Raw genomic sequence first — 144,179 nt, 5'->3', positions numbered from 1 at the left:
CTAATGTACAAAGTTTTCTATTGTTTTCTATTAAGTTTCTTGGCAAGTTTGGATTGAACATATGGCCATCAAGATTATAAATGATTTTATCTAGACATGCAATACCAACTAACTTCACTTGAATGCAGAATAGTAGATGTATTTATTGTGGAGGAAAAATGGCACATCTTTGAGGATTTTCAGCGGCTTCTGCAGTTGTTTTAATTCAGAGGATCTTTACCAGTTGGCATGGGAACACCACCACCATAGGCAATGCTTATAGTGATTAAAACAGCGAGAGGATCATCATCAGTGTGCTTTTGTGCTTTTTTTTAGCCTGCAGTTCATTACACCTATATTTATATAATACCATTTAATTAAAAGTAAGTGGTCCGGCAGAGGGACCTTTTAATAGGAAGAAACCTTCATCAGAACCAGACAGTTGTGGGGTAAGCTGATCTCATTTCAGCTAATAGGTTTGGCTCTGCCTTTTCATCTGCTCCAAACAGAGCTGCTTAGCCATTGCTGACGCATGTGTGCCAAGTGTCAATTGAACACACTTAGAGGAATCTATAGAGGAATGCAATAGTATAGATTAGAAAAATACTTTATTCATCAAAGTGGGTCATCTTTGTTTTTTTTTTTTAAAACGTATCCCTCACCTCAGAGTCAAAAACACTAAAATAAAGAGAGGAAAGAAACAAGACAAACAAAATAAAAAGACAAACAAAGAAAGAACAAGTAAACAAACAGACAAATAAATAAGTAAATTAACAAAAAAATAACAAATTAAATTTTTACCTGAATCAGAAAATTCATTGTAAATATAACAATACAGTAATTATTAGGCAATGTATCTCATTAAATGAACAAAGACAGCTGGCTCTGTGTTGGGGACTGCTCTGAAGCCCCAGAAGCTGATTAAATTAAATTCTGTTTCATTTATATAGCACCAAATCACATCAAATGTCATCTCAAGGCACTTCGAGTGTGGTCAGCTCGATGAGGAAAGCGCAATACAAGTACAGTCCATCGACTGTTCCATTTACCATTTACTTCAAATGTACAGTCCAATTCAAGGCAATTACAATGTAATTCGTTGTAATACAACCATAATTGAATCAAATGCATTAAATTCCAAATTAGTCCAATTAAACAAAAGTTGCCTGGGTAAGGAAACCAACATTCTTCATTCTCTTTTGATAATGCAAAAGAGAATGCTGCAAGTTAATGAACATAATGAAAAAAACTGCCCATCCACTACATAATATATAGTGTTGAAATAATGGAGGGTGTTCAGCTCAGAGGCTTCTTTAGCTCAGAAGATACAGGAGGTCTTTTCTTCCTGTGGCAAACAAATATACACAATGACAACTAATAATAATTCATGAAAAAAGAAAAATAATACAGCAACATTATAATTTGCATTTGATATATATGTAATTTTGTTTAATAGAATAGAATAGAAAAGAATAGAAATAAAATTCATAATTATTTACAATGTCAATTCATTTTTTATTATATTATTGAAAATTCAGATCTCTTAATACAAGCACAACTGAAAACTAATAAAGAGAATAACTAATTATTTTTGAAGCAGTGTTAGTAGATTTATAATCACATTAAAGTTGTGTTTTATGTCCATCAAACACTTTTTGTGTCATCTGGAAAAATAACATTACTAATCAAAAACGGTTCTGCTTTTCTATTTTAGTAGCCATGTGTTTGAAAATCTTTTTAGTACAGCAACATGTGCATCCAGCATCGATTGAATGGTTAAACATTTTAGATTGAAATTCAAACAGGAAATGCTGTGTATCACTGTCGTTTACTTGATTCAAATTTGTGTCGTTATGATAGTCGTCCCAACAAGCGCCTCGAGAAACACAAACATAGACGGGATTAGCAGCAGTTGAAGCTGCCGTGGTACCGAACGATTTTTCTGGTTTCAGTTCGCCTCTGACTCTCGGACCACGGACATTTCCTATCCAGACTGACGCGGAGAGACAGGTGAGCCGTCTACCGTGCCTCTGCAGCCCCCTTATTATTGACTTCTCCCCCTCTTATTAACAGAAGCTACGATTGTTATAAAGATTTAATTTACGATATACACATTTAGAATGCTACATGTTCCTGATCATTAAGCCATGTGTTATTTACCCCTCGAATCAGTGAAAAATAATAACAATGAATTGACCTGTAATTATTATTAAGCCTAGCAGTACGATTAATTCGTGCAGGTCGATGTCATCCAGAGGAGGTTATAGTTTATCGCCCTGTGAGGTGATTCCCTGTAGCTGCAAGCCATGGCACATGAAACAGATGGGGACTGACTGGGCCCCTAGTCAACGAAATCAAAGCTTAGGCTCTATGTCCTGTTTGAACAAAATGGTGATATTTGCCTTGTGACTGTATCATTGTGCTGTTTCTGTGCTCCATCTTAAGCTGCAGAAAACCCGCTGGTGCTGCGGCTGTATTTTGTTACAGAAATATCCCCGTGACTCTTCCACAGGACCTGTGTATGACCTTCTCCCGGTACTGTGCAGCAGCAGGATCAATCACTACATCCCTCAAAGTAAGGGATGGTCCGTGGGAGCCGAGCCATCGTACTTACTGACACCGTGAGGAGGCGTTCAAGGGCTGCGGGAATATCTAAAACCCTGGTAGCGACAGCTTGGAGAATTTGAGGGTTCCTGTTTATTGGACCTTGTTGAGGGTCACTTTGGCAGTATGGATTACAAACAATCATAAACCCAAGAAGAATAGTGGACTATTCACATAAAAATTATATTAATCTCTGAATGGTGAACAAAAAGAGAGATAGATTACACTTTTTTTCTTACACTTTGTAGTATACTGGAGTCTTTTGCTCAAATTCATCAGGGTGGAACTGGAAAAGAAGGATACCCTCCCAGTGTGTGTTGGACAAACTTATGACCGGGTCATCAGGTAATTAATTTACCTCAGGGGATCATTTCTGATCATTCTGTTACCATGATGGTGGAAAGCACCATCACCACGTGCCTCAGGACTACTGTGGTTTAACAGACATTTTGGTTCCCCTTCGGGAACAGCAGCGCATCTGGAGTGTGGTGGTCCACCCGTATCATGGACTACCACACTGAGTGCTGCTTCTGCGATCCAGAGGAGGGTCACGCAAGTCTAGATGAGCTGCCTCTTCACAGTATACATGCACCCAACCGGATCCGACCATCTTCATACCGAGCCCTGAGGAGTGCAGTGTCCAGTCTGGCTCGCATTGATGACTTCTTCTGTGAGAAGATTGGCTCAGGTTTCTTTTCTGAGGTCTTTAAGGTATGTGACCTTGTCTCCTGAGAAACTTCTATGGGTTAGGTTACACTTGCACCATCAAGCAGAAACACATAATCTAGTTGTAAATAGTCTTTACATAATTTATTAAAAATCATGGCATGTTCATTTTTAACTTGAACTTGGCATGATTAAAGTCCAAAGGTCAGCCCGAGGCCATAACAAATTCTGAGACATTGAGAAACCATCTAATACTGTAGAGTTACAAATATTAGTTTATTGGTAGAAACTGAACTGGCAAAAGTATTTAAACTTTTGATTAAAATATTTTTTTTAATTTACTGCTCTCAACCTTTGTAAAAGGTGACTGTTTTTTACTCTTATTAGTTTTATATTGAGATAAACTCAGAACATCTGGGTTTTAGCATTTTATTCAGTACAAACTTTTCTATTGCGTCCGATGTATTAATATCATTTTGATAGTGCAAAACCATAATTGTTGACTGAAGAGTCAAATTACTTCTGTGATGCAATGAATTAACCTTGGTCAGGGACTCCTTAATCCGAATTTCCAAGGTTTGTGTTGAACATAAATAATACAGTGTGCATTACCAGTTTCTGCAGGACTTTACCATGAACCTTTCCTATGCTATGTTGGTCTTTGTTGGTCTGTAGAGGCTAGCCACCCCTGCCTTCCAATATTGTATTTGTTCAAAAATAGATTTTCCCACTCTTTTTAACTGCCTTGGTTTGTAGTGAGTCTAGCTTCAAAGACTGAAGGAACATAAAAAAAAAGGCTGCCCAAACCATCTTTTCCTGAACTTGGCAAGAATTTTATTTGCCAAAACGTAACCAAATATTTTTTTCCTTGCCAATACAGTTACTGAAAAGTTGCAGTGCAAAGCCCTTTTTACAAAAACCTGCTACAACCTGCTAAGATCTGGCTCTTGAGTGCATTCAGTCGTGGGTCAAATGACTCTGCGGTAGACATGAGTTCAATCTGCTCTGGATCAGCTGGACCAAGACACTCAGATGTAAATGCTAATTGTTAGTTGAGAACGCTGTGGTCTGGCACACAAAAATAGGCACAACTCACATTTTCTTTGTATAAGCACAAGTTTACCAGCCGGAACATCTCAGTTGGAGGCCACAAGACAAATTCAATTCAATTCAATTCAATTTTATTTATATAGCGCCAGATTACAACAATTGTCATCTCAAGGCACTTAAGTAATATAGTCCAATTCAAGCCAATTGGAATTCAATTAATTGTAATCATAATCCAATTAATTCATATAGAGCCAATTCAAAAAAATTATATCCTAGCTAAGGAAACCAACAGATTGCACCGAAACTTGTCTTCAGTCCAATCTCCCATCCTGAGCGTGCCTGTGGCGACTGTGGAAAGGAACGACTCCCTTTTAACAGGAAGAAACCTCTGGCAGAACCAGACTCAGGAAGGGTGGCCATCCGCCTCGACCAGCTGGGGTTTGAGAAGACAGAAAAGAGGGAAAAGAGGGGGGAAAAACACCATAACGCCATTCAAAGGATATCTGTTGGAACAGGGAAACATACGTTAATAACCACAATAATGTCACATGTACATAAAATCAATTGTGAAATTAAACAGGGGGAAAAAGAGAGCAAAGTGAGGAAAGGTGTGACAGATGAGGTCCCCCAGCAGTCTAAGCCTATAGCAGCTTAACTACGGGATGTTTCAGGATTACCTGAGCCATCCCTAACTATAAGCTTTATCGAAAAGGAAAGTTTTAAGCCTAATCTTAAAAGTGGAAAGGGTGTCTGCTTCCCGGACATTTACTGGCAGCTTATTCCACAAGAGAGGGGCCTGATAACTGAAGGCTCTACCTCCCATTCTACTTTTAGAAACTCTGGGAACAACAAGTAAACCTGCAGTTTGGGAGCAAAGTGCTCTGTTAGGAAAATACCTTACAATTAAATCTTTAAGATATGATGGAGCTCGGTCATTAAGAACTTTATATGTGAGAAGAAGAATCTTAAATTCTATTCTGAATTTAACAGGGAGCCAAAGAAGAGAAGCTAAAACTGGAGAAACATGATCTCTCCTGTTAGTTCTCATCAGAACTCTGGCTGCAGCATTTTGGATCAGCTGGAGGCTTTTCAGAGAATATGTGGGACAGCCCAATAATAAGGAATTACAGTGGTCCAATCTTGAAGTAACAAATGCATGAACTAGTTTCTCTGCATCACCCTGAGACAGGATGTTCCTGATTTTAGCAATATTACGAAGGTGAAAGAAGGCAGTCCTAGAAACCAGTTTTATATGTGCGTCAAATGATAAATTCTGATCAAAAATAACTCCAAGGTTCCTCACTGTAGAACTAGAAGCCAAGGAAATACCATCTAGAGTAACTATATAACTAGACAATTTCTCCCTGAAGCGCTCAGGTCCAAAGAGAACTTCAGTTTTGTCTGAATTTAAAAGCAGACAGTTCTGAGTCATCCAGGTTTTTATGTCTTTAAGACAGGCTTGTAGTCTGACCAACCTGTTGGTTTCATCTGGTTTCATAGATAAGTACAGCTGAGTATCATCAGCATAACAATGGAAATTTATGCCATGCTGTCTGATAATGTTACCTAATGGAAGCATGTATAAAGTAAAAAGAATCGGTCCAAGTACAGAACCCTGAGGAACTCCATGACTTACTCCAACGTGTGAGGAAGATTCTTCATTTACAAGAACAAACTGGAATCTATCAGATAAATATGACTTAAACCAGCCTAATGCAGTTCCTTTAATCCCAATAACATGTTCAAGTCTCTGTAACAGAATGGTGTGATCGATCGTATCAAATGCAGCACTGAGATCCAACAGGACAAGCACAGAAACAAGTCCGCTATCAGAAGCTAACAGGAGATCATTGGTAACTTTCACCAGTGCTGTTTCTGTGCTATGATGCACTCTGAATCCTGACTGAAACTCTTCAAACAGATTATTTCTATGTAAATGATCACAAAGTTGAACTGCAACTATTTTTTCAAGAACTTTAGACAAAAAAGGGAGATTGGATATAGGTCGATAATTAGCCAACACTTCTGAATCAAGAGTAGGTTTTTTAAGTAAAGGTTTAATTACAGCAACCTTAAAAGTCTGAGATACATATCCTATCAACAAAGACCGATTGATCAAATCCAATATGGAAGTGTCAATTAAGGGGAAAACCTCCTTGAACAGTCTGGTTGGGATTGGGTCTAACATACAAGTTGATGGTTTAGAAGAGACTATTGCTGTTGTTAGCTCAGAAAGATCAACTGGACAGAAGCTGTCTAAATACAATTCAGGTTCGAAAGATACTTCTAAAGCTACTCTACTTGATGATACATCAGTGATAATAATCCATTAATCTTCTCTCTGATAGAAACAATTTTATTGATGAAGAATCTCATGAAATCATCACTGCTGAGAGTTAAAGGAATACATGGCTCAACAGAGCTCGGACTCTTTGTCAGCCTGGCAACAGTGCTGAAAAGAAACCTGGGATTATTCTTATTCTCTTCTATCAATAATGAATAATAAGCAGTTCTAGCTTTACGAAGTGCTTTCTCATACGTTATTAAACTATCTTTCCAGACTAATTGAGACTCTTCTAAATTAGAGGAACGCCACTGTCTCTCCAGCTTTCTTGCAGTCTGCTTTAACGCACGCAGGTGTGAATTATACCAAGGAGCCAACCTCTTCTGACTGATTACCTTCCTTTTCAGAGGGGCAACATTGTCCAGTGTTGTACGCATTGAAGCTATAGTGCTGTCAACAAGAGAGTCAAGTTCTACTGGAGTAAAATTTAGGTAGCCGTCCTCTGTCATATCAGCACATGGCAGTGAAGAAAAGGATGATGAAATCAACTCTTTAAATCTGGTTACAGCATTCTCTGACAGACACCTTCTATATATAGAATTCTTCTCAGAAACCGTGTAGTCAAGTAATGTAAATTCAAAAGTTATTAAAAAATGGTCAGACAAGACAGGGTTATGAGGGAACACTGTTAACTGTTCACTCTCAATGCCATAAGTCAGCACAAGGTCAAGGGTATGATTAAGGCAGTGAGCAGGTCTGTGAACACTTTGAGAAAATCCAATAGAGTCTAATATAGAATTAAAGTTAATATTTAGGCTGTCATTTTCAACATCTACATGAATATTAAAGTCACCCACTACAATGACTTTATCTGTACTCAGCACTAACTGGGATAAAAACTGAGAATTCAGAGAGAAACTCAGAATAAGGGCCAGGTGGACGATACACAACAACAAACACAAGAGGTTTTTGTGATTTCCACTTTAGGTGGGAAAAACTGAGAATCAGAGATTCAAAAGAGCTAAAACTAATCTTGGGTCTAGGACTGATTAGTAACCCTGATCTGAAGATAGCTGCCACTCCTCCTCCTCTACCTGTGGTTCGAGGAACGTGAACATTTAAATAGTCAGAGGGAGTTGATTCATTAATGCTAACATTATCCTCCTGCTGCAGCCAGGTTTCTGTAAAACAAAATATATCAATATGATGATCACAAATCAAATCATTCACTAACAGAGACTTCGAAGGGAGAGATCTAATATTCAGCAAACCACATTTAATAGTTTGATGTTTTTGCACAAGAGGATTTGCTCCTTTTGTGTTTTTTGATTGAGGGGGGGGGGGGGGGGGGGGGGGGCAGCATCAGGTGGGAAGCCGCAGAGAAGTGTGTAAGACTACAACTCTGCATCCTGGTCTCAACCCTGGGTTGTCATGTTTTTGGATGACTAATAAATTCGTCCATATTTCTAGAAATGAGAAGAGCTCCTTCCAAAGTGGGATGGTTTGCCGTCTCTCCTCATCAGACCAGGTTTTATCCAGAAAGATTGCCAATAATCTATGTAGCCCACGTTGTTTGCTGGACACCATCTAGACAACCAGCAATTGAATGAGGACATACGGCTAAACATGTCATCACTGGTCAGATTTGGCAGGGGTCCAGAGAAAACTACGGAGTCCGACATTGTTTTGGCAAAATTACACACCGATGCAACATTAATTTTAGTGACCTCCGATTGGCGTAACCGGGTGTCATTACCGCCGACGTGAATAACTATTTTACCGTATTTACGTTTATCCTTAGCCAGCAGTTTTAAATAGGATTCTATGTCGCCCGCTCTGGCCCCTGGAATGCATTTGACTATGGTCGCTGGTGTCGCTAATGCCACGTTTCTGACTATAGAGCTGCAAATTACCAGGGTTTTCTCCTCAGCGGGTGTGTCGCTGAGTGGGGAAAATCTACTTGAAACGTGGACAGGTTGATGGTGAACCACGGGCTTGACTTTAGGACTACGACTCCTCTTCCTGACAGTCACCCAGCCACTTTTAAGTCCCGGCTGCTCGGGATCTGCTCGGGGACGACTAACAGAGCTAACTACGCCAGGTGGCTCCGCACTGACTAAAGGGGCCTGGCTCGCTATCGGGTGGTTTTCAACAGTGCAGAGCCGAGCTTCCAATTCAGATAACCTCGCCTCCAAAACTACAAAAAGACTACATTTGTTACATGTACCATTACCACTAAAGGAGGCAGAGGAGTAACTAAACATCTGACACACGGAGCAGGTGAAAGCAGGAGATAGAGGAAGAGAACTGGTAGCCATGCTAAGCTAGAGAACCAGACACACCGCTACAAAGTGAAAAATAAAAACTAAAGATCTGTAAGAGTGAGCGTTAGAATATAACAAGTATGGGATAGAGTTAACTATGCAAGATGTGTAAATTATAGGTGATTATTAGTAGTTCAAGAGGAGCGAGAACTGTCACAGTGCACACACACAAAGCAACAGGAAGTGATGCAATACGTCTTACCGCAAAGCAAAGCCGTCGTCAGAACTCGAGAGACTACAGGAGAGTCGCTCACTGCAGGCTCGTGGGATCATGGGATCTGCTCATTGACTGGTATTGTCATTGTTACCACTGTTGCAGCACACAGTTTTAATATGCAACCACCATGGAAATACAGTGTTAAAGAGGTTAAATAGATTGGTCCACATATTTCTTTTTGATCAAATTGCACTTGCTTTATCTTATTCATATTTATTCACATTTATTCTTCAAATTATACTATGCATGTGGGACACAGGGAATGTCAGTGAATCTACAACATTGTTACAGCGCAGCAGAAAAAAAAGCTATTACTGCTGAATATATCCGCATTTTTTATTTATGTGTGCATTATGTGTACAAAACACACTAAGCTTTTTTTATTGTACAGTTCTACGCTTTATCACACTCCACAGGCTTCTAACTAATCTTGGAGTGAATGTTCTGTGTGCATTTTTGATTATTTATTTATTTAAAATAAACATTATATTATATTTATATATATTTATAAAATATCACATGTGTTGTTGTTCATCTGAGGTTGTATTTACATAATATTAGGACCTGGTAACATTCCGAGTTAGTTTGAAGGTTTGAAGGAGAAGGTGTCCTCTCTTTTTAGCATGAGTGTATGCTGTGCGTTAGTGTATGAGAACTTACGAACTGATTGGACTCACTATCCAGACTAAGCCGATTAGTTAAACAGCACCTGTGTGCATGTACAAGTGTACCTTTGTGTTTGGACGTGTACAACTAGTCATTTTTCTGATCACCAGTTTATGCCTTCACACAGCACACTACCTTGAAAAGTATATAAAAGCAGCAAAGCAGCAGTTGCTTATGGTAAGGGTTTACCGACTGAATTCAGTCTTTTTCTTTTATCTGAAGTAACCAAAACTTTACACACCCACTGTCATGCTGCCTGAAGGTATGGACTCAAGTGCAGACACAGAACACTAGCAGGATTGGAGAAACAGAATTTCTTAATTAATGAAGTGGGAGCTGAATCTGGGAGAGCATGGAACTCTGTGAAAGGAGAAAGAAGATTAAAGGCATTTTCCAGTTGGTGAATTGTCCGAAGTGGTTGGTTTGTCCTTACTTATTTTCTAGAGAGAATCCAAGATGGAGGCGAAGGTGCTGGTTGTGGTGCAAGGTTCTGAATTGGCAGTGAGGTGAGCAGGTGAGTGTGGAAGTGGAAGAGGCTGATGAGAGGGATCCAACTGTGGACGGCAATACAGGCATGAGGGAACTAGGACGAGGGAGATGAGCACTGAGAAAAACTGAAGGCTGTTTTCCGCTCGTCCCCATGCAGAATCCGTACCAGATGATAAGCGTTCCAGAAATCGAGTTTGGAGAAAATGGCTGTGCCCTGAATGAGTTCAAAAGCTAAGGAGATGAACAGCAAGAGGTATTTATTCGTTACAGTTATCTGATGGGAACCATGATTATCAATACAGGGACGCAGGGATTTATCCACATTTGGACAAAAAATTTTTTTGCCTCTGACTGGAGAAGATGATGGTCGAATGATTGCTGTGGGTACTAGGGAGTCTTGGATGTACTGCTCCATGGATTCGCGTGAGGGTACAGATTGTACAGCCTGCTAGACGGCAGGGGTGCTCCGGGCAAAATGTCAATGGTGCAGTCATAAGGACGGTGAGGTGGTAAAGACCGGGCTTTCTCTTTTCTAAAGACGGTGACAAGGTCATGATACTTGATGGGAACTTGTGACAGATCTACTGGGAAAACCGTTGCTTCAGGCAGAGGAGAGCTGGATGACTGAGGATTATGTAGTGTGAGCCAGGGAAAACCAAGGATTATAGGGACACGAGAAATAGGGAACAGATAAAAATGGATTTTCTCACAGTGGTTGCCAGACACTAAAAGGGTGATGGGTTCTGTATTGTGAGTGATGGTTGTTAATTTACTCCCGTCTAGTGCGGAAACCGTAATAGGGGACGGAAGAAGCTCCAGCGGAAGATGGAGCTGAGAGGCTTAGGCGGGGTCTAGGAGGTGCTCTGCACCTGACTAGTGGGCTCTGTCTTTTGGTCTAACTGGGCAATGGTTGTTAGAGCTGCAATAGATGCACTCATTTGCTCTCAAGCGACGAAGATGTTCCTCGGGAGTTAGTCTGATCCGACCCACCTGCATGGGCTCTGAGGATTCAGCCATCTGGTTGCTGCTACTAAAACGCAGAATGTAATGATGAACTCTGCCACTGACTGGCTGCCTTATTTTAAGTTCAGTAGTCTCTTAGCGGCATTTGCCCTCACAAAGAGGGTGATCAAAGGTCCTTCTAAACGCCTCCTGAAAGGCACAGAAGGAATAAGAGTCAATAGGCTGTTATTGGAAAAAAGCTAGTGCCCAGTCAAGTGTTCTCCACTTAAGTAGGGCTATGATGAACAAGATTTTAGCAGAGTCTGTGGAAAAAGATCGTGGAGAGTGGGCAAAAGCTAGTGAACATTGGAGCAGGAAACCTCCGCATTTGCTGATATATCCCATGAATTGGTCTGGGGTGGGGAAGAGGTGTCTCTGAATATTGGCTCCATAGCTGGTTGCAGCAGAGTTGGTGGGCTGGCTGGAGACATGCCTGCAGAAAAATCAGACAGACGATTGTGAACGAAAACTTGGTTGAGACGTTATTTGTATCTTGTTGATTGTTTAAAACCCGCAGAGCCTTTTCGTGCTCCCCGAGCATGACTCCCTGGTTGGCCAGGGCTGATTGAAAGGTGTCTGCGGACACTGGCAAAAACTGGTTGCTCTTGGAGCTCCTATAACAGTGTCCCAATGAGGGCAGATGAGAAGCAGGTGTTGGCAGGAGCAATCCAGACTCTGCCCAGGGCTCCCAATCTGCTCAGCCCCCACCTAAGATTCAAGATTCAAAGCAACAACACAGCCAAGCATGATCGTGACACCCAGAAACAGTAAAAAAACAAAACAATCCCTTCCCTATGACGCAATCTATCGTTCCTGACCATTTAATGCCAAAAATGTCTGTATCTTTAATGAAACATTTTAATCATTACTTAAATTATATACATACATATATACAGTATATATAAATATATATCTCATGAATGAGAATGAATCCAGCTTGCTAAAGAACACCAGCTATGTTATTCTATTCTATTGTTTATTGTTGATAGGAGAACTGACCTGAGACAAACTACTTGTCTTTTTGTAGGTGTCTCTTAATTTGTTTTTATAGCAGTTGTGTTTGTTTGTTTCCAGCACTTATAGTTTCAAACTTATTCCATTTCTCAATAATTGAGGTCACTGTGCTCCACTCCAGCCCCACTCCATTGCTGATCATGATGTATTGAGGGCTGCTGAAGGTCTCTTGAACTTCACTTGGTTTTTTATTGTGGCGTTCATTGTTGGACCTTATATAGATCATGAAATGTTGAACACATCTGTGGGTTGTATTATAGAGATCTGTGATTTATGGAGAATGTTGTGATTTTAAGTTTCCATTCTTAGGCTGTAGACAGAAGAGCAGGAATGGCTATCAAGCTACTTTGAAAAACATTTCTCAAAGTCTTTAAGACTGAAGAGGAAGAGGCCAGTAACAACAAAATCAACAACATCTATTGGAATAGAATTTTTGGTCCATATTACTCAGCTTGACTCAAACATATATTTTTACAGGAAATTTGCAACTTAGTGGATACACCTTACTCTTGCCATTTCATTGTAACTTGAAAAAAATGGTTACATCATAGAATAGAAAAATACTAAATCGCTTTACTATTCGACTGTCACTTTATTGGATGCAACTCTGTTTTTTTTTTTTTTTTTTCATTCACTATCATTTATTTATTTTCTTGTACTTGTAAAAAACATATATTGATGGGTAGCTTGATTTTTTTTCAATATGACAGGCTTAAATATAAGCATTATGCTTCAGCCTGTGCCTTTTCAGTCACTTTAAAAGGCTTTGATTGGACCGAACACATTTGTTGTTTACTGTGTGACTGAATAAACAAACAAACTTTGTTCAATATTCATCACATTGAATTTGTTTGATTATAAGAAACAACAAATATTTGACTGTGTTGACTCGTACCTGATCAGCAACATTATAAACTGGCTCAATCTGAATTCATAAATGAGGTCATTGTTGAACCAGTTGCAGAACTGGCTACTCTCATGTGAGACACATGGCAATATGGACATTAGCAACCATGTGCTAATTTGTCTGATTTAGTATATCTGGCCCTAAGTTTACATTAATGTCTGTGCCAAAATCTGACACTTTAGGTATATTGTACAGTGGTCCTTGTCTAGTTCTTTATTAAAGCTGATTATTTACAGTATTGTTTTTGTAATGACAAAAAGATTTCTGAAACAAGCGCCAGACTGTTTTCACAGGCTGGAGTTAATTACCAATCACACGTAGCTGAAAAAGGAGATTTAGCCTGAAGAAATTCTAAATATTTTTTAAGCTCAAGTCCTTATCCATCGAGAGTCTGTGCCCTTTGTAATTGGTAAAACTCAGTGTGCTCTTTTGTTGTTAACTCCTCACTGTCTGTTGATGTGTGTGTGCGTTCCCTTTTCTGTGCATGTCTGCGTGCCGTGCACCTCAGTAATGGTACGGTGGATTTGTGCAGATCAAGAGGAGTGATGGGAAATCCACAAAGCCTATTAGTGCTGTGCTATTAATACACACAGACACACACACGTGCACACAAACTCATAAACAAAGTATGAAACAAAATGAAAATTAGCATGTCGCCTCTCGACTTTACAACAGAATAAGTCAATGATAAAAGCTGACTTACAATTTACTGATGGAAAAAAAACGTATTTAAACTTATTTACTAAAGAAAATAAATTAATCACTGGAGTTTTGACAGCTCTTCCTTGGATTCCAATTTGAACTGATCAATAACAATTTTCCTCAGCAGTTACTGTAGGCAACCATGCAGCTTACATCAATCATAGCCTGGAACCTAAAGCACTGCACAAAAGAATAGAGTCACCCCTCCTTTCTTTTATGGTAAGTGGGCTGTAAATATGTAGGACTTTTCTAGTCTAGTTGACCAACAAAATGCTTTCACATTACATGCCATAGTCATCCATTCACACACACTGTAGCACTTCTTAGTCTATATAGCGTTACAGGCTACACAGTACTTTTTCTTTTTCCACACACATTTATACACTGATGGGTGTATTGTAGGCAGCATGTGGTTCAGGGAAGCTGGGGATCAAGCCACAGACCTTCCGATTAGCAGACAACCGCTCTTCCTGCTGATCTGAGAGAGACTTTTCATTTTGTCTCCAGGTGACATACTTCTGTGTAATCCTTTAAAGTGGTTTTGGGTAACAGTTCTCCATTCTTTCTGAAGTTCTTTCAGAGTTTTTTTCTTTTTTTTTTGGTATGTTAAATAACTTAACTACGAATCATTTAAACATACAAATGGCACCAAATTCAAGGTATGGAACAGCATTGTGTCTATACATAATGGACAACTAGGAATCGGACCGATTTTAAACTGAATCTCTTGGTACTTAATTACTAGCAGCATCTCAGGTATCAGCTGACAAAACTCAGCATGATGTGTAGCATCCTTAAAATATTTGAGGAACGTGGGCAAGTGCAAATTTTTTTTTAAAGTGTTTATTTAAAAAAAAGAAAAAGCTTTTTGAAGAGTCAGAAGTCTTCTGGGTTTTTGTTAACAATAGTGATGCCAGTTTGATGTTGTTTTGGCCACATCTAACTATGAAATATTAGCTAATGAAATATTAATGGGTTATTAACTAATAGTAGCTATGAATGATTAAATTATCCATCTTTACTCGCTACATTTGAATTCTTTCTTATTCATAGGTGTGCATTACACTAAAGTTTATCAACTTCTTTTTAAAATACACCACATCACAGGATGAAGTTTATCATGTTTGTCACACTGCGGTGAGGTCTTTTGATTTTTAGTTGGTTTTGTCTCGTCATTTCCTGTTTTACTTTGAACTGTACTTGATTTTGATTTGATAAACTTTCATAGAGCCTCCGTTTTTATTTTTTGTTTCCCTTCGCCTCTTTAAATAGAGAGTAACCTTAGTTATTATTAAAGTTTATAGCTATTTTCCTCCTAGAGTGGAGAGATCATTATTTTTGATAAATTTTATAGCCACACTTCTCTCTCCATAGCTATTGAGAGAAGTGTGTTAGGATTTTCATAGCCTGTTAATTTCTCTGACTTGGGAGATTGTAAAGTGGTCTTAATAAAGATCTGCTTATTGTGAAAATCCCTGCGCCTGTGTCCTGCCGGGTCGTGACAATGTTTAACAAAGATCTGGCATTCAAAAGCGTTCAAACACTTATAAAAGTACACGCCTGTAAACATTTCACCACACTCCTTTTTACATTTAAACCCCCACATACTGCTGATTTTCTGTGACTGTATCTCATAATTTCTCTAAACCATAAGTTAGTCACAAATAACCCCTTCAGGACTGATTACTCCTTAACCTTTGAACCATACTCCTGATGTACTGCTGATAGATTTCACAATGCACACAAAGCTTAAAGGCAGGTAATGACATCTTTATTTTGAACATAAATGCATGAACAAAGTATTACAGTTTCTATGGAACATTTTATCTTTAAATGTGTTTGTTCATGTATACATATATGTTCTGTCTGTCAAACTTTCAAAATATGATGCTCATTATGAAAAGGTGTTTTGATCAGCTGGAAGGCACAAGGTAACACATCAAGGCTGCACGCACTCCAACTCCTTCAGTATCTGCAGCAAGTGGTTGTACTGAAATGTCTGTCTGTGGATAAGGGTTATCTTCACTCCACTCCTCTCTATACTCCTGACTATGGCTTTCACAGAGGTTGTGAGGCACACAGCATGTGAGCACCATGGATGGAGTTGCGACTTTGCTTTGCGGTAAAATGTATTGCAACACTTCCTGTTGCCTTGTGTGTGTACTGCAGTGGTTCTCAATTCCGGTCCTCGTGACAAATTATCAGCTCGTCATCAAGCTCTGCAGTGGCCTGATGAGGAGCCATTCATTTGAATCAGGTGTGCTGGAGCAGGGAAACATCGAAAACATGCAGGTCAGTGGGTCATGAGGACCGGAATTGAGAAACACTGGTGTACTGTGACATTTCTTGCTCCTCTTGAACTACTAATAATCACCTTATTTCTCCCTATAATTTACACATCTTGCATAGTTAACTGTATCGCATACTTGTTATATTCTATCGCTCACTCTTACAGATCTTTAGTCTTTATTTTTCACTTTTTAGCGGTGTGTCGGGTTCTCTAGCTTAGCATGGCTACCAGTTCTCTTACTCCATCTCCTGCTTTCACCTGCTCTGTGTCAGATGTTTAGTTACTCCTCTGCCTCCTTTAGTGATAATGGTACATGTAACAAATGTAGTCTTTTTGTAGTTTTGGAGGTGAGGTTATCTGAATTGGAAGCTCGGCTCTGCACTGTTGAAGACCACCCAATAGCGAGCCAGGCCCCTTTAGCCTGTGTGGAGCCAACTAGCCTAGTTAGCTCTATTAGTCGTCCCCTAGAAGATCCCGAGCAGCCGGGACTTCAGAGTGGCTGGGTGACTGTCAGGAAGAAGAATCATAGTCCTAAAGTCAAACCCGTGGTTCACCATCAACCTGTCCACGTTTCAAATAGATTTTCCCCACTCAACGACACACCCGCTGAGGACAAAACCCTGGTCATTGGCAGCTCTATAGTCAGAAACATGGCATTATCGACACCAGTGACCATAGTCAAATGTATTCCAGGGGCCAGAGCGGGCGACATAGAATCCTATTTAAAACTGCTGGCTAAGGATAAGCGTAAATAAAGTAAAATAGTTATTCACGTTGGCGGTAATGACACCCGGTTACGCTAATCGGAGGTCACTAAAATTAATATGGCATCGGTGTGTAATTTTGCCAAAACAATGTCGGACTCCGTAGTTTTCCCTGGACCCCTGCCAAATCTGACCAGTGATGACATGTTTAGCCGTATGTCCTCATTCAATCGCTGGATGTCTAGATGGTGTCCAGCAAACAACGTGGGCTACATAGATAATTGGCAATCTTTCTGGAGAAAACCTGGTCTGATGAGGAGAGACGGCATCCATCCCACTTTGGAAGGAGCTCTTCTTTCGAAGTCTCTGTTAATGAATTATTTGATTTGTGATCATCAATTTGATATATTTTGTTTTACAGAAACCTGGCTGTAGCAGGAGGATCATGTTAGCATTAATGAATCAAGTCCCTCTGACTATTGAAAAGTTCATGTTCCGAAGCACAGGCAGAGGAGGAGGAGTGGCAGCTATCTTCAGATCAGGGTTACTAGTCAGTCCTAGAACCAAGATTAGTTTTAGCTCTTTTGAATTTCTGATTCTCAGTTTTTCCCACCCAAAGTGGAAATCACAAATACCTCTTCAACTTGTTGTTGTGTATCATCCACCTGGTCCTAGTTTCTGTCTGAATTCTCAGAGTTTTTATCCCAGTTAGTGCTGAGTACAGATAAAGTCATCGTAGTGGGTGACTTTAATATTCATGTAGATGTTGAAAATGACAGCTTAAATATTAACTTTAATTCTACATTAGACTCTATTGGATTTTCTCAAAGTGTTCACAGACCTACTCACTGCCTTAATCATACCCTTGACCTTGTGCTGACTTGCATTGAGAGTGAACAGTTAACAGTGTTCCCTCAAAATCCTGTCTTGTCTGACCAAAGACTGGAAAATGTTCTCTCCTCGTGTATGTTCTTTCATGGGCAGTACTGTCAACAGCTCCTCTCTTGCATTCATGTCAGTAAACACCATCCGAATAAAAATGCACAACTGGGCTGTGTCACTCACATCTGTTGACTCGTCTAATTGTAGCGAGAAACACTCGCAGTCCGCAATGTCCTTCCAAAGTTGCTGGGTCAAATCCTCGGCCATGGCTTCAGAGCGCCGTGTAACTGTATTCCTCGATAGCTGGAGAGCTTTGTTTGAAGATAATATTTCCGATTTGTTTTTAAAGTCTCGGAACAAGGAATCAGCGGCTTCAACAAATGCCTCTTTTATCATCTCTCCGTCTTGGAAGGACTTCTTGTGCTTCACAATTAAGTGACTCACCCGAAATTATGCTTCGGTGGCTGCCTTCGCTTTTGTGGTCAGATGTGAGAAAAATTACTGCTGTCCGGATGACTGAGATTTTAGTTCTTTCACCCTTCTCAGCTCGCTTTTTGGAGGAAAGTCAATGTAATAGTTTTTATGAACAGTCCGAAAATGCCGCTCCACATTTCCCTTCTTTGGAATAGCAATGGCACACTGATAGATGAGGCAAACGCACTTAGAATATGATGTGGTAGGTTTTAGGCTTCTTACTCGGACCAGCTACAGCACTCATTTTTATAGCCTTTGTTGTATTTAGTTGAAATAAATTGGAGGCTAGTTACGCAGCAAGGTAATTGAACAAGTTAGTGCCGTTTAACACGCATGCGTAGGGTGTCAAAAGTTCAGACGTCAGATTGGCTACCCTGTATGTCAATCAAAAGACAAATGTCATCTTGCAGATGGATGATAGCCTGTCATTCATCCCCTACTTTTTGTGAGGTTTACCAGAGGGATTCAGGACGCAGATGCAGGGTCGTGTGGTTTCAAGAGGGTTTTATTTAAATAACCAAACACAAGACAGAACACGGCACTGCAGACGGGACGGGTGGCTGGTAGTGTAGCTCACAATGAGACAACATACTGGCGTCGAGACAAGGGAAACGCAGACTATTTGAACACACGAGGGACCAAGGGGAACAGGTGTAAACACTTGGGAATCAGGGAAGACAATGACACGCATGACAAGGGAGGAAGGGCAAGTTACCTGAAACGAGAGGACAAGGTTAGTGATCTTTCAAAATAAAACAGGAAATGACAAGACAAGACATGGAACGGAAAATAAACCGTGACACTTTTTAATGTCATGCAATCTACCCACACTTCCTTTGATCGACGTATTCGGCACCCCTGCTCTAGATAGTATTTCCTTGGCTTCTAGTTCTACAGTGAGGAACCTTGGAGTTATTTTTGACCAGAATGTATCATTTGACGCACATATAAAACTGGTTTATAGGACTGCCTTCTTTCACCTTCTTAATATTGTTAAAGTCAGGAACATCCTGTCTCAGGGTGATGCAGAGAAAGTAACATGCATTTGTTACTTCAAGATTGGACTACTGTAATTCTTTATTATTGGGCTGTCCCACATATTCTCTGAAAAGCTTCCAGCTGATCCAAAATGCTGCAGCCAGAGTTCTGATGAGAACTAACAGAAGAGATCATGTTTCTCCAGTTTTGGCCACCCTTCCTGAGTCTGGTCTGCCCAAGGTTTCTTCCTGTTAAGGCACGCTCAGGACGGGAGATTGGACTGAAGACAAGTTTCGGTGCAATCTGTTGGTTTCCTTAGTTAGGATATTGTTTTTAAATTGGCTCTACATGAATGAATTGGATTATTTTTAAATTAAATATTTGGATTTCATTGGATTATGATTACAATTAATTTAATTCCAATTGGCTTGTGTGGTGGAAATTTAGTAACGCACAGAGTCAGTTATTTTTTTCTGACGAGATAAGAGGCTTTGATAATAATATCTTGCAAGAGAGAACAACACAGTACAGAATACAGAGTTGCTCTGACCACTGAAGCAAAAACACACAGTTATATTGCCCGCTCATCACGTCATCTGTCTTTGGGTATAGTTGATTGTTCTTCTAACTTTCCTCCCCAACCATCAGTTGAGGTTACCCAGACACAGTCGTAAATACCAGCCTAACCCTGTCCCCCCTTAACATTTCGATCTTGCAGTAAATTCAGCCAGCCTGGGTCTCATTTTATTCGCTCCACCCTGTCCAAATTGTTAGTTTAGCTCAAAACAGAACTGCTTTGAGTGTGTGGTGTCTATAGCGGTTTATTTGTTAGAGCACCTATTTAATGATCATTTTATTCTCTTTTATCCCTGACCATTTTTATCTGTTTTGATTTATTTATCCATGTTTCCTTATTTATTGTTGAAATTAACTGCACTGATCTCCAAACGGTGGATGTGTGAAACACAATTTTGTTTTTTATGTGACCCACAAGAATGACAAATAAGTAAACACATCCTCCTGTAAATATAATTATTCCGGCTCTGTCCATTCACCTTGTCGCTCTAATTCGATGCAGAAGATGTCAGTGGGCAGTGATCTTTCAGGGTGCACTGTTGTTCATCCAAAACAAACTTATTTCTCCATTGCCTGTGTGTATTTCCTTTATAGCGTGTTTCAGCAGCGAAGCCGAAATAAGAGCCGCTCACGGAAGCTACAGCGATAGTAGTGTCCTTAGTAACCACCATAGCAACGTTCGAAACAAAGATAATTTTTACAGGTTATTTAGTTGTATGTAACCAACAACTAAAGCTTCCACACATTCCCTGAAGGAAGATTGTAAAAATAAAAAGTAAAATTTTTGCTTTCAACAATTTATTATAATGTTGAAAGTGAAACTATTTTAAAATGTTTATTTTCCTCTGTGAATAAAAGGCACGTCATCCCTGACTTCAGGCTTTGCGCAGGCACATTGGTCGCTCTTGTTGACAGATATTCATAGGATTATGCACAAAAATCTGTGCATAACTTTTTGTACGTTTTCATACGAACTGTAGGTGAGAGCAACCTGCCTCCTCAGTTCTGCTGCCCATGCCTGCCTCGTCTATTTATCTTTTGGAAATCTACACACAAAACAACTCCACCTGAACAACGCTCAGTTCTCCGTGCTTATGTAGCTACAATTCAGGTACATAACTTACGTTGGCAGTTAATGTTAATGTTAGTGCTATGAAACTGATTTAATAGATCGTTTAGGAATAACATGGCCTACTTAGCATCTTAGTCATCTTACTGATAATTTACAAACAAAAACTTTTTCTTCCTTTACTCCTACCACAATAAAACTTTACATATTAAACGTATACATGAAAAGTAACTATTATTACAGTTATAAAGTAACTGTATTACAAGTTTCTTTTTAAATTATTTAGAATATGCATATGAGCTCCTAATTTGTATAGGCAGAAACACCATTCATGACAAATACATCGGCCCAATCTTCACCAGGGGTATAACACTCGCCGGTATAGTCCTCAGGGTCACAGAGGCCCACAAGCCTCCACACCACGACAAGGTAGCAACAACAGAGGAGGGGTTTTTTGGGGGTGTTTTTTTAAATCTGTTTTTAGTATTATTTTTTTTGTTTTTCTTCTTTTTTTTTAAAATTCAGCCTGGATCTTCGACCCCTTCACTGTGGCTCTTGGTTCTGGCACCCCCTATATCAGTTCCTGGCTTTTTCTTTGCTTAGTTCTTATCTTTTGGGTCATATTCATCTGATAAATCAGGCAACTGTGAGTTTGTGCAGCTAGTACCACGACATTCTCCGCAAATGGCAGTGCAAGGCAGTCCATGTTTTTTGCATGTGCATCTCTTTGTGCTGCAGTCTTTCTTGCAACTACAACAGACTACATCTAGTATTTCTGGTCGTGCCACACGCTGATCTGTCATTATTGGCATAAATCTCCCATCCAAAACATGCCACCCCCAGTCATTTGGGTCCATACGTTCACTTCCCCCTTTCCACTCCATCATTTGGTAAAAGACCCGAAGACTATGGAACTTTGCAGCTGTTGACGTTGGAGGGACAGTTTGAGGTTCCACTGGAGATGAGTTCTGAGTTACTTTATCACAGAATTGCCTGTATCTAACCATATCCAGTGATTCCTCTTTTTCGCCCCCATACAGTGATACTAGAGTTTTTTCACCTGCTATATTGATGATGCCTTTTCCCACATTTTCCTGTGACTGCCTGAACATCTTAGCTTTCATTCTTTACTTTTTTCAGTGCCATTCCCTTTCCTATTTATAGTGACACATGTATCGGGATGTGACAAGCTATAAGGATTTATCCGAAAGTTCTCACTATCTGAATAATCCTTATTTAACCTCGTTTTTGGGCACCACCTTCAATCGAAGCAAAAAGACAGAATCTTACGATTCTGGTATGTTAAATTAATAATTAATTAATAATTAATAATAAATTAATTCCAGTCTCATATAGTCGCTACTTGTGAATTCTCATTTGATTGGACTTACAAATACGTAAAGAAAACATACAACAAGAACCGGTTGATTTTATATATATATATATATATATATATGTGAACCATTTACTAAAATGATATTACCAAAGACATGGACCTTAAGACAACAGTAGAAATGCTTTGAATATGGATGATTATGTAGGAAACACTTAGTGAATTGAAAATAACTAAGGGAAGGGAATGGATGGATACCGGAATTATTCAAAAAGTCTAGGTTTGTTACTAATTGAATTAAGTTATAATTTTAACAGTGAATTCTCTTGACGCCCACTGCATACAGTCTGAAATGTAAGAACAGGGCAGATTTTACCTGACACACTTTTGTCCTGTTAAGTCAGCTCCAAACCACAGGCAAACCCCAGTGGGTCCAACTGGGTATCTCTCGGTTACGCGTCTCGCAGCCTTCGTTGTAGGTGACTTTTGGGGACTTTAAAGTGGCGTGGACCGGTCGCTCTTCTACGCTGGAGGGGGGCTTCTGGTGGCCCATGGGACAAGGCTGGCTGGTATGTAGGAATTCACTGCAAATAATGACAAAAAAATTGCCCGAGTGTCGGAATTATCTATGCCACAGGTCTGTGAAAGAGGGCTGAGAAACTTCCCCAAAATGCTTTCATGGGCCAAAGGTTGGTGTTAATTTCTCTTCATTGGTGTAGAAATCCCCCATCTGGTATTTACGCACGAACATCTCCACAAAAGAATGTTGGAGTCATTTAAAGTCTTAAGTTTGTAATAAATTCCAAACTTGAGTTCGCTACATTTGCCAAATAGACTAAACATAGAATCACAGCCTAAAATGGCATGGATAAAGAGGAGATTGTCATACACCAACTCCTTCGTCTTCTTTATGCACCATATTTGTCTTGTTTTTGTTGCTTTCTTTGGTTCTGGTGCCAGAAACAGCTGCTATGCATTTAGATCAGCATGACGCAACAAGAGTATTAATAAGTTTGTGTCATCACCTACTAAGACCGTGTCTTTTGTTCTGACAAAGGTAACGGTGGTTTGGACAATGAGCACATCTGCATCGTGCTTTGCATGGTCTGTGATACACCCAGCATTCTCAAGTTTATCACTGAGATAAACCAAGAACCGTTGTTTGTTTTCCTTGTTAAGGAACTGATCCGTTTTGGATTGGATAATCATGTCACCAGAGAAGTGTTCAGTCACACTGGGAGTAACACCTGTTCGATGCGTCTTTTATTGTTGGTTCTTCTTTGTAGCCGTCAAAGAGTACGACAGTAGCCGTACCATATTTCTGTGTGACATATTTGACATACATTTCACACACACTCATAAGTGGACCCTTGTGGCCATGGTAGACGATGTAGTAATGCACCCCTATCAAGGACATGCTGGACATCTCTGCTGGGTTGTCTTTGCTGCTGCTCGATAGATTTTCAGAGGACATCGGCAAGAATTGCCTTGTTTTCCTGTAGGGGGAAGTAGGATGATTCAAACAAAGCAGACGGGTGACTGCAGAGTTCAGTCTTGAACAGTGATAGCAAATCTTCACAACGGTCTCTCACTGCTACAAGCCGCTGGAATAATAGCTGTGTTTCCACTACCACTGTCTCTCCTTTGATCTTGACAGTTGACCTAGATGCAAGTGTCACAGCTTTCCTGAAGGTGAATTCCTCCACTGGTTTCCCTGCCATAGACTCCAAAATCTTGCACCCAATTTCCCTTGTTTTCTCAACATTGACTCACTGCGGGGCTGTCATACCATTAGAAATGTTGCGCAGGGAAGGGTTCTCAGTGAATGTGTCTTTCTCTTTGAGATAGGTGACCAGGGCAAGAGTGTCACCTCTCCCCTGTTGTTGCTACCTTGTCGTGGTGGGGAGGCTTGTGTGCCTCCGTGACCCTGAATTTTACAGGCGAGGGTTTTACAGGTACTACCAAGCCAGGCAGTTTTCCGGTTAGAGCCAATCTAAAAGCAGCATTGCTGTCACTTATTGTCAGGAGGATGATTGGATGAAGACTGGGCCAATGTATTTTGTCATGAACGGTGTTTCTGCCTATGCAAATTAGGACATTTTCAGTAAGTGTGGAGCTCATGTGCATATTAAAATTAATTTCAAAAGAAACGTGTAATACAAAAAAAGTTACTTTTCATGTATACTTTTACTATGTAAACTTTTATTGTGGTAGGAGTAAAGGAAAAAATTAAGCCTATTTGGGTGTATTTTGGACATTTTCGATTAGTGTATCGCTCATTCGCAAATTCAAATTCATTTTCAAAGAAACTTGTAATACAAAAAATTTTACTTTTAATGGGACAAAAATAGCCCCTTTGGGGTGTATTGTTGTCTGGGCTTATTGGCACACATCTCAGATTGATGAGAATTTAACATATGTCCTCAACTAGGATTTTTTAGGCCTGTTGTTCTGGATCATCTATAGAAATTATCTAAGATGCAAAAAAATATTTTACAATTAGTTCTGTCTTTGCCTGACTAAACTGTCAAGTTTATTAGAATTGTACTTACTCTGTTTTTGCCACATATACTGTAATAGTACAAACATAAATGGAAAATTGATGTTTGTACTATGTTTGACAAACATGAATGGAAAAGTTTGTACTTTTTTCAAGGAAACTTCATTTTTTCTTTTGAACAGTAATGTTTGTTCTCTTAACCTATTATGGTCTCAATTAGTGTTTACCTTTCAAGTCTTCAGCAAAGAATGCATTGCGTCAATATTTTCAAGACACAAATTATTATAATTTTAAAAAGAAGTATGATTGGCATGAGGGTATAGTTGGTCATTTATGATTTCAGCACAAGTAGAAATTCTAATGGTTTGTTTTCAATTTTTTTTTTTAAGTTGAGAGTTCAGTGATTTAGATTATTTGTTCCCATATGTCTTTTGGAATCAAAGTCTTTCTTTTGTGCTCTAAAAACAGTAAGGTTGTCTGTTTAAGAGAGTTTATACTTTGTGGGTGATTGACTAGTTTAGTTCCCAGAGGCACATTAAGCCATTTGAGTGTCATCCTTACTTGCAAACATAATTACTGATGTTAATGTTAACCTACTATGATAACATTATCATGTATTTAGACTTTGTTTAGCTGAGAAACCAAATCAGGATTATCCCTTGTTTACTTTGATTATCATAATCATGTGATTATGTTGTGTTGTGTTGTACATTTTTGTACAAATCCAAACTGATAACATTTCAATTTGATTTAAAAGTATGTAGAAAGTTAATATAGTAGAACGTAAGTCATTGCATTTTTGATAATCTCCTTGGCCTAAGGCTTAACTGCATAGTTTATCAATTTGACTAAATGGCCAACTGTAGGAAGAGTGGCTTTTTGATGCAACTCAAAGCTTTAGAAATGGTTTTAGATTCTTGTCTTCATCTATGCTTCTCCACAGTTTTATCACAGAGAGTCTACAGCCAAGATCCTACGACATTTTCTTTTTTTTTTCCCCCATTCAATTTGCCAGATGTGAACTTTGTGTCAAGTTCTAGACGCATCACAAGAACAATTAAACCAAATCGAATGTATCTGACCACAGAAAAATATCTCAGAAATTTTGTAAAATAGATTTTGATTTTTCCAAATTTACAAACAGTTGTATTGAGCAGGTATGTCAGTTTTAGCAGAATTTCTGCTGTGTAGCTAAAATAACTACAATACTTTGAATCATTCTTGAAGGATTTGATCTTGGTGTGACACTGTGTTTCCGGTAGCTGCATATGTACTACTGGCATCTGTCTTTGTCCTATTGATGAATTGACTAAACACTCACATTGAATCCTCTGTTTGCTTTCCAGGTGCAGCATCGAATTACAGGACAGGTGATGGCGCTGAAAATGAACACACTTGCAAGTAACAAAGCTAACATGCTACGAGAAGTGCAGCTTATGAACAGGCTTTACCATCCAAACATTCTCAGGTAGGGAGAAAAACATTTGTGCTGAAAAATTATTTTTTCATTGTCCAGAGAAACGTTTTCAACGTCTACTCATTCAAAGTCAGTCACTATACATTTATTCATGTCATCCGTTCTGTAACTTTTCATTGCTGGCGTTGTGTTATATGTTCTTTGAAAAAATTACCTGTGAGGTCAAGTTTAGATTCACTAGTATTCAGTGTATGTGTTAATGTTTAATGTCTTCTCACAATTGGAAGGAAAACATGGTCAGATTTATTTGTGTATCTGTTTTGAATTACAAAAATAAGCCTACTTTTACAACATTTTTAATGAACCGCATTAAAAAAAAAATTCTGCATTTTTCTGATTAGTCTAAACTTAAATTATGTAATTATCTGTTTTTTGTATTCTTTGAGACTTAAATTAGAAAAACTGAAAATCTCTCAGGGTTTTTTTTTTTGTTTTTTTTAAACCATGTTTGGAACAATGGCAGACAGTTTAATATTGCCAATATTTAATAATGCATTTAGAGATCCTGTTCAAAACAGTGTGTGATAAGCACCACTTGCATTAGTTTTCAGGGAATAGGATGCAAACAGGGGGGCAAAGGACAAAGTGTCCCTGTGCTGTGGTCCTCAACAGAAATTTTGAACAATAATAACCCAATAACAGAGCAAAGTTCAGACGTGTTTTGTAAAAAAAAATTTTTAAGGGAAATAATGACATGGTTCTGTGATAGATAGTGTAAGATCTTAGCTGGTTCTTTATAGAAGCAGATAAGAACTATATCGCCAGTCCTGAGCTAGCACTGGAACATCCATCCATCCATCATCTGCCGCTTATCCGGGGGTCGGGTCGCGGGGGCAGCAGCTAGAGCAGAGAAACCCAGACGTCCCTGTCTGGAACATTTTAATGCTAATCTTCGTCAATGCAAAATAGTGACTGAGGCTGTGGTTTCAGATCAGTTTAAGTCAAATTATATCCATCCATACATTTTCTATACCGTCAATCTGTCCGTCGGTTCGTGAGAGGGATGGAGCCTATCCCAGCAGTCATCGGGTGAAAGGCGGGGTACACCCTGGAGAGGTCGCCAGTCCATCACGGATGGACAAATTATATCCAAATGAACAAATTAATAAACATTATTTAATGAACATAAAGAACAACACTGCCCACCCTCAACATAACATAGTGTTGAAACAAAGTGTGAACGATACAGAAGGTAATTCCTGCCACCAACAAAAATGTCCATGAATAATAACAAAAAAATTACAACAACATTATCAATGCTCTTTGGGATAAATTAAAAAAAAATTCATTTAAATTAATTTCATCTTCAAAGTTCCATTCTGAGTTTGCATGTTCTCCTCTTGTATGTGTGGTTTCTCACCAGCTACTCAGCATCCTCCCACCATCAAAACACATGCATGTTAGGTTAGGAGTGAGTGTGAGTGTGCATGGTTGTATGTCTTGTTTGTCTCTGTGTGGCCCAAAAACAGCCCTCACGCCACATTGAATTGGATTAATTGAGTAAAGAAAAATGGATGGATGGATCAAAGTTCTGTCACTGGTGTTGGACTGTAGCTTTATCAATGTGTGACTGTTTCCTCAGACACACAAGGGGGCATCACATTCTCACATTTGAATCTGTATCTGTGGAAACTGTCAAATCCATTGTGCATTCAGAAGAAAAGTGACATTTATGACCTTTAGTAGATTTTGATGATATTTTTTATTTCTACTCAGATTTCTTGGGGTTTGTGTGCATGAAGGGCAGCTACACGCTTTGACTGAGGTACCACTGTTGATCTTTCTTTTAGGTTTACTGCATTTACAGTTTTCTCAAACTACATAAAATGAGTTTTTCTCAAACTACATAAAATGAGTTCTGTTTTTTTATTTTTGTATTGATACCTTGTATTTCATTAATTTAGTAATATTGATCATCATTATACAATAAAAGTGTACGAAAACAACACATTCTGAAAGCTAGAATGGGCAAAATCATTAGTGAGCAGTGTGTATGCATGTATGGATTTTAAGTCATGGTTCAACGCATTGTTTACAAAAAGTTTTATCCAAATTGTTTATGTAAAGGTCATATGCGTACAGTGGTTAGTTTCATAGAGACTCTATCTGTCTCTATCCATCCTCTCTCCGTAGTACATAAATGGTGGTAACCTGGAGCAGCTTCTAGATAGTGATCTGTACCTGTCGTGGGGCGTCAGGATCGATCTGTCTCTGGACATCGCCCGAGGGCTGCAGTACTTGCACAGCAAGGGCATTTTCCACAGAGACCTCACCTCCAAGGTACAGAATGTGAAACAATAATGTTACAACATACTGGCACTTATGATGATAGTATTGGGAAAATCTGTGAAAACCCACTAAGTAATTATTCATAAGGGCTACATTGATTATGTTTATGATTTTATATTTTATTGTTTATTTCTACAAAGAAACACATTGCTTGGGTTCAATTAACTAATGTTTAGAAGCTGGTTTCCAGTTTCCCTTTTTAGTTGCTAGGAGACTTGGGAGAGCTTCAGTCATTTGCCTGCTAAGACAAATAGGAAAAGCAAGACTCAATTTAGATTAATGACAGGAAACAACTTTTTTAAGTGTTTTTAATTTGAAAGTTGAAATAATTTTCAGTGACAATTAAAATAGCTGGGGCAATAAGGAAACCAAAAATAAGATTTTTGTTTTATTGTCTTTTTTACAGTCATTATTTGGCCTTCCAATGAACAATATGTAAAACTGAGTTGCATTTACTTTCTGTTAATAGTAACATCAGAGCTTGCATAGATATTGCTGTGAGACAGGACTCACCCCAGTTCTTAGTTCAGAATGAGACCCTCTCTGCGTGTTAGGCTATTTTCAGAATGATAAAAAAAAAGTTTGAAAAATTGGTCAGCCTTATTATTTTGCCAAAAAGCTGTAGACAGACTCGTCTTTTGCCTCTCTCATTTCTAGAGATGCAGCCACTTAGAATTGTCTCTACCCGTGAAATGCCAACCAGTTTCCTTGCAATTTCAGGCAAAGACCTATGGAAAATTAGCTAAGAAGTGAATGACTTTCATTAAGCAGCCATTCAGACTGTCTATGTCTATAATAGTTCTCATACATAAACCTGTTTGTACTGTCTTACTTTAAAAAAAAAAGAAAAGTTTTTCTACAAAATGTTCAATGAACCCTCTCTCTAAGTAGTTTCTATCTTGGACTCCACCCAGACATTTCCTCCTAATCACGTCACATAACTGCATGGACACAAGCACAATACAGTCTTTATTTATACAGTCAGTATTTTTTACATTGGAGTAGAAACATCTGCCAAATCCATCTTTAGCTTTCTCCATAGATGCTCTTGATTGCTTGCCTGGACTGGACTGTAAAGCCTAGTTCACACTACAAGATTTTAATGTGAATTTTTTCCAGACAAATGTTGGAGATCACAGATTTTAGGTCAATTTGCGATTCCATCACTATGCGTGGACGCCCTCCCATAGATACTGTGGTGGAAGTTTTTGCGCTTCCTTCCTAATACCTCTGAGGAGCAATGAAATATCAGACCTTTCTTTTTCTGCCGGCCGGCCAAGCTGTTTATTTTTCTCCTGCAGGAGAGGTCAGTCCACACCATTCAGCGTTTATCATGGAGAAAGACCCTGGACAAAGGGAAGCCGAAAAACATTTAAGAGTTTAAGTTAAAACAATTATCTTGTCTGGGTGTTAATTAAGAGACAAATAGTTTAAAACAATGAGTGTGTCTGGATGACACAAATGGTTGATGTGGATTGGAGAGTCTGTTAGTTCTGAGACATAAAATTTACCATCACAATGCGATTTGTGAGGCTTGCTATTTGATCTTTACGAATCACATGGGTTAGGAGCATCTAGTGGACTTACAGCCTATTATACACACACCAATTAACATATTGGAGGCAATATTATGGCATAATATTTGCGTCTCTTTCCTACGTGAGCAGTGGGAAATTCTGTGCCTTATAATTGTAGCCTGAACCAGTTTATGGCAGCAGGTTAATGTTTGTATGTGATATAATTCGAAATTAATAAAAAAACACTTGTACATTTAGGTAGTTTTATTCACCACCTTTTTATTAAAATTTGTTGTATATGTAACATTAACTATGTTTCCCCATTCAGAACTGTCTGGTTCGCTGTGATAACGGCAAGTTCACCGCTGTGGTGGGAGACTTTGGCCTTGCAGAGAAAATACCGGATTACAGGTCAGTGGGATGTAATCATTGATTAAGTTGTTCTTGTTCTTCTCCTTCTTCTTCTTCTTCTTATTATTATTATCATCATTATTGTTATTAAAGAGGGTGTCTGGTTCAAATCCTGGCTGGGTTCTTTCTGTGTGGAGTTTGTATGTTCTCCCTGTGTATAAGTGGGTTCTCACCAGGTACTCTGGCTTGTTCCCACTGTCCAAAAACATGCATGTTAGGTTGATGGTGACTCTAAACTGACCCTAGGAGTGAGTGTGAGTGTACATGACACACTTACACTGTTGTCGCCGTGTGGACCTGTAATGGACTGGCGACCCGTCCAGGGTGTACCCCACCTCCCTCAATATTATTATTATTAGTAGTAGTAGCAGTAGTAGCAGTAGTAGTATTATTTCTGATGTTATTTACGTAGATAAACATTATTGATCTCGAAGGAAATTTGTGTTATCCCCATCATATTGTAACAGTTGACAGTGATCGTCAAAGATGAGTTGAACCACAGGAGTGAAAGTAAAATCTACAAAATGTTCTAATTGTATATGACTTGTTTTCTTTGCAGTGATTGTGTGGAGAAGTGCCCTCTGGCTATTGTGGGCTCTCCATACTGGATGGCCCCTGAAGTTCTGAGAGGAGAGCTGTATAATGAGAAGGTAAACCTGTTTGGACTTTGTGCACTCTTGCAATCACCTCCTGGAGAACAGTAGAGATTCAGACATTTTCGGTGTAACTGAAGAAATAACCCTTCTTTCTCTTGGTCAAAAGTTTAATGATAACAATAATCCAATTTAATTTTACTGAGGGGCTTTGCTGTAGCTATACTTGGTTATGACCAGTGTCACATGTTATTTCATGTTACTTTTCTTTTCTCTTTTTCCTTTCAACCTTCATCCTAACCAGTAAAAGCAGCTTGTTATTTTTACTCTATTAAAAAAGATTTTTTCCTCTCTGTTTTCACTAATGTTGCTCAAAGTCAAACGGTTTTACATTAATACCATTTTATTGACCATAACTTTTTCACCAGCACTGATTATCTCCCACATTCAAGCACGGGGTATATCATATTCTATAGATGTATACCTACCTTTACCTAAAATACCAGTTTTACAGTATAACCTTGTTTAGGTAATCAAGGACATCAGGGACTGCAGCATAATGCTGGTACAAGTTAGATTGTGTCTCCTGTAGAGCTCTGTAATCACCTTCTCACTGCTATTGCAGTGACACTGACTGATAACAATCTGATATTAGTACTTAAAAATGTACAAAGTCTGTCATTAAAAGATGGCAAGGATATACATTATGTGTAAGGTATTTTGATTTTCACTTTTAAACACATTTTTTGATTGAGTTTATCACCAACAGTAATTAACAATAACCTGCAGCATTATACTGGCATCTACTAACCTGAAGGTTGATTTTTAATTACTTTGTGGAATCTAGTTGGAACCCCGAACACATGCCTCTCTTATAAGAGACAACATCTGGACAGACCTGACATGCTCTTCTCCTTTGATCAGGTGGATGTGTTTGCATATGGCATCATCCTGTGTGAGATCATAGCTCGGATTGAAGCTGATCCTGATTTCTTACCCAGAACAGAGGTAAGAGTCTGCAGTGGGTCATTGTCGTCTGTCATGTTTAGTTCCTATTGTTCCATAAACCAACTTTCACAGTTATTCTGGGAACTTGGAAACAAATCCTGAAACCTTTGAATTTTAAAACAAAAGAAAAAAACTTAAGACTGATTTGAAAGAAATATACAGGGACTGTGTTTTGGTTGGTATCTACTCAATGTGTTTTAATTATGGCTGGGCAAATATAAAATTCTTTAATTGTGTTAATCGCATGATTTCCTGTGATTAATCACTATAGTTATACACAAAGTCCAATAATGAATTCAAAAGTATCATATAACACACTTTTATTTGAACTGTACAGTCATATGATCGAAATACTCTAGTGATAAGACAGTTCAGTGTTGCAGTGCTTACAAATAACTTTGGCTCTGTCGACTGCGCCTTCTGGAAGAACTTTTAAATGAAAATGGCCATGTAAAAGTTACGTAATCTTCTCCATGTTTGTTTTGTCGGCTTCATCCGCCATTCTTTTCTTTTCTGACCCTGCTCGCTCACGATGAATCTTTTCAAAATAAAAGCCGCAAGAGCAACAGACCTTTACAATAAAAATAATAGATAATATAAACTGTGTTAATGGGAGACAAATAATTGTCGGCGATTATGAATTCATTAGTTAATGCAAAAATAACGCTAAGTTAATGTGCCCAGCCCTAGCTTTAATGCGATCTTAACTCTGGTGTTTTCTTATTATTAGCATTATGTGACTTGGAAAATAAGTGGTCACAGTGCAAGTAATTTCTTAGTGGTTATTTATTTATTTCTTAGTTACTTAGTTAATGAAAATGTTGCCTGGTCTGTAATGAAGCAGCACTCTTACCTAAGAGTTGTAATTCATATACAAACATTATCTAATGCTATGTTTTTTGACAGGAGAAACATTTTCATAGTTCATAACTATCAGAGGACATATGCCACAATTTTTGGGTCCACACAGCAGGAACCCAGGACTTTCTGTGTAAAAGACAAGAAAAAAACTACAATTGTAGTTTTTTTCTTGTTTTTTACAGTTTGTAGTTTGAAGCAGGTACTCTCATTGCACAATAGAAACCAAATGCAACATTGAAAATGCAAATTTGTATAGTTACTGAACCAGATGCCAAAGGTTGACTGTGCAGACCACAGCTTATAACTTTAAACCTGACGCAAAATGCAGACACATGGGTTGACAGCGCTGTCCAGGCTTTTGACTGCAGTGTATTTTGACTCACATATTAGAGCGTTGAACTGTTTCTTAATCCTGCTCCTGAACATTCAGACTATTCACACGAGTTCCATTGCTTTTGTTCCTTCTCCTGTCCTTCATTTAATACATTAAACAGATGTGAAACTTACCAAGCCTCACAGCTTCAGTTGTTGACTTAACCTCTATGGTTAAAGCAAGCTAAGTACAGCGGCACACCATTTACTTTTTTTTTTTTTTTGAGGGCCTGCAACTGTCTGCAGCAGTGGTAAAACTGCCTGCTCCTGTCAAGTTTGCACAATCCCAATCCCAGTGCACTCCCCTGTCTCATACCAACTACCAGGAATATTATTTTATGCATCAGTTTTATAAATATACGTATTGGACCTTATCATTTTGGATACAAAAACATCAAAATATACAGCCCAGAAAAGTCCTGTGTCAGCTTGTTGATCCAGATAAAACTAGACTTCACTGTACAAGAACTTGTTCCCCACTGAAGGGTATATCTCTCTCTGTGTGTGGTTGTGTACGTGTGTGTGTTTAGGACTTTGGGCTTGACGTGGATACATTTGAGAACATGATAGGAGATTGTCCATCTGCGTTCTTTAGCCTTGCTGTTACCTGCTGTAATGTAAGTGCACACCCACTAGCTGTCATTAATCATACTGTTACTCATTGTGTTTTAACTGGCATGACCAGGCAACTATGACACCTTTCAGCAACAACATGTCTTCATCATTAGGATGTTACAACTGTCCAAAAAACTGACACTTTATCTTTCATTTTCAGATGAGTGCAGAGAGGCGTCCGGCATTCTCTGACATTCTCTTTACTTTGGAGGCCATGAGGAGAGAAGATGAGAAAGAGATGCCCATTGGACTTGGTAAAAGGAACAAATATTTAATTGATTAAATGTGAAATGCCCTCACATTTTTACAGCACTGTCAATATGGGTGCCTCCAACAGACAACAGGATCATTTTTCCTGAATGCTCAAAGCAGTTCTCCATTTTTGATTACAACTCTTAGCATAGTTGCATAGTTGCATAGTCAAGTGTTTTGACAGGCATACAGGTTATATGACAGGACCCATCTAGGTGGGGTCCTAGATTGTTTCAGTTCGAAAATTGCTTTATTGGTACAGTTTAAATTTGTGCAGTTAGTAATTCAGCTTTGGCTACAGAGTTTCACACCTGCAGTGAACTCACTACTACAACTCTCAGGGTTCCCCCAAAGAAAGTTGCACACTTCAGGGCTGACTAAAATGCATCAAGCCCGGTATATATTTGGGTATTTGTTACTAGGGAATTCTCACCCAAGTTAATTTTCCTTTTATTGTGGAAATTCTTGCAGGAGCTGTTGATTTTTACTTTTACCACAAGCAAAATAACTTTGTTCAAACCTTGTAGATCCTGTAACCATTTGAAATAAAAAGCCCTCTGGTGTCTCACTGGATTCTGAAAAAGGGTTTTTACTGAGAAATGTTTGCAGATGTACCATAAAAATGAGACTAGATTAAAGGACAGCAAAATAGCATGTCAGAAATTTGTGTCATACTTGCATATTCATTATTTATTACGTTTGTTTGTTTTGTTGATTATGATCAGAAATCCCAATGGTAACTGAGCATCTTTTTTTTTGTTTTGTTTTGAGGAAATGCGATATAGCTGTTACTAGTAGGGCTTAAGGGAACCAAAGCCCTCCCATTATGGAAAAATCATGATAATACAAATGATGTATAGTTTTTTGTTCTGTCACATTCTCTGACTTGTTTCTGCCTTACATGTCATTCCCCAACCTTCTGCTGGCCAGAGCCAGTGATGGTGGATTTAAGCCCATACCGGCGCCGCAGCTCTCCCTGTTACCCTGGAGACCGCAGTCAACTTGGTCAAGGCCTGGCCAGAAGCCAGTCAGACATGTTACCTCCTGCAACCTTGACCTCTCCTCTTCTCGGAACGCCTGCATGGGTGAACCCCTTCTCTCTCAGACAGGACCTGAATGGTGGACGGTGTAAACTCTTGGACACACCCAGCAAATCTGTCATCTCCCTGACCTTCACCCTACCAGCACTTAGGGACCTGTGTACCTCCCCTCACCTCCTCAGAGGGAAAACAGGGTTACGAGCACCTCCAAGGAGGTGCCAGTCACTCCCCTGCACTCCAGAAATTAGTCGGACTGTGGCCTTCCCAAGTGACAGTGAGAGGAAGGAGGGAGAAAAGGACAAGGGCAGAGTGGCAGATATTAGGGGTGAAGATGAGGAAGGTGACATAGTCAAGAATAGATGGGTGTCAGAGAGAGTAGAGGAAAGTTTGCTTGACATTACCGACTTAATCATGAAGAAGGAGGGGACAGAAGAGGATTCAGGTCTTCCTATTGAGTTGGAAATGGTGTCTCTGGAGCGGCTGGACGAGGAGGAGGAGGAGGATGAGCAGATAAGAGAGAATAAGGAAAGTGTTTGTCTTACTAAACCCATGGACTGTGCCAAGTCTCCAGAGCCAACTGAGAGAATCCTGAACGCCACACCTGTAAAACCACTTCTCACCTCCACCTCCTGCTCCTCCTTACAGACAAATGGCTGGCGACTTCCAATCTCCAGTGGACCACCCTCTTTGCCTCCTCTGCCACGAATAGACAACAACAATGGCTCGGACCTCGTGATTGGCCAGCAGATGCAGTGGGGTGGTGGTCAACACTCTAATGGTTATAGTGGAGCCCAGGTCCTGTCTTCTGACCCGAGGGGCTCCTATGAGCAAGATGAGGTCATTTCGTGTCCAGGCTGCTGTTTAGTGGGTTTGAGTTTCCCCTCAGTGTGCCGCCGTGGTTCAGCTTCTGTGCCTGCCTCCCACCGAAGAGCTTCATTTCCTCGGCAGCGACTGTACCGAAACCTCAATGGTACAATAACTGGTAGCGGCACTTCTTCATCAGCACTGGATACCACAGCAGCTAAAAATCTCTTGTGTCACAGCACAAATGGTCTAGTGGTGACAGGGCCCTTGGTGCCATGTGAGCCCGACCGGCCCCTACCGGAGGCCCAGTCGTAAACCTGCTCAGAGAACCCTGAATATTGATCTTCAGACGTGCACCAGCACTAAACATAAGAAGAATAAGAAGAATTTTGCTGATACTGAAAACCTAATACTCACCTTCTGAGATGTTTTGTTAATTTTGGGATGTCACAGTAAACTGTAGGACACCAGAATGCCACCATGTGAGAAGTTTAAACACAATATACTATGTAAGAAAAGAATACGGTGGCATGCTCTAAAACATAGCTAAGTTAAACAGAGGACAGCAACATAAAAAAAATTCTAAGTCAGGGCCAACAGCATGTTACTGCCTCTGAAAAGGTGCTGATACAAACAGAGCTGCTAGAGCTGACATAGTGATGCACATTTCTACTCAACTAAGTCAGATCAAACTCTGATTTGAAAAGAAAAGAAAAAGTATTCTACTGCTTTGTATGTTAAACTTTTGTGGGGACATTATTTCTGTAAGATGTACAAATAATTTTAATAAGAATGTATTACATTACAGTGCACCATTGCACTGCTATGTGATTTTAGGCTTTATAGCAGATTTGTCAAACTGAACTTGATCACTTAAAGACTGTTTCCATTATTTGATTACCCAAACTGTCCAATTCTAGCTTCAGTTTTTAATCTCCTGTGCAGTCATGTGGAAAATGTACACTCTCTCCAAGTTTTAAGATTTTGCCTATCAGGCTTTAAATATATAAATCTGGTCCTTACTAGGTTATGTAAATAAAATATAAGATAAACAACAATGGATGACATATTACACAGTGTCATTATTTACCAAATTTAGCCAAAACGCAGAAGCACCAGTGTGAAAAACACTTCACCCTGTGATTCAGCAGCTTATAGAACCATATAGAACCAGTTATTTTTTTAGCAATAACTCAAAGTAATGGTTTTCTGCATGACGTTATCAGTGTCTTACATTGTTGAGGAAGACCTTTGCACCACTTTTCTTTCCAACTTTACTTCAGTTAATTCGAGATTTTTGGGCTGAAGGTTTTGCACAGCTTTGTTTAAGGTCCATCCACTGTATTTCATTCAAGTACTTGTCAAGACTTTGACTGGACCATTTCAACACCTTGATTCTTTTCCAGACATTTTGTTGTTGATTTGCAGGTGAGCGTGGGATATTGTTGTGTAGCGTGTCCCGGTTTCAGCAAAGCTTTAGCTGTTGGACAGATGGCCTCAGATTTGACAAACTCTTATACAGATGAGGTGTAGATGATATAGATGCTATATAAATGAGTTTTTCTATTCAATGACTGCAAGCTGCCCAGGTCCTGTGGCTGCACAACATACCCAATTCACTATCCCTCCACTACTGTGCTTGACAGTTGGTTTGAGGCCTGTGATGATAGGCTACATTTAGTTTCCACCAAAGACTCTAAAATGCTTTATGGACAAGCATCTCCACTTTGGTGTTGTCTGTCCAAAGGACACTGAGATTTAGCTCTTTGCTTTTTTGCAGATTCTATAAGCATTGCAGAATCTGACATTAGGTTGAATTTGGTGGGTAGATTGGAGACTTTTGATTATTCTGTCTCACAGTTGAATAATGGACTCCAAATTCCATAGAAATTGATGATTCCCTGATTGATGGGCACAAATGGCTTCTTGAAGATCATTGCTGATGGAATTTCTCCATGGTATTGTGACAACGCTCAAAAAACCAGCAAACTGCCCAAACTTCAGCTTTTATAGAGGTGCTCACACTTGCTAATTATTACCTAAATAATCTTATTATTTATCTTACCTAATTTTAAGACCTGGAAAGGACTAGTTCATTTTTTTTGTTATGTTTTGATACATAATGCCTATTTTCTTTACTTGACTGTAGCTGTAAGTGAAACATCATTGTAACAGAAATGATGTCCTAAATGACAAAACTTGAAATATCCCAGGATAGTGATTAACTTGTACAATTGTCTTGGATGTGGAAGTAGTGGTGGGGACAAGCTTTACTTTGTACCTCATTTTACCTCCCTTTATAGAAGAAGTTTGGAAGGAAAAAAATGCATGGCAGCTTTGTCAATGGCACTTTTCTAGCTCAATACTGGTTCCCTGCACCACATTCTATAGTAAGAAGTGAAGCTGATAGATGTGGCTGCAGGTTTTTTATTCTATTTAACTGATAAACAGTAGCTGCAGTAGAATTATTTATAAGTAAATACATTTTATTTGTACATTTTTATAGCAGTTGAACTGTGTGTGTGTCAGAGGGAGAGAGAGAGCAGTGAAAAAGTGACAGACGGATATCTGTTGGTTTTAGGGTATTTAAGGGAATGAGCTTTCTGGGCTTTTCATCTAAATTTATTTTTGCACTTGAGTTTTCAGCACTTTGTGACAAGACACCAGGCATTTACTAGATGGTGCTTTATTTAAGTCTGTGCTACTGTTTTTTGTGTATGTGTGTGTGTGTTTGGTCAGTTCCTGCTCAACAAACAACACACTTTTAATCCTAAGACATCTACTTTTTGTCACATGTATTTTGTGTATATTTATGTGTGCATTTTGATTACACTGTTGTAACTTCAAAAGTGGCATCTGAGGCAAGTTTGAATATTTATTGTAAAGATCATTCCACACACTGTGTGTGTATGTGCTTTTGAGCTAAAGGTAGAGTGATGGATACTCACAGGATAACTCACTCCATCTCTTCTGATTTTAAACCATTTGTGGCTTTATTTCCATGTTCTTTTCTGATGTAAAGCTAGAAATTTGCAGTCATCTGATTAATAAACAAATATGGTTTTGAATACCCTGTGCTAATTTTTTAACTGATTTAGAGCACATTTATAATATTTGATCACTATGTTTACTTACTAACGGAACACAACAGTGCTTTGTTTACAGGACATCATAATATTTCAAATAAACTGAGTTGCAGCTTCACTGTACAGGGACAACAGTTTTGTGCAGGATATTTTGCAATTTATAAGAAGTGCTGCCATTTCTTGTACAGGGTAGAGAGAAGAGTGAGTGTGATAGAGCAGATGTGTTGTGATATCACAGAAGGCTCATAGTTATGCACTATGGCAAGATTTAGGTCTGGCAGAGAAGTAATTTCTTCACAGAAGATGCATACATTTTAACGTGCTAACCTAACAGTATATTCCCTTTGAAGAAAATACTGAAAATATGCACTGGTTAGGTGCAAAGGAAACCAACAGATCAAAATAGTTCTTCTCCTTCTTTACAAGTTCTCTTTATTCATGAGAGCTTCCTTGAAGATACCACTATATATGAATTATTGTCTGAAAGCTCCAAACTGCACAAAATTGTGATGTAATAGTGAATATCATGTCTTCAATGAGAAGCTGAAGGACAAGAACCAGCAGGTCACTGAGCTGCTCCAGGAGATCAGAAATATCGTTCTGAGGAATATTTGAAGTCACTACACCAGCAATATGTTCTATGAGCCCAATAGGGAAATCGAAGAGAAGAAAGAGGAGACATTACACAGAGAAAGAAGAAATTAAGAGAAAAATATCAAAAACTGACACAGAAAATCAATGAGCAACTCTAGGCTGAGAGAGAGAAGGAGAGGGAGGACAAAAAGTAGATAAGGAAGAGGGAGAAGAAGGATGTGGATGAAGAGAGAAAGAGGGAGAAGAGAGAGAATGGGAAATGATGGCCATGATGACTAAAATAAGAGAGCAGCATGAGAGAGATCTCAAAGAAGGAAAAGACAAGATGCAGTTTTGAAACTAAGGCCAGAGCAGAAGATGAGAAGCTTAATCCATTCTAACATCTGAAAAAAAAAATCTGTAAAATTGTGTTAGTAATTGTGGTTGACGGTAAAAAAAAAAGAGGTTGAAGGAGTTTAACCAACAAAAGGGCCAATTGGGAGGCTGCTCAGATAAGAATTGTACATATATTAGGCAGGAAAGACTTTTTATTCCCAAAAACCACAATCCTAATTTAGTTTTTAAATTAACTGAATTATAACTGAATTAGAGCTAAATATTGTGGGCTCGTAAAGTGAAGTTGCACATGATATTGTAGCCTTACAATGTCACATATTGATACAAGCTTATAGGTTAATATTGTTATGGAAGTTTTTCACGGTTCCTTCACTGAAAAAAGTGACTTTTTGTTGCGATAAACTCTATTAGAGTAACTGTCCTCATTTCTACCTTGTATTTTTAAGATTCAGTAAGAACTACAGTTTCTTAAGTTAAAATAAACATTTTACTAACGTAACACATGAATTATAGGGGAAAAGTAAGTTTTACTTCGGTTTCCTCATATTATTTAAATGTTTAATAGATGCATGTCCTTAAACCTAAAAAAATCACATAAACATTACTCTGAAAGTGTAGGGTTTCAAAACGCATGCACGATGCATGCGCACAGGAAGTGACACTGCTCCGGACGTTAAAGCAGCATCACACTCAGCAAGGTGTGACACGTACGACCGCTGGCAGTTAAGTTTTTACCGCTCTGTTTTAAATTTGTGATAATATATATTTCTGCATGTAGTGTGACTCAAGATATTTAACTGTTCAAAAGTCAATTTAAAATTTGCATAACGCCACATTGGTCCGTGGTGGTCTGTAGTGGGAGCCCAGCCAACAGAGGAACGTTAGGATGTGTAGACATCGACTTGGCAACATTCGCAGCCCTCCTTGAGCTGACGTTCCAGCAGCGTTCTGGAACTGTTTGCGGAAGGTCGCACTACAACCTTGCAGCAACTTTTAAGGAACGTTTGCGGAACGTTCTCTGAACTTCCCCAAAGGTTATATAGCCTATTGAATCCTTTAGGAGACGTTAAGGTAACATTCATGAAACGTTGCCTGAAGGTAACTGTTTGTTGAGAGGGCTGCAGTTTTCCTAATATAACTAAAGTTAGGATATTTAAAAAGCACCAATGTAACAGTATAACGTTTATCAACTCATTTCAACACAGTAGAACGTGGTTTTGTTCACTTTTGGCGGCAACACTGAAGTAACGTTACGTTAGTGAATCAACATTGCATTTAGAATGGGGGGGGGGGGGGGACGTCTGTGCTGTTTCATTTAGTGAGACAAAACAAAATTTCTTATTAAGTCTTATTAAAATATGTTTCTATTTATCAACAGGAAGCAAATCAACTCATTTTCATTATTCGGGCAAGTTTAAAATATTATATGCATGATATAATATTGTTTAGTTATTTTTCCTTATGTTTTCATCACAGCATAATGTTAAAATTGTGGCTGACTATTTTACACCACTGTTTTAATACCACAAATTATGTCTCTTTATTTTCAGTGTGCCCTTTGGAGGAGCCAGTGGACAGTTGTAGTTGAAGTCTAGGGAGAGGAGGTCAAGAAAAATTCATCAGGGAGAAAGAGTAGGCTTCTTGTGGTATGAGATGATTGTGCAAAAGATGCAATTTTAGGTCATTAAAACGTTTAGAGCTCATAAAACATTATAGGTTGAAGCATCCACACACTGGCCAAGGCCGGTTACTATCCTGTTCCTCAAACACCTTCCAACAACTGAGGAAGGTGAATGATGAACACCGAAACGTCTTGTGTTTTTTAAGTCCAGTGTTTTTAAATAATTTTTTTTGAAAGCCTGTTTTAAATGTTATTAATTTTTTGTCAGATAAGGTATCTGTTAATTACAGTGTTCACAGTAAAGATGGTAACTGTTTGTTGAGAGGGCTGCAGTTTTCCTAATATAACTAAAGTTAGGATATTAAAAAAGCACCAATGTAACAGTATAACGTTTATCAACTCATTTCAACACAGTAGAACGTGGTTTTGTTCACTTTTGGCGGCAACACTGAAGTAACGTTACGTTAGTGAATCAACATTGCATTTAGAATGTGTGGGGGGGGGGGGGGGGGGGTTGGGGGGGGGACGTCTGTGCTGTTTCATTTAGTGAGACAAAACAAAATTTCTTATTAAGTCTTATTAAAATATGTTTCTATTTATCAACAGGAAGCAAATCAACTCATTTTCATTATTCGGGCAAGTTTAAAATATTATATGCATGATATAATATTGTTTAGTTATTTTTCCTTATGTTTTCATCACAGCATAATGTTAAAATTGTGGCTGACTATTTTACACCACTGTTTTAATACCACAAATTATGTCTCTTTATTTTCAGTGTGCCCTTTGGAGGAGCCAGTGGACAGTTGTAGTTGAAGTCTAGGGAGAGGAGGTCAAGAAAAATTCATCAGGGAGAAAGAGTAGGCCTCTTGTGGTATGAGATGATTGTGCAAAAGATGCAATTTTAGGTCATTAAAACGTTTAGAGCTCATAAAACATTATAGGTTGAAGCATCCACACACTGGCCAAGGCCGGTTACTATCCTGTTCCTCAAACACCTTCCAACAACTGAGGAAGGTGAATGATGAACACCGAAACGTCTTGTGTTTTTTAAGTCCAGTGTTTTTAAATAATTTTTTTTGAAAGCCTGTTTTAAATGTTATTAATTTTTTGTCAGATAAGGTATCTGTTAATTACAGTGTTCACAGTAAAGATGGTATTCTTTATCATAGAATGGTTAAACATCTTAAGCTGTTTTGTAGTAATTTGTAATTGATTCTGTGGATTTTATCCCATTTAATGTTTTAATTGCATTCTTAAGAGTGCACTAGTCTAGAGGACTAATTTAAATGTTGAAATTGCACTGTTCTGTGCGTAGTGTTTTTTAACACCAGAAGGGTGATAATTATGTCTGAATGTTAAACTTTAAAATGAAAAATAAACAGTTTAATTGCATTGCAAGAGTATTGGTTAAATTTATTTGGTAACATAAAAAAAAACTGGTAATGATTACCTCATTTTAGGTAGTAGTGTAATGTAATGCAACCAAGTAAATTAAAATGTCAAGCGCAAAAAAATAATGTCTACTTAATTATTTCATAACGGCAAATACTACAATGTCAAATTTACAGGTACTTAAAATTTTAAATAAAATTATGATCCTGCCTATGAAAAGCAAGTAGATTTAATTTGTTTAAATAAATATACCTAAAAACTTAAATGATACTTAATATCTTCACAACTGTAATGTTTTATGGAAAGTAACATTTACTTGATACTGGCAAGTGAGTGTTACTTAATATTGCAGGATTAAATTTTACTTAAATCATTTGCATGCAAATACTTACAATATATTTTTTAAGTAAATCTTATGAGTTATTTCTTTCAGTGCACCATTCAGCAGTTATGGTATGGAAAGACACACACAAAAGGAAATCAGAGCAGTTATACCTGATACCCTGTTCTTTGGTATCAGGTATAACTGCCCCCCCGGGGGAATGTCTCACACCTTGGAGCAAGATCCAGGATCTTATCTTGTTGATAATTAAGAGACAGATAGTTAAAACAATTATCTTGTCTGGGTGTTATTCAAGAGACATGGTTTAAAATCGTTAGTGTGTCTGGGTGATGTGGTTAATGTGGATTGGAGAGTTTGTTAGCTCTCAGACATACAATTTACTGTCACAATTCTCCCTTTTGAATATTAATTAATCACTAAAAGAAAACAAACAAGAAAAATAAAATAAATGAAGAAAACAAAATGAAAGGGAGGAAGAAAAAAAAAAAGTAGTCACAACTTAAGTATCCGGTACACTATTTCACCCAAATTTCAAAATATATCATTGTGGCAGTTGTTTAGAGGAGAGAAATACTAATGAAAAACAAGAAAAAACTAAACAAAACGTCATCAGAGTCTGAGCTGGGGTAATGATCAGGGTCAGGAATGTGGAGAGAAGTTTAATTTTGATCAGCAATATTGGCGTTCACCTGAACATATTTGGAGGAATGAATCATCTTTTTCATTAGTACATTAGACAGCCATTTCAATACACATGGAATGAAGGTGCAGAGCAAAAAGAAAATCATTACATATGGGATTATTATTGTTAAAAACCATGCCGGCCATCCTTGGCCCAAAGATTTTAGCCAAGAGAACCATGAGTCATTTATTACATACAGGAGGCAAGTAATATGCATAATATGGCATATGTTTCATATGTTTGATAATGTTGGTAATGTTTTCATATTCGGAGTGGTTGTCTTCAATTCCAGAGGTCAACGTGACAGTGTTAACATCTGACAGCATGTTAAGTAGGGTGTCATGGGGGTCTGGTGGCCCATTGACTATGACTGTGAGTTGTCTGTACGTATATTTATCAGTGGGTTTGACATCAGAGATGGTGATCTGGGCTCTGTTGGAATTTGGAAGTTTTTTTATTCTGAAGCGGGGATTTCTGTTTGGAGCAATGGTTTTGACGATCAAGTGCCAATTGTGTGGGCCGCAGGAAATTTGTCACAATTGCCTTAATATGCGTGACTATGGAAGTAAATCTGTGTCATCGGATTTTGAAAGAAAATAGTGATTGAATTTCTAGCACTGAATATTTATGTGGTTTTTTATCTGGACCTGGTCTAATGTGGCCTATATGCTGAAAATTGTGTGAAATGTGTCTTTATTGCATTTTCACAAATAGAATGAAGGTTTCACAAATCACAGACTGTGTTTTAAAGAATGTTTAGCCTCTGTATGATAATCTAGTCCAGATTTGAGAAGTCTGGGTACAGTGTTTTGGATCTGTACCTAGTCTAATGTGGTCTTTGTATAAAATAAAAACGGTGAAATCTCCCCTTTCGTATTTTCACAAATAGAATATAGATACAGATACAATAGTTGGTGTCAGGCAAAGCTGATGTCTTACCTAAAATGTCTAAAAGGTTTTCACATCAAGACGTTAAACAGAAAAACAGTCAAACGGTGGACAAACAGTCGCACTGCACGATAAGTTTATTTCCCCTTAAGTGCCGAATCGGGGGCTGGCGAATCGGAAGCCAACTTCAGCGTCGTCCACACAGATGACATTTAATAGAGTTAAAACACACTGAAGCCTCATCATTGTTGGACATGCATCGTCGTGCATGTAAACAGCATAGCCGGCGTACTGTCGGGGTTATGCGTCTGCATGCTCCGCTAAAGCCGCTGCCTCACTCGCCACTACCCTGCAGCGGCTTATATGTGCTCTTCAAGCGCGTTCCTGGTTTCCGCCAATCACCCCTAATAGCTTATTGAAGGATCTCAGGATCATTAAATTAATTCAAAACTAGAAGAAAAGGCGTATTCTGAGCAGCTGTACGCTCTCGTTTAACTTCCGCTTAATTCATGTCCAATACAGTCTGTTAATGTACAAATGACAGCTGTCTATTACTGAATCTTACAGACACAAACCACACTGATGGCATAAAGAAGAGTTAAAACTGTCTGTTAATGTACAAATGTCAGCTGTCTATTACTGAATCTTACAGACAAAAACTACACTGATGGCATAAAGAAGAGTTAAAACGCCCATCGAAGCCCCATTACTGGACATGGCTAAAATCCGGTCACCATGCTAGCCGACAAGCCGAAGTTTGGGGTGACTCGTGCTCGCTGATTTTTTTGCTGTTGAATTTTTTGAGGTTGAATTCTTTAAGGTTGAATTTTTTTTTGCGGTTGAATTTTTTGAGGTTGAAATTTTTGCAGTTGAATATTTTAACGTTGAAAAACATTCAGATACATAAATTCAATGCATAAATACTCTGTGCTAGACATTCAATCACTATTTTCTTTCAAAATCTGATGACACAGATTTACTTCCATACCTGACCCGTTCTGGTCGCCAAATTTCAGGGTAAACGAGGGAGGTGAATGTTGCACTTTGTCCTTCTGTCATACAGTGACAGTCCCGGCAGGTTTGTAGGTGTAACCCTCCATCAGCTGCGCTAAACATGACAGCATCAGAGTCAGGTGATGCATGGTTGAGTTTGGTGGAACACGTCTAGTTAGTGTTCGTTGAATCCACAGGGCTAATTCCACGTGTCGTCCTCTTTGGCATCTGTGCGTTCTTGCACCATCCTTCCTTGGCCTCTGTTCGTCTTCACACCGTCTGGCCTCGTGTCGATCAGGTTGGCAGCGTGGCTCCTCTGTTGGCTCGGGGATCTTCCTGCAGTGGATGGCGTGAACCCATGTTGCCCTCTCAGCTGTCTTCGCAATGGTATGCGTCGTCAGAATGGACCTCGTCACTGTTTGAAAATCCAGTGCTTCCTTCTGAAGTAATTTCTCATCACCCAGGTTGGAAGTCTGCAGAGAGAGAGAGAGAGTAAGTTTTTGCAATATTGTAGCATTTTATCCTCACATGGGCCAGTGGAGGGGAGTGGCCTGGTTACAGGTTTTACTCCCAGAGATGGAGGTCTGCCAAAATGAATTTTGATTTTAGAGTGCCATTTTCTTGTTCAACAGCATCTCTGCTGGCGGGTGTCATACACAATTTTGTCTGAGGTTAATGGTAAGTAATTCACTAATTTGGTTTATCGCAGAATTGACAAAGTGAGAGCCATTATCGCTGCTCAGTTTTAGTTTAGTTGTAGTTTCCAGAAGGGGAGTAGTCTCTGTTAGCAGAGCCTTTGCTACTACTTGGCCACTCTGGTGTTTTGCTGGAAATACTTAAATCCATTTTGACCACATGTCAACTATTACTGAGCAGTATTTCTTTCCTTCTGTTGGAGCCACCTAGCGTAGCTAGCTCTGTTAGTCGTCCCCGAGCAGATCCCGAGCAGCCGGGACTTAAGAGTGGCTGGGTGACTGTCAGGAAGAGGAGTCATAGTCCTAAAGTCAAGCCCGTGGTTCACCATCAACCTGTCCACGTTTCAAATAGATTTTCCCCACTCAGTGACACACCCGCTGAGGAGAAAACCCTGGTAATTGGCAGCTCTATAGTCAGAAACGTGGCATTAGCGACACCAGCGACCATAGTCAAATGCATTCCAGGGGCCAGAGCGGGCGACATAGAATCCTATTTAAAACTGCTGGCTAAGGATAAACGTAAATACAGTAAAATAGTTATTCACGTCGGCGGTAATGACACCCGGTTACGCCAATCGGAGGTCACTAAAATTAATGTTGCATCGGTGTGTAATTTTGCCAAAACAATGTCGGACTCCGTAGTTTTCCCTGGACCCCTGCCAAATCTGACCAGTGATGACATGTTTAGCCGCATGTCCTCATTCAATCGCTGGTTGTCTAGATGGTGTCCAGCAAACAACGTGGGCTACATAGATAATCTTTCTGGAGAAAACCTGGTCTGATGAGGAGAGACGGCATCCATCCCACTTTGGAAGGAGCTCTTCTCATTTCTAGAAATATGGACGAATTTATTAGTCATCCAAAAACATGACAACCCAGGGTTGAGACCAGGATGCAGAGTTGTAGTCTTACACACTTCTCTGCGGCTTCCCACCTGATGCTGCCCCCCCCCCCCCCCCCCCCCCCTCAATAAAAAAACACAAAAGGAGCAAATCCTCTTGTGCAAAAAAAAAAAATTAAAACAAAAACTTTAACTGAACAAAAACATCAAACTATTAAATGTGGTTTGCTGAATATTAGATCTCTCCCTTCGAAGTCTCTGTTAGTGAATGATTTGATTTGTGATCATCATATTGATATATTTTGTTTTACAGAAACCTGCCTGCAGCAGGAGGATAATGTTAGCATTACTGAATCAACTCCCTCTGACTATTTAAATGTTCACGTTCCTCGAACCACAGGTAGAGGAGGAGTGGCAGCTATCTTCAGATCAGGGTTACTAATCAGTCCTAGACCCAAGATTAGTTTTAGCTCTTTTGAATCTCTGATTCTCAGTTTTTCCCACCCAAAGTTGAAATCACAAAAACCTCTTGTGTTTGTTATTGTGTATCGTCCACCTGGCCCTTATTCTGAGTTTCTCTCTGAATTCTCAGAGTTTTTATCCCAGTTAGTGCTGAGTACAGATAAAGTCATTGTAGTGGGTGACTTTAATATTCATGTAGATGTTGAAAATGACAGCCTAAATATTAACTTTAATTCTATATTAGACTCTATTGGATTTTCTCAAAGTGTTCACAGACCTACTCACTGCTTTAATCACACCCTTGACCTTGTGCTGACTTATGGCATTGAGAGTGAACAGTTAACAGTGTTCCCTCATAACCCTGTGTTGTCTGACCATTTTTTAATAACTTTTGAATTTACATTACTTGACTACACGGTTTCTGAGAAGAATTCTACATATAGAAGGTGTCTGTCAGAGAATGCTGTAACCAGATTTAAAGAGTTGATTTCATCATCCTTTTCTTCACTGCCATGTGCTGATATGACAGAGGACGGCTACCTAAATTTTACTCCAGTAGAACTTGACTCTCTTGTTGACAGCACTATAGCTTCAATGCGTACAACACTGGACAATGTTGCCCCTCTGAAAAGGAAGGTAATCAGTCAGAAGAGGTTGGCTCCTTGGTATAATTCACAGCTGCGTGCGTTAAAGCAGACTGCAAGAAAGCTGGAGAGACAGTGGCGTTCCTCTAATTTAGAAGAGTCTCAATTAGTCTGGAAAGATAGTTTAATAACGTATAAGAAAGTACTTCGTAAAGCTAGAACTGCTTATTATTCATTATTGATAGAAGAGAATAAGAATAATCCCAGGTTTCTTTTCAGCACTGTTGCCAGGCTGACAAAGAGTCCGAGCTCTGTTGAGCCATGTATTCCTTTAACTCTCAGCAGTGATGATTTCATGAGATTCTTCATCAATAAAATTGTTTCTATCAGAGAGAAGATTAATGGATTATTATCACTGATGTATCATCAAGTAGAGTAGCTTTAGAAGTATCTTTCGAACCTGAATTGTATTTAGACAGCTTCTGTCCAGTTGATCTTTCTGAGCTAACAACAGCAATAGTCTCTTCTAAACCATCAACTTGTATGTTAGACCCAATCCCAACCAGACTGTTCAAGGAGGTTTTCCCCTTAATTGACACTTCCATATTGGATTTGATCAATCGGTCTTTGTTGATAGGATATGTACCTCAGACTTTTAAGGTTGCTGTAATTAAACCTTTACTTAAAAAACCTACTCTTGATTCAGAAGTGTTGGCTAATTATCGACCTATATCCAATCTCCCTTTTTTGTCTAAAGTTCTTGAAAAAATAGTTGCAGTTCAACTTTGTGATCATTTACATAGAAATAATCTGTTTGAAGAGTTTCAGTCAGGATTCAGAGTGCATCATAGCACAGAAACAGCACTGGTGAAAGTTACCAATGATCTCCTGTTAGCTTCTGATAGCGGACTTGTTTCTGTGCTTGTCCTGTTGGATCTCAGTGCTGCATTTGATACGATCGATCACACCATTCTGTTACAGAGACTTGAACATGTTATTGGGATTAAAGGAACTGCATTAGGCTGGTTTAAGTCATATTTATCTGATAGATTCCAGTTTGTTCTTGTAAATGAAGAATCTTCCTCACACGTTGGAGTAAGTCATGGAGTTCCTCAGGGTTCTGTGCTTGGACCGATTCTTTTTACTTTATACATGCTTCCATTAGGTAACATTATCAGACAGCATGGCATAAATTTCCATTGTTATGCTGATGATACTCAGCTGTACTTATCTATGAAACCAGATGAAACCAACAGGTTGGTCAGACTACAAGCCTGTCTTAAAGACATAATGACCTGGATGACTCAGAACTGTCTGCTTTTAAATTCAGACAAAACTGAAGTTGTTCTCTTTGGACCTGAGCGCTTCAGGGAGAAATTGTCTAGTTATATAGTTACTCTAGATGGTATTTCCTTGGCTTCTAGTTCTACAGTGAGGAACCTTGGAGTTATTTTTGACCAGAATTTATCATTTGACGCACATATAAAACTGGTTTCTAGGACTGCCTTCTTTCACCTTCGTAATATTGCTAAAATCAGGAACATCCTGTCTCAGGGTGATGCAGAGAAACTAGTTCATGCATTTGTTACTTCAAGATTGGACTACTGTAATTCCTTATTATTGGGCTGTCCCACATATTCTCTGAAAAGCCTCCAGCTGATCCAAAATGCTGCAGCCAGAGTTCTGATGAGAACTAACAGGAGAGATCATGTTTCTCCAGTTTTAGCTTCTCTTCATTGGCTCCCTGTTAAATTCAGAATAGAATTTAAGATTCTTCTTCTCACATATAAAGTTCTTAATGACCGAGCTCCATCATATCTTAAAGATTGTAATTGTAAGGTATTTTCCTAACAGAGCACTTCGCTCCCAAACTGCAGGTTTACTTGTTGTTCCCAGAGTTTCTAAAAGTAGAATGGGAGGTAGAGCCTTCAGTTATCAGCCCCCTCTCTTGTGGAATAAGCTGCCAGTAAATGTCCGGGAAGCAGACACCCTTTCCACTTTTAAGATTAGGCTTAAAACTTTCCTTTTCGATAAAGCTTATAGTTAGGGATGGCTCAGGTAATCCTGAAACATCCCATAGTTAAGCTGCTATAGGCTTAGACTGCTGGGGGACCTCATCTGTCACACCTTTCCTCACTTTGCTCTCTTTTTCCCCCTGTTTAATTTCACAATTGATTTTATGTACATGTGACATTATTGTGGTTATTAACGTATGTTTCCCTGTTCCAACAGATATCCTTTGAATGGCGTTATGGTGTTTTTCCCCCCTCTTTTCCCTCTTTTCTGTCTTCTCAAACCCCAGCTGGTCGAGGCGGATGGCCACCCTTCCTGAGTCTGGTTCTGCCAGAGGTTTCTTCCTGTTAAAAGGGAGTCATTCCTTTCCACAGTTGCCTCAGGCACGCTCAGGACGGGAGATTGGACTGAAGACAAGTTTCGGTGCAATCTGTTGGTTTCCTTAGCTAGGATATTAATTTTTTGAATTGGCTCTATATGAATTAATTGGATTATGATTACAATGAATTGAATTCCAATTGGCTTGAATTGGACATATTACTTAAGTGCCTTGAGATGACAATTGTTGTAATCTGGCGCTATATAAATAAAATTGAATTGAATTGATTTGAATTAGAGAGACAGGATCTGTGTTGTTAGTGTGAGCAAAACATTTACAAACAGAAATTGACTTTTGGGAGTAAAATGGCATCGAGAGGAGCTGCGACTTTATCCTTGTTGGAAAATGGGTTTGTCGTTTGATTTTAGGAATTGTCGGTGTTTCCACAGAGTGTCAAAATCCTGGACAAGCCAAAAGCGTATCTGGAATCAGTGTAGATGGTTACTGCTTTGTTGTTAGCTAGTCTGCATACCTCTGTCAAGGCTATCAGTTCTGCCGCCTGTGCCAAATAGTGAGGGGGGGGTAAACTGAAGAGAAGAGTTTCATGATTAGTGACAGCAAAAACCAATTCTGTTGTGACCCGTTTGTGGGTCATGTGAAGCTGCTCCATCTGCAAAGAGAACCAAATCATGGTTTGTTAATGGTGTTTCTTGAAGGTCCGGTATTGGCAAGCAAACCTGTTGTATCTTAGCTTTTGTGCTGTAGAGAGGTGAGAAGTCTTTTGTTCAAGTAAAATCAAGGACACAGCATGACCAGGAGACCAGGACCAGGAGAGTTACATCAGAATAAGCCACAATATCTCTGGAGGCCATAACTACCTTTTTAGCTGCAGCCACAGATCTGAATATATCTTGGGAGACCTGCAGTCACGGGGTCCAGTTTTAAAGAAAAATAAGCTCCAGGGCACAGTTTATTTCTGTGATCCTGCCACAAAAAAGAAGTCATACATCCATCTTTTTTCATCTACTGATTGAGTGAATGGTCTGGTAGGGTCAGGCAGGCCCAAAGTTGGAGTGCTTTGTAAGGCAAGTTTTAGTTCAGTGAAAGACTGTTCCACTTCAAGAGTCCATGTGATCTTATGTTTTGCTTGTGGATCTTTGCCATGAATGAGGGAGGCAAGCGGAGCTTCAAGAATGGCATAATTATAAATTAACTGTCTACAGTAAGAGCACATACCAAGAAAATTGGGATGGGTTTTGGAAGGTTCTGAATTGCATCAACTCCTTTTGGTGAAAGAGTCTTCCTTTCAGAAGTGATGACATGACCAAAGAAGACAACTTTTCCCTGGACAAATTGAAGTTTAGACAAGCTGGCTTTGTTACCAGTTTCAGTCAGATGTTTCAAGGGTTTGACTGTGTTGGCTGTTCATTGGGGAGAGAACCAAGGATTCAAGTGTGCTGTTAGTGTGCTCTCAATAGATTGTGAATCAATCAGACTTGATAATGGTTATAGTTGGGTTATGCTCCTTATCTGAGCAAGGATAATTATCCTTTGTTACATGGTGGTGAATGAATCGAATCACTGGCACAAAGCATGCAATACCGCAGTAGATAAGTAGCGCTGTACCCATTTCAACTATCGCGAATAGAGCCACTTCCGGTTGACGTCTTCACCACCAACAACAGCAAAACTAAGGCATTTGAGAAAGATGGCGAACGAAGAGCAAGATGAAGCTACGTCCCTCTATATTTGAGATGAGCATGGTTATGACACAAACGTGATGCACAACGGCATTATCACTCAAAAAGTAAGGCATCAGGTGCAGTGGAAATTTTAAAAAAAATTCACTGACCGTGTGTGCGAAGGCTCATGGGAAACGTAGTGTGACAAAATTTCACTTTCCAAAACTCCTCGGAGTCCCTTTAAAACATCCCTTTATTTTTTTTTACAGCCTTGGTGGCCTTAATTAATTCCTGTTGTGCTCTGGTGTTTGTGTGTTAATTCTTACATTCTTGGCTTCTGTGTCCAGCCTCTGCTGTTTAGCAGAAGGACTCTCTGAAAGGATGTCTGTGTCTTGAAAATCTGACGAATCAAGGGATGGTTGGTCCGACTGCTCAGGAGATCGTGCCATGGAGACAGATTCTTCTGATCATGATAGGGGAAGCAGATGAAAGGAAAAACATTCACATTATATTCTTTACAAAGAACTAGTTGTTAGAAAAATTAACTCACAGACAACGGTATGAAACCAAGAAATCCCTCAGAGGCCTCCAGTATTTTACTTGCAAGGGGAGAACAACACACGAACCTTCTCAGATTCACAAGAGTTCTGCAATGAGTGGTTGCCTCCCTTGCTCTTTTATTTGGTGACACACACACACATACATACAATCCTCTATGTGCCCAGGTCTGGTATATCTCCTGAGTTTGGAGGCATCTTCTTATTTGGGGAGCTATAAAGATAACGATCAGTGGGGAGACAACATTCCTTGTTAAAACACAGTTCTCTTTGTCTCCCAACTTCTCCTTGTGAAGTTTTGATATGAAATGGCCTATCTGGCTGTGACATTTACATAATGATAATAAGCAAACTTTTCAGACATTTCCCCCCTGTTTATCATTAATAAATGTCAACTTTCACTTCAGTATCTTACAAGTCTTTTTAGCTTTCTGTAAGAACATCGTTTTTATGACAACCTTATGAATTTACACTCAAATGGTTCTTCATTTTATTTCATCTAAACACAACTATTGTCAGCTTCTTGGACAATGTGCGACATTGGATATAGGTCCGGATGATATTCTTCATCTAGTTCGTCCTCCTGGAGAAGCAATGCTCTGAACTCAGAAGGGCATCCCTCTATGGTGTGGACCACCAACCTGGTACATAGAGACATAGAACACGCTCCTCCTTTTTCAGCCAGGAAAGAAGGACACAGACAGTTGAAAAGTTATAGATTCTCCTGATGACACACATTCCATTTAGTTCCAAAGGTATGCACCTTCCCTGCTTCACAACTTCCTTTGCTGCTTAACAGGGCCCTGATGGACCTGTTTTGTTTTTTCAATCTCTCGTAGGTTTCCCAACCTGAAATAGGCAGAACCACAGATAGACTTATGACCAGTCCTGCTACCAACAACCACTTTGAACCTTTCTTTTTCTCTTCTTTTCCTCTCTTCTCTGGTGCTCTCTGCCCCTTACCCTGCTAAGTGCTAGAGAGATATCCCTGCTTCACCAGCATTGAGTTTACCAGGATCTATACACCTGGTCCACTTTGTAGCTGGATTTCCCTCTCTAGCAGTCAGGGGAAGGCAAAGAGTACCTCTTACAATGGCTCTTGTGTATCCAAGTATCACGTCTCTCGACCTTGACAGCGGTTAAGGTGGTTATCAGGATCTGGAACGGCCTTCCCAGCTCGGTTTGTTCCACGCCTTCCTCTTTATCACCTTCGTGAAGACCCAGTCTCCGATATTAAGCTCTGCTCCAACCTGTAATGGCAAAGTCTCATTCGGAACATTATTATATTGACTTATATCTTCGGTTTCAAACATCCTTTTCATATAACTTGCTAGAGTGTTGTTGGGGAAATTTATTAATGCACAAAGTCAGTTATATTCTTCTGAGGAGATAAGAGGCTTTTATAATGATATCTTGCAAAAGAGAACAACACAGTACAAAATACAGAGTTGCTCTGATTACTGAGGCAAAAACACAGTTATATTGCCCACTTGTCAGATCATCTCTCTTTGGGTATAGTTGATTGTTCTTCTATCTTCCCTCCCCAACCATCAGTTGAGGTTACCCAGACCCAGTCGTAAATACCAGCCTAACCCTGTCCCCCTTAAAGTGCAGCTATCTCATTATAACAAGCCCACCATTGTAAAGAGGAATTTAAGAAAAACAGGGCAGGGTGGTACCTTGCAGATCGGTCATTTGCAGTTCATGCACAGTAACACTCAATACAATGTATAAAAGAATTAATTTTCCATTACAGTGCCGTCATCCTCATACTGGTGGCATGCAGTTTAGCTAGGTCTGGGATAGAATATGGTCTTCCATACATTATTTCGAATGAAGTTAAAAATGTACCTTGTGTGGGAGTTATCCTCAGCTGAACTAAGTCTGTGCAATCAGTCCAGTTTCTCCCTGTTTCTTCCATTGCTTTCCTCAGTTTCAGCTTAATTGTTCCATTAGTTCTTTCCACTAGCCCTGCACTCTGGGGGTGATAACCACAATGTTTTTTCAAGTTTATGCAGAAGTGGTCTCCTATCTTTTGTATCACTTCATTCACAAAATGACTTCCATTATCACTCCTGATAATCTGTGGAATACCAAAGGTAGGTGTTATTCTTTTGCATAAGGCTTTTCTACTGTCAGGGCACCTGCTGAATGACATGGAAATATCTCTACACATTTAGAAAATGCATCAGTTATTACCAAACAGTACTTCTGGTTGTTACATTTGTTTAGTTCCATAAAATCCATGTATATTTCTTGGAAAGGATACTCGTAGGAAACTGACCTCTTCGTGGTCTCATGTTTCCCTGTGGATTATGTTTTATGCAAATCTGACATTGTGTACAATTTTTTTTTAATAAGTGGTAATATAATATATATAATGTTCTATTATTCTGTTAGTCCCTCCTGTTGACACATGGCAAGGCTCATGTGCCACAATTGCTGCCCATTTATACATGGATTTTAGCAAGATTGGTTTTCCAAACGGTCAGGTGTAGATGTCATCTTTCAAAATTGCTCCTTTATTGCACCACATAGTTCTTTTGCTGTCTGGTGCTTGTTGTTACATGTCTTCTAAACCCTGTAATTCAGGGGATATTGTCGTGCTTTAGGCCTGTGTTCTCTCCTTGGCCAAATAATAACAAGCTCCACACCTTTTATCAGTCCCACATTAGCGTTGCCTTGGGACCATAGTGTGGATGGCAGTGATTCTAAAACCTGATCTTGTTCTGCAGTGAGGGTCATAGTTCACGCAGACTGTTCCTCCAAATGTGTTTGTGGGGAACATGTTACTACCCAGTTTAACAGTTTCCTATAACACTGTGTTGAGGGGCTGAACTGCCAGCCTTTCTGCTCATCAGGTCTCCAGTCAGTGACATCTTTAACATATAATGCTGATTGGTTCAATTGTTTCCAGTCTGTCCAGCCATTTATGGCCATGGACACATGTGGTGTCTTCCCATGTTGCACCAATTTGTTCATTTCCGGGGTACATAAACAAAAACAGTTGTCTTCTTTCCAATAACATGCAGTAAGAACAACTCTTTGTGGGCCTAATCGACAGAAAGCCTTGTCAAATGCATAATCTGGACCAGTGGTTTGCTTAAACCTCACTGTGACATGATAACCACCTGGGGAAGAGGTGCTCTTTGGGTAACGAGTGACTTCAGTTGTTAGATCAGCCAGCTGCTTTGCAGTGACTGCTACATCGATAGTTGGTATGTCGAAGGACCAGTGATAGTGTGGTTCCCCTGAGCCTTGTATAACATGCATATTGACGTGCCACTATGCCCCCATTTTCTGCTTTTTCCCATAAAATCTTGTCCCAAAAGATTAAAGGGGCAAGCTGGAGAGAGAACCACCTGTCTCCAGGAACTTTCACCTCGTTCTGGAAATTCTATCTTTATTTTGGTGGACATAGGTTTCTTTTGCACCTCTCCACCTACTGTTCTTACAAAAATGATATCTTTAGATGTGGGGAACTTGTGGCAATCATCTCTCATCACAGTGCGGCACGCTCCTGATTCACATAAAAACACATATGGTCTCCCTTGGACCAGTAAAGTAATTTGGGGCATGCTGTCAGCCATTGTGCAGATATCCAATAAATCTAACATCTCATCCACCACTTTTGGCTTTTCCTCTCCATTTTCTGCACTCAGCTGCTCTCTGTCTAGTCATTGCCATTTCTCTTTTTTCAGGACAGTTTCTACTAAGATGTCCTGACTTGCCACAAAACCAACATTTTATATCTAAAAGCTTTACCCTTCCTCTGGGGAAGCCTCTACCTCTCCCTCTGGTGAAACCTCGACCTCTTCCTCGTCCTCTGCCGTCCCAGCTTGGACCTTCCATATAAAGCACATCTGCATCTTCTCCCCCATAATCATCACAGCTGTCTGCCACAAACGCATAAGCTTTCTTTTCTCTGATCTTCTTTTTGTTCTGTACCACTTGTTCTGCATGTATGACCTGATCCATAAATTGAGGAAGAGTAGATGTGGGGAGGTGCACAAAATGTTTAATCACCCACTCTTTAATTTCAGGTCTCAAAGCATTTTTTAGTTGCTGTTGATAAGGGCCATCCTCCGCTGCATCCTGTGGTATCCCACTATTTGTCATGAACACCTGTTCAAAGTGAGTTCTAAACTCTGCCACAGTTTCTCCTCTTTTTGTGTGGTTTGGCCTATTTTAGCATAGTCAGCCCTTCGCACGAATGTGCGAGTGATTCTTTCACATAGGGCCTCCCACCGCTGTGTGAGCTCAGCGCTATTATGTGCCAATGGCAATGGCGGGGCATTCCCCACCCTTCGGCCCATGGGGTCCCAATCCCCTCTAACTCTCACCCAATCACCCTTTAATAGGGCCATCATAATCCGTTAAATCTGCTCCATTAAAATGATAAGATCGTTGAATAAGACTAATTTCTTGCACACATCTTGGCGCATCATCTTTGTGTGATGTGATTCCAGCCACTGCGGCCACCACGTCTGCTTGTGTCCATGTACGATCATTATCATTCTGGGCATTTGGATTTGCAACTTCCACCATTGGGAGAAAGTGGCCCTGCTGGGGGCTCAAACTGGGACCGTCTGTAATTGTAAAATTAAAAGGACTTAAATTACCTCCCATTCGTTTGCTCCACACATACTGTGTACAACTTAATGAGCGGAGAGAATAACCTCCACGAGGTATGGATGGGGTGGGCGTCACAGGAAACGGTGACTCCCCTCCCACTGCTCCCGCGCCTCTCAGGTCTGGGTACAAAGAATATGGCAGGGCAAAAGCGCCAGAAACGGGGGGAGCATGTTCCAGCGCTGGGACAGGTTCATCTGCCCACCGGGCTCGTGGGGTTGTTTCATTGTCTTCAGGACGGACAACAGCACATATTGTGCCTTTTTCCTTTCTCCTTTTCTCCTCCCCTGATTTCCTGTTATGAGCGTCAGCCAACCACGCTTTAGCAGTGGTGGTTGTGAGTCCGTCCTGTTTTCGACCTTTATTTTTATCTTTATCTTTTCATTTGTTCACCAGCATTTGGCACTGAGGGACAGCCAATTTTCCCAAAAAAACATTTTCTTTTCCAGTGATTTAGGTACAGACATGAACCAGGGCGTTGCTGCTCCATAAATTTACGATCCCCCTTCCCGTCCATTGTACCGTTCACATTTCCCATTTTATTAATATATTTGTCCTTAATGAACGTCCGAGTTTGTCTACTTCAACAGTCAGTAACCTTTGTTGACACCGTTAGGTTCCCAGTTACTCTGCTGCTTCAACAAAACTCCGTTCCAATCACTCGTTCCTTTCTCTCATACACACGCTCAATAAGGCTCCTCCACACACACACACTCAAAACAGTGAGTTGCACCCTCTCCCGCGCACACTCAAACCAGTGCCTCTCACGCTTTCACGTGCACACTCAAAACAGTGCAATTGCACAGTACAAATACTGACACACTTAAAACACACAAAAAAAACACAAAATACAAAAGACATACAGACAATAATTACCCTTTGGTAGGGACGCAAACCCCCCTTTTCCTTAGGTAGGGACTTTAACCCTCCTTTTCCCATAAGGTAGGGACGCAAACCCCCCTTTTTTTTAGGTAGGGACTTTAACCCCCCTGATCACTTCTTTTATTTTTTTGTCTTTTTTTATTTTCTAAACACCCTTTAAAATGTTACTCACGATTCAGCTGTTTTTTCTTTTTCTTGGTCCCATCCACTGTCCGTTGTAAAACTGTGCTTGGATGCCGTCATTCGCGAAGAGTTTTGCCGGGAAGGGCCTTCTCTGGCGAACGGAGAATTTTAGCCTCCGTGCGTCTTTCCTCCGACCTAGTCGGGCTGTGCACAGTTTACAGAGTTTCGGCCCTCCCGGTAGAAACCCTTGTACAAAATGTTGGCATCCGGCTCGAAGGACCAAAATGTTAGAAAAATCAACTCGCAGACAACGGTATGAAACCAAGAAATCCCTCAGAGTCCTCAGTATTTTACTTGCAAGGGAAGAACAACACACGAACCTTCTCAGATTCACAAGAGTTCTCCAATGAGTGGTTGCCTCCTTTGCTCTTTTATTTGGTGACACACACACACATACATACAATCCTCTATGTGCCCAGGTCTGGTATATCTCCTGAGTTTGGAGGCATCTCCTTATTTGGGGAGCTATTAAGATAACGAACAGTGGGGAGACAACGTTCCCTCTTAAAACACAGTTCTCTTTGTCTCCCAACTTCTCCTTGTGAAGTTTTGATATGAAATGGCCTCTCTGGCTGTGACATTTACATAATGATAATAAGCAAACTTTTCAGACACTAGTATGTCCATTAAATACTGTACTATAAATTACAACTATAACTGAGACCAACCAGTGTCATATTTGATGGCAAGTACTGCCACTGAAGGATCCTTAACAACGTCCTCAAATACATCATCATCCAACTCAGTTCCTGTACTGTCAAGAATCTTCACACCTTCTGTCACAGCTGGCACACCAAACTTTGCAAATGCTAGAGGAAAAGACAAATGCTTGTGTAAACCAGACTCATGAGTTCATGTTAGAGATGCACAATTTGAATTTTTTTCTGACCGATAAAGAATGCTCATTAACCAGTTATTATGCCAATTATGATAATCGTGTGTATCCCTAGTTCATGTTGGTCTAATACTCACATATCCAATGGATCTTTAACATTGCTTTTGAATAAACATCAATAAATTAGTGTGAAATAAAACTACTCATTACTACGTCTTAAGAAAAGCATGCATTTAGAGTAATTTAATGTGAGATGATGATATTTGTACTCAAAAGTTACAGTTAGGCTACTCTCAGCACCTTAAAGCTTCTGGTGGAAAACCTAATTCCAATGACAATTTCTTACCTGCAATCAAAAACTCCTTCAGGTGCGGCTCTGGTACTCGCACAAATTTTTGGATATCTCCAAGTCTGGCCTTAATCAACATGGTTCCTGCAGAGAATAATTCACAACAGAGTAAGCTTATTACAACAAAAAACACAAATATAGAAGAAAGTTTTCAACAGAGTAGCCTCCAAGACCAACTTTTATGGATAATGTTAAATTATAAGTCATACATAAATTTTAAAAAAAAGCTGAGTTGATTTCTTCAGGCCACCAGACAAATGACCAGGCAACATAGGCGGATTTTGCTTTGCAAGGCAACATTAATTTATAACATCCTCTGCCCTTAGACTCTCACCTCGACTGAGGAAAAACTCTTTGCACAAATGACAAGCAGGAATCAGTTCCACTTTTGTTTAATCACGTGAGCTATGAACTAACGTTAGTCAAATCACATTATAAAAGCTTGGCTTGGGGCTCATGTCACCTGCATCCACTGTAATAATTCAAACAGACAATACTTCCGATTTCAGCAACGTGCCTCAGAGCAAAAAAATGAGAAAACAGTGGGAGACACCAGCTGCTACAGCTGACGGTACACCACGCACTGCGACAGTTAGTAGCATTTCACACAGACAACTTCCCTTTCTGCTTCAAAATAAAACACCCGAATCTGTGGTGTTAACGTTACCGAAGGCTAGACGAAAAATCATTCCAACAAATATGGTCCCACGTTACGTTTTGCTGAAACAATATTGAGAGCCATCAGATGTCAAACCAAGCCGAAAGCGAGACATGCGGTCAATTTTTTCAAACATGTTTTTCAAACATGTGCAAACTGCTTCCCAAAACCCGAATATATTTGCGTTAAATCACATCCTTTGCCGTAGATAGAATATAATGTATAAAGTTATGCAGCAAAGTAATTTCAGACTAATATCAAGGTTAAATAACACAAACGTTATCTAGTTCAGCAATTCCCCACACTAGCACAGGTTAAAAAAAAACGCACATGCTCAATGTTGATTTGAACAGCCACTGTGGGATTTTCCTCACACCACGGCAATTTTCAACAGAATTTAAGTCCTGTTTAAGAAAACAAAACTATTTTTCCCACATTATATTGGTTGTTACCTTTTGCGGGCATGGTCAAGTTGGACACGCGCGCATTTTAAGCTAGGTATTTACTCGGTAACGTTAGCCGTCTTTAATTTGGTCTTAAGATACAAAACCCACTCAAATACGGGGACCAACAACACAATGTTCAACACTGTGGAAATGTCGACATAAAATTGGGTTAGTATGTGAAAACAAGAGGTGGGCGGGGCTTTCCAGAGTCAAAACTTCACGGCGTCGTATAACTCTGGAAATTTTCACCAACACGAGGGGGCATTCTACTTTGGTTTTTGTAAATCGGTCTAAATCGTTTTTTGTAAAAACCCTGAAAAAGTCAATGAACATTGACACTGCATATTTAACACTGCGAAATTTACTATGTAGGCAGATAAGGTAAGGGTGTCTTGCCTAAGGACCCCTACTGGAAGTTGTACCTTTCATGAAGCGGATTAGAACTCATGTCTCCCACACGAAAGGTGGCAATCATACTATTACACTATGCTGTCCCTATAAAATTTAATTAAATGCTTCACTCAAACTAAGTTAAAACTGCTTTATCCATCATATTTATCCATGTCTAGGCTGGTTTCAAGCACAAACTTCTTTATATTACCTTGCATGAGAAAGAACCAAACTTGTGCTTCAGCAATAAGTTCCTTTAGACGAGATTCCGGATTTTGCTTTAAAATTAATTTCTTCACTCAAACCGATTTAAAACTGCTTTATGTTTCATATTTATCCACGTTTAAGCTCATTTCAAGCACACATTTCTTTATATTACCTTGCATGAGAAAGAACCTCACTTGTTCTTTAGGAATCCAAAATTCAATTTATTGTAACGAGATATGCACGATTTCGGAAATTTACAATAAAATTAATTTCTTCACTCATTAAAGTTAAAACTTCTTCATCATTCATATTTATCCATGTCTAAACAGGTTTCAAGCATAAACCTATTCAAATTACCCTGTAAGAAAAAGCACCAAACTTTTGGTTTGAGCAATACGCTCCTTTTGGAGAGTTCTGCACGATTTCAGATTTTTCTATAAAATGAATTCCTTCACTCAAACACAGTTAAAACTGCTTTGTCCTTCTTATTTATCCTAGTCTAAAGAGATTTCAACTAAAAACAACGTTTTAGTTTGGAGTATTAGAAAGAGCAACACTAAATCTTCAGAAATCTGAGAATAAGCTACTTTTCATGTGTTCTGCACGATTTCAGATTTTTCTATAAAATGAATTCCTTCACTCAAACCAAGTTAAAACTGCTTTGTCCTTCATATGTATCCATGTCTAAACAGGTTTCAAGCATAAACTTCTTCATATTACCCTGTAAGAAACAGCACCAAACTTTTGGTTTGAGCGAAACGCTCCTTTTGGAGAGTTCTGCTCAATTTCGGATTTTTCTATAAAAGAGATAATAGGATACCTTCGATCAAACTCATTTTGACAGGTGACCTCTGACCTCTTATCGATCAATCAAATTAATATGACAGGTGACCTTTGTTTGACATCCGTTTGCTGACATCTGGGGATATGACTTTTGACCTCTTATCTATCGATCAAGCTATTTTGACGTGTGACCTTTGTTTGACATAGATTAGCCATCTGTTGAAGAGGTCTTTGACATCTAAGGAAGGGGGAGTTTATGGCTAGGATTAAGAATGATTACAGCTAAAGTCAGGAGGTTGTGAGAAATATATTAGTTGAATGTTTAAATAAGAGAAAGGGTTAGGGTTAATAGAAAAGTTGTAGAAGCGGTCAACATTTTAACAGCTTCAAAGACCGGTCCCTGTAAGGTAAAGATGGGAAAATAATTAGATGTGTGGGGGGTATTGTTCGACCCCAAGTTTGAGGGCCAATGGGTGGACAGGGAGGGGTTTCGAGTAAAGGATAAAAACCCTGAGAATGACAGTGTGTAGAGAACGACTTTGGGGTGAAAGATAGCTGATTCAAGATGCCCAGGACAAGAAGCAGAGTGAGTGTAGAGGAGAAATCTACGCAGGCACCGGAGAGGACGTGTGCTCTGCGGTCTCTCATTTGTGAGACTCCGGTAACGATATTTGAAGATCAGCCCTTGATACCAAATGCTCCCAAGAAAAGGATGGTGTTTCTGTGCAGAACGCAGCACGTGTCTCTACAGGAAGAATGGTCACTGGAGCCTTATGGACTGCGGGAAAGATGGGGCTATGTGTTCATGTATGAAACAGGTGACCTCTGTCTGTATCAGCTTGACGGGTGGTAAGAAGCCGGGACCTCTGACCACTGTGGGTATGCTAACTTCCAACGACTGGGGAGTGTTGAAACTAGCGATACCGCGTCATATAGAAGGAGGCAAGGGCTCGGCTGAGGAGGTGTTAACAGTGAAAGAAGAACCCGAAGAAATCCCAGCAGCGTTTGCAGCCAAACGACCGAGACAGGAGAGTCCGAGACTGAAGAATCCTCTGGATGATGCTGAGCTGGCCAAAACAAGGATGGTTTTCACTGCTGTGGGGCAATCGAAAACAGGCGTTACAGGCCGTTGGTTCTTCCGTGCAAGCCACCGGAAATCTAATGAGAATGAAGAGGGGGATCTTTTTGTTCTTGAGTGTTATAACTCTGACTGTGGTGTGTTTAGGACGCTGTTAGCAATACCTCATGCAGCCTGGGTGGAGAAGATGACTGATATAGCGGATCGAGTTTCAATGCTGTTCCGCAGTTGCCAGAACTAGGGCGAGATTCTAGCAGTCAAGAAAACCCTGGCTGTGTGTAGACCTCCCTCCACTGAGCACCCTCCTCCTCAACCTCAATAACCACACCCCCTTCAGGTTTATAAGGACACACTCCAGCACAGGTCATACACCGATCAACACGAGGAACAGGATGAGAACTAGCGTCCAGAAGACATTGTGCGAGGAGATCACTGACCGCGATCTGGCGAATGCTTCTCCATCGTTATTGATGCATACAGGGAGCCCTTCTGCAACATCCACATCACCGCAGTTTGGATCACCAGACAGCGACAGATACTACCTGGAGCCGTATCAGCCTCCTTCACCAGCGACTTCGTCTGAGTCTTTCTTCTCCTCCAACTCCTCCTCTTCTCCCGAGATCGAGTTCTCAAATTCGGCGCCTGATGACTGCTGCTTAACGCTCTACCCGATAGGATCCACCGTGGCCGTAACAACGGAGGAAGCTATCTAACGAAATGGAGGACTCTCAGCTTCCACCAGGCCAGGGGTCCCCTGCAGACACTCAGGATGGGGGAGGAGAGGGCGAGGACGAATTTTATGGATGAGTCCCCTCAGGTTTTATCAAAGTTGTGAAAACTGCAGTGATACACCTCTTGAATGAGACCATCAAAAAATTTATGATTGAATCATGCTACGGGTGTAGTGTCGATCACCCTAGTTTACGCCAACATCAGTGCAAGGAAGTCCTCGAGGACGACTTTTTTCATGAACATTACTACACTCTGATGCGGAGACTTTATAATCAACGATTCATTGCTTCAATTCAAGATCTTCTAACTGCGCGTAACATTTGTGAAGATGATGCCAGAGTCAGGGCTGTGGCAGAAGCTTACTTGTACGAACTAACTCTGGTGAAACAAATCAACACTTCTATACACGATATGTACAAGCAGTTGATTGGAGAAGATGTAAAGAAATTGCAGCAGCTTCAAACCATGACAAAGTTCTGGGAGGGTTAAAAGAAGGGTGTAACATTCCTTCTTTCCATCAGCCGGATGTGTTTAGACTAATATTGTAATCATGTGATGTTGTTATAACATTTAACTTTTCTTAAATCCTATATTACTAGCATTCCTGCTTTTTGTGATCATTTGTATGTGTGTGTGTGTGTGTGTATTATCACACCTTAGAGAAAAAATAAAAGGTTGAAATATACTTGCATTTTGGGTTTTCTGTCATTACAAGCCAGAGTTTGTACAAGGTGAGATGGCTGAAACGAGATTAATGAAAAAGGTTTTCTACGATCCTATCCACCAGGTAGTTTTGGGGGAGTAGAGAGGTTGCGTAAAGCTGAACAGGACGAAACGGGTAAGAAAGTCGCGTGCGAAAAAGTGCAAGACTTCTTATCAGAGCAAGATACATATACTCTACATAAACCTGCAAGAATACATTTTCCGAGAAACAGAGTTTTTGTCACCAGCCCCTTAAAACAATTCCAAGCAGATCTCTGCGACATGCAGGCCTTGGCTGAGTACAATGACGGGTATAATTATCTATTAACCGTCATTGACGTGTTTTCAAAAAAGGCTTACGTTCGTACTATGAAGAGAAAAACCGCCGCAGAGGTGGTAAAGGCTTTTGAATCCGTTTTTAGAGAAAGCGAGACCCCTAAAAAACTGATGCGGGGAAATAATTTTTTAACAAAAAATTTAAGGCATTATTAGAGAACCACAGAGTTGTGCATTTTGCTACGCCGAGCGAGGTAAAGGCATCTGTGATTGAGAGGTTTAACCACACGTTAAAAACCAGGATGTGGAGATATTTTACTCCTAATAACACACGTCGATACCTCGACGTCCTGCAGGATCTCGTGGAAAGTTACAACCACAGTTACCACACGAGCGTCAAAATGAAGCCTGTAGAGGTGACTCTAGAAAACACCTTTAAAGTTTTTCAGAACCTGTACGGCTCTGCACGCGATCGACGCTGCAAGGACTCAAGGATAAAGTTTAAAAAAGGAGATCTTGTAAGAATATCTAAACTGCGAGGCATGTTTGACAAGAAATATGAACAAAGTTTTACAGATGAAGTGTTTACAGTGACCAAGCAGCTTGCACGATCTCCCCCTGTGTACAAACTCAAAGATTTTGATGGAGAAGCTATTGAAGGTTCCTTTTACGTGGAGGAGCTTCAAAAAGTTAAACTGAATAAAGACAAGATGTATCAAGTGGAGAAGATATTAAAACGACACAGCATCAGGGGTGTAAAACAGGTTTTTGTCCGTTGGAAAAACTGGCCTGAGAAATTCAACAGCTGGGTCAGAGCCAGTGACCTTCACGAGGTATAAAGGGGGCCATCGCTACTCCTAGCCCGCTACATTACACCATGAACCGAACGGTAGAGGATGAGGGGTTTTATATCACCCTGCCCTCCAACGCTAGTGTCAACGTCTTTAAGAATAATACCAGTTCCAGCTTCGTGTGGATTTAGCCCAGCATATCGATTTGGAAGGTTTGTGGCAGGTTGCCTTGACGGAGATTTCTTATCCATACACATGGCATAACGCCCCCAGGGACCAGGCTTTTTTTGAATGGAGGAAAGCAGGGCTGGAAAAGTTCTACCGCCAGAATATAGGATGCGGACATTTCAAGGATTTGAATCAGCTCAAAGCCGAGATTGAGGGTCACCTTAGAAAAATAGGTTCTGATATTTATTTAGTCGTGAACAGGGTGGAAAATAGACTCATGTATCAGGCCGGTGCCCAGTACCACCTGCGTTTTTATCCACCACTGAGCTACATGCTAGGTGTGGATCCTGGCAAATGGATCGTATTTGATAAAAGGAGTGCCCCTTACCCGATGGATTTAAAAGCAGGTTTCTACCAGCTTTACTGTTACAGCGATGTGGTTGCTCCTCAGATAGTCGGCGATACTTATGCCCCGCTCTTGCGAACAGTTAGAGTAGAGGGTAATTTGGCGATATAATTATGCATACTTTTAACCCGGTCAACTATCTACCTGTAGCAAAGAGGCATATTGAAAACATCCACATAGAGATTAAAACGGATCAAAATTTTACTTATGGGAAAACCGTTGTGAGACTACACTTCCGACCCGTGATATCACAACGCGTAATGAAATGATGGTCATTCACTCTGATATCACAGAGAGAGTAAGAGGGAATTGTGATTCTATCTCTCCCGATAAGCTCTGATCAGAAGTAAATATATATATGTATATAAAAACGGGTTGATCACAGACTCAGTCACTATCAAGCAAACGTTCAGTCAGAGGTCACCTCAGTGTCTGTGTCTGTGTCAGGAGGAGGACAACAAAACAAAGCAACATGGTTCAGACAACATGAGGGATGATCCTCACCGCTTTGTAAACTATTACCAGAACCAGGTCGGAGGTACCCTGCCTGGTTTTTATGGAGCACCTGTAATGTACGGTCGCGGAATCGGCACTATATTTTCAAAATGATTTCGCTTCGTAGCAAAGGTTTTGCTATAGCTAAGCCTCATCTGAAAACAGCAGCTACAAACATTGCCTCAGATGTCATAGGCAAAACCATGAGAAGGATCTCTGGTCCTGCAGAGACAGGAGGACAAGAAGGATCGGATATTATGGTTCTGTCACGAAGATCAAGAAAGCGGCCGCCGGGTGAACGTGTGAGGAGGTCACAAATAGTGAGGCCGCTCAAAAGAAAGAAGTCAGTTGGAAGGATCAAGCCTAAAGGGAGGACGTCTTCACGGAGCAGGGATATATTTCACTGAATCATAAATAGAGAGAGAAAGAGAGTAAAACATGGCTCTTTTGCATCACAAATCCCCTGAGTGCACTCTGGCAGAACTGGACTTATTTTCAGTCCCTATGACCCAGCTTTCTATCAAGGATAAGATCTACACGGAAATTATGTCTATATCCGCTATTACTGAGAATGGTCCGATTGAGTTTTTTTATACCGGGAGATGGTGAAAAGTATCTGGATCTCAACGATACCTTGTTACATGTACGCGTGAAGATCACCAATGCAGACGGCACAAACTTGGCGAACGACGCACCTGTGGGTCTCATCAATTATCCTCTCAATACACTATTCAGTCAATGCGATGTTACTCTGGGTGATAGATTAATTTCACAGTCTAGTGCCACCCACCCATATAGAGCTATGATAGAGACTCTGCTAAACTTTTCTGAAGACACGTTAAAGAGTCAGTTTAGCGCTGGTCTTTATTATAAAGACACAGCCGGCGCCATAGACTCTATAGTAACTAATAATGGGCCAAACAGAGGGCTAAACCAGAGGGCTCTCTGTACAGCTAATTCCAGAGAAGTACACCTAATGGGCCCCCTCCATGGGGATATTTTTTTCTGTGAAAGGCTCCTGCTGAACTCTGTGGATATGAGAGTTAAACTAACCAGAGCCAGCGAGGCTTTCTATCTCATGGGAACCAGAGACTCGACTTACCGATTAATGATATTAGGAGCCTCTCTTTTTATCAAAAAAGTTTCCGTCTCCCCCGCTGTTTGTTTAGGCCACACATCGGCCTTAATGAGAGGAAACGCTCTCTACCCACTGTCACGAGTGAATGTAAAAACATACTCCATCCCTGAAAATTCGAGGATATGTAATCAGGAGAATCTCTTTTTGGGAGCGATGCCTAAATATATTGTTTTAGGTATGGTTCACCACGAGGCATTTACGGGAAGAAGGGACTTGTCACCCTTCAACTTTAAACATATGGATATAGAGTATCTAGCTCTTTGTCAGGATGGTAAACAAGTTCCCGCCAAGGCGTTCCAGCCTCAGTTCAACCAAGGCATTTCAGTCCGGGAATTTTACAATTTGTTTACAGCGACCGGTCGTCATTTAAAAGATCTCCCTCTGGTTATCACACTTGAAGAATTTAACAACGGTGACTCGCTGTTTATCTTTAATCTCAATCCTGGTGAGGATAGCGACGCCTTGTCACCTGTTTCTAATGGGAATTTAAGACTGGAAATGAGGTTGAGAGTTCTGTTACCTCACACCACAACCCTCATTGTCTGCGCATGTTACGATTCCATTTTGGAGATCAACTCGAGAAGACAGGGGCTGGTGGACTATTATTAAAAGAGTAAGCATGAATAACCACTAACTGGAGAGCCTGTTGCACCATCTACTGGGAGACCTATTTTGTGGCATGTGGGCTAGTGACCAACTCCCTTTGCTCACACAAACGTTTACAAAGCCGGCTTACTTTATTGTGAACACACATCCTTCTCACATGCCTGGGGAGCACTGGCTAGCTCTGACTCTGGAGGAGAACGGTCAAGCCACCTTTTTCGACTCTTACGGGCTACCGCCAGATTTTTCTCACTACCCCTCAGACATTGTGTCATTTCTGAAAGACCGATCCCTGAAGATAACGTACCATAATCGCCAACTTCAGAACACCTTGTCCACCGTGTGTGGTCAGCAGTGCGTTTATTACCTCTGCCACCGGGCGTGCGGAATGTCTCTGCAACAAGTATTATCCTCCTACAGTGATGATGTTCTTAAAAATGATGTGATGGTATCTAACTTTGTGAAAAAATATCAGAGATGCATCAGAAAGCACAGTGCTACCTCATTTCATCACGGAGCCTGTTCTTTACAGATGTTCAAAGAGTGCTACAAATTGTGAATGCATGAAAGTGATGACTCTGTAGACTCTGAAAATTGGAATCAATAAAATTTTTTATTGAGAACAAATGACGGTATCATTTTATTCATTTCTTACAGAAATTTATGGTGAAAAGGTAACCCAGCGTGGAGGTTTTATCTTTTTATGCAGACTATGTTCATCTGCACCCTCGTCTCGCTCACCATGTCCAGATCTTAAAAAATGTGGGGAGAGGGTTATCTTCTTCTCCGGTTTTACAGTTGGTATTTTCTCCATTCCGCTCGGCTCTATTTTGAGACGACGGTATTGTTCACGGGCTTGCGGATTATTCACAGAGGATAAAGCTATGTTCAGTTCATTCAGGACATTGAGAAAACTTGTCCAGCCTGTTGGTTGCATGGTTTGGGCTTTTCTTTTAAAAGGGAGCAGAAGGCTTTTAAGTAAATCAACCAAATGTGATCCTCTCACAACCTGCCCCTGATAAACAAATTCTCCTCTGGTGGTCCAGCCATTTCTCTTAGATAATTTCCTCAAGATGTATTCACCATTTCTGCGATCGCGCTTTGGAAGGATTTTTAATACCTCACTCGCCGTTGCATCCAATTCTAGCTGATCGGGCTCGTGAACACGATCCGTCTCACGGGAATCTGATTCAGGTATTGGATCATTAAGACTGTTTCGCTGAAGAGTCACAGTCATCCGTGGCTCCTCCATCTGACCTTGCTTGATTAGGGTGAGATAGCTTTGCAGCAGGGCGTCGTATTTCTCAATTTTTTCCATAAGGAGGTCATTCCTGACTCGTCGAGTATCGCTCTCATTTTATTATCCAAATCATCCTCCGCCGTCTGTCTGATAGAAGTCTCTGACTGACTCAAGTGTTTGAACTGATGAAGTGAGATGAGAAACATCATTTGTGCCGTCCTGAGCGACATCTTATCTTCTAACGATTCCGGCCACTAGATCCCCAATTATGGGTGCAAGAGCCGTTAGGATGGGGAGAATAAACCCACCTCCTTGACTTTTGAGAGCCAGCTGCTTACGTTTTAAACTGGTTCTCTTATCAGCCAGCAGTCTGATAACTTTCTTTTGCTTTTTCAAACTCCGATACTGGGGAGGGGATAGCTTAATGTTACCCTTTAAAATATTCAGAGCAATCTCACACAAAGCTTTAAGAAAGTCGGGTGAACAATGGCCGAGAATGTCCTTACGTTTCTGAGGTGTGGCGTGGTACAGAGCTCTGAGTAACGGAGCATTCCTTTTTATACGGGCTGACATGATAAATCACTATGCTTTCGGAACATAGACAACTGGCCACTGACTAGGAAGTAAACCCGTTCTCAGTCTGTATTGTTAAATATTTAAATCCAAACAATATTATCAGGTACATCATCCATCACATGGTTACACTTTTTTAAAACACTTGACAAAAAACGATTTCCCACATCCGCTGGGCCCCACAATCAGACATGAAAAAGGAGTCTTTAGTCTGGGGTCAAAATCAATCTCCTTCATATGAGAAAATTGCGACATTTTTTTATTCTGATTTCTACCTTGTTTCACCACATAGATCAGACCGTCTATGTAGAGCATCTTGTCCTGCATTACTTCCAGACAGCTGTACAGCTTTAAACGTGCATATGTGGTGGTAAATGCTGCAATGAATACATGTTTACCTTGTTGGGAGGTGCGATGCACCGTTTGTTGTAAGTCCACTGCAACATGCACATGTCAGGGTTTAGAAAGTGGAAGTAGGCTATCTTGTATTTACCCGAGAACATGAAATTAAAAAATTCATTCGGGTCTGTGACGATGGTGGTCTGATGGAGGTCGTTCCTCTGCGCAAATCTCCCCCAGAAACTGTTCAGACACAGTGTAGCCACCTGTCTTTTAGCGGGGTTCACCTCTATTTTGCTGGTATCCAGCTGAATACCTTGATGGAGTTTGTAATCTCTGACGTACCTCAGCTTACTCTCCTCATCAAGTGCGTCTGCGGGATATCCTGAAGCCTCTTGTTTATCCTTAAGAAATGTGTCTATGTAGTCTACAAAGATTGAGCTACTGGTCCTGTCAAAGTGCCACACCTCAGTGATTTTAGCAAGACGATAACCAAGCTTTAACGCCTTGCTAAACTCCACACTCACCCACACACCTGTTAGTGCTCTCTCCTCATCGCTGTGGTTGCACGCACCTGCCTGGTTATTCATTTCAGCACAGGTGCGACAGAGAGTGAATACAAGTTTTCCGTGAGATGACTTGTAAGGTAAAACTGGGAAAAAAAGCCCACGCGGAGGATAAACAACAGCTCTTATGAAACCAAAGTAGCTGTCAGGGTCATCAAAATCTTTGCAAATAATTCTGGGATGGTCGAGAGGGTAAGGAAAGCTGCAATTTACATAGGGGTAAAGAGATGTAAAGTCAGCGTAGTGCACAGTTTCATCTACCCCCGCACTGTACCTCAACCTGAGTGCGCAGGTCCGACGACCGTACAGTGCTTGTCTGAGAGAGAGAGAGGTTCAGGGGCAGGGGCGTTAAAGCTCTTCCGGATGGGACTTTTTCATCTCAGTCCACTCGTGCTCCCACATGATATGCAGACGAAGACCATACACTGACTGAAGCACTGTCTCTCTCTCACGGGTCTCTGCATAAAACTGTTCAAACGGCGCCTTCCTCAGCTGACATGCGTCCTGAGGCAGATGGTAGACGGGGCAGCCATGAAAGAAACAGCCGTAAAACTCAAAAGCTACCCTCACACTGTCAATTTCCGCATACCCATCTACGTGATAAGGACAGATTCCCTTTTCCCCTGTGTTTAACGCGTGGCTAATCTCAATCCCTCTGCTAAACGCTAACCACTCCAGCCACTGGATGGATGTGTTTGAGAAGGTCTTACTCTGCTGACTGTAATCAACGGGTGAAGGTATGGCCAGGGTTTTAGGCTGCAGAAAGTTGGCGGTAAAAACCTTCATACAGGCCGACGCGATCGTGATGCATTTCAGGGGGTCCACGCGCGTCTCGTTAAAGAATTGCTCGCGGAATTTGACACACCCCTTGAAGAGTATGTCTACATAATTTTTGCAGTAAAGCATGCTCTGTTCACGAAAGTTAAAGGTGCCTTTACACACTCCATCGTACCATCTGTAGAACTCTCCCTGCTCACTGGGGCTCATGAGTTCTACAGAGTAGTAACTCGGTGAAGGAAAAGGCCCCACATATTTCAAATTCTGTTCTGAAGAGAATCTGTGGAGAAAGAAACCTTTGGTATGATCACTGAAACCTAATGCTTTCGGCATAATACTCAGTTTCATAGCCAGGAATGACAGACTATCGATGAATTTCAAACCATAATCACAGTCTGTAAAACAGAGAATTTTACTCCCCTGTGTGATGAGAGAGGGCTTCATACCTAGTTGCACCATGACGTTAAGGATTAGATAGCTATCATAACCTCGTCCGTTGTGAGCAATAAACGTGTATCCACGGTAGCGTGGTCTCCTGAAATGGAGGAGGAATTTCCTGACACAATCCAATCCGTAGGCAGACCACTCGACACCTTTCAGCGTTTTTGCACAGACTATCGGTAAATTTAGAGCCGGAGACGTGCGGGAGACTGATGGCGAAGCAGAGCTGATTGTCACAGTTATCTGTAATGTACAAGTGACGTCTTTTCTTATGGATTAATTCGCATTCTAAGGTTTTTGAAGCCTTCCGTTTGGCGCCCATGTAGGGTTTCTTACTACCTGGAGGACTAACTCCATGTTAGTATCAGAGGCAATCTCAGCGTTTGATTGAGTTAACTCGTCTAAAAAGTCCAGAAAGGCTTTCAGGATTACATCAGACTCGTCTGTGACAGAAACGGTAATGTGTTGAGAAATACTCTCACCTACTAATTCTAGCTGGACGACATCATTACATCTGGCAAGTGATCGCGCTGTTTCTGCCACTTCAATAAGATTGCTCATAACAGCTGAAGTGAACTCAGCGATGTTGGGCATTATATCAGGGCACGGACGCGGTATTGTGACGGGGCGTCTTATTTCAAGACAATTGAAACGTTCACGCTCAATCGGTGTAGGTGTATCTCTCTGATTCTGTTCAGGGACGGCTACATTCTCCTGATTCAACCCCCTACCATGCTGCCGAGTTTGTTCTGCTGCAGCTGGAGAAGATAAAGAAATAAGATTTGGTGAGACAGTATCTGATGCTGAGGTTTGAGAAGCACTATTCGCTGAGGCTGTATCTAGTGATGTGACACAAGGAGCTGGATTTGGTGAGACAATATCTGATGCTGAAGTTTGAGAAGCACTATTCGCTGAGGCTGTATCTAGTGATGTGACAGAAGGAGCTGGATTTGGTGAGACAAGATCTGATGCTGAAGTTTGAGAAGCACTATTCGCTGAGGCTGTATCTATTGATGTGACACAAGGAGCTGGATTTGGTGAGACAATATTCGGTGACTCAGGGCGGGTGGCGGAGGTCCGTTTAAATTCAGGATTGATGATTCTAATTCGTGTAACACATCAATTTCATCATTTTCATCGTCTTCAATATTTATAGGAGATGACTGATAATCGACATTAAGGAGCGCATACTCCAGTGGTGTAAAGTAATTCCACACATGAACCGGTATGGGAATGTTTTCCAAATTTCCCACAGCCTCGGATATTACAGCCGGCACAGCTCTGCCTGCTTGATTATCCATCTTTACACAGAATTGAGAATGGCTAAGATGGGTTAAGATATCTACTTATATATATACACACACATTTACTTTACTTCGAAATCACCTTCAAGTCACGGTTAATTTTCTGTATAAGAATCTCGCTACTTCTCATGAATGCCCGAGCTCTTGATTTTTCACGTCGGATGGTAGCGTTTCTTTTCCTCCACAGACGAGGGTCGGGCCGAATTGTAGGACTTATTCGTTCTATCGACAGATCGGCCTCTGTGGATGAAGGAGAAATAACCATAAAAGTATCTTAAATATACCTGGTTCAGTGATTGTGAATGTTTTAAAAATAAATAATAATTAAAATAATAATAATAATAATAATAATGATAATAATAATAATACTAATAAATTAAAAAAGAGAAAAAAAATGAAGAGAAAGAAACTGTACCTTTCATTAATCCTCGGACAAGCGACAGTCTGTTGCGCACTCTATTGCACCGTCGATTCTTTACCACGGACCTCACAGGAACTATAACATCAGATTCTGTCAAATTGAAACAGAGTTTAATAGCATAAAAATAGATAAATAAAAAACCTTGCTTAAGTATACACTATGTGAAATTTGCATAGATGTTACCATGTAATGCTCCCGTTGAATGCAGCACGGATAAGTGGACAGAGCAGTAATAATATATCAACGTGCTTATTCTACAGGCACTTCACATGAGTTCTACTGAAAAAGGCTGCGCTCTTTTAACCCCTCCCACCCTCACTCTCTCCCTATGCGTCACATCCGTGTTGATGACGTATGACGCTTACGCGCTCACGTGAGAAAACAAAAACAAAGAGTGATGAGTTTTTTTTTTTTTTTTTTTTAAACTTACCCCGCAGATCAGGCTGTTTAGCGAGGGGTCCTTCCTCCCCGCGAACAATGCCCGGCGCCTCTAATAGCTGCACCGATATGCAGCCTAGTAAACCGACAGCCCGTGCCCCCTCGCCCTCAACCGTATCGGTGTTGAGGCCGCTCACAGGCGGTATTATTCGAGGGGAGAAACGTATGCTTGGTGGTGTGTCTAACACCGATGATTCCAGCTGCCCGTCCTCTGTAGTAACACTCGGACACTCCGTTGAAAACTGATTGTCCTGAACAGGGAGCAGTCTTCGTCGTAGCCGGGATTTATTCAGGGAAAGCCCGTTTCCCCCACTCGGTGCGATGAAAGTCAAATCTCCCTCAAACACGGCTGGGTTCTTCTTTCGGGGAGGCCCTTGCTCCATGCTGTTTAATAAATCTTTAAACAGTTACATCTGATGTTATTTCATTGAAACATTTCACTTGTTAAAAGGTTATTAAAGTTAAAGAAACATTACCATAATCGGCTTGCGTCAATATGAAGTCATCCAAATCCTCCGCATCCAACTCTGGAAATTAGCACTCTGTCATGGTGTGGTAATATAATGATACACGCATTCATATGTTTATCATCACATCTTTTTACTCACCGTTGAATACTCCTAAGAGGGCCAAAGAACCGCCAGTTCGCTGTGTATAGAGGTCAGCTCTTGTTTTCCGTCCTAAAAAAAAAGTGTATTTTTTTTTTTTTTTACTATTACAAGTACTGACCTAAGAGATTTAAAGTTTTACCAGTTACCAGAGTCCATGATTCCTGTCCTGCCTCGGTTGAGCCCCCGACGTAAATGCCTGAACCATTTTATATAGTCTTACACCCCCCTCCATAGAAATAAGGGAGTGTTTTAAAAATTTCTTGAAGTGCTAATTTCAACCCATTTGCTCTTCACACCTAGTCTACATCCATCCTACGGTTAGTAACAGATGTATTGATTCTGTTTACTTGTGAAGTAAGACATAGGATGTTTCCCGCACAGCATGATGCATTCTAGTGAACATCATATATGTTCATTTGTTTACTTGCGAACTAAGACAACGACACAGACTGTTTACCACACTGTACTTTGCATTCTTATGACCCCCCCCCCGGCCATTTGTTCCTACTGCTTAGTGCCAGTATGCATGCAGTTGACTCTCATAGTATGAGTTGATCAGTCAGAGAGAACCAGATGTAAACTTTATGGGCAACCTGGTCTATTAGTGAATTCTCTGTAGATTAACCCTTGATATCATATACACCATGTGTGCAAACTAAGAGGGAAACCTTTTTGTGTAATTTAAACCTACCCCTATTTGCTATAAACACCCCATCCTCTGGGGATGCAAGAATGCACCATACTGTGACACTGAACAGATGTCAGCAAACGGATGTCAAACAAAGGTCACCTGTCATATTAATTTGATTGATCGATAAGAGGTCAGAGGTCACCTGTCAAAATGAGTTTGATCGAAGGTATCCTATTATCTCTCTTCTATAAAATTAATTCCTTCACTCAAACACAGTTAAAACTGCTTGGTCCTTCTTATTTATCCATTAGTAAAGAGATTTCAACTAAAATCAACGTTTTACTTTGCAATATAGGAAAGAGCACCACTAAAGCTTCAGGAATCCAAGACAAAGCTTCTTTTTATGTGTTCTGCACAATTTCGGATTTTTCTATAAACTTAATTCCTTCACTCAAACCAAGTTAAAACTGCTTTGTCCTTCATATTATCCATGTCTAAACAGGTTTCAAGGATAAACTTCTTCATATTACCCTGTAAGAAAAAGCACCAAACTTTTGGTTTGAGCAAAACGCTCCTTTTGGAGAGTTCTGCTCAATTTCGGATTTTTCTATAAAATGAATTCCTTCACTCAAACACAGTTTAAACTGCTTTGTCCTTCTTATTTATCCATTAGTAAAGAGATTTCAACTAAAAACAACGTTTTACTTTGCAATATAGGAAAGAGCACAACTAAAACTTCAGGAATCCGAGACCAAGCTTCTTTTCATGTGTTCTGCACAATTTCAGATTTTTCTATATGTGACCAAGTGATATTAACTGCACAGACCCAGAATAAACTGGAACCAGAGACTGCTATACAAAAAATATAAATTTTATTAACAATATATTTTTTGATAAAATCCAACCTCTAGAGTGAGTAAATTATAAGAGACAAAAAAATACAATCAAACCAAACATGAGATGGTTAAAAAGAAAACAACCCTGGGACTAGACTGCACGATCGGGGGGAGGCTTCTGATATTATGCACAGCAAGATAAAACATCACAAACACACTTGGCTGATGTCTTTAAACAACCATTCAATAGATCAGTCCCCTCCCAACCCAGAATGCCTACAAACAATTCATACCACAAATAAACAGCCAAATGGTTATTCTCTAGTGATCAAGTAATATTAAAATCATGCTTTCAAACATCTAAAAAGTAGAGCCTACCAACTCAGCTTCAAACAAAGGCCTCAGCTCAGCTGCTCCCAGGTGTGTCAGTGCAGGAAGAAAGGCCCAAATGAGCCTTCCAGCCCCTTTTATTAACTCCACCCCATTTGCCTGCTCTAAGTTCTGGACTTCCTGTTCCTCCCTTCCACATATAAAATGAATTCCTTCACTCAAACACAGTTAAAACTGCGTTGTCCTTCATATTTATCCATGTCTAAACAGGTTTCAAGCATACACTTCTTCAAATTACCCTGTAAGAAAAAGTACCAAACTTTTGGTTTCTGCTCAATTTCGGATTTTTCTATAAAATGAATTCCTTCACTCAAACACAGTTAAAACGGCTTTGTCCATCTTATGTATCCATTACTAAAGAGATTTCTACTAAAACATATTTTCAATTTGCAATATAGGAAAGAGCACCACTAAAGCTTCAGGAATCCGAGAATAAGCTTCTTTTCATGTGTTCTGCACAATTTCGAATTTTTCTATAAACTTAATTCCTTCACTCAAACCAAGTTAAAACTGCTTTGTCCTTCATATTTATCCATGTCTAAACAGGTTTCAAGCATAAACTTCTTCAAATTACCCTGTAAGAAAAAGTACCAAACTTTTGGTTTCTGCTCAATTTCGGATTTTTCTATAAAATGAATTCCTTCACTCAAACACAGTTAAAACTGCTTTGTCCTTCTTATTTATCCATTACTAAAGAGATTTCTACTAAAAACATATTTTTACTTTGCAATATAGGAAAGAGCACCACTAAAGCTTCAGGAATCCGAGAATAAGCTTCTTTTCATGTGTTCTGCAAAATTTCAGATTTTTCTATAAAATTAATTCCTTCACTCAAACCAAGTTAAAACTGCTTTGTCCTTCATATTTATCCATGTCTAAACAGGTTTCAAGCATAAACCTCTTCAAATTACCCTGTAAGAAAAAGCACTAAACTTGTGGTTTGAGCAAAACACTCCTTTTGGAGAGTTCTGCTCAATTTCGGATTTTTCTATAAAATGAATTCCTTCACTCAAACACAGTTAAAACGGCTTTGTCCTTCTTATTTATCCATTAGTAAAGAGATTTCAACTAAAAACAACGTTTTACTTTGCAATATAGGAAAGAGCACCACTAAAGCTTCAGGAATCCGAGAATAAGCTTCTTTTCATGTGTTCTGCACAATTTCAGATTTTTCTATAAAATGAATTCCTTCACTCAAACCAAGTTAAAACTGCTTTGTCCTTCATATTTATCCATGTCTAAACAAGTTTCAAGCATTAACTTCTTCATATTACCCTGTAAGAAAAAGCACCAAACTTTTGGTTTGAGCGAAACGCTCCTTTTGGAGAGTTCTGCTCAATTTCGGATTTTTCTATAAAATGAATTCCTTCACTCAAACACAGTTAAAACTGCTTTGTCCTTCTTATTTATCCATTACTAAAGAGATTTCAACTAAAAACAACGTTTTACTTTGCAATATAGGAAAGAGCACCACTAAAGCTTCTGGAATCCGAGAATAAGCTTCTTTTTGTTAGCCCGATTCTTTCATTGGAAGCCCAAGAAATAGCTGGAATACAGACCCACCGCCGATTGCGGATTTTACGGTCCAAGTGCCAATTGCACAGACATTACTCATGCCGCCGATTGCGGACTAACAGACCCCCGCCCATTGGCTCATCTACTTCCTATCCAGTTTAGAAGACAAAATTAATTTTATGTCTTTCATTTGACCAAATTGTACTAAACTAGGACACATATGACTCTCCCTATGTGAGACTATGTGTTTATACTTTACATGTGACCACTCAGTAAACCTACAGACAGTAGACAATTTTGTGCTTTTGATTTAGTGATCGGAGGACATCCTAATTCAGACAATTTAATTTAGAATGACCAATGTGCAGAAATTTCACATATCCTGATACAAGAGGTTTTCTGCTCACCTTGTGCTTTAGGCGCCTTGAATTGTCTGAAGAAGGGTCTCGTCCAATCAGCTCCGGAAGTCCTCGATCGGACACGGTCTCAGAGTCAGCCAATCCGGGTCACGGCACCAATTGTTAGCCCGATTCTTTCATTGGAAGCCCAAGAACAAGCTGGAGAAATCGTTTATTAAAAAAGTATTTATTAGTGGTCACAAGTAAAGTATATTGCAGCGCTGGACTCGGAGTGCCAGAGCTCCCGCAGGAAATCCGTCAGGCCGAGCCCCGATATCTGGAAACATTTCATATTTATATTCAGCTTTATCTCACAGAAGTTGTATTCACACTTGTCAGAGTATAATTGGCCACTTTTTAGTGGCATGATAAGGCCATCCGCTGTCCTTGTTGTGTTCTTTGGATGTGATAAACAATGTGAGAGAAAATAAAGACTCCCTTCGATTAAACTAGTTTAACAGGTGACCTTTGACCTCTTATCGATCGATCAAAGTAGTTTGACAGGTGACCTTTGACCTACATCTGTTTGCTGACATCTGGGCATGTGACTTTTGACCTCTTATCGATCAATCAAGCTAATTTGACTGGTGACCTTTGTTTGACATAGATCAGGCATCTGTTCAGGTGGCCTTTGACATCTAAGGAAGGGGGAGTTTATGGGTAGGGTTAAGAATGATTACAGCTAAGGTCAAGAGGTTGTGAGAAATATATTAGTTGAATGTTTAAATAAGAGAAAGGGTTAGGGTTAATAGGAAAGGTTAAGTTGTAAAAGCTGTCAACATTTTAAGTCTCGTATGAGTATGGCTCAGGGTGCCGGAAAGTCCTCCTTTTTTTTTAAGGTAAAGATGAGAAAATTATTAGATGTGAGGCGGGTATTGTTCGACCCCAGGTTTGAGGGCCAATGGGTGGACAGGGGAGGGGTTTCGGGTAAAGGATAAAACCCTGAGACAGTCCGTGTGTAGAGAACGACTTTGGCGTGAAAGATAGCTGATTCGAGATGACCAGGACAAGAAGCAGAGTGAGAGTAGAGGAGAAATCTACGCAGGCACCAGAGAGGATGTGTACACCTAGGTCTTTCATTTGTGAGTCTCCAGTAACGATATATGAAGATCAGGATTTAGCCCAGCATATCGATTTGGAAGGTTCGTGGCAGGTTGCCTTGACAGAGATTTCTTATCCATACACATGGCATAATGCTTCTAGGGACCAGGCTTTTTTTGAATGGAGGAAAGCGGGGCTGGAAAAGTTCTACCGTCAGAATGTAGGATGCGGACATTTCAAGGATTTGAATCAGCTCAAAGCCGAGATCGAGGGTCACCTCAGAAAAATAGGTTCTGATATTTATTTAGTCGTGAACACGGTGGAAAATAGACTCGTGTATCAGTCAGGGGCCCAGTACCACCTGCGTTTTTATCCACCACTGAGCTACATGCTAGGTGTGGATCCTGGCAAATGGATCGTATTTGATAAAAGGAGTGCCCCTTACCCGATGGATTTAAAAGCAGGTTTCTACCAGCTTTACTGTTACAGCGATGTGGTTGCTCCTCAGATAGTCGGCGATGCTTATGCTCCACTCTTGCGAACAGTTAGAGTAGAGGGTAAGTTTGGCGATATAATTACGCATACTTTTAACCCAGTCAACTATCTACCTGTAGCAAAGAGGCATATTGAAAACATCCACATAGAGATTAAAACGGATCAAAACACTCCGGTAAATTTTACTTATGGGAAAACCGTTGTGAGACTACACTTCCGACTCGTGATATCACAACGCATAATGAAATGATGGTCATTCACTCTGAAATCACAGAGAGAGTAAGAGGGAATTGTGATTCTATCTCTCCCGATAAGCTCTGATCAGAAGTAAATATATATATATAAACGGGTTGATCACAGGCTCATTAGTCACTGTCAAGCAAACATTCAGTCAGAGGTCACCTCAGTGTCTGTCTGTGTCAGGAGGAGGATAACAAAACAAAGCAACATGGTTCAGATAAACATGAGGGATGACCCTCATCGCTTTGTAAACTATTACCAAAACCAGGTAGGAGGTACCCTGCCTGGTTTTTATGGAGCACCTGTAATGTACGGTCGCGGAATAGGCTCTATATTTTCAAAATTATTTCGCTTCGTAGCCCCCCTAGTTAAAAAAGGATTTTATATAGCTAAGCCTCATCTGAAAACAGCAGCTACAAACTTTGCCTCAGATGTCATAGGCAAAACTATGAGAAGGATCTCTGGTCCTGCAGAGACAGAACTGGACTTATTTTCCAGCAGAACTGGACTTATTTTCAGTCCCTATGACCCAGCTTTCTATCGAGGATAATATCTACACGGAAATTATGCCTCTATCCGCTATTACTGAGAATGGTCCGATTGAGTTTTTTATACCGGGAGATGGTGAAAAGTATCTGGATCTCAATGATACCTTGTTACATCTACACATGAAGATCAATGCAGAGGACACAAACTTGGCGAACGACGCACCTGTGGGTCTCATCAATTATCCTCTCAATACACTATTCAGTCAATGCGATGTTACTCTGGGTGATAGATTAATTTCACAGTCTAGTGCCACCCACCCATATAGAGCTATGATCGAGACTCTGCTAAACTTTTCTGAAGACACGTTAAAGAGTCAGTTTAGCGCTGGTCTTTATTATAAAGATACAGCCGGTGCCATAGGCTCTATAGTAACTAATAATGGGCCAAACAGAGGGCTAAACCAGAGGGCTCTCTGTACAGCTAATTCCAGAGAAGTACACCTAATGGGCCCCCTCCATGGGGATATTTTTTTCTGCGAAAGGCTCCTGCTGAACTCTGTGGATATGAGAGTTAAACTAACCAGAGCCAGTGAGGCTTTCTATCTCATGGGAACCAGAGACTCGACTTTCCGATTAATGATATTAGGTGCCTCTCTTTTTATCAAAAAAGTTTCCGTCTCCCCCGCTGTTCGTTTAGGCCACACATCGGCCTTAATGAGAGGAAACACTCTCTACCCACTGTCACGTGAATGTAAAAACATACTCCTTCCCTGAAAATTCGAGGATATGTAATCAGGAGAATCTCTTTTTGGGAGCGATGCCTAAATATATTGTTTTAGGTATGGTGCACCACGAGGCATTCACAGGAAGAAGGGACTTGTCACCCTTCAACTTTAAACATATGGATATAGAGTATCTAGCTCTTTGTCAGGATGGTAAACAAGTTCCCGCCAAGGCGTTCCAGCCTCAGTTCAACCAAGGCATTTCAGTCCGGGAATTTTACAATTTGTTTACAGCTACCGGTCGTCATTTAAAAGATCTCCCTCTGAGTATCACACGTGAAGAATTTAACAACGGTTACTCACTGTTTGTCTTTAATCTCAATCCTGGTGAGGATACCGACACCTTGTCACCTGTTTCTAATGGGAATTTAAGATTGGAGAGGAGGTTTAGAGTACCGCTACCTCATACCACTACCCTCATTGTGTCAGGAGGCTTTTGTGTCATTTCTGAAATGTCTGTAACATGTCATGATTCCATTTTGGAGATCAACTCGAGAAGACAGGTGCTGGTGGACTATTATTAAAAGAGTAAGCATGAATAACCATCAACTGGAGAGCCAATTCCTGAATTGTGTCACCCCCCCAGCTCATCGGTCAAATCCCCCAGATAGTTTCCCAGTTTCAGAGGAGTCTCACCTTTTTTCACCACATAGATCAGACTGTCTGTGTCTATGTAGAGAATTTTGTACTGCATTACTTCCAGACAGCTATACAGTTTTAAACGTGCATATGCGGTGGTAAATGCTGCAATGAATACATTGTTTACCTTGTTGGGAGGAGCGATGCACCGTTTGTTGTAAGTCCACTGCACCATGCACATGTCAGGGTTTAGAAAGTGGAAGTAGACGATCTTGTATTTACCCGAGAACATGAAATTAAAAAATTCATTCGGGTCTGTGATGATGGTGGTCTGGAGGTCGTTCCTCTGCGCAAATTTCCCCCAGAAACTGTTCAGACACAGTTTAGCCACCTGTCTTTTAGCGGGGTTCACCTCTATTTTGCTGGTATCCAACTGAATACCTTGATGGAGCTTGTAATCTCTGACGTACCTCAACTTACTCTCCTCATCAAGTGCATCTGCGGGATATCCTGAAGCCTCTCGTTTACCCTTAAGAAATGTGTGTATTTAGTCTTCAAAGATTGAGCTACTGCTCCTGTCAAAATGCCACACCTCTGTGATTTTAGCAAGACGATAACCAAGCTTTAATGCCTTGCTAAACTCCACACTCACCCACACACCTGTTAGTGCTCTCTCCTCATCGCTGTGGTTGCATGGACCTGCCTGGTTATTCATTTCAGCACAGGTGCGACAGAGAGTGAATACAAGTTTTCCGTGAGATGACTTGTAAGGTAAAACTGGGAAAAACAGCCTGCGTGGAGGGTAAACAACAGTTCTTATGAAACCAAAGTAGCTGTCAGGGTCATCAAAATCTTTGCAAATAATTCTGGGATGGCCGAGGGGGTAAGGAAAGCTGCAATTTACATAGGGGTAAAGAGATGTAAAGTCAGCATAGTGCACAGTTTCACCTACCCCCGCAGTGTACCTCAACCTGAGTGCGCAGGTCCGACCACCATACAGTGCTTGTCTGGGAGAGAGAGGTTAAGGGGCGTTAAAGCTCTTGAGAAATTCAATCACCTCCGAATGGGACTTTTTCATCTCAGTCCACTCGTGCTCCCACATGACTTGCAAACGAAGACCATACACTGACTGAAGCACTGTCTCTCTCTCACGGGTCTCTGCATAGAACTGTTCAAATGGCGCCTTCCTCAGCGGACATGTGTCCTGAGGCAGATAGCAGATGGGGCAACTGGTAAAGAAACAGCCGTAAAACTCAAAAGCTACCCTCACACCATCAATTTCCGCATACCCATCTACGTGATAAGGGCCGATTCCCTTTTCCCCTGTGTTTAACGCGTGGCTAATCTCAATCCCTCTGCTAAATGCTAACCACTCCAGCCACTGGATGGATGTGTTTGAGAAGGTCTTACTCTGCTGACTGTAATCAACGGGTGAAGGTATAGCCAGGTTTTTAGGCTGCAGAAAGTTGGCGGTAAAAACCTTCATACAGGTCGATACGATCGTGATGCATTTCAGGGGGTCCACGCGCGTCTCGTTAAAGAATTGCTCGCGGAATTTGACACACCCCCTGAAGAGTATGTCAACATAATTTTTGCAGTAAAGGGTTCACGAAATTTAAGGTACCTTTACACACTCCCCCGTACCATCTGTAGAACTCTCCCTGCTCACTGGGGCTCATGAGTTCTACTGAGTAGTAACTCAGTGAAGGAAAAGGCCCCACATATTTCAAATTCTGTTCTGAAGAGAATCTGTGGGGAAATGAACCTTTGGTATGATCACTGAAACCTAATGCTTTTGGCATCATACTCAGTTTCATAGCCAGGAATGACAGACTATCGATGAATCTCAAACCATAATCACAGTCTGTAAAACAGAGAATTTTACTCCCCTGTGTGATGAGAGAGGGCTTCATACCTAGTTGCACCATGACGTTAAGGATTAGATAGCTATCATAACCTCGTCCGTTGTGAGCAATAAACGTGTATCCACGTGTTTGAGCAGTGTCGAGGACCTGCTAACCCATAAGTACCATTACAACACATAACAATCATTAACTAAACCACAACAATTTATAAAATACTGAAACTCAAAAAGTGCTTAAGGCAATTAACATTACCATCAGGATCGTCCACTGTTCGCAGCGAATAGGAGCGAAAAACCTGATGGCTGATATCCGGGAAAATTCTCCTACGGCCCCATTCCCCCTTGGCGACCGACCACTTAATTATCTTTCAGTGCCTAAGGTCCCGCTCCGAACAGCCGATTCACACCAATGGCAATGGACATATGTCTGAATTCCTATGATTAGTAATTGGTCTACTTAAAATCATTAAACTAAAGAGGGACATCACAAAACACAAAACAATACAGACATTGAAACATGACGTGAATATGAAGATATGACCCTGTTGAGAAATGATGAGTAATGATAGACGTAGTGTAAAAACTGACAATTTCTTTTGAGTGAAAATTTCATGATAACATTGTGCAGAGTGGTGTAGTGCAGCTCAGTGTCTTCTGGTCCAATCCTGTCACTGCTTGATGTTTGGTTGTCCTTCTGGCTGAACCTCAGTTCAGCAGTCTGAGCTAACTAGGAAGGAGAGGTTACCAGCACTTCACGTCCACAAAGGGGTCTTTACCACCTGTTTTCTCAAACTAATCTTTTTCTTTGGGACAATTCAGGAGAGCATTCAGATTATTTTGTTGACAGTGGTTGAAGGTTGTGTGGTTGTTCAACCATTATCTTGGCATGATGATCATGCCTCCCGGAATTTCAGACCGACGTCTTGTCACTTGGCTGTGAGTCCTGTAGAGGTTCTGCTGCCGATGCAGTTAACTTAAGCTGTGGATGAATGTTAGCAGGAGAGAGAAACGAGCAGCACAACATGTCATTTTCACAATGTTCTATATTCAGGAATTCCCTTTTAACAGGTTCAATCCCAGTATTCATTGGTCGACCAATTAAGTTTTCATATGAACCCCAAACAAAAACATCTGGCCAGTTGATAGAAACCATGTTTTAGGACAGTACCATAATACTCACCAACCTGCTGTACAGCATTAATGTGAAATCCAGTACCATCAACTTTTTCTGTGGAAAAAACTTCAAACCATTTAGAGAACACAGCAAGACAAAGACAAAACACAAGACAACATAGAACAAAAGACAAAAGAAAGACAAAGACTCACAGACTTTTGGGAAAAACTTGAGAAGTGTTAGTAAACTATGATTAATTGTTGTATCTCCACCCCCTGACGAGACTTAGTCTCAGCCGTATGTTAGTTCTGCCGAACTCTTCCACTGCAGTTTCTGCTCCTGTGTTGCTGCTGCAGGACAGAAATGTTTGTGGTTAGATTTAATTTTGGGAGCAGCACAGCATCAAGAAAGCAGCCATTTCTTTTCAATGAGTAACTGATGAACCTTTTTGGGATAAATATCATCTGTCCTCTCTTAATTCAGCTCAGAGTGTTTTTGATAAAATTTCAGCATGATCTGCTTAATTCTCACTTGTTACTTAATACTAAATTCTATTTAATTCTTACCAGTGGCTGTGTTTCGTGTTGCTGAGCCATCCACAGATCAGCATTAAGTATTTTTTTCTGCTCCATTTGAATTAGTAACACTTCATGTGGTACCAACAGTGTGACATCAGAGTTTCTTATAACATCACATGATACAATAACATAACATAACATATTTCCATACAAATTAGAATCAAAGACAAAGGTTTATTCTATTTTTCTATTTGTCTTAATTCCTCATTTATTTATTTTTTAGATGAGCCTTGTGGCCTTGTGCTGCTAACTTTTTCCTTAGCAGTGCCACAGCATCGCGCTTGTGTTGTCAGACATCAGATCTTTGGTTGGTTATTGATCAATGTTACCTTGCATGCATGCTTTGACCTAAGGGCCCAGATTCTTGATATTATTTTGTAATATTTTTCTTTGCTCGTAGCAGTTTAGGAATGTTAGCTAAATTGTTCAGGATCCTTCTTGTTTTTCCTTGACATGAATTAGGCCTTTAATCGTGCAGTTCAAAGCTCTGTGCTTTACCTTACTTCGCGCAGCTCTGCCTCAGTTTATTATGTTTTACTTAATCTTTACTTCTTTCTTCCAGTATGTGTGGATGTATGTGGGTGTATGTGTACGTATAGATGTGTGTGTGTGGGTTTCACTGTTTTGTTTTATTTTCTTCCATCTTGTGAAGCACTTTGTGTTACATTTTCTTGTATGAAAAGTGTTATAAAAATAAAGTTTGATTGATTGATTGATTGATTGACTGATTAAGTGCACCAGATTAAACAACTTGGGCCATCTACCGTGTAATTTCTCGAATGAACCAGAACACATGATTAAAACTGTTCTCCCAGAACATTTTATTCATCCCATTCATATCCTTTGTCGTTTGACCAACATGTCATGACTGAGCACAGATCGGATTGTACCATACCATCTTGTTTCTCAATAAATTGCAATTGAAGTGGGTTGTTGCCATTTTTCAGAGATCTTTTAGTCACCTGGTGTGGCGTGGTGGGAAGAGAGGGTGTGTCCAGATTATTGTTGTAGTTCTTTGTCACTTGAGCTTTTAATGTCTGACTTGCACACCGGAGAGGTGTTACAATTAGTTATTGTAACCATTATAGTTTCTGCTACTGCGGTTCTACAGTCTAGTCTCCTCAGTAGTGTTTTCCTTTGGTTTCATTGTCAGTGGTCCGTTCAGTCTCTGATAGAGTTTTAGTCCCTGTGGTCTAGTCTTTGTCAGTAGGTGAGGTTCCTAAGTCAGTCCGGACCTCAGTTAATGTTCTTTCGGCAGGATCTTGAGCCTGAGTACAGTGATCCTTGTGGATCCAGTTACTCAGTCTATTCTCGGTCAACCATACCTTTACACAATGTGTTGTAGCTTCTGCGTCCTGTCCATATAGGAGAGGACCAGTTAAGTTTGTTCACTTTCCTGGTCCTGTTCTTTGGTGAGTATTTCTGTAACCTGTTGAGATATACTCATCACCGTGTTATTCAGTTGTTTCACATTCACACAAGTTTCCATACTGTAGTACAACAAGGGGTGAGCCTGTTGGTGCAGTTGTAAATGGACAGGGTGTTTTCTCCCTGTCATGACCTCAACATTCATGGTGGCATTTAGAGTAAATCTTAGGCTAACACAATACGTAGAGCTTCAGCCCAGTTTAACTGTGTGTCTGCACAGACTTCTGTTCGGCCTTTTTGATGGTTCTATTTGCTCTTTTCACTAGTCCTTGTAAAGCTGGGTGAGAGACTGCACCGAGCTTATGTGTAATTCCAAACATCTTTTCCACTTCTCTTAGTTCTTCATTAGAAAAGTGAGTGAGTACCATTGTCTGATCTTATCACTTCTGGTACCCCAAATCTTGGAATAATTTCTCTTGTAAGCCATTTAATGACTTCTTTTCCTTTTTCGGTTTTAGTAGGTGTGGCTTCTACCCATCTAGAAAAGGGATCCACACCCACTAGAAGATATCGTTTACCTTCAGTCCTGTTTGCTGCTCCCATGTCAGTAAAATCAATTACTATCTGTTCCCAAGGTGCATCAGGTACTGGGAAACTTGTCTAGTCCTGCTTTGAGAGATACCTTGGATTGAACAGGTTGCAAATTTCACACGATTGCACAAAATATTTTATTGTGTCTTTTAGGTGGGGGTACCACCAGTGTTGTGAAATGAGCGCTGTTACTTTTGAGCTAGCACAGTGAGCTCTACTGTGTGCTTCTTGACATAGCAAATTTAGTAGTCCAGTTGGAGCTACTATTTTCCCTTCATGATTCCAGCAGAGTCTTGTGGAATCTTTTTTTTTTTTTTCCGTTCCATGCTTGCTTTTCAGATGGTGCCGCTGCTTCGTGAAGTTCTTTAATGTTTTGTATACATAATTCTCGTTGTGATTTTTCCTCCAATGTTTTCTGAGACATCTGGTTAAATACAGTATACCTTGCTTTTGTTTTTGCTGCCTTATCTGCCGCATTGTTGCCTCTCGCTACTCTCCCATCTCCCTTTTGATGTCCTCTACACTTGACTATAGCAACTTGTTTTGGTTCAAGTATGGCATAATATAGTTTGAGTAATTGATTTAAGTGTTTAACCGGGGTGCCTTCTGAGGTCACAAAGCCTTTCCTTTTCCAGTGACACATGTCTGGTTTAGAGGCATGTCTATAACAGTAAACACTGTTTTTATTTTTATTTCACTAATTTATTCAATGTTTATTGTTAGATTAATTAATATTTATCTGCAGGGTTAGAATTTGCTAATAGTATTAATATAGTGTTCAGCTGTACAGCTCTCTGGTGGCTGTGGCTGTTTTTTAAATGTGCCATGAAAACAAACCTTGACTTGACTTGTTATGACTCAGACTTACTGCAGCGCAGCTGTCTTTAAATTTCTTTTAGAGTTTTCTTCTTCAAGAAACTCATTGGTGATATCTGACTCTCGTTGTGCCTTTTATTGCTGTGTTTTTGTTAATTTCCTAATAATCTAACTCACTTTAAACCTTTATATAAAGCACTTTGCTGCTCTGTTAAGAGAACAGATCAATTGATTCATAGATCTGCTGCAGTTAAATAGTTAAATGGTTTAATGAGATCAAATATAAATACTGATGATAAATATTAACTCAGAATTGGTGAAAAGAAGCAGAGGAGAAGTATTTAGATCAGCTAAATTTTAAAAGTCTTGTTACTGTGATCTCTAACACAATAAAGGCTAACCTTTAATGCTTTAAGATGGTAAGAAACTGTCTGACACCTATCTGCCTGACCTTGCTGTTAAATCCTGATATTTTCAGATATGTCATATGGTCTGACTGTCTGGTCTCAGACCTGCTTCAGCTGGAAATCATAAAGTCTCAATTTGTAGAACATCTTTTGTTCAGGCAGGTTTTCAATTAAAGGATCAAAGATTTAAATGCTATGTTTGTTTTTCTGACTTTAACTTTTTAAGAGAGCTGTTAAATCTTAATTCAACAACAAACTTGTTCTAATTTTTAGTTTTAAACAGTCTGTTCTTCCTGGATTTATTTAGGATTTTTTACACATTTGGATTTATTTGGGACATTTTATTGCTTCTTATCTCTTCACTGTGATACTTGCATTGAAAAGCGGATTTCAGATAGTTGAATTGATGATAAATGCTCTAGTAAAAACTTCCATTATCATTGTAAATTTTTCGACTAAATAACTATTTGTAACTCTGGTACTCTTTAAGTACAGGCCAATGATCAATCAGAATCTGTCCTCACTCTCAGGGCTGAATGAGGGAAGAAGGAAGCAGGGTTGGGATGAGATAATCTTAGGGTGAGAGCATTTATGACAAAGCTAAGGATATCTAACCTTTTCTTTTCCAATTACACATGTCCACATATACAGCCTAAGCTGTTTATGCTGAATCTGTAAAATGGTCAGTTTTTTTTTTCTTTAGCTAAATGGCATGCTTCTGTTATTGAGCATGCGTGATGTTGGGAAGATGTGTCTTATCTTCTAGTGTAGTAGGATGTGTCCCTGGAAAAGATGACGTTGTGTCTGGCACATGCTGTGTTAGTTGTGCAGAGGACTGCGTCTGAATAGAGAATTTAACTTCTCCAAAAAATACTGAGAGTCTGCAAGAAATGTTACTGTTTTTTTTTTTGTTTGTTTCTTTTTTCGTCTTTATCTGCCCTCGCTCTCTGCAATAAACCTGCCTCCTTTAGCTTTGCTGTTGCTTGATTCCTACTGCCTGTTGCTTGTTTTGAAAACATAAAGAAATCACTCAGTTGCGGTGGAGCACTTTCACACCCTCCAAACATTCCTTTCCCTTGCATTTCTCTCGTCCAGTCTACAAATCTATCTGTCCCTCTTTTTTCGTCTTCTCTTGGAACTTTTTTCTGCCATCTCGTCAACGTGTCAAATAATACCGATCCCAATGAGCCGGGTTTACATGTTTTCCACTTATCAACAAAGGTTTGTGACATATTCAGATGTTTTACATGTGTTAATCAGAATGGGTGAATGGCGCTATGCCCGAGTGTTTTACAGTCCAAGTGCCGATTGCACAGAGATTACTTACGCCGCCTGTTGTGAAGTAATACAGACCCACCGCCGATTGCAGATAAAGGTCCAAGCGCCACTTGCACAGACATTACTCACGTCGCCTGTTGTGCTGTAATACAGACCCACCGCCGATTGCGGATTTTACGGTCCAAGTGCCGATTGCACAGACATTACTCATGCCGCCCATTGGCTCATCTACTTCCTATCCAGTTTAGAAGACAAAATTAATTTTATGTCTTTTATTTGACCAAATTGTACTAAACTAGGACACATATGACTCTCCCTATGTGAGACTATGTGTTTATGCTTTACATGTGACCACTCAGTAAACCTACAGACAGTAATTTTGTGCTTTTGATTTAGTGATCGGAGGACATCCTAATTCAGACAATTTAATTTAGAATGACCAATGTGCAGAAATTTCACATATCCTGATACAAGAGGTTTTCTGCTCACCTTGTGCTTTAGGCGCCTTGAATTGTCTGAAGAAGGGTCTCGTCCAATCAGCTCCGGAAGTCCTCGATCGGACACGGTCTCAGAGTCAGCCAATCCGGGTCACGGCACCAATTGTTAGCCCGATTCTTTCATTGGAAGCCCAAGAACAAGCTGGAGAAATCGTTTGTTAAAGTATTTATTAGTGGTCACAAGTAAAGTATATTGCAGCGCTGGACTCGGAGTGCCAGAGCTCCCGCAGGAAATCCGTCAGGCCGAGCCCCGATATCTGGAAACATTTCATATTTATATTCAGCTTTATCTCACAGAAGTTGTATTCACACTTGTCAGAGTATAATTGGCCACTTTTTAGTGGCATGATCAGGCCAGCCGCTGTCCTTGTTGTGTTCTTTGGATGTGATAAACAATGTGTGTATGTGTGAGTGCTGTTTTAGGCGTCTAATGTACCAGACCTATCTGCTCTAATAGAGATGTTTTGTTTATGTCATTCTAAGGTCTTGGACCTATTTTAAGGTCATCGATTGTGCAGTATGAGCAGAGTGGAAAAGTACCAGCTAGGAACATAGGTTATTTAGTAAAATACAGAATATGAATTTATAATGTCTAAGATCAAAGCCAATTATAACAACTCCCCCTTTTGACATGATTTAATCATGTCAACTAATTGAGGTAGGACTGTTATATTCTGTATTGTGTAACACCTGTTAGCGGCAGCCAACTTAGCAGGTCCCCAAACTGCAAGTGGCCAACTACCTTGAGGTGCAGCACAACCAGATAGGAGATTCTTGTTATCCCCCTTTTGATATAACTTCGTTATGTGAGCTGTTATGTGTAAGCTGTTCTTCTTTGCAATTATCAACAGCAAGCAAGTTTTCATTGCATATGCATGTGTAAAACAATTGTAATGCGTTAGCTAAACCTGTCTGTATCAGGAGTGTTTATCATGATGCTGGGAACAGAACCTCTTTCCCAGAATAGTTCAACCTTCATTACTCAACTGATCATAACTCTGCAATGAGCACATTTCTTAAAAGCTATAAGTATCACGCCTGTACGTGTATGCAAGGAATAAATTAATAAATGTTTTAATATTTCTTAAAATGATTGTGTGTATGTGGCACCAAACCCAATCTCTGTGTAGAATCTTAGTTAATTTTGGCCCAAAACTATATGTGGTTTGAGCAGTGTCGAGGACCTGCTAACCCATAAGTACCATCACAACACATAACAATCATTAACTAAGCTACAACAATTTATAAAATACTGAAACTCAAAAAGTGCTTAAGGCAATTAACATTACCATCAAGATCGTCCACTGTTCGCAGCGAATAGGAGCGAAAAACCCGATGGCTGATATCCGGGAAAATTCTCCTATGGCGCCATTCCCCCTTGGCGACCGACCACTTAATTACCTTTCAGTGCCTAAGGTCCCGCTCCGAACAGCCGATTCACACCAATGGCAGTGGACATATGTCTGAATTCCTATGATTAGTAATTGGTCTACGTAAAATCATTAAACTAAAGAGGAACATCACAAAACACAAAACAATACAGACATTGAAACATGACGTGAATATGAAGATATGACCCTGTTGAGAAATGATGAGTAATGATAGACGTAGTGTAAAAACTGACAATTTCTTTTGAGTGAAAATTTCATGATAACATTGTGCAGAGTGGTGTAGTGCAGCTCAGTGTCTTCTGGTCCAATCCTGTCACTGCTTGGTGTTTGGTTGTCCTTCTGGCTGAACCTCAGTTCAGCAGTCTGAGCTAACTAGGAAGGAGAGGTTACCAGCACTTCACTTCCACAAAGGGGTCTTTACCACCTGTTTTCTCACACTAATCTTTTTCTTTGGGACAATTCAGGAGAGCATTCAGATTATTTTGTTGACAGTGGTTGAAGGTTGTGTGGTTGTTCAACCATTATCTTGGCATGATGATCATGCCTCCCGGAATTTCAGACCAACGTCTTGTCACTTGGCTGTGAGTCCTGTAGAAGTTCTGCTGCCGATGCAGTTCATTTAAGCTGTGGATGAATGTTAGCAGGAGAGAGAAACGAGCAGCACAACATGTCATTTTCACAATGTTCTATATTCAGGAATTCCCTTTTAACAGGTTTTCATTGGTCGACCAATTAAGTTTTCATATGAACCCCAAACAAAAACAAATAAACAAACAAAGATAAAAATAAATGAAATGAAATGAAAAACAAAACAACTGGCCAGTTGATAGAAACCATGTTTTAGGACAGTACCATAATACTCACCAACCTGCTGTACAGCATTAATGTGAAATCCAGTACCATCAACTTTTTCTGTGGAAAAGACTTCAAACCATTTAGAGAACACAGCAAGACAAAGACAAAACACAAGACAACATAGAACAAAAGACAAAAGAAAGACAAAGACTCACAGACTTTTGGGAAAAACTTGAGAAGTGTTAGTAAACTATGATTAATTGTTGTATCTCCACCCCCCTGACGAGAAAACAGAAATGTTTGTGGTTAGATTTAATTTTGGGAGCAGCACAGCATCAAGAAAGCAGCCATTTCTTTTCAATGAGTAACTGATTAACATTTTTGGGATAAATATTGTCTGTCCTCTCTTAATTCAGCTCAGAGTGTTTAGTGATATTTATGGCATTTGATGTAGTAGGCCAAGCTCTGTGACAGTGTGGCTCTTAGAAAAACAGATGGTGGAAACAACCTATTTTAGTTTAAATAACTACTCCTAATTATTATTATTATTGTAAATATTTTACTGAGTTTAAGATAAACTTGTGCGCATACATTAGTCTCTTATATAAATAAATATACTAATAAATCTGCAGTCCCATATGATCTTTTTTATTACATTACTTTCTATTTTTGTATAAATTTATTGTCTCAAATGCATTGTTTGCATTGAAAGACATTTAATGTTGTGAATCAACCGTTAAAGTTGTTAAAATTGCTCTCATTGCTTTGTTTCCCTTTTGTTTACCTTCTAAGCGTCATGGGCTTCTACAGCCAGTTGGGGGCGAAGTTTGTAGTGGCTCTGGTGGTCATGTCACCGTAGCGAGGTGGGGGAAGCGGACCGAAGATAATCAGTCGCTTCCCCGTGTCTAGTAGGCAATCCACGAGGGAGATGGAACTGTTGGATGAAACTGTTGGATTTATTTTGCCGTTTGCAACGCGTTTGCACGTGTCGGCCACCGTAGAAAAGTCACCTTAAACCGTAATTCCCATAATGCCATGTTGAGCAAGTTTTCACGTGATATAACCCATCTGCTTTATCTGACTGGCTTCAAGCGAACATGTCGGATGTGGAAGCAACGAAGTCTTTGTGCGGCCTGTTGAATGGAATAGCTCAAAAAGTGTATTATAACAACAGCGAAATCACAGAGGACCTTCTGAAAAATGAACTTTTCCCCGAATTGGCACAAGAGGAGTTCAAGGCTTTACACGAGAAAATGAAAGGGCTCTTAAAGGTAATGAAACGCTTAATTCTGGAAGTAATGTGCTATGGGCTTGACTTTGTCTCAAAAAATAACTGCAAATGCACAGAGGTGATCTACATATATATATATATATATATATATATATATATATATATATATATTCACAAAGCACCATGCAGTAGATGGCACTGTTGTTCACTGATGTATCTATGGCTCGGCTTAAGGCGACGAAGAAAGAAGATCGCTGATTAGCAGTAACGGCATGGACGCGTCAGTTGGATGTGATAACATGTATGGATAGTGTTTGTTGGTAGTTTTAGTTTTATTTCAGCCACCTTTGTGTTGTTTTCAGTCAGTCAGCCTAACGTTAGCAGATTTTTGTTTCAACCATGCAGCAGCACTGCTGACTTGTTACATGTTTCGACTGAACTGGTTAAGACCTTCAGTGCAGACTGTTCAGTCGATTGAACGAAACCTGCAGCCACACCAACCCATTCACAGATCAGTTTGACACCTGTGATGTAAAGCGATGTGAACGGCCCTTACGCACACACCAGGCATGCTTTCTGATAGCAACATCAGCGCGTTAGTTTAACTGGCCATCGTAATAACTAGGCCCAGCAAGTTCCTGTTGCCAGTATGGGACCAAAGAAGAATCCAGCCTTGGAAGATTTTGAAGAAATCAGGAAATCGTTGGATTTTCTTTCTGGGGAAACCTCGGCTATCCGACTCCAGTAGAAGTCCATTTTGGACTTGGTAGAAGAAGTGAAGGCTTTGCGGCTTCTTAACAAGGAAAACATAAGTCTTCATTAAGCTGAACGGAACACCGGAGGAGGCGAAGGTTCTGGTTGTTCGCGACATCACGGAGCTGGACAAATATGATTGAACTCTTTGAGGAACATTTGAATCACAGGTGATATCACGCACAACTCACTGTCGCCATGTCACAGGTTACAGGCACCGTTTCTTCATCATTTATGGACACACTGAATGAACTAAGAAAAGCTAAACTTGAATTAAACAAAATTATTGATAAACAAACACAGTTTCTAATACAAAGACTTTGCTTGGAGAACTTTGAGCACGGCAATAAATCTGGAAGGTTCCTAGCTAACCAACTAAAGAGAAACAAAGGGAAAACAACAATCACTTCGGTTAAAGACTCAAAAGGAAATGTCACCCATGACCCCGATGTAATCAACAATGCTTTTAGGGACTTCTATAAAACCTTATATTCATCTCAAAATGATCCATCAAACAGTAACATAGATCAGTTTCTTAGTAATATCAACCTTCCAAAATTACAAACCGAACAGGCAATGGCTCTGTATTCACCTCTTTCAATAGGAGAACTCCATGAAGCCCTTCAACATATGCCTAGTAACAAAGTCCCGTGTTTTCCAGCAGAGTTCTACAAAAAATTTTGGACTGTTTTGGCACCTGCATTTCACAAAATGGTATTACAAGTTAAGCAGAATGGCAGATTGTCCCCACACATGAACTCTGCTAACATTATCTTGCTACAGAAACCAGGAAAAGACCCCATATTTCCATCCAGCTACCGCCCAATATCTCTAATAAATGCAGACCTCAAAATAATTTGTAAAGCCCTTTCCAAAAGAATAGAAAAAATAACTCCACTTATAATACATCCTGACCAGACAGGTTTTATAAAGGGTAGACATTCATCCACTAACACTAGCAGGCTAATTAATCTCATAGACTATTCTAACATCAACAACCTGGAAACCACAATAGTCTCTCTAGATGCAGAAAAAGCATTTGATCGAGTGAACTGGAAATTTTTATTCGCAGCATTAAACAAATTTGGGTTTGGATCACACTTCATCAACTGGATAAGGATATTATATAGCTCCCCAAATGCGTGTGTCAGGACAAATGATCAAACCTCTCCAAGCTTCAGTCTGCAGAGAGGTACAAGACAGGGTTGCCCACTTTCTCCCTCACTTTTTGCTATTTTTATAGAACCTTTAGCAGCTGCTATCAGACAAGATAGAAATATTAAAGGCATCCAACCCCAAAATATTGAGCATAAAATAAGTCTTTATGCTGATGTTTTACTTTTCCTTCAGAACTCTCAAACGTCTCTCACTCACACGATCACACTCATAAATAAATTCTCAGCACTTTCTGACTACTCTATCAATTGGTCTAAGACCACAGTTCTGCCCATTAACTGCAGGGTCCAGAATATACCTGCGATCACTTTACAGTCAGGAGATATTAGATATTTAGGCATAAACATTTCCTCCAGGCTCTCAGAGCTAACAAAGCTAAATTATGTGCAATTATTAAAGACAGTCAAGGACGATCTCTCTTGTTGGAAATCCTTACCTATATCACTTATAGGGAGAGTTACAACCATTAAAATGATGTTACTACCAAAAGTTAATTATTTGTTCTCAATGATCCCCATAAAACCATCTGCTACTTGGTTTAAGTCACTAGATTCATGCATCTCCAAATTTCTGTGGAAAAACAAACCACCACGTATTAGTTTAAAAACCCTACAGAAGACCAAGGACTGTGGTGGATTAGATTTACCTAATTTTCAGCACTATTCCTTAGCCAATAGGTTACAGTATATATCAAAATGGTTTAAACCTAGCCCAATAGATGAACCATGGATAAATATAGAACAAGCATTGTGTGATAATCTGGAAATCTCTGACCTGCCACTTATTAGTCAAAGCGTAAAAAATCACAAATGTTTAAAAAGCATTAACATCAGCACCTCTCTGACAGCCTGGTGGGAATTTCTTAAAATAACAAAGTCTTCAATTGTCCCATGTAAGCTTACACCCATCTGGAACAATCCTGACATACTGCAAAACAAAGAAATGCTAAACTTTACTCTGTGGAAGATCAAAAGAATCAAACATCTGGAACATATAATCCAAAATGGACATTTTATTTAATTTGATGAGCTCATATCACAACACGAGATAGGCAGCAATAAATTCCTAGAATATCAACAACTTAAGTCTATAATAACAAAGAAATATATCCTCCACCAACCAGACTTACAACTCCCGACTAGGGTAGCAGAATTTCTAAGCATCTGCACCCCAAAACTACTATCAAAAATATATAAATTGTCTAAAATAGATGACACAATGTCTCTTCCATCCTCAAAATGGGAGGCAGATTTATCCATTAGTTCTAGTCATAGCTTCTGAACACCTTCAGAATGACTCAGAATTCTAATTTACAGCTCATACAATACAAAATCCTTCATAGAACACACTATACAGGACAAAGGATGTTCAGGATGGTCTAACACACTCAAACATCTGCTTACATTGCACAGATAACACACCTGATGATTATGCACACGCTTTGTGGTTCTGTGCGCCTGTCCAGAAGTTCTGGCTTGAAGTCTGTGAGGACCTATCAACATGGCTAAAGTTTAGCATCTCTGCATGCCCCACACTGTGCATACTGGGTGACACAGACAACATCAACATGGAAATGAACTCAGCACACATGGTTCTCACAGTGTTATGTATCACAAAGAAAACTATTCTCATGAACTGGAAAGCGAAGAACAATCTGTGTATTAACCAGTTTAGAAATTTTCTTTTAGATTATATTAGCATGGAAACAATGTCTGCCTCCTCAAAACATCAATTGGCTGAATTTCATTCTCTCTGGTCCCCTCTGATTAGCTTTATCACATAGTGGTGGTGGTTGGTTGCTGTCCCGTCGCTCTGGGCGGTTGGGTATGTGCTGGGGGGGGCTGTGTGGCTTCGGGCGTCTGGTGGTCTCTCGGGTCGTGGGGACCGGGTGTGTGACTGTGTGTCGGGCTTGGAGGGCAGTTTTGGGGGCTTGCGGGTGGGGCTGTCTTGCGGCGTGGGGCGGGGTCCCTTAGGGGCCTTGGGGTGGTGGCTGCTGGCTCTATGCCGGGTGGCTGGGCCGCTCTGGCGTGGGTGGTGGTGCTGGGCCTGGGCCCTGGTGGCTGGGCGCTGCCTTGCGCCCGGGGGGGGGGGCCTGCCTGTGCCTGGGGGGGCTGGGTTGCCCTGGACGCACCACAGTATGGGTGGGTTGGTGCAGGTCCTGGTGCCAGGCTTGTTGCTCTGGGACCTCCAAGGTGTCCGCAGATGGTTGTTTTTTTTTTTTTTTTTCAGGGTGTTGGGGGCGTGCGGTGGGGGGTGGGGGGGGGGGGGGGGGGCGGTGCTTTTCCCCTGTTGGGGGGGGCCTGGGGGGGCCTGGGTGATGGTGGGTCTCAGGCCCGGGCTGCTGCGACTGGTGTGACCGGGTGGTTTGTTTGTTTGTTTTTTTTGTAGAGGTCCTCCGGGGTGGGGCGGGATGGGTACCTTCTGGGGGTACAGGGGCTCCCGGAATATGGTCGCTGCAGGCCCCAAGCCTGGTGGACATCAGCCCCTCCTGCCCTGGGTTGGCTCCCAAGTAGCGGGGATGCCTATTGCAGCCAGTCCCTGGCTGCCCTCTCCAGGGGAGAGTAGCTCCCCCGGTGTATATCCCCATACCCCTCTCCCTTCTGGCTCCTGTACACAGCACACACTCACACATGAAGGGTTTTGGGGGCGTGTGTGTTCTGTGGGGTGTAGTGGATGGGGCCACGTAGGTGGTCCCCTTTGGTTGCACTCTGCAGTTCCCCGCCCCTGTTTTAATTACACCTTAGACATTACTACTTATCAAACACACTCACACACACACATTAGGTCTTGGGGGGTGGTTACACTGAGTGGCATGTGGTGGGTGGGGCTCTTTGGGTATGTAGGCTGCCCAGAGGGCCGCGCTCCCAGTTCTATAAGTTTGGCTGCCCCTCAATTTTAATCGCTCACTATTAGAAAATATTGAAGAGCCAGAAGGGTGAGGGGAGGGGTCTTCTTCCCACACCCCTGCTTCCTGGTTGCTGCTCGGGGCGGGAGGGGCCAAGAGGATTAATTAATTGTTCTGCTGGTTCGGGGTCTGTGGTGGCTGGGGGGCTGCTGGCCCCCTGGTGTGCCCGCTGCACTACACCCCAGCGTAGTCGAGGGAGGGAGGACGTGTGGATGTGTGGCACGTGAAAGTGTGTGTGGTAATGATTGGGCCTGGATCTGGGACTTGCTGTCGCCTGGCATGCCTGTGCTTCTGTGCTCCGTGGGGGCTGCTGGTGGCCTTGGTCTTGTGGCCCTCTCTACCTCCTTCTGATTGCTAGGGGGGGCTGTGGATTGTGGCTCTGTACACTTATACACTCATAACTAAGCATGGTTAGCATGTAGGTCCTGTGCCGTGGGTGTTGCATGTTCTCACACACACACATATTTATTAGCCCAGTAGCATGCTCGCTAAGCAGTTGATGTGTTATCATGTCGTCTCAGGTCATCTATATCCACAGCTGTGTTGTATGCGATTGCCGCTTCTTGTGCTTGTTTTTGTTTGTTTGTGTGTTTGTTTTTTCTCTGCTTGTCTGCTTTCAGGTGCTCCTGGTGGCGCTATGGCTGGATTCCCCTCAGAGGCCATGGATTGTTGTCTGTTTTGTTTTTTACAGGTGTAGCAGCTCGTTGTCTGGTTTTTGTTTCTATTTTTGTTCTGTTTCCCCTTCTTTCCTCTTCTTCTTTCCTTGTCCCCCGGTCCGGTTCAGTTCTATTACATCTTATATATTGTAAACAGAAATAAATAAATGGGCATCAAGGGGAGCTTTACATTTATAAAACTTCCCTTGGCAAAGCAAATCTGTTTGGCATCAAAGGTATTCAGACTACAATTCTGTTGCCATAATGCTGAACAGGACAAGGGGGAAAAAATAAATAAATAAAAAAAAAATAAAAAAAATAATTACAATAACCTTAAAAGTCTGAGGTACATATCCTGTCAACAAAGACGGATTGATCAAATCCAATATGGAAGTGAGTGTCAATTAAGGGGAAAACCTCCTTGAACAGTCTAGTTGGGATTGGGTCTTAAACAAGGATGGACTGGGACTGAAAAACGGCCCTGAACTTTGACTAGGCCTGGCTGGAAGCAATCGGTGTGTGGAAACTCAACAACAATAACACCTGGCACGAGTGTCACAATACTTTGATTGTGGATCATGATACAATACCGGCCAAATTATAGCAATAGCACTGATGTTGACTAGATGTTGTGTTAGGAGCATAGGTTTCTAGTTTAACTTGAATACTCACATAGAAAGGAAGGTATTATCACACTGCAGTCCCTCTGGCTGAACCTATACAAAACAGGTATCTGAAACACACAACACATAGTACTGTATGAGTTATGATAAATCACAATGTAAAGAGGCTGTAAATATACAGTTTAACTTGAATACTCACATAGAAATGAATGTTGAATACTAACCTGAAAAAAACAAACCAGCAGTGGCATTTTACTCAGTGTTGGGGGATAAGGAGTTTCTTCATCAGGTCGCTTTTTTCTTTAACTCTGTCTATGACCAAGTCATTGTGTAGCCCCTGGTTACTGGACATATTAAATAAATAAATAATAATTTTATTTACATTACTTGATTTATATTTCGGTTACATGATTTAAATGAATAAATAATTATTAATTAACGAAATAAATACATTGATATATTTCTAATGTAACCATAACAACAGTCCCCTGATATAAAAGGCTGTGTAGACCAAAGTGCCCTCACTCTCAGAGCTGTACCTTGAGAGACACCCAGACAGATGGAGTCAGAGACAGACCAACAGAAAATAAAAAGGAAGAAAGAGGAAGAAGAAACCCGTCCTGGAACAGTAATAATCCTGCTGTTTTAAATCAAAGACCCTTGGTGAGGGAAACAATACTCCGTCAAAAAGTAGCCCTGGAACTAAAAAGAAAAAATAGTAGCTCAGTGACGTTAAGAAAAAAAAAAAAAACGTTGGCAAGCTTCCAACGGCTAATGTTAAACGTTAACGGCTACAGCGTTAGCATTGTTGCCGGTGGTGGCCAGTTTCTAAATATGTAATTATAGATCGGTGTTTTTTTTTCTTCATAATATTAATAAGATAAAAAATATTACAATGATAACATAATTTATAAGATGTGTTTTAGCTACCAACAGCTAATTTTAAATGTTAACGGCTACAGTGTTAGAATCAGCTGATCCAGTTTGTAATTATAGATAGGTGTGTTTTGTTTGGTTTTTACTCTATATTAATAATATAAATGATAACATAGCATAATTTTGAAGGTGTGTTTTAGATTTATATTGATTATTTTCCTGGCTTGTGCTTCTTTATGGACAACATTCAAATTCTTCAGTTCAGCTGGTCAGACATTACAGTCTGAACTGAAGTGGCGAGCCAAACCCCACTGAACCTGGACTGTCAGAGAAGTTGATTTTAAAAAAAGTATAGCCTACTTTTGCTGTTGTAACTATTTTTATTTATATTTGTTTATTGTTTTGATTGAGAGAGGCATAAGTTAAGGAAACCACCTGTCAGTAAGATACACACTAAAATAGGATTAAAAATACAGAATTAGAATTAAACTAGACAATTAGGATAATAACTAAATTAGCACTAAACTAAGAATTAGACATCAAATTTAGATACTTACCTGACAGGTGGATTTGTAAAGGAAAAGAGGAAATAGTTTGTGTATTTTTGATTTTGTCTTATGTGTTATTGTATAACACAACTATGATCTCTTGTTTGTTGTATTTTCCTACTCACACCCATTTCTCCCGAGTGACTCTAATCTTCTGAATAACTGGTCCACATCTAAATTTAAATTTTATTTATTTTACATTAATAACTGGTTCTGTTATTTAACCAGGTGTTACAATTGTCAAGGGACATGAGGATGTCTTTATCTGTGGTCATGAGCATGAATGCTTCCAGGTGTTCTTGTGACTGTGTGCTCCTTATTCGACTTTTGATATGTTTGAGAACAGAACAAATTTTTCTCACAGGCTACCTGTGTCACAGGCAGAGTAAGGAGGAATCTGTATCCCCAGCCAAGGATATGATGGGCATCTGTGAAGAGGTTGAAGCGTTTTAGAATTTGATAGCAGCAGACTGGGCATTCCTTACAAAATTTGCATTGTTTGTTTAGTACATCTGTATCTTCTTCGTCATCATCACAGCCACTCTCTACCATCCTGACTTTGTACTCTTCAAGTGCAGACATTTTAAGCCGTGGCCACTGAGCTGCCAGACACTTTAACTCAGACTGTCAAACCTGAGCAAATATTTGCTAAGTTCTTGAAATGCAGAATCAGGCAGAGCATCTGATGACACTTAAGAAAAGTTTCTCGGATCAAGAAGTGCCAAATCTGCATAGAGTGTACCATGGATCAGAAAAAGCCCGTGGATGCTCTCTGTGATTGTATCCATAATCTGGTTATGGACCTCAACTTCATAGGCTCTGTTTGCATCTGTACATCATTACTTGTTGTCGCTTCTCCAGCCATCATCTTCCTTTTCCTTTTCTGTGGAAGTTCTGCCTCCAACTCAAGCTCACAGTCTACGTCCACCATGAGTTGTGCATTTGCCCACTGGACGAAGGTATCAGCAGTTTGCTTAACTGACTTAAAATCTCTTGTCATGTTCTTCATGGAATCTTGAGTTGCCATTACCATCCTGTGTGCACTTAAGAGATCTAGTCAACTTGACTGTAGGTGTTTTTACAGCGGTGTTGTAACCTCAAAAATCCGCAAGAAAAGCTGAGCAGTTAACACTGTGCCATACCTCATCAGCGCCTCTAAGAATCTTCTAGCTTTGACACGCACTGCAGTTTTTAAATTGGCCTGACCTTGAAAGACACTGAGTGTCATGAGGACATTAATGTATAAAGCAAGGTCTGGTTTTCTAAATGACCCAAAGATCCTCTTCAAGGTTTCATCTTTGGCCCACCAACTTGTCTCCCCGATAGTAGAGAGACGTCTGTGTCGAGTGTCCTGGCATCTTTGTTCCCACACGTTCATCCTTTGATACAATTCACGAATGAACACAGCAATCTCATTCATGAGGGAGAAAAGGGACCCACTGGATATGGCCACTTCAGTTGTGTCAGCCAGAACTAGGTTCAGCACATGTGCATAACACCAAACATGAACCTGGTTTGGGGCTTTGGATGTTAGGAGTGTGGAGAAGCCTCTGTACTGACCTTACATGTTTGATGCACCATCTGTAGCATTACTGACACTGATGTCCAGAGTGTTCCATCACATCTATCAGCATCTGGACAAAATATTGTGGATGCCTCACACTTAACCACTGCAAGAAGCCTTTCCTGAATTGCATCTGTAACATATCTCAGAATTACAGAGCACTGCTCATGAGAGATAATGTCCTGGGTTGTATCTATCTGCACAGAGAATATCACACTTTCAGCAACTTATTTTGCAATGGTCTCCCGAATTAGCCACTTCATTGTAGAAATGACAGCGTTCACAGTGGTTTTGGATAAAAATGTTACAGCAGTACCGCGACCCCTAGCCTGTGACTGGTGCATCTTTTTACTTTTTATTTTTTATTATATTATAAAGGAAGTTATAGAATTATACCTTTTGACTTTTGTTATTTTTTTATTTAATATTTTCTACATTTATATATATATTTTTAAAATATGTCTTAAAACATGTAAATGACTAAAGCCTAGTTTATGCTTCTGCGTCACCTCGACGTTGTAGGACATGACACCGTCATTGAGCATTCGAATTTCTGCATCGAGGGAACGCGTTGCTCTGGAATTCACCATGCCACTAGTAGGGTGTGGCTGTGTGTTTGTGTGGTTTCAGGGGTTATAGCCGAATCCTTGATTTTTCTTCCGGTCACAGTTAACAACAGTAAACAATGGCAACTGTGGTGGAGCAGCTGTATTTGCAGTTGGAGCTCATCAATATTGAAGAACAAATGCTTATGTTGCAAATGTTGAATCGCAGGCGACAGAAAAGACGCTTGCGGAGGTGGTCTGTATGACCACTAATCCGGTCGAGACTGAACGGGTGAATTCACAACACTGGTTCACCCACTGAGGATGAACAAATGCATTTTCGATACTTTTGAATGTCAACGGGCCGATTTGACAAGTTTCTTCGCCATATACAGCCATTAAGACCAGAAAAAGCAGCTGCTGGAAATTACTTTCTGAGTGGACTAATCACAGCCCTTGCGGTCCGCGTAAACTTGACGCATAGTTAGGAGTTTTTGGAGATGCACGTCAGGCTACGGCGTAGGGGTCCACGTTGAAGCATAAACTAGGTTTTAAAATGATATATTTTAGGGACAAAATAAATCTCACCAGTGGAATTTCAGAACTCAAATTTTGTATTGTACCCTACTTAATCCTCCTTTTTCTCTCTTCCTTCATCTCTCAGTCAATTGTCACAGCAGACATGGACCATGCCCAGCTGGAGGCCTTCCTCACAGCTCAGACCAAGAAGCAGGGTGGCAGTGGGGTAAGTGCTGAACAGACTGCTGCCCTCTCTCGGTTCTGGAAGAACCAGCGAATTCGTGTGAGGGAGAGCTTGCTGGCTCAGAGCCGCTGGGAGCCCAGTCTGAAGGCGCTCTCCTGGAGAGTCGACCTCCAAGTAGCTGACAGCTGCAGGGACACGGACCACAGCGGCCCTGTTGCCCTCATAGCGCTGGAGCTTGGCAGAGCTGGACATGTAAGAATACCATTCAGTACTCATTCTGATACTGATTCAGTTTTAATCAAGCACAAAGTGACAATAGCAGCAAATATTTAAGTTATCTCTGGCTGAAAAAAGGCTACTTTTTCTCTGTGTTCCTCAGTAATACAATGAGTTAGACCTGAAACCTCTTTTTGTTGCCAACTTATAGGCCTCATATTTCAGAAAAAAGCTACCACCCTTACATTTAGCTACTTTATGGACAAAATATGGTTAAATCATTTTAAAGAAAATTGTTGACACCCAAATACAAACACTTTTGCTTACATATATAATATACAAATTTATCTTGTCCGAATGACATCCTAATATCCTTGCTATATATCCTAGTGAAGCGTATTGGTGAGCTGATGTCACGCTCAGTCCTGGCATACAGCTTAATGTCGTCCATGTAGAGGATGTGGCTGATGGTTGCTCCACTTTGGAATCTGTGTCCATAGCCACTCTTTGTTATAATATGGCTGAGGGGGTTTAGGTCTATACAGAATAGCAGTGGGGACAGAGCATCTCGTTGGTAAATGATGTTAGCTTGTGCAGTTGGCTTGGAATTGACCTCCAGGGTTGTCTTCCACAGTCCCACTGAGTTCCTGATGAAGCCTCTTAGATGTTGTAGAGTTTCAAGCATTCCATTATACATGTGTGCGGACAGCATGGAGTCGTAGTCTTTCTTGTAGTTAATCCAGGCAGTGCAAAGCATCTCTAGGGACATTGAATTCAAATGACTCGGGTTCTATTGTGGTTGTGGCTCCCAGGAAATGTGGCCAGTAGGTTGTTGGTGCCTGCTGATGGATGCCATGGTGAGGGAAGCTGTCAAGCTGAAGAAGTAGGCCTTTCAGGCTTGTTTATCCGACTGTGGAGTATCCTTGGGTTCACTTAAAACAGCTGGTGGGTCCCGAGTGGCTAAAATACCTGCAGCGTTGGTTGTTGTGGAAGGTAAAACTTGGGCGTGGGAGGAATTCAGTGAGGCCATGGTGTGGAAACTTAGCTGCAGCTTCTATGAAAAACGAAGCAGGACTTCTCGGTGTCTGTTCAGGTTTTTTACTGACGGAAATACACTGTCAGAGTACATTAAAACGTTGACTATTTGGACATAAAACAAACTGTTGTTTAGAAACATTTCCTACTGCTACTGTTCTTCTTTTATGGTTCAAACCTTGACCTACTCTCAACTGACATGTAAACAAAGAAACACCCCCTTCAATTCAGTTTTATTAAATAGTGCCAAATTACAACAACTGTCATCTCAAGGCACTTAAATAATATAGTCTAATTCAAGCCAATTGGAATTCAGTTCATTGTAATCATAATCCAGGGAAATCCAATTAGTTAATTTAAAAATAATCCAATTAATTAATATAGAGCCAATTCAAAAACAATATCCTAGCTAATATATATATATATATATAAATTGTGTCGTACTGGTAAGCCAGTGGAAACGCATTACCGAGGCAGAACAAAAAGTATCAGATGTGCAGGACATAGTGACCTGTCTTGACGGGAGAGTTGCTGAGGCCGAGAGGAAAATTAAGCTAATGGCCGAATGCGTGGACGATATGGAGAACCGGAGCAGACGAGATAACATTTGTGTTCTCAACCTGAAAGAGGGCACGGAAAGAAAAGGCCCTACCAACTTTTTTTGAGTCTTGGCTGCCAACTATGCTTGGGTTGGAGGCGAGCCCCAGTGCTATAAGCCGTATTAAAATTGACCGGGTATCCAAGGGTATCCTTGGATATATAATGGCGAATGAATCGAATCAAAGCATGTCATACCCCAGTACGATAGGTGACGCTGTACCCATCTTAACTATCGCTAATAGAGCCACTTCCGGTTGACGTCTTCACCGCCACCACCAACAACAACAAAACTAAGGCATTCGAGAAAGATGGTGAATGAAGAGCAAGATGAAACTGCATCCCTCTACATTTCGTTTATGATGAGCATGGTTATGTCATAACGGCGCATTCACCATCGCGTTGTTTGTCTTTCCGACGGCGGCGACAATAGCAGTAATATAGTCTGCTTCGACTTCCAGGTGACGATCCCGGGAAAAAATCTCCAGCATGCGCAGAACGCTCAATCCGATCCACTGCCGTCGACATGCACGTTCAGTGTACATTTGGATCGAGTTTGTCACGATTTACGTTCTGTTTCATGTCTTGTCTCGTCATTTCCTGTTTTATTTTGAAATCCCTAACTCCCTAACTGCTCTTCTTCCCGTGTCAAGTGTCTGATTGTCTTCCCTGATTCCCAAGTGTGTCCACCTGTTCCCATGGCTCCTCGTGTGTTCAAGTAGTCTGCGTTTCCCTTGTCTTGTGCCAGTATCTTGTCTCTGTCCATGAGCTTCATTACCAGCCATCTCCTGAATCGCAGTCATAGGCTTCTTCCGGCTCTCAATGAAGGCGGTCGCATTTCTACTCTCTCCTGATTCTGCCCTCTCCCATATCTCTTCTGCTTCTCTTGTCTTGTCCGGTCCTGTCTCAACTTCAGTGCCTCTCTCTGCATTGCTTTCAAACTAAATCATGGAATTGATCGGCTGGTCTCTAAACATTGCTACAAGAAGCTCGGGTCCAGGGGAACCCGCCTGTCCCGACGGAACGTTTGTTGCTGGGTACACGAGGGACTCCTGGGTTAAGTGGAGAGTCGTGTGCCTGTCGATTCTTTCCGTTGAAGACGTGGAGGATCTATACATATTCGGAACCATGACAACGTGCTTTCTGCTGATTGGATTAGGCATTGCCCTGGTGTAACGCAAAATTTGGAAGTCGGAGACAGCAGTCACAGGCCCCAAGCTGTCCGGCATTTTTGAATCGGTGGCCAGAGCTATTGGCGCTCAGACTGTGGTCATTAACCGCAATATGGAAAACATCTTGGTGAAGCTGGTGGCTTTGCAAAGTCGTATGGATCGTTTTTGTGGCCAGAATGGACAAACAGAGTGAGAGACGTGTCCATTGAAAATGACTACTCGCCCTAACCAACAATCATAATCTAATCTGCATTCCTGCTCTCCTGGCAACGGCCTTGGCCAAGGCCGCTGCTGAAACAACTCTCCTGAAATCACTGCTGTGAGACGCTCTGAACTACCTCTCCCCCTACCTTCTTCTTGAACACCTGGTGATTGTTGACTCCGACTGGGACCCAATCAAGGACTTCTCCATGGCAACCTGCTGTGGTATCACGATGACATCTTGTGAACTGTAACATTGGTTGAGAGCCAGACATAGCAGCTCTCTGGGCTTACCCCCATCCCACACCTTCGTATGGGATGGGTGTACATATAAAACTCGTTTCACACGTTTTATATGTGTGAAACGAGCAAATGTTTGTTTATGTTTTGAGTTTTTATGTTGGATGGTGACCTATGTTACTGTTCTTGATGTGCTGTGTCCTGTGTCCTGAGGCCCGTGACAGAGTTATCTCGCAGTCTTAATTTGATCTCGAGTAACCCGATCCGATCCATTTTTTGTCAGATTAAGGTGTCTACATGAACTCAAGAACTCAATCTTATTGTAATTTAGCCAATAATCCGATCTGATCGCACTCATGTAACCCCAGTGACTGACTGTGAACCACAATGGCACTGAGCTCAAGTTTGAAACGAGGTAATGCAGAAAAATTTGTCAAGACACTGGAGTAAAGTTGGCCATTTTCCAACTATGACTTGCTGCCTGTTTAATCTGGAATTACACAACACAGCTCAGGTTGAGCAAGCCTGTTTCTTTAGGACAGCACTGTGTGGTAACGTCAATGTAAATCTCAGACAAGCGTAAATGGTCCTGGCGCTACTATATTGTTTATATATATTTATTTATTCCCTTTTTATTATTTGCTGTGTGGTGTAGTTACCTCTCCATAATGTTTACTTTGATATGTTAACATTTAATGAGGGCCCATTTGTGGCTCATAATTACAGCTATAGATGTTTTTTGTTGATTGATGCCAAGAGTGGTAACAGGCAAGTGTTAACATTTTGTTGTGGGGGCTGGGGTGGGATATGGAGTTGTTTTTTTTTTTTTTTCCTTCCTTCTGCCTTGCTCCAGAAGTGGAACTCCTAGCAGCATGAGAACTACCCAGTGGGTGTTTTATTGTTTTGATTGTTCATAATTTTCATTGTCTTCATCTTTACATTGTTTTTCAGTATGGAGAAGATTCCAGTTATTTTCCCATCATTAGAAGATGGAAATGTTCATACCAGCACAGCCCATCCAATTAATATGCCAAATACTATTTTATTGTACTATATCTGTCATAATCGGTCATCATCTTTCTGTTTGATCTTCATCAGGATAATTTTTATTTTTTGTTCAAATAATCAGCTACCTCATGAGTAACACAAAAGTCATGACATTGAATGTCAAGGGAATTAACCATGTTGGAAGAGGCGCAAAATACTTTCCATGTTTAAAAAAGATAAGGTGCAAGTGGCAAAGTCACAGGAAATTCACCTCACAGATCTTGAACATTTCAAATTAAAGCGTGATTGGGTGGGCCAAATTTATTACTCCTCTTTCAACTCCAAAGGTAGATGGGTAGCAATACTTATTCACAAAAGTATTGCCTTTACATGTCATCTGAGATACAGAAGGAAGATTTGTTATGGTTACAGGGGTTCTGTATGGTGAAAAGATTCCTATAGGAAGTGTCTATGCACCCATCAATTTGGGCCAAGGTTGAACAAATTAACTTTTTAATATGGAACCCAACAAGTTTTGATTTAACAATGAATACTGAACAAGCAAGGCTTATATAACTTTAAAGTCCAGGGGTGCAAAATTGCTAATAACAATAATAAAAACATATCAATGGCATATTAAATTAAATTTAAATAAAAATTGAATGCCTCCTTTCTGTTTGCAGCCTTCTGATTTATGTCAAAATTAGCTTCTTACACAGGCTAATAAATTTGAAAATAAAATAATATAAACCTATTTTCATCTCTGTTACTTTCTGGCTCTTTTGAGCTGTGTCCAGGTCCTTATATTTGTCCTGGTGTTTCGTTTCATAGTGTCGTCTAATATTGTACTCCTTAGTTACTGACGCGTTGGCTCCACAAACAAGACAAACAGGTCTGTCTTTTACATATGTAAACAGATATTCTGTCTCCCACCTGTCCAGAAAAGTTCTATTTTCTCCCTTTCTTTTGGCCATTTTTTGGTAGGGTAACAGTGACAGCTGTGGTTTGAGGTCGAAGTGTGGTCTGGAGGAGAAGCACAGGAATACGGGGTGCACGGGGCTTTCAGCCGAAGGAGTGCGCAAAAAGACCACTAGCATAGACGCTACTGACACAGAGGAGGGGGCGTATCTGCCTCTGTTCTAATTGACGCGCCAAAACAATAGCAGAGCATTATGGGATTTGTAGTATAAGTGGTGAATGCGGTGTTACAGCGCTGCCACCGTATAATACTGACAGGCCAGCTCTAATATTAATTTGAAATTGCCTCGCGGGCCAAATATAATTACACTGCGGGCCAGAGTTTGACACCTATGCACTAAAGAGAAAGGTTTCACATTTTTCTCTCATCTGCATACCTCTTTATCTAGAATTTATTATATTTTTGTTTCCAGATGAGTCCTTGACAGGATTGGTGCATGCTCCATCAGCCCGTATTCTTTCAGACCACTCATCAGTCTCTGTAGAACTCTTGCCACCTTACTATGACCCTTTTCTAGACATTGGCGTTTAAATCCATCTCTTTTTAGCAACCCTGCATTGTTGGAAAATTAAAAAAAAAAAAAAATCAATGGGAACTCTTGTCCACAAACGATTCACCTGACGTTTTTGCTTCTACTTTGTGGGAGGCGGGAAAAGCCTTTCTCAGAGGGTCCATCCTTTCTTACACAGCCGCAAAAAAGAAGAGTACATCAACTAAACAATTAGAACTTGAACTAGATATTGCTACCTTAGAAAGATAATCTTTTTCCACCACTGCTATAAGGAGGTTGGGGGCAGCCAAATCTGCATTCGATCAGTTGCCAACTCAAAAAGCTGAATCGGCAATATTTTACGCCAGGCATAGATTGTTTGAATCCAGTAACAAATCAGGCCAACGACTTGCTCGATTAGCCCAGGGCAAGACAGGGTCAATGCAATACCTTCGCTTAGAGACAAGAAGGGTGAGCAACATTTTGAAATCAAAATTATCAGTAAAATTATAAAAGAGTTCTACCAGGAATTATATTCATCAGTGTCAAAATACATAAATTTTAAGACATAGCTTTTTGGACAGAATTAATCTTCTTACTGTAGAAACTGTAAGAATCTATGTCGGACGATGTTAGAAAAATTAACTAACAGACAACGGTAAGAAATCCCTCAGAGGCCTCAGAATTTTACTTGCAAGGGGAGAACAACACACGAACCTTCTCTCTGCAGATTCACAAGAGTTCTCCAAAGAGAACGATCTCTAAAGATAACGATCAGTGGGGAGACAACATTCCTTCTTAAAACACAGTTCTCTTTGTCTCCCAACTTCTCCTTGTGAAGTTTTGATATGAAATGGCCTCTCTGGCTGTGACTTTCATTTAATGATGATAAGCAAACTTTTCTGACAGACGATCACAGCCAATGAAGTTCTGGAGACCATTAAATCCCTACAGAGTGTGAAGGCTCCTAGCCCTGATGGGTTTGGGCCTGAATTTTATAAAAAGATGGCCAAATATGTGGTGGGTCCGTAAACGTAACATATAAACTCTTTTGAAAGGGGCACACTTCCTTCAACTTCTCTGATTCTAAAGAAAGACAAACCGTCTGATTTGTGTGCATCTTACATACCAATAACTTTACTTGGGGTTAATTGTAAAATATTATCCAAGCTTCTGGTTCGGAGATTGGAGGAGGTGTTGCCTATCTTGATCGGCCAGACAGGATTTATCGGAGGAAGGTACTCCCACTCCAATGTCCAACGGCTTTTAAATCTTATACAGTTTTCTCAAAATACAAGGAAGCCAGTTCTTGTGGTTTCATTGTATGCTGAAAAGACATTTGATCGGGTACAGAGGGAGTATCTATTTGATGTTCTGGGCAGGTTTGGTTTGGTTTCCAATTTTGTTGACTGGATTAAGGTATAGGTCTCCGGCTGCAAGAATACTGGTGAATGGTTCTGTGTCTGATGTTTTCCCCTTGAGTAGAGGCTTGCGTCAGGGCTGTCCCCTCTCCCCTTTATTATTTGCACTCGAGCCACTTGTAGAGGCTATTAGGACCCATCAGGGATTTTCTTGTTTCAAGTTAGGAGATAATGAATGTAGAATATCGCTCTATGCTGACGATATATTACTATTTATTACTAATCCTGAGAAGCAAGCACTCCCTAACTTTCTTTATTATAATTGGGCTTGTCATGCCCGGATAATATCAAATTGGCTTAAACATTTTTTGCACCAGGGGGAGGCCCCTGTGGATGCTTGGTGTGGTGCCCCTCTGTCTCTTTTCTGCCTTATTTCAACTGACATAGCTGAACTCCGTTTATCTACTCACTGAGAACAGTTTGGCGCAAGTCGGCGTCCTTCGGAAGCTATTTAGATAACTCATGATCGGCATATATCCATATAATGGAATGAACGGGGCAAAGACGATGCAGCCTCTAAATAAGGCATTATCTGTCTGTATTTCACCAATACTTTAAGACGAATGAATGAACGAACGTGTACTATTGCTCTGTTAGCACATAGCTAATGTTATGTGGCTACTTACAGCTATAGGACTACACGCACCTCTACTAGGACGACTTCATCGACACACATGGCTGCAGCACAGCTCATTCACTCCGGTAAGAACGTCCATCTTACGCAAAGTCGTCATTCACATTGTCAAAATTTTATAAATATCCTGCCATGTTGCACAAAACTAGCAGTATCACACTCCGTGTGAAGTTAGACGACTGTCACAAAGCAAGGAGTAAATCTACTGTGCTCCAGGGGAGCGTGTGGGTGAAGTCGTCCCAGTAGAGTACTTGTGTAGAAATCCCTCCGTTACCTTATTTCTACTAGGAGTAGAAATAAGGTCTAGTTTTATAAATACAGAGTTCCCCTTTAAATAGTCAGAGGGAGTTGATTCATTTATGCTAACATGATCCTCCTGCTGTAGCCAGGTTTCTGTAAGACAAAATATATCAATATGATGATCTCAAATCATTCACTAACAGAGACTTCGAAAGCAGAGCTCTAATATTCAGCAAACCACATTTAATAGTTTGTTTTTGTTCAGTTGAAGTCTTTGTTTTAAATTTTGTTTGCATAAGAGGATTTGCTCCTTGTCATGTTTTTGGATAACTAATAAATTTGTGCATATTTCTAGAAATGAGAGCCACTCCTTCCAAAGTGGGATGGATGCCATCTCTCCTCATCAGACCAGGTTTTCTCCAGAAAGATTGCCAATTATCTTAAGAAAAAAACCTCCTTGGTGCGCCAATTATTTTATATATTAATTGCTAGAAAGATGTCACTGAATCAACATTTGAAGGCATACAGTTTACTCTTTATATCATGCATGTTTTTTTCTTATGTAGGTTCTAAATATTTTTTGTGCACAAGACATTTTAATTTCTTTCAAAGCACAACTTTTTAAAAAATTAAAAAAATGTTTTGCTTGTCGTGTTATGTTAACTTTTATTTAATGTTCTGTGGCGCTGTTACACCAGGTCAAATTCCTGTGTACTTTGTACATTTGACGAATAAAGAAATTCTGATTCTGACATTTAATGTATTACTGAATTTATTGTATGTCTAGCATATGTTGATTTCACTTCCAGGTAAAATAGATATACTAATGGCAATTACCAGCAGACTTTTTCAAAATCCATAAACACACAGTTTGTTTCATTTGTTGGTAAAACAAAGGTAAAACAAAATCAAGACAAAGCAACCATGGTAAAAATAGAATTTAAGAAAACTCAAGATCATTCATGACAGGAAATGGCAATAAAAGCAAGAGGTAAAGAATAAATAAATAAATTAATTAATTACTGAATAGAGTGGATAAAGAAAAACACAGAGGTATATGAAAACAAATAAATCACATACACATTAAAACAAATCAATATTTAAGAACAACTTTTGAGCTTCAGTTTAAATTACCAGTGTTCCGCACCCAAGCAGGTAGTTGGTTTCACAAGAGGGGAGCCCAGAAACCAAAAGCTCTGCCTCCCATTCTAGTCCTAAGAATTCTGGGAAGAACAAGTAGACCAGAATGCTGAGAACGGAGTGATCTTGTTCGGCGATAGTGAATAATGAGATATTTGAGATGATTATGATTAAGGGCTTTGTATGTTGTGAGAAGGATTTTAAAGTCTATCCTAGACTTTAAAGGAAGCCAGTGCAAAGAGGCCAAGGCTGGAGATAGGTGTGATCTCTCTTGGCAGTAACAACCAGTACTCTGCCTGCAGCATTTTGGATCAACTGAAGCTTCTTGGACAGCCAGCTAAAGTTGCAGTAGTCAAGCCTACAAATAATGAGCGTCGGTTTGGGACAAGATACTTCCTATTTTTGTTATGTTTCTCAGATGAACAACAACTCTGGTGACCTGTTTGTAAAGGACAAATCTTTGTCAAAAATTACTGTTTCTCACAGTAGAGCTAGAAGCCAAAGCAATACTATCTATATTGTAACTGTAATCGCAGCTAAACAGTGATTGTCTGAAGTTTTTTTTGGACAAAAAACAATTACCTTGAATTTGAAAGCAGGAAATTGATGGTCATCCAGGTTTTTGTCTGAAAGACAAGTCTGCAGTTTAAATAACTGGTTAATATCGCCAGGTTTAATTGATAGATACAGCTGCTTAAGGACTTTTTTTTTTTTTGAATAAGGAGTGTTGATTGAATTTTACTGTTACCTCCCGGCCAGCTGACTAAAATGATTGATATCTGCTGTGCGTGTTTGTCATTTTACATCCAATACTGCCAATAAGGGATCTTAAGCAGAGATGCTCCTAGTATCTCAGAGCAGAGGACTGTTAAATTCCTTCCGATTTTGTGACCCAGTTTTATTTACTTGATTGTTTTGTCAGGGATACATTTGTATGTGATGTGACAAACAACTTTATAGATTTTTAAGTGGTATGTAACCAACTTGTACTGCTATGTTAGACTTTAATACAGCCTCTGACAACGCCAGATATCTATGCCCTATCAGACAGTCGCTAACCGAAATAATGTGGTCATGTGTCTGTGGTGTTTCATCATGAACCAGTGTTATTTTTTTCCAGAGCTGATTAACAGATATCCCAATGCATGCACATCAAACAGGAGCAACAATGTGTTTTATTTAATAAGATGTCTTCTTCTTCCATCTCTCTCAGAATTCAGAGTTTGTATGTCTCGAGTTTGATGAAACCAAAGTGGACCAGATGCTGAAGAAGATGGCAAACACCCAGGAGAGCATCGACAGAATTGTACACCGTACCTGAAACTCTGAAAGCGAGTTTGTCAGATTTTTGACTGACAAACGAATGCTCTGTTGGTTCTGTTTCATCTCCTTGAAGAACATCTCACAGAAATGGGAGTTTTTCAGATCTGTTTTGGCCAGAAGGTATACTGTACTATACTATACAATGTACGATATACACACTATCAAATCATAAGGTACCTTTAAAGATATCCACAGATCACTCTGAAGAGTCAGACCTGTTGATAGACTAAAAGTTTTTTTTACTTCTTTCTTAATCAACCATGATAAAAATATTTGTCCCTGGGATTTGTCCCTCTCTGATAGATGAAGGTTCCTCTTTGACCACCAGCAAAACTTGCAGCACTGAAAGAAAGAAGTGGTGAGAGTATCGTATCCTGGCAGGCATTTTGAATTATTGAATGAAGTAAAACTTAATAAGACTTAATTTAATGCAAGTCAGAAATTAGCTGTGTGAAATCTGAGCTTTCACGATTACTTAACACCAAACTCATGTCCTAATGGAAGTGAATTACTCTCTAAGATGGCAAGATTTGCCAACATTGGCATGTGATAACATTAAAGTAGTACTAGAGAATTTGCTAATTTATTTTGATCTTTGTCTCTCCTTGTGGGATGTTACACTGCTGTCATAAAACAAATCTATGTGCCCTGCCACTTGTAAACCCATATGTGTGAATTGCTGTATTTTACATTGAGTTGTTTTTAGACATACCTATGATATCTATATTTAGGGTTTTGCACTGTGCCATTAGATTCTATAACAGTCTCTGGCAGATTGGATTTGACAAAAAAATGATAGCAATTAGTTTAGTTGCCTTTTCTTTTTAGAACCATTAAAAAAAAACACTACATTCTTTGACTGGGACATGAAAGGTTTCTAACAAAATATTGAAGTCTAGAACATATAATCCTGGGAACATATAAGAACTTCCTCTTTTATAACATTAGTTAGGGATTGTATGTTTACATACATGTAATAATGTTAGCATTTAACTGAAAATGTATTCCTCATTAGGCTTTTATTGTTCTATTATCCTTTTGGAATGCAAATTCCAAAAAAGTTCAAGGTAATGATTATTACAGTTGGAATGGTTGAACGAAAGTGTTTGACCAATGTTAACGTAGGGTGAATGTGTTAAAAGTTAGCACATCAGAACTTTGAGATACCCATAGAAACATATGCTAATCTAAGTTACGATACTGCTATATTCTGGCATCATCCAGCATTTCAACAGTTGTGCCATGCCTTAGGAGAAAGGCTGTCCTCTTTGCCTTACCTTTGTGATATCTCCTCTCTATTTGACTCTAGTTTGTCATCTTACCACCTTCATCACCAAGTCCCACTGTTCCCAGATTTTTCATGTGCATGGGTTCCATATACACATTCTTCAATCAAGTTTTTTTTTTTTTCATAAATGCCAAATTTAGCAGAAGTATGCTTCACACATGCCCAAATGTGCACATAATGGCTTTAAATGAGGCCCCATGATACTGCTTTCCCCTAAAAAATGGTCAAGCAGATAAAATTGATTTAGAACGTTTATTAGATTTAAGACAGTGGTGTAAAAATCCTGCTTCACATCCGCTCCTGGAAAGAATATGTTGAGTTTTGGTTGTGCTGTAAATGTTTACATTTATTTTATAAACTAACTTCTCTAATTCCTTCAAACATATACATTTAAGATGGATTTCTTCATTTATGGGAAAAAAAATGTGAACATCAAGCCGAACATGAACAGTTTTGGCTTGTTATTTGAGGGGCGGTATTCAAGGAGAAGTATCAGCTATATCTGATTGGCAATAAAAGGGTGACTCACTATTCACAATAACATTTGACTTAAGGTTTTAAGGCATGAAAAGATCAGTTTTGGTTTCAGCTGCAGGACTTCACTCACAACCAAAAATCCAATGATTTTTGCAGCAGTGCTTTTTTAAAATTATTTGTAATTTCTTATTTGGGTTTGATAAAGTGGAAGAATGGAAAGTGTTAAATGAAAAAACTTCATCATCCTTCTTAACGTTTTCCAATAAACCTCATCAGAAAGCAGTTATTTCATCATTTCACCACTTATCATCCAAAGTGTAAAGTTTATTTGTGTCTGTTAACAGTTCACTAACCACATAAGTCTGTGGTGATTTATGATGGAGATAGAAATGAATAGAGGGTGTGTAGACACCAGCCACTGACAGCATGAGTTTGAAGATTAACTGTTTATCAGTTTAAATGGCTGTCCAGATAAAAACAGTGATGTTCAGTTCACAGAAAGGGGATTTTCACATAAAGAATTTTTCTCATAAAAATTTAATCACGGTGAAAGAAATAATTTATCTGATTTCTGAAGTCTGTCCCACTACCATTTAATGGTACTCTAAGTTTTTAATCTCTAGTTAGAAAAACTCTAAGTAAACAGGAAAAAGAAAAATGCCAAGTTTACACTTAGCGATGGTGGTATTGTCAACCTTAAGTCTCACAGGTGTAACGACTGTGATTGGTCCGCCCAGAACGTAATTTCCGGCAGTTGCTCTTTCTTGTCTTTCTTCCTACATCGCCCTTTTTAAAGTTCTTGTGGACCGTAAATTGTAGGTAAACAATAGACCAAGCAGAAGAAAGAGCTCGAACTGCAAATACAGCTGCTCCACCTCGGTTGCCATTGTTTACTGTGACCGGAAGAAAAAGCAAGGATTCGACTATAACCCCTGTAACCATACAAACACACAGCCACACCACCCTAGCGTCATGGTGGTGAATTGCAGAGCAACGTGTTCCCTCACGCAGAACTTCGAATGCTCAAGACAAAGTGACGCAGAGGCATAAACTAGGTGTTAGTAAAAGTTAGTAAAAGTTAGAAAAGTAGATTTTAATCTTTCCAATATAGTTTATTTGAAGTGCCATCAAAGACAAAAGATTAAAGAACATTTTCAAAATTTCTCTCCAGAGATAAATGTGTTACTTTCCCTCTGTGAAACATCCTGCAGCTACTGAGGCGGGAGTTGATGCAATTTTTTTCATGCTCACGCAGGTTTTTTGGCATTGTCAATATTTTTTTCTCATTTTGTTATCAAAGTAACTTTTCTGACATATCAAGGTCAATGTAGTCATTTAGTGTGCAGCAGTAGTGACACACAGCCATTCCATATGTATAAATCTGTACATCAGATAAAATATACATTTTTAAATAAATAAATAAATACAGGTGTGTGATTAAAAGTAGAAAAAAAAATTGTGAATAAACTGCAATGGTAATAACAACAAGATGAGAATAATCAAATATAAATGTAAGAATAAATACATACTGACTATGAAGGAAGCCAATGACTGGAGGGACAAACAAGACGCTTATATGAGGCCCTTTGAGAAAGGGGTGACTAGGGTCAGATAAAAAGCTTTCTTTAGTTCATGAGCCTTGTATGGAAGGAAAAGGTCATTTAAGGATGTTCTCGCAATTTTTCTGCACACCTTTAAAATGCTCTGTAGTCTGTTTTTGCTTTGAAGAGAAAGTGATCCAAACCAGCAGATTAAAGAAAAGTTAAAAACAAGATTAAATAAAACAACAGTAAAACAGTTTCATGAAGGTTGTAGCGATGTTAAACCCTATATGCTTAACATTAAAATGCATCCTCTGGTAAGCTTTACGGCACAAAGTATCAACATGTCATGATGCTCAAGGTCAATTTATTGTTAGTAGTTGTACCAGGGTATTTGTAGTGTTCCGCCACATTGTCTGAGAAATTCTCACACCAGTCGGTGAACTCTCCCTCTAACGGGCCGTGTTTGGGGTCCTCACTGCAGTCCAAAGACACAATAACAGAGTAGTTAGCATATTTAACAATGTGACACCCATTGGGCCGGCACAAATTTGTACACAACATGAATAATAATATTGACAGGATGCACCTCGGGTGGGGGGATTTCGGTTTACCCTAAACATTTTGTTACCTGATGACCGCAGTTTTACTGATATCTAATTGACATTTTTAAACTAAAATAATAGTGACATAAAATTCTCCAATTAGGACAGTTTTCTAAAATATTTAACTTTTTTAATTTCAAAATATAATCAGCCCTTAGCAAAAAGTAGTATACTTGAAGTTCATTTTATTAAGTATGCTTGAGTATAACTATAGCAAGTATACTACAGACCATGTACTTGTAGTGTACTAGAAAGTATACTAATTTGATACTTCTTTGGACTAAATTGGAACATTTTAAGTTTACAAAAGTACACTTTCAAGTATACAACAAGTACACTAATCTATATACTTCTAGTGTACTAGTTATATACTTTCAGTCCACATTTTAGTTTGTTGAAGTATACTTTAAGTATACATTTATGAACTTAAAATTACTAAAACTTACTCAGCATATTACTTGTAGCATGCTACTTATATTTATGCATTTGACAGACTCTTTTATCCAACTTACACAGGTAGGATAAGGGGATCTTGTCTAAGAAACCCTGTGAGAGGTAATGCCTGTCATGCATGGGATTTGAGCACAGGTCACTCACAGGACAGATGACAATGTTATCACTGCACTAACAAGTTTGATAAATTTATCTAAACTTTTAAAAGATACCATACAGTGTATGGTATCAGTGTAAATACCTGCTTGAATCATTAAAGATGTGCATTTCTCCTTCTTCCGGCTCTCAACGAAGGGCGGTCACATTTCTCTTCTTTATCTTCCCCCTCCCTCATCTTCCCTGCTTCTCTTCAAGTTGTGTCCTGTCTCAAACTTTGGTGCCTCTCTCCGCATTGGTCTAAAAATTAAAATCATGGAATTGGTCAGCTGGTCTCTCAACGCAATTGACAAAATTTTCTCGAGCTCGGGTTCGGCGGAACCTGCCTGCTCTGATGGAACGTTCGCCGCTGGTTACATGAGGGACTCCTGGGAGAAGTGGAGGGTCGTGTGCTTGGCGATTCTTTCTGTTTAGGACATCGAGGATCTTTACATATTCGGAACCATGATAACGGGCGGAGACAGCGGTGAAAGGCCCCAAGCTGCCCGACATGATTGTAGCAGTGGGCAGAGCTGTTGGCGCTCAGAATGTCGTCAATAACAGCAATATGGAAAACATCTTGGAGAAGCTGGTGGCTTTGCAAAGGCGTATAGATCGTTTTTGTGACCAGGATGGACAAACAGAGTAAGTCGTGTCCATTGAAATAGGACTACTCGCCCTAACCCAACAATCATAGTCTAATCTGCATTCCGGATCTCCTGTGGCACCTTGGCCAAGGCCGCTGCTGTAACAACCCCCCCGAGATCGCTGCTGTGAGATGAACTACTTTTCCTCCCTCCCTTCCTTCCTTGACGGACACCTGGTGATTGTTGACTCCGTCTGGGACCCAATCAAGGACTTCTCCATGGCAGCTTGTTGTGATATCACGATGACATCCTGTGAACTGAGACACACATTTCTTATTCCTTGGATTTCCTCCTGTTGACTGAAACCTGGCTTAAATCAGGTGATAACAGTGCGTTCTCTGAGCTTCTTCCATCCAGCTGTTCTTTCTTCAGCTCCCCGAGAGTGTCGGGGCGAGGAGGGGGAGTTGCTGCTGTGTTCAATACCAATTTTAAATGTCGGCTTCTTCCCACAGGTGCATACTCCTCATTTGAACTGCAATTGTTTGCGGTAGAGTTGGCAAGTCCCGTGTTGTGTGCAGTTGTCTATCGCCCTTCAAAATATAATAAGGACTTTATTCATGAGTTCTCTGAGTTTCTGGCTGACATTCTCCCAAAATATGACAAGATCTTGATCTGTGGGGACTTCAATGTTCACGTTTGTTGCCCATCTGACCAATTCGCCACAGACTTCAAAAGCCTTTTGGAAACTTTTAATTTGATTCAATTCGTGGATAAACCAACACACCATCTGGGACACACATTGGACCTTGTTATTTCTTCTGGACTTTCAGTTTCCCTTAAAGACATTTCTGAGACTGCAATCTCAGATCATCTCCCTATTGTTTTTGAATGGATAGCCCCCCAACCAGTGAACAAACCTCTTGCTCCATCACATCAGCGGCGTATCATCACTCCCTCGATGAATTTACTGCTGCTTTCAATGACTCACAATTTTTTCCCTTGAATGGCTTGGCTTCCCCTATCTGTCCTGATCATTTTCTCTCCTCCTTTCACTCCACCTGTACTGTGATTCTGGACTCTGTTGCTCCTTTTAGGCAAAAATCTGTCAAGCCAAGAACAGACCCCTGGTTGAACGACACCACCCGTGCTATCAGGCAGCGTAGCAGGCAGGCGGAACGCAGATTGAAGAAGGACAAACTGCATGTGTCTCTGGAAATGTTAAGGGACTGTCTCACTGATTATCAGAGAGCCGTACGTGAAGCAAAATCTCAATACCTCTAATATTATTTCTAGCAGCAGTCATTGTCCTAAGGTGTTATTCGATACAATTAATGCTGTTATTAACCCATGTACTTCTGCTGTGACTGATGTATCGATAGCCACTTGTGAGAATTTTCTTCTTTATTTTGTTGACAAAGTTGATTCTGTCAGAAGAAACACTAATGTTATTTTGAGTACAAATAAGGATCTGCCTGTTGTCCCAACTCATTCTGCTGTGTTTGATCAGTTTGAGCTGGTTTCCCTCTCTTGTCTCTGTGATGTAGGGAAATCTCTGAAACCTACAAATTGCCTATTAGATATTGTCCCTTCCAAAGTGTTGAAAATAGTTTTTAATACTGTGGGGCCCAATCTCCTGGTTCTTATTAACTCCTGCCTTAGATTAGGAACTGTCCCAGCTGCCTTTAAACATGCTGTGGTCAGGCCCCTTCTTAAAAGGCCTAATCTTGACCCCTCAATGTTATCAAATTTTAGACCTGTTTCCAATCTGCCCTTTCTTTCTAAGGTTTTAGAAAAAGTTGTTTTTATACAAATACAGTCCTTTCTTGAGGATAACTCTGTTCTTGAGAAGTTCCAATCTGGATTTAGGTCTCGTCACAGCACTGAGTCTGTACTGTTAAAGGTGCACAATGATATTGCTCTGTCTGTGGATGCCAAATGCCCTGTTGCCTTAGTGCTGCTTGATGTCACTGCAGCCTTTGACACGGTGGACCATGCAGTCCTCCTATTACGTCTAAGTAATTATGTTGGCATCCATGGCACTGCATTGAAGTGGTTTACATCTTACTTATCCAGTAGAACCTTCTCCGTTATGGTTGGTGACCTGTCCTCTTCCATTGCTCCTCTCTCCTGTGGAGTCCCACAAGGATCTATTCTTGGCCCTATCCTCTTCTCATTATACATGTTACCACTTGGGTCAATTATAGCCAGGCACAACCTTTCTTTTCACTGTTATGCAGACGATTTACAAATCTATCTGCCAGTGAAGCCAAATAGTAACAGTGCACAGTGTTCTTTGTTTGATTGTATTGCTGACATTAAGCAATAGTTGGCCCAAAATTTTCTACATTTAAATGATGACAAAACTGAATGTATTGTGTTTGGGGATACTGTGACGGCTGACTTTAGCACCTTGTCTTCAAAGCTCAGTTCAACCGTCAGAAATCTGGGAGTAACCTTTGACAGTCATCTGAAGTTTGACAAACAAATTAACAATGTTGTCAGGACTAGTTTTTTCCAGTTGCGTCTCCTGGCCAAAGTTAAAATGTTTTTAAGCCGTCACGATCTCAAGAAAGCCATCCATGCCCTAATAAGTTCAAGGTTAGACTACTGTAATGGACTTTATGTCGGCGTCTCCCAGACTTCTCTCAGTCGCCTTCAACTTTTGCAAAATGCTGCTGCCCGTCTTTTAACCAACACTAACAGACGTATGCATATCACTCCTGTTCTTAACTCCCTTCATTGGCTTCCTGTCCTTTATAGAATTGATTTTAAACTTTTAATGTTTGTTTTTAAAGCTCTTAATGGCCTCACCTCATCATATTTATCTGAGCTTTTAACTGTCCGTAATCCTGGTAGAGCTCTGAGGTCAACAAATCAACTTTTGTTGGAAGTGACCAGGTCAAAATACAAGCACTGGGGTGACCGAGCCTTTTCCGTTGCTGCCCCCAGGCTCTGGAATAAGCTCCCCCCCGAGATGCGTCTTATTTCTGACCTGGGCCTCTTTAAATCTAGGCTAAAAACATACTTATTTCAGATGGCTTTTAATACCCAGTAGTATGGTGACTCTTTTATATTATCTTATTCAATTTTGCTGTATTTTATTGCGTTTACTATTATTTTATTGTTTTGTACTTATTCTTTTCTTTATTTATTATCTGCTGTAAAGTACTTTGGTACACCGAAATGGATTGTTGTAAAGGGCTGTATAAATAAATTACATTTAGACGTAGCAAATCTCTGGGTTTACCCCATCCCACGCCTTCAAGTTGTTTTGCGTTTTTATGTGTGAAGCGAGCAAATATTTGCTTATGTTTTTGAGTTCTATGTTGGATGGTGAGCTTATGTTTGCTGTTCTTAATGTTGCTGAGGTTTTTTCCCCGGCCCCACATTGTACTCCCCCAGGAACATAGTATGCTGTGTTTTTTCCCTCTCCTTTCCTCTTGTCCCCCCACCCCCGTTGCAACTCTTTAAAAGGGCGCATGTGCGTGAAGCCGCTGCTTGTTGCAAAACAATTTCCCCTCTGGGATTAGATTTAACTTTAACTTGCTGCCAGGTCCTTTTATGGCCAGACAAGCTATTGTTCTTTATGAAGGACAGAAAGATAAAATAGCTCAAAAGGTAACCAGAAAAAAAGAGATTAAATAACACACATTGTGGCTAATTCTTTGCGCTTAATCATACTCTACATTTCCTGAGTAAGATGTACCTCTACTTGCCACTTTTAAAGTAAAGTATACAACAGTTGATTAGTGGACTTGAAAAGTAACTCCCCTCGTCCTTTAAGTGTAGCCTAATAATGACAGTTGCAGTGGAGTGTACAGTTTTTGACTGTAACAGGATTTCTCCCGTTTTTTAATTATGGCATTGGTATTGCCTTTTTTTCTAATGGAGTTTTTCACCTCTTCATAAAACTCCATCAGGAGCTGTTCAGCGGCGCTGAAGTATGAAGCGCGACTTTTAGCGATCTTCTGTGTGCGATTGCTAGGTCTATTTAAGTATGCAGTGAACACGCACTTATCCCAACTATGTTCACCTGGTTTAACCAGGTGCAGAAATGCAGAAAAGAATGTAGAAAGTTTTAACGTCATATTAGACAGCAATCATATAACACATATTGAGATATCAGGTGGGTAATAACGATTTACATCTACTTCAATACTACTATTTAAAACAGATCTCTCTCGGTGCTGCGTCTGCCAGCTGACCGTATATTATATCTACGAGTAAACCTACGCCCACTTCCTCTGAACTGATGGACGTTCCCGTGGGGGGCAGGCGTTTTTTGGCAAGCAGTCTCTTTTTGACACAACACCTGGCTTGCTCAATTATCCTGGATTTATTTGTTCTACTTTTGTGCAATACCTAAAACAAACAAAGAGAGCTGAAGGTGAAGCAGTCCATCAATTACTAATAGTCTACATATATGGATATGAAAGGATGAAATTGGTCTAAGACGGGTTAAGATGAAACATCCAACCGAACAAAATTTCCTGCCTGAACACATATGTTGTCGGCAAATTAAACTTGGATGAATATTAAAAAACAAAACAAAAACAAATTGCTCTTCATTACTCTATTTACAGTTAAATATTATTGGTTAGTGTATTCACAAATTCAATAATAGCCTCAGAGTCGCTGGAGACAATTAACACAAAACATTTATTCTTGCAGCAAGGAGACAAGTCCGCATAACCTAACAGGAAGCTGACCCAGAGTTGTCTGAGTAAAAAAAAATTATACTATTTATGTTTACAATGTTATGACGGTGGACTGGTGATCTGTCCAGGGTGTACCCCGCTTCTCGCCCGATGACCGCTGGGATAGGCTCCATTTTTTTGGTGTGATGCAACGGTGCTAATCATTCTACCACTATGTCACCCCACATATTTACCATTGCTGTGTGATTAGCATTGCATAATGTACGTGTACACTGTGACATTTAACAAAATAAGTGATACTTCACCCAAGCCATTGCTTGTTTTTTATATTTCAATTTTGTCAACAAGGTAGACATAACCATCTTTTTTAAAATGTGTTTTGGGCTCCATTTGGGAAGGTTAGTGAAATCCTTTATGATGGAACACAAGATCAACTATTTGCATGAATTGATTAGCTCATTTAAGAATAGTTTGAATGGCAATTCTACTGTATGTATATGGAAGCGAATCTTGACCATAATTCAAATTAAAATGCATTTGCAGAAATACTTTTTCATTTTAAGAATGTGGCTGCATTATTGGACTCATAAATAAAATTAGTAATCAATCATTCCAATTGCATTTGCATTTTCTTCTTCAAGACTGCACATTATTGCTTTTTCATTTTAAATTGAATTTTGACTTGTCCTGTATGTTCGGCATGTCTAATTTGTTTTCAAATTAACTTTTGTGTTCTCTGGTGAGAGTGAAACAAACCATGCATTTTTTGGTATGGTTTATTGTTGTGTTTGTTTGGGAGATATTTAAAATGTCAAGGCAAATGACCACCAGCTTCTTGACTTTGCCAGAGGCTTCTTCCTGTTAAAAGGGAGTTTTTTCTTTTTATGGTTGTGCAGGATGGGAGATTGGATCAAAGAGATGCTTTGGTACAATCTGTTGGTTTCCTTTGCTATGCTACTTTTTAAAAACTGGCTTTGTATGTATGAATGTAAGGAATTGGATTTGATTATGAATGTGTTACAACGAATTGGGTAGAACCCCTGCCACCAATTCAAGCCAATTTCTAATTGGCTTGAATTGGATTGTATATTTGAGAGGCCTTGAGATGATATTTGTTGTGATTTGGAGCAATACAAATAAAACTGAAGTGAATTGAAAAACGTGATGGACAGTTTCCATTGAAGTATTTGACAGAGATATGACATTCTGGCCCAACTTAAAAGTGATTTACTTCAGTAGTAAATCCATACTTTTTAAAAAAATTAAACCTTGTCACAGTTATTCTACTTTCTTGTCCTTTGGAGTGATTTTGAACGTGTGTGGTTGTTTGTCTCATTTATCTCATTCTGAGATTGCCCGTCCGTCACAGACTTGTACAGGGTGTACCCCGCTTCCAGCCCGATGACTGCTGGGATAGCCCAGCCCCCCCCCACGACCCGGCTGACAGATTAAGCGGATGTAGAAAATGGATGGATGGATGGAAGTGCAGGAAATGTTTAGAGGCTGTTGTTGTTACCAGAAGTTATTTGTATGAATGAAAAAAATAGATAAGGTTGCCAGGTTCAAGCCAGTCCCAGGACGGGTCAAGTAAATTGCAAGGCAGCATCAAAGTGTGAGATCAGGAAAACATAATTTTATTTGCTTTTTCTAACATTTGGCTCTGGAGTGTGTCAGGTTTTTTTTTAACGTTCAAGAATTTTTTATAGTTAATCCTTGAACTTGGTTTGCTTGTTTGGTTTCTGATGTAATGCAGAGAAAGTTCAAAACACTTTGACAAGCTTTGGTCAGGGAAAGCTGTAGAGAATTTGCAACAATGTCATTTTACAACAACAGTAACTTTTAAAATTGGAGCACTTACAATTGGGGCATCTAAAGCCTAATTTAGCTTACACTTACGTACAATGGAACGGTAATATTTAACGACTTAACTGCGATATCTTAGCTGTTACTGAGTATCTATAATGTGTATTTTTTATGAGAATTTAGAGACGCAGTGAGAATAGTTTGGTTCACATCCCCTTTTCAATTGACATTTAAAGTAAAGGTCCTGTCTTTTTTTGCATCATAATGTTTAGTCTTCATTGACACCTTGACACACCCATGCCTTTTTGTTTGTCTTGTATGTGCTTTTATGAATAAAGTGTTGGTCAATAATAGAATCTATTTGTGATTTTGTTTGCTATCAATACAAAAAACAAGTTTTAATATTAAATGTTTAATGTTAAATTTCTCATCCTAATAATTGGCTTAATAAATTTTCCTACAGTATATAACTATATATCTTTTTTGCGACCCTAAATTGGATTAAGCTGGTGTAGAAAATGGATAGATGGATGGATGTGGTATACACAAGAGAACAATGACCAAATGTGTATTACTACAGTGGCATCTGCTGGACAGAAGTTATCCTAATGGTCAGTAGGAAATTCAATCAACTAATTGATGAAGTTCACCTGCTCAGACAGGAAATGACGATAGGAGTTGAAGTGACCCTGAGATGGTTGCCGTGACTTAATTTTGACACTTAATTAAAAGGTTTAGCTGAAAAGGTTTAGCTGAAAAGGTTTGGATATTAAAATAATGTTAAATTTCTCATCCTAATAATTGGCTTAATAAATTTTCCTACAGTATATAACTATATATCTTTTTTGCGACCCTAAATTGGATTAAGCTGGTGTAGAAAATGGATGGATGGATGGATGTGGTATACACAAGAGAACAATGACCAAATGTGTATTACTACAGTGGCATCTGCTGGACAGAAGTTATCCTAATGGTCAGTAGGAAATTCAATCAACTAATTGATGAAGTTCACCTGCTCAGACAGGAAATGACGATAGGAGTTGAAGTGACCCTGAGATGGTTGCCTTGACTTAATTTTGACACTTAATTAAAAGGTTTAGCTGAAAAGGTTTAGCTGAAAAGGTTTGGATATTAAAATGACACCAAAGAGCAATTTGAATTTTATAAGTGCATTGCTCGTATTTCTGCTGACATTCAGCAAATTTTGGAAACGCTGTGATGCACAGGTATTTTTCTGTCCACTGAAATCAACTTGTTTTTAGTTAACAGTAACAATAATTCTGTCTCTGTTGCTATTTTAAATGTGTAGGGGAGCACAGAAGGAGCCACCAGGCCTCAAGGTGAGACAAAAACGTTTTCTTCAACATAGATGTGTGTCTCAATTCAATGCGTACAGCCAAAGCATTTTGAGTGGGCAGAGTGGTTTACTGTATGGGATTTTGTATATACTGAGAGCTGAAAACATGAACCGATAGCATTGTACCATAGATAATTCAAACTTGGTATCTGAGCTTTGTAATTTCAACAAATTGCTTGCAGCTGTTCTTGAATAACATTCACATTTTGACTATATGTTGGTTATCCTACAGTACTGCAATGATCTGCAATCAATGGCACAATTGCCCCAACCACTTATAATCATTCATTGAGCTGAAATATAAAACTGGTTTGTTTATGTAAAATTGATTGGTCTCCCATTCAGATGGACATGGAGGTGATGGAAGTGCTTTTTTCGCCTTACGGAGTTGCCACCAGCTGCTGCATAGTGACAGTGGTGAGTTTTTCTCCCCCGACTATCTGTGCTCCAACCCACCTCTGTGGTGCAACTGGACCATCCAGGTTGATCCTAAGAAGAGGATTCATCTCCACCTGGAGGACTTAACCCCTGACAAGACCTGCCAATTCAAACAGGACCAGATTCATGTGGATGAGCCAGTTGGGGGGCAGAAGGTGCTGCAGAAGTGCTGGCAAGAGGCCAAGTACACATCCTCCTCCAACACTCTGTATGTGGTGCAACTGATTGGTGGCTGGCCAAGCTCTTCTTTCAGGGGCTTCTATGGTCGCTACCAGGCATTTGGACCACCAGTGGTTTACAATCCACAGGAAGGCTTTACAGGGAGAAGGAAAGTGCCTGAACCTGGTCTGACAGACCTAGGTGATTTTGGATCGGTTTTGAACAGTGAACAGATGGAGCTGGCAAATTCTGAAATGATGTATGATTATTATGATCAACATGTAGCCATGACTGCTGGGATGCCGTGGGAATCTGAGGGTACAGATGGAGATGTAGAGGTGGGTGCACAAACTTGCTGGATTAACGACTACATTCTTAACATTGGAAGTGGTAAAGTTTTAGCAACTAAATTAAGCATAGAAAAAGCATAGATTTATTGACCGGTTGTAAAAATGCAGAAGTCAGTATTTCGTGTGCAAACAATGTGTCATAAACTACACTGCAGAGGATGTTGCTGGAATCAATGGATGGTTTTACAAATCCATAATTACAGTCATAAACTGTTTTGGTACACTCAAAAATAGTGTCCGGCTTGAAGTAATTTAAAATGTTTGACCTCATCTTGTCTGCTGAAGCTTACACCACTACATTATCACACAGACTAAAGGGATGTTCCTGTAAACATTCTCAACATGTCATGCATGCCCACAGTTTCTCCTCTAGAAAGGAAGTACACATGTTTATTTTCTAGTATTATAGCTTTTGTGAGGCCAATCTTGCAAGACAATTTTGAAATACCATTCACCCTGTCTTCTCTCAGGAGGGTAAAAACCATTACCCCTCTTCTGAAAACTACAGCCATGTCTATCATCAGTTCATGGCTTCACCTACAGTGCCAGCATCCATCCAAAGGACATTTCGGTCAGGAAGAGGTGTCGCACATAGCCATTCAAGCCAGTCTGACTCAGCGGTTCTCCCTCCATCTCCACAGCAACAACATGACAGTCAACATAATGGGCTCAAACCCAACACAAATGCCTCAGCAGCACAAAGGAATGTGTTTGAAGCTTCTACTGCAGATGGTGAGAGCAGGCCACAGAGCAAGACAGAGGGGTGGAAGACTGGTCATGGTTCAGAGCAAGCCACAGATGATCAGAACAGACTGAAGGTCAGGGAGGCCTCAGACCAGAGTCCTTCCTCCTCTGTTAGACCCAAAGCACAGCACAATGACCAGAACCATCCTCGCTCCAACATGGTGGAGCAGCGATCAGACTACAGAGACAATCGTGAGTAAATTTGAGCTGGAAAATGCCGTCTCCTCAATAACGTTGCATATTTTTTTTTCCTCCAGTTTAACTTGTTTACATGAACTACTGATACATACTAGATATTTGAGTGTCCTTGTGCAGATTACTTTCAGGAGTTTGAACTAATAAAAATCCATTTAAATAGGAATTCTAAGTGGTTAGCACTGTCACCTCACAGCAAGAAGGTTTGTGTTGGCCCTGCAATAGACTGGTGACTTGTCCATGGTGTGTACCCTGTCTCTCGCCCAATTGCATCTGGGATAGACTCTGGCCCCCTCGTAAAGTAGGTATAGAAAATGTATGGTTGAATAGGAGTTGTAAGTCATAAGATCAGGTGTATTTTCTGTTACGCTCTAAACACTTGAAGATGAAATGGGGATTTAAGAAACCTATAATTGATATAAAAACCTAGACTGTTATTCAGTGGTCAACATTATTGTAAATATTTCACTATTATCAAGAGGAAAAATTTGTTTAGTTGTATTTAACTGTGATAGTGGCCATGGCATTGGTTATAGATCAATAAAATCCAGATGAGTGATTGGGCTTTATGGATGGGTTGCAAAAATGCATTACTTTAACTTACGTTAAACTTATGGCATTTGAACAGTTTAACTTGCATGGTTAAACTTAAAAGTTCCATAACTTTTGCTTCTTTTCGTGCAACTGTAACCATGTCACCAACGTCTAAGATCAGTCTTATTTATTTAGTCACTCATTCAATCAAAACTCTATGTTGCATTAACCCAACAGTCATTTTTGTGGCTAAATCAAACAACCTGTGTCGTCTTTCAGGCTGTAGGAAGGACTCAAACTTCAAAGTACATGTTATACATCCAGGTAATCTTTTTTTCTTTAATTTGTTTTTCCTTTTCTCTCATAGAGAACATTAAGAATAACTCTGAAGTTCCACATCTTCCTGGTGGTGAGTATTTGACTAACGATTATGGGCTGCACAGCGAGAGGATTCCAGGTTCGAATCTTGGCTGGGGCCTTTCTGTGTGGAGTTTGCATGTTCTCATGGAAATGAGTGTGAGCGTGGATGGTTATGTCTCTTTTGTTTCTGCGTGGTTCTGTTATGGACTATCAACCTGTCCAGGGTGTACCCTGCCTATCACCCAATGACAGTTGGGATAAACTCCAGCTCCAACACCACCCTCCCCCAACCATACATTGGATTAAGCGGGTATAGAAAATGGATGAATATAACAAAATTAACAAAAGTTTTTCTCTTGATCAGATTACCTGTTTGAAGTAGCTGTTGAGGTAAATTTCAGTCAGGATTTGGAGGAGTCCTGGGACAATCTAGCCAGGTTACTGCTACTGTCAATAAAGGCTTTGGTATGTTGACGAAGAAAGCAAAACAAAAAGGATAATATTTGAAAGGAGCATGACAAACGGGACATAACCTCTATGTGAAGAGGCTCACTGCACCACTTCATATTTTTCTTTAGATCAGCAAGCAGCTGGATGCTCTGCACAAACAACTATCCCTGTCTTCAAAAAGAATTAAAAGGTTTGTTCAGAACGGCCCCACAAAAGTCCTGTAGTACACACTGAATTCTAAGTTTTAGTTGGGTAAACAAATTCTATATAAATCAGGAATGTTGCAAAAGGCAGAAGAACGCAAAAGGAAAAAAAGATGTTAACGCATACTCACACTGAACTTGTTACATACTACTTCTCTTACACACCAGTCCTGAGAATAGTTTTTAGCCTAAATATTTTTGGATGAAGAAAAGTAAACAACAGTGTTGTAAATTAGTGGCTCATCTCAAAGACGTTTATCAAAACAACCCCCTTAACAGCTCATCAACAGAATAGAAGCTGTTAAAATACATGTGATACATCTTGGGTTTTGGTTGCAGGTTGAATGCAGGAGCGCTGTACATCCTCTGGCTGCAGATTGGACAAGGGCCTGGAGGTGTGCAGATTCACAGGGCTGTCCACTCTGCCATGCAAGGCCTACTCGCCGCAGGTGTTAACCTCAGAGTCAATGGCATGAATGCTGTCATCATGTCTGTGTCCACCGCAGGTACAGTAGGGCTTGAGTATTGAGTCCACATGGCTTTGAAGTGTTACTAGGCACTGATCTGTACTGTCAGCATTCAGTAGGCATATCTGTTCTGAGTACTGACTCTGTGCAATAGTGCGGCGGTTAACTAATGTACTTCAGTTTGGGAGAGAAAATTCAATTCAGATTGTCCAAGTGCTATCCACTTCAAAAATTACTTTGTATTTCTCCAGCTTAATTTCTTACCAAGGTGCCTCAATTCCCACAGAAAAATAACATGGTTTAATAAAAAAAAAAAAACACTTGAAACTGAGTGATCTCACCAGCATGCATTTGTATTTCAGATGTAAATGAGTGTGGAACCCAGCTGGTTTTGTGCGACATTAATGCAGACTGTGTAAATCATTTTGGTTCATACTCCTGCCACTGCAGGCCAGGCTTTCAGGATGAGTCTCGCCTGGGAGCAGGAGGAACCATTTGTGTGGATGCAAAGGCCACAGGTACAAATGTTCTGACTGACCATGATTAGACTGCCCCACCGAATTCTGTATGTTGGTTACTGACTTCCTGTTGTTTGCCTACAGGTTGTAGCTCAGGCCTGTCCTCTGAGACTAAAGGCGTCTACGTGCTTTTCTTCCTGCTCAGCTCCCTTATTCTGACACTGCTGGCAGTGGCTGGCACACTATATCACCGTCACCACCGGGGGGCATTCCTTGTTCACTGCCAAAGCAGTAGAAGCATCTCCCCTCCTGACCCAAACAACAACCACCTCCATCCTGATGACAGCTACTCCAGCCCTACTGACTCTGACCTCCCCCCACCACCTCCACCTGCAAGGGGCGCCAGAGAGGGCTGGGCCCCGGTAAAGGAACGCTGCCCGCCTGTGGATCTGCCGCTGCTGCGTTTCAGCTCACTGTTGCCACCAGATGGCTACATTGATCCACAGGATGCTGGAAAGATGTGAAGACACAGTGACAAAATATATTAGCTATATTCATTAATTAGTTTTTTTTTTTCTTTTTGAAACTCAGTAATACTGTTGTACACTGTGTAACCACCTCAATTAAAGTCACAAGAAAACAGCATTTCCGTGTTATTCTGGCATTTATTGCCATTTTCAACATCAGGGGATAAAGGATCATATTTACTGAGCCTAATATAAAAGAAGCTGAACATATTCCATAGCCATAGCTCTTAGTGTAAGTGTAAGTTGAATCAGTGTTGAACACAGTTTAAAACTAAAACAAAATGTCATCTTTGATATATCCAAGACAACAAGGTGTATTGTTGAGTGAGCATTTGCTTGGAAAACCTGTTTAATACCTTCGGGGAGTTCCCTGAGTCTGCACTCACTCCACAAGGAGAATAGTATATGGTATAAAGATAAATTACTTTCTTATTTAACTGATTTATGAATAGTGCATACCATAAAAAAATCTAGATGAAACAGAGTCAAGTTTTTATTGTCTGGTGTATTGCTCCTGCCTGCAAGTGTTGTCCTGTAATTAAAGTAATACCGCAGAGTATATTTCTGCCTTAGATTACAGAATGTTAACAATGCACATATATAAAGTAAAAACTATCAAAATACTGAACTGAAGCTAAATCAGTGCTCACTCATGGACTTATATTCAGTTGATCAAAGACAAACATGACTTTTTTTACAATCAATGCTGGAGCCTTTGCAGAAAACACTAAGATTTAAAAAAAGTTATCCTAATCTGACCGTAAAAGGGACCATTGAGAAATGGGAAGAAATAAATGTGCATTGCAGCAGTTTTATTTGTTTGTATTCATAATTCATAACTATGTTTTAAACTTTGAAATACAGCAGTTTCCTTCATGGGTAGTGTACTGTCCTGAATATCATGCACAAGGATAGTGCAAAAGTATAATGGCCTGTTGGTGTCCTGTAACCAGCCTCCATCTGCCCACCTTATATCACTGTGCACTAGCCTACCCAGTCTAAACCACTTTAATAGGCTTACAGCAGCTAATCCAAAGCATTGTGCTGTCATATGGAGTCTGCTGAGATATGCTTCAACAGGGTGCTCATTCCCTTGGCCCCTCTCTGCTCAAAATAGTTGTTTCTATTGTTTATAGTTTCTTCGTGTATCCATTCATTGGGTTCATGATAAAGATACTTTTGAGGACAGTGAATATTTACCTTAATTTCATGATGTGAAAGCAAACACGACTCTGTTAGGATGATAATAGTGTGTCTGTCTGATGTTTGTCGTAATATGTTAATATGGTCTGTTTTTAAAGCTTTCCATGATACGATGCTGGCTGTGCATGTATTATCACTACCACATACAGTGTTGGCATTTCTGTGTGGAATTAATGAAGGAATTTGTAACTACATTTAAAGCTTAATCGCCTAGGAGTCTCTAAGTGGATAATAAAACACTGCTGTAAATAGATTGGTGGCCAGTGTCCATTTTTTTCTGCTACTTGAACATTAAAATTTGCACTTCATATGAGATATTAAGTATTTGAACGCAGACAAGATGAGTATCATTACATAACATACTTCCAACCTTTTTTCAATATAATGCCAGGCATGTGTGTGTGTGTGCATTGGATGTGTGTGCATGTACCGTTTGCATGTGCATTTGTTAGAAAATCACTTCTCTCCTCTGGTCCTGATGCCTTTGTCCTCTAAGCATTCATTCTGCTGCTGAGTGGCAAACCTTGTTGAAAAGACTGCTCTGTTGTGAGTTGATAATTGTCTGAATACTCCTCATGTATTGCAGGTAGAATCACCAAGGACAGCATCACCGGGCAGCTGTCTACAGGGTAGGGAGAGGAGGTTTTTATGGTAGATTCACCCACCAGGCTCAGCTTCCTTCATCTCCTGGAAGCCTGAGGTCAGGATGGACCCCTCTTTCATTGCTTCACATCCAGGGTCAAAGTGTTGGCTGATTGTTTATAAATCCATCAGCCATAACATTATGACTATACTGAGGGGGTCCCTCTCAAATTGCGTCGTCTCCCCTCATTCTATGCGACAGCGTCACAGCCGAGCTGTGAGCTGGATGCTCGCATCATTTAGCGCATTGACGCCTCGTCCTGGATCTCCAACCTGGAGGTGGTGAAGAAGAAGTCGGGTGGCCTGTGTCCCTGTGTCGATCTCGGGGAGGTCAAGCATATTTATTCCAAATAAATATCCACTGCCCCTGGTGGAGGAGCTCTCTGCAAAGTCCCACGGCTCAACGGTCTTCTCCAAGCTCGACCTTCGCCAAGGCTACCTGCAGGTTCCTCTACACCCAGACAGCCATAATCTCACTGCCTTTGTGACCCACATGGGGGTTTTTCGTTACACCCGCATGCCCTTCGGCCTCAGCTCCGCCCCCAGCTGCTCCCAGAAGATCATGAACACCATCTTGGCCTGCATCCCAGGTGTGGTTATATATCTGGATGACATTGTAGTGCATGGAGCAACGTCCACCCTGCACGACGTCCAGGGTGCTCGATGTTCTCGCTCGTCACAACCTCACGTTAAATGGAGAGAAGTGCATCTTTGCAGCCCCTGTCATTGAGTTTGTGAGGTTCCTTCTGACCACCAATGGCCTGAGCCCACTCCACTCAAATGTCGACACCATCCTGCGCCTGCCTGAGCCCTCCTGCCCCGTGCAGCTGTCGTCATTCCTACGGATGACCGCTTTTTACCTGCACTTCCTTCCAAACTACTCTGAAATCACGGCACCGCTACACATCCTCCTCAAGCAGGACGCACCCTGGTCTTGGACCCCTGCATGCTCCATCGCAGTCCGTCGGCTTAAATCCCAGCTTACCTCTCCACCTGTGCTCGCCCACTTTGACCTGCGGAGCCCCACATTCGTGACTTGTGATGCCACCAAGACTGCAGCCAGCGCCGTCCTGTCCCAACTTCAGCAAGGGACAGAGCGCCCAGTGGCATTTGCTTCAAGGTCACTTACCTCTGCTGAGCAGAAGTACTCGGTGGGGGAGAAAGAGGCGCTAGCATGTTGTGAACAATGGCACATGTATGGGCAGCACTTCCCTCTGCGGATAGACCACCAGGCCCTCACAGCCTTGCTGGTCACAACCAGATCAGGACACAAGCCGCTGCGTCTTTACCGGTGGTCAGAGAGACTGCAGGCTCACACAGTGTAAACCACACAGTTTACGCCTGGCAGGGAGAACGTTATGGCAGACATGCTCTCCAGAGCTACTCCCAGCTCTGAGCCAGACACCGCCCAAGAACCTTCTGTGCCAGAACTGGTTCTCATGCTGCACACGGTGCTCCAGACAGCTGTTTTCCTCCAAGAGCTCCAAGCAGCATCTGCACAGGACCCTGTGTTCACTCAGCTCTATGCCTTCATTCAAGAGGGCTGGCCCGCCAGAGTTCCAGATAGCACCTTCCAACGTGTCAAGGACGACCTCTCCTGCTGGAACAATGTCTGTGTGGTCCTGATGGGACGGACGTGAACTGCAGCTTCCCCTGGATCGCCTACGCCCTCCAACAGGTGATCCTCCAGTAGCGTTGCGATAGAGTGGCAGAGCAGCAAGTTTAACAGGAAACATTGCGCGAAACGCCCGCATTCATAGTGTCAGACTGGCTCCGGATCCGTCAGCCCCATTGGTCCCACAAGCTGCTCTCATTCTGGTCTGCCCCACAGCAGATCATGGAATAGTTGGGACCAGCCACCTTTTGTTTGACCGACGGTTCATATTGGCATGCCAACCGCCTTAGACAGGTCCCCACCATCCGCCACTGACCAGGCAACGGGGACTTCCCTATTACATAGCCAAAGGTCCCAGCTGCACGTCCACCTGAACCAGAAGCACCAGTTGAGCCTTTTCAGCCTGAGGCTCGTCCTGCTCGGGCCCACCAGAGACCCTCTTATCTCAGCGAATATGTTACGAACTTTTGAAACTCTAGACTAGTACATATGTGGGTAAACTGGCAGTCTACCCAGTTTATCTAGTCAGGTTAGCCACATTCAGGCCTTTAACAATGTTCTGTTCCACTAACCTGTTATAAGCCAACTGGCACTTATATGGGGTCTTTAGAAGGTTGTGGGATAAATGTAGTGTACAGTGATGCCGTAAACAGAGTGGTCACGACAGCATTACGGCTGCCAGAAAGTGTAGCTTATAAAGATGTGTGTGTATGTGTGTAGGTGTGGCGGTAAGACACAAACAATAAAGATGCCATGAGCACACAGTCATTGTCCGCGTGTTACTGGACACAACAGTGGAGCCACCCTTCGACCACCTCCAGGTGAAACTAAACACTGAGAGAGAGATACAAATGAAAAGAAAATGCACAGGAGAAAAACAACCAAAAACCCAGGCACAACAACAGGTGAGTGACAGTTTCAAGGTGAGTGTTGCAAAATGTGCAATTAGCATTCTTGTTTTCAATAAACCTGGTTAGATACTGATTAGTGAGGTAAAATTTATGTAACATTTTATAGTACACTCTTTTACTTTGTTGTTTAGAAAAATTTGACTCCAATGAGAATGAATATAAGATCTAGACACTGTTTCTAGTTGAAACGGAACGCAAATCGCTCTGTTATTGTTCTTATGGCCAGTAGTGAAACATATTTTAGCCACTGGAGTGTCAGTTACATTCAATAAAAGAGGAATCTCAGCGTTCTTCCCACAGTTCTGAAAAGGACGACCACATCAAAGTGGACACGAATAGCATCAAAGACCATAGAATATTCTTTAGGTGAAACAGCAACATTGATCTTTGCATTAAACTCATCGTATCTTAACAGAAGTCTGTCATTCTTAAAGAGCTGACCCACCAGCAGTATGTGGTCATTGAATCAGTTTTGAAGGAACAGAGATTTGTTCTTATAAAGAATGTACTTGTTGTTCCATTATATAAAATCTAAGGGGAAAAATAGTGCTTATAGATCAATGACCAAGACAGTAATGCCTGTTTATGAAATGCAAAGAGTTTTTTCAGGATTTTATCAACACTATGATTACAGAGTAAAAGTTTAGGCCTCCAAATTTTGAACAAATTTTTTTTGTATAGTGAATATGATTCTTCCAAATAAAATCAAACAAAAGGCAATCAATTGTTTTAAGTGTCTGATTATTCAGATTACGATTAAGCGGCATAAGTTAATTGGGATATACCTTCTGCGTTTGAGATCAAGACCAACCCTTTAAATCAATCAATCAATCAACATTTATTTATATAGCATCTTACAACAACCAGAGATTGACCAAAGTGCTTCACAATTCCAAAAGTAGATTTAAAAGTAGATTACATATAACACAAGATGGGGGGTGCAAGGCCATTAACTGCGTTGAAAACAAATAACAAGGTTTTAAACTGGATCCTAAATTTTACAGGTAGCCAGTGGAGGGAGTAAGGTACAGGTGTGATGTGGTCGTGTTTACGAGTGTTAGTTAGGAGCCTGGCAGCAGCATTTTGTACCAGTTGTAGGCGGTGGAGAGATGGTTGGCTAAGTCCAATGTACAGTGATCTAACCTTGAGCTAATAAAGGCATGGATGACTGTTTCCAGGTTACAGCGGCTCAGAAACGGCTTAACTTTTGCAAGAGGCAAAGCTGAAAGAAGCTTGCCTTCACTACTGCATTAATTTGTGGTTCAAATTTAAGACTGGAGTCAAATATCACTTCCAGATTTTTAACAACATTATTACAGTAGGGTACCAGTGGACCAAGACCAGGTGTAGTACTAGGCGGGTTTGATGAGCCAAACAACATACATTCTGTCTTGTTTTCGTTTAGGGAGAGAAAATTTTGTGATAGCCAGAGTTTAATGTCTCAGACATTTGTGGATGGACTCCATGGCATCTGGAGAGTTTGACATGATGGGCAGATAGAGTGGTAGATCATCTGTATACAGATGAAAGGAGATGTTGTGCTTTAGAATATTGAGCCTAATGGCAGGCGATATAATGAGAACAAAACAGGGCCCAAAATGGACTCTTGTGGAACGCCAGAAAACAGAGCAGCTGATGAGGAGGAGAGGTCACCAATCATCACAGAGAATGTTCTTCCTGTGGGGTAGGACCTAAACCACTGCAGCACCGAACCTTGCAGCCCTACATGTTGGGCCAGACGTATAAAATGCTGTGGTTAGGTCCAACAACACAAGCATCACAGGTTTCTTGGCATCGAAGGAAGTGAGAATGTCATTATGCACCTTAAGTAGTGCTGATTCAGTACTGTGGCGAGTTCTGAAACTGGATTTATGCTTTTCAAGAATGTTATTATCATCCACAAATGATTGGAGCTGGAGGTAAACAACTTTTTCTAAAACGTGTGACAGAACTGCAGGATTGAGGTTGGCTTTTTTTAGGCGAGGTCTGACCACAGCATGTTTGAATACTTCTGGAACAGACCCTGAACTGAGGCAACTACAGATAAATATGAGAAGACTTGGACAGTGGGCAGTTGGTGGATCTTATTCCCTGGACCACTTCTCAAGCAGAAGGGACAGAGACACTGGCTCAAACACATTAAACACAGCAGAAGTGATGGCAGAAAGACACACATCACTAGCAATAGCTGCATTACCAATAGTCTGTCTAACAGAGGCTACTTTTTCAACAAAGTAATGCAAAAACTCATTGCAGGTTGCCGCTGACACATTTTTCAGAACATTATTGGATGAGTTTGTAATAGATTGAATAGTATTAAATAACACCTGAGGGTGATTACAGCTGGTGGAAATGACAGTTCACAAATATTGACATTTGGCCTCTTAAACAGTTTTTTGGTAGTCATTAAGACTGTCCCTCAGAATGCCAAGTGAAACATGTAGCCTATCTTTCTTCCACCTGTGTTCGGTTTGTCTGCAGCGACACCGAAGGTGGCATCATTGAGCCACGGGTCAGGCTTAGGTTTAGCAGAGATAGACCGATATGGAGCAATAGTGTCCAAGATTCCTGAGCATGCGGAGTGAAAGGAGGAAATAAATGTCTCTGTACACAGAGAAGGGAAAGTTCATGATGGGTGTTAAAACTACTGGTCATGAAAACAGCAGCAAACTCTTCAGCTGTAGTTGAGGTGATATGTAGTGTAGTGAGGCTGAAATGTGATATTTGGCTGTAGGGGAAGGGGTTATGAATTCAAATATAATGGGGAGGTGATCTGATATACAAATGCCACCTATTTCTGTGATGGATAGTGGGAGTCCATGGGAGATAATAAGGTCAATTATCTCCCTAGTGTGTGCCCATGTTGGTGTGTGGCAACATTTACTGACTGTACCAGGTCGAAAGATGACAAAAGGCTTTGGAACTCAATCCCGAGTTGGTTAGAAGGATAGCAGACATGAACATTAAAATCACCACAGATCAACAGACTGTCATGTTTTGACATTAGATCAGCAAGTAGGTCTGAGAGCTCTATTATAAATTCCTTATTTTGCTTAGATGGACGATAGATTACAACACAGTATTATTTCCTGTAGGACTGCACCAAAAATAGCTGTAATGCTTGAATTGATTGAAGAGTATCTTTAGTTTTATCAGCTATAGGCTCAAAATTTTGTGAACATCTTTCGATTTGATTTTTGGCAATGATTACACTCAAGTGTAATCCAATTTACAGATGGCTGTAGAAGCACAGGTCTTTGATTGGTTAAAGCTCACATTTGTTGATATTAAGACAGAAGCCCTGGAAAAGATTTTAAGTAACTGAAGAGATTTGACTGCTATCTTTTAGAAAGAGTGTGGTATCATCAGCTAACTAGCTCATTATTATTTCTCATCCTGCAACTGAAATTGTCAGTTTTAATAGTTTTCTTTCTCATGTTTTCAGGTTCTTGTCATGTTTCTCCCCTGCCACGTTAGTCTCATTCATGTCACCTGTTTCATTGTCACCAGCTGCACGTCATCACTAATCACTCCCTCCACAGCATTTAATCTCCTGGTTTCCTTTCGTTCATTGCAGAATCCTCACTAACCCTTCATGCCACAGTCACGGTGAAGTTAAGTCTGGTTTGGCCTCATAGTCTTGTTAATTCACAGTTTGGTATTTTTGAGATCCGGCACTGCCGTGCCTTTTGTTCTTGCTCCCCTTTTATTAATAAACCTTGTTACTTTTGAAAAAAACTGCATCTGGGTCCTACCTTCACCACCGTCCTTGACAGAAATGCCTTTTATGTTGTTATTAAGGATATGATCAGCAAGAACCTGTGTGGCTAACAGAAATAAATAGGGTGAATTGGACAGCTCTGTCTGATTCCTTTTTTAAGGTCAAATCTTGATGCGGTTCCATTGTAGAATTTGATTGAACAGTTGACGTAATTGTACAAGATTTTCATGAAAAAAAAAAAAAAAACTTCTCAAAACAACTGAGTATGAAATAGTATTATATAGATTTATAGAATCAAAGGCCTTATAGAAATCAAGGAAAAAAATAAAGATATCATCAGCGATAATATACGAGTTGTCCAGGATCTAAAACTTGACAAATGTTGCTTGAGATCTGTCTTTTCTGCATGAAACCAGATTGTGTTTCTCAAATTATTGAGTCTAGAACAGATCTGAGTCTTTTCACAAATATCAAATCACAAATTTTGTAATCGTTATTAAGGACAAAGATTGGGCATCCATTTTCAATGATTAATAAGTCTTTTTAAGGTTTGGGTAAAAATGATAGTATTCCTTGACTCAGACTGGGAGGAAGTCTACCAAACTTTGTGTCAGTACCGGAGAGGGATTCAGGACGCAGGTGCAGGGTCGTGGTTTCAAGGTGGTTTATTTAAATAACCAAACACAAGACAGAACATGGCACTGCAGGGCGATCTCCCGCAGCGCAAACGAAAAGGGCTATAAACGCCTAAGCGCTCTCCTCCGTATCTACGAGGGAGGAGGAGCCCGGCTATGAAAGTTAACAAACTTAAAATCTCTCCACAACGGGAGGAAAACCAAAAGCTATGAACTCTTAACAAAACAAAGTCACGCTCTCAAAGTGAGGCGGAATAAAACAAAGGCGCACTCTTTCAAAACAGAGGCTCTATGAAACTTTATCTTTAACTTGAAGCTCTCCTTTAACGGAGGCGACTATAACAAGTAAGAACGAAAAATCACTCTGTGAAAATGGAGGAAAAACAAAGCTATGAAACTTACCGTTCAATAAATAACTAAGGCTATGGTACAAGGATAAATTACAACACAAGACCGCACTTCAGGAGAGTCGCTCGCTGCAGGCTCGTGGAAACTGTGGAGGCAAGACAAGGTGGCTGGTAATGACGCTCGAAAAGAGACAACATACTGGCACAAGACAAGGGAAACGCAGACTATTTGAACACACGAGGGACCAAGGGGAACAGGTGAAAACACTTGGAATCAGGGAAGACAATCAGACTCTTGACACGGGAGGAAGGGCAAGTCACCTGAAACGAGAGGACAAGATTAGTGATCTTTCAAAATAAACAGGAAATGACGAGACAAGACGTAAAATGGAAAATAAACCGTGACAGTCTCAGAGGAATAGTACTTCAGTTGTGGTGAATTATTTAGTTTTAAAAAAAAAGGATGCTGCACAGTACCAGGTATTGTGCAAAACATGTCTTGCTACTGTTGCTACCTCGCAAGGCAACACGAATAACTTGTTTCAACATTAAAAAAACACTATAAAGCCTTATATGGTAATTACATGGCTCAAATGGCGATTAGCAGCGTATCACATCATCAATACAACACCCGACAGCATAGGTGCCGATTCCGTGGGTGCTTCGGGGCTGGTTGATTTAGCCAACAAAATGGACAAATTTGTTACAGAAAATACCAAAAATATAAAGTAGCAGTGCAGATGTTAGGCAGAAAAAAGGTCAGACTTTTCAAGCTAGCTGGAAAGATAAATACCCATGGATAGACTACTAAGTATTTTGTTGGGTTTGCACTGTTGGATTGTGGATTTTGTTTTTCCTTTATCTTCATTGAAGCCTTTTGCTTTAGGTTACATTGACATTAACTTCTCGCATGCATCTCGCATGTGTGTTTGTGAAAGAGAGCGTGTGCGTGTCAAAATAGCAACGAGTCGTGAAAGCATGGTGCGCACCCACCAGCAGAAACATCAGCACCGAAAATGTTGGAAAGCGTGACTCCATATGAAATTTCGTCAAAACAGCATGGAGAAATTACTCAAGCAATAACGAGTTTTTGGCAAGGGGCATGCCCATCACCATGGTGACCAAGCCTGGGTTTACAGCCTTAATTAATACACTGGATAAGCAGTACACCGTGCCATCCCGAACATATTTGAGCCAGGTTGCTATACCGGAGCTGTATAAAAAATGCAAGCAAAGAGTGACTTCAGAGCTGAAAACAACTGAGTTTGTCTACTATGACACAAATATAAAAAAAAATAGATATATAATAGATATATAAAAAATATAATCCCTATATTTGTTGAAAAATACAAAAGACAAGTGACTTAAAAAATAATCGCTTATTAAATCGCAATCGCAATATTTAGAAAGAAATCGCAATTACATTTTAAATTCAATTAAATTCAATTCAGTTTTATTTATAT

The 144,179-nt window shown here is 40.3% G+C and overlaps 3 protein-coding genes across 4 annotated transcripts; all 3 read left to right on the top strand.

The window, feature by feature from the left end:
* The first annotated feature begins 1,832 nt into the window (after positions 1–1,832).
* On the top strand, positions 1,833–36,326 carry LOC140304766 (dual specificity testis-specific protein kinase 2-like). The gene is made up of 11 exons (XM_072383534.1): positions 1,833–1,989; positions 2,492–3,294; positions 26,057–26,178; positions 27,904–27,952; positions 28,321–28,467; positions 30,322–30,404; positions 30,964–31,054; positions 31,922–32,005; positions 33,769–33,855; positions 34,014–34,107; positions 35,036–36,326. The coding sequence occupies exons 2-11, from the start codon at positions 3,088–3,090 to the stop codon at positions 36,262–36,264; spliced, it is 2,193 nt and encodes a 730-aa protein (XP_072239635.1). The 5' UTR covers positions 1,833–1,989; positions 2,492–3,087; the 3' UTR covers positions 36,265–36,326.
* Positions 36,327–94,624: 58,298 nt separating this feature from the next.
* On the top strand, positions 94,625–126,198 carry commd1 (copper metabolism (Murr1) domain containing 1). 2 transcript variants are annotated; one of them, XM_072383532.1, is made up of 3 exons: positions 94,625–94,869; positions 105,140–105,430; positions 115,744–126,198. In XM_072383532.1, the coding sequence occupies exons 1-3, from the start codon at positions 94,696–94,698 to the stop codon at positions 115,849–115,851; spliced, it is 573 nt and encodes a 190-aa protein (XP_072239633.1). In that variant the 5' UTR covers positions 94,625–94,695; the 3' UTR covers positions 115,852–126,198. The 2 variants fall into 2 exon arrangements, with proteins under 2 accessions (XP_072239633.1, XP_072239634.1); XM_072383533.1 differs by lacking the exon at positions 115,744–126,198 and adding an exon at positions 113,746–114,083 and having other exon boundaries at positions 94,628–94,869.
* Positions 120,864–135,053, top strand: LOC140304909 (uncharacterized). Its single transcript, XM_072383710.1, has 13 exons — positions 120,864–120,997; positions 121,357–121,451; positions 121,518–121,633; positions 122,034–122,098; positions 122,806–122,954; positions 129,103–129,692; positions 130,175–130,640; positions 131,545–131,784; positions 131,902–132,002; positions 132,116–132,177; positions 132,530–132,696; positions 133,020–133,175; positions 133,260–135,053. Exons 1-13 carry the CDS (start codon positions 120,864–120,866, stop codon positions 133,637–133,639), a joined length of 2,721 nt encoding a protein of 906 aa, XP_072239811.1. The 3' UTR covers positions 133,640–135,053.
* The last annotated feature ends 9,126 nt before the right edge of the window (positions 135,054–144,179 follow it).

Source organism: Leuresthes tenuis, unplaced genomic scaffold (genome assembly GCF_036924035.1).
Source record: "Leuresthes tenuis unplaced genomic scaffold, fLeuTen1.0.hap1 SCAF_4, whole genome shotgun sequence".
In the NCBI taxonomy this organism is placed as follows: Eukaryota; Metazoa; Chordata; class Actinopteri; order Atheriniformes; family Atherinopsidae; genus Leuresthes; species Leuresthes tenuis.
This window is presented reverse-complemented; position numbering and strand designations above follow the sequence as displayed.

What these genes read in the sequence shown, in the direction of transcription:
- LOC140304909 (XM_072383710.1), top strand. Translation starts at nt 120,864, where the DNA reads ATGATTGTAGCAGTGGGCAGAGCTGTTGGCGCTCAGAATGTCGTCAAT. An exon ending in TACTGTCAATAAAGGCTTTG is followed by an intron (nt 132,003 to 132,115) that starts GTATGTTGACGA and finishes ATTTTTCTTTAG; the next exon opens with ATCAGCAAGCAGCTGGATGC. An exon ending in CATGTCTGTGTCCACCGCAG is followed by an intron (nt 132,697 to 133,019) that starts GTACAGTAGGGC and finishes TTTGTATTTCAG; the next exon opens with ATGTAAATGAGTGTGGAACC.
- commd1 (XM_072383532.1), top strand. Translation starts at nt 94,696, where the DNA reads ATGTCGGATGTGGAAGCAACGAAGTCTTTGTGCGGCCTGTTGAATGGA. An exon ending in AAATGAAAGGGCTCTTAAAG is followed by an intron (nt 94,870 to 105,139) that starts GTAATGAAACGC and finishes TTCATCTCTCAG; the next exon opens with TCAATTGTCACAGCAGACAT. An exon ending in AGCTTGGCAGAGCTGGACAT is followed by an intron (nt 105,431 to 115,743) that starts GTAAGAATACCA and finishes CATCTCTCTCAG; the next exon opens with AATTCAGAGTTTGTATGTCT.
- LOC140304766 (XM_072383534.1), top strand. Translation starts at nt 3,088, where the DNA reads ATGGACTACCACACTGAGTGCTGCTTCTGCGATCCAGAGGAGGGTCAC. An exon ending in TCTTTTCTGAGGTCTTTAAG is followed by an intron (nt 3,295 to 26,056) that starts GTATGTGACCTT and finishes TTTGCTTTCCAG; the next exon opens with GTGCAGCATCGAATTACAGG. An exon ending in TACCATCCAAACATTCTCAG is followed by an intron (nt 26,179 to 27,903) that starts GTAGGGAGAAAA and finishes ATTTCTACTCAG; the next exon opens with ATTTCTTGGGGTTTGTGTGC.